General features: G+C 42.5%; 5 protein-coding genes and 1 long non-coding RNA gene across 10 annotated transcripts; 4 read left to right on the forward strand and 2 right to left on the reverse strand.

The window, feature by feature from the left end:
• Positions 1–268: 268 nt before the first annotated feature.
• Positions 269–7693, reverse strand: LOC110508862 (prostaglandin G/H synthase 2). The gene is made up of 9 exons (XM_021589730.2): positions 6839–7693; positions 6502–6618; positions 6237–6380; positions 5831–5974; positions 5395–5576; positions 4929–5259; positions 4264–4550; positions 3195–3342; positions 269–2330 (listed from the first exon to the last, which is right to left on the reverse strand). Exons 1-9 carry the CDS (start codon positions 6897–6899, stop codon positions 1921–1923), a joined length of 1824 nt encoding a protein of 607 aa, XP_021445405.1. The 5' UTR covers positions 6900–7693; the 3' UTR covers positions 269–1920.
• An 8776-nt stretch (positions 7694–16469) lies between these two features.
• LOC110508864 lies at positions 16470–19868 on the forward strand. The gene is made up of 3 exons (XR_002471370.2): positions 16470–16747; positions 17070–17132; positions 19143–19868. It is a non-coding gene; the product is annotated as an uncharacterized LOC110508864 (long non-coding RNA).
• Positions 19869–22395: 2527 nt separating this feature from the next.
• On the forward strand, positions 22396–51881 carry LOC110508865 (cytosolic phospholipase A2). Of its 3 annotated transcripts, none has more exons than XM_036966711.1 (18): positions 22396–22495; positions 24990–25090; positions 25420–25504; positions 25680–25828; positions 26045–26158; positions 26325–26362; positions 26494–26638; positions 26893–27029; positions 27243–27468; positions 29644–29758; positions 31910–32047; positions 32430–32519; positions 37708–37773; positions 37918–38163; positions 38444–38628; positions 40978–41167; positions 48962–49119; positions 49979–51881. In XM_036966711.1, the coding sequence occupies exons 2-18, from the start codon at positions 25058–25060 to the stop codon at positions 50117–50119; spliced, it is 2256 nt and encodes a 751-aa protein (XP_036822606.1). In that variant the 5' UTR covers positions 22396–22495; positions 24990–25057; the 3' UTR covers positions 50120–51881. The 3 variants fall into 3 exon arrangements, with proteins under 3 accessions (XP_036822606.1, XP_021445408.2, XP_021445409.1); XM_021589733.2 differs by having other exon boundaries at positions 22409–22495; positions 24987–25090; XM_021589734.2 differs by lacking the exon at positions 22396–22495 and having other exon boundaries at positions 25047–25090; positions 25675–25828.
• Positions 51882–58673: 6792 nt separating this feature from the next.
• On the forward strand, positions 58674–61203 carry LOC110508866 (actin-related protein 2/3 complex subunit 5). The gene is made up of 4 exons (XM_021589735.2): positions 58674–58962; positions 59474–59546; positions 59687–59863; positions 60087–61203. The coding sequence occupies exons 1-4, from the start codon at positions 58823–58825 to the stop codon at positions 60147–60149; spliced, it is 453 nt and encodes a 150-aa protein (XP_021445410.1). The 5' UTR covers positions 58674–58822; the 3' UTR covers positions 60150–61203.
• Positions 61204–78586: 17383 nt separating this feature from the next.
• LOC110508211 (plexin domain-containing protein 2) lies at positions 78587–88787 on the forward strand. Of its 2 annotated transcripts, none has more exons than XR_005040253.1 (14): positions 78587–79135; positions 80903–81075; positions 82594–82737; positions 82961–83030; positions 83243–83365; positions 84255–84373; positions 84481–84580; positions 84718–84813; positions 85746–85827; positions 85991–86051; positions 86149–86385; positions 87138–87176; positions 87424–87587; positions 87877–88018. XR_005040253.1 is itself a non-coding variant. In XM_036966772.1 (14 exons), exons 1-14 carry the CDS (start codon positions 79048–79050, stop codon positions 88105–88107), a joined length of 1731 nt encoding a protein of 576 aa, XP_036822667.1. In that variant the 5' UTR covers positions 78588–79047; the 3' UTR covers positions 88108–88787. The 2 variants fall into 2 exon arrangements, 1 of the variants encoding a protein (XP_036822667.1); XM_036966772.1 differs by having other exon boundaries at positions 78588–79135; positions 86149–86389; positions 87877–88787.
• A 765-nt stretch (positions 88788–89552) lies between these two features.
• On the reverse strand, positions 89553–109691 carry LOC110508212 (rab effector MyRIP). Of its 2 annotated transcripts, XM_036966774.1 has the most exons (11): positions 109464–109691; positions 102345–102442; positions 101846–101926; positions 101640–101783; positions 101127–101208; positions 100426–100751; positions 97991–98158; positions 95943–96104; positions 91281–91376; positions 91049–91109; positions 89553–90373 (listed from the first exon to the last, which is right to left on the reverse strand). In XM_036966774.1, the coding sequence occupies exons 2-11, from the start codon at positions 102432–102434 to the stop codon at positions 90360–90362; spliced, it is 1224 nt and encodes a 407-aa protein (XP_036822669.1). In that variant the 5' UTR covers positions 102435–102442; positions 109464–109691; the 3' UTR covers positions 89553–90359. The 2 variants fall into 2 exon arrangements, 1 of the variants encoding a protein (XP_036822669.1); XR_005040254.1 differs by lacking the exons at positions 95943–96104; positions 97991–98158; positions 100426–100751; ... (3 more) ...; positions 102345–102442; positions 109464–109691 and adding an exon at positions 91581–91743.
• Between the last annotated feature and the right edge of the window lie 11039 nt (positions 109692–120730).

Genomic DNA, 120730 nt, shown 5'->3' on the forward strand with positions numbered 1-120730 from the left:
CAGCCAACCCAAAAAATACTCCTGACTTGTCAGATGGACAAACGCCTTTCAGACTTTAAAGTGAATCCCTGTATGAGTAAAGGAAAGTTTGAAATTAGTAAGAATGACAGACTACATTAAAGTGAAAGGGATGTTCTCTGTTCCCTTCTAAATCTATTAAGCAACAGCATCATTCTAGCTAGTTTCATTAGAGTGGTCTGGGTATGAGATGAGTGTATGTGTTACGTGGGGTAAGCCCACTCATTACAATGTTGATTTTTTTCTATTGTATTGTATAGTTTTGTGTCTACAATCCCAAGAATATTAGCCCAGAAGGACTAATGGTTCTTAATAAATAAAGCACTATAATAAATGCAATGTCAAATTTAACTTGTTTTATTCACAGGCAGAAGGGCAAATTATTTTTTATATGCAACCATGTTAAAGGGGAAATCTGTGATTCCTACGTCCATTCTTAAATGTTTTATTAATGATATGTACACATTGATTCTTGAAGAATATAACTTATTAATTCCTCATGAGCTTTGTTCAATTACCAAACCTCATCTGTAAGCATGTTTAATTTGTTGCATTGCTTGTTAACAATGTAATAACAGTATCTAGCCTCAAAACATGGTTAAAACTATCATTTTGATCTCATGGATGGTCAGTCCTTGCATCTATAGCTTTATCTATGAATTTAAAACTGGTTATACTTCTCCAGCCCCATCCCTCAGCTGTTTACCAAAAACTGGGGCAGGGTGTCCACTTTGTTGTTGTTTGAACTGCAGATTGCCCCTTTTATAACAGTAAAGTCACAATTTACATTCCAATTAAAATGGTATGGCACTTAAGAAAGCATTAAAAGACAATCAATTTACCAAGAATTGTATTAGTGTGATTAATTTGCATTCATTCATTTCACTCTGTAATAATACAGTCTCACAAATATTCACTTCCTCCATTTGCAATAACATTATATTTGACCCAAAAAAAGGACTGACAAATACACCCCAGCTGATTTTCCATGCGGTAGTACAAGTTCTAGACAGACAATAAACAACATAAAAGTATTTCGGATAGGTCTTTGCTTCAAGCAAGGAGATACCTAGACAGTTGCACAACTGAAAGCATTCAACTGAAATGTCTTCCGCATTTAACCACACCCCTTGGAATCAGAGAGTTGCCTAAATTGACTTCTATCATCGGCACCCGGGGAGTAGTTGTTGGGGGTTAACTGCCTTTCTCAAGGGCAGAAAAACGAATGATTTTCCACCTTGCCAGCTCGGGGACTTGAACCAGCGACCTTTCAGTTATTGGCCCAATGCTCTTAACAGCCCCATGTAACTCCTTCAAGTTTCACAGTGTATACAGAGAAAACTAACTTACTTTTGTTCATGTTAAGCATTACAAATGAGTAAACGGTTTTCATATTTAAAAACATAATCATAACTAAATAATCAACAATACACTAATAAATATTAAATACATAAATTAATAAACAATAAATAACTAAATAAGTCCCTCAAGGATTCCGCAATCCCAAATTATAATATTTATACATTTGTCCCATCACTGCACTATTTCCTCATAAAACAGTTAAATCATCTAAATATTATTGCATACAAATTATCCAACACTGCAGTACAAAAAGAGGCCTGGCAATTTCAGATAATCACACACATTTACAGCATGATATGGTTCAATTTAGCCAAATGTCAACAAATGTTCTCTCTCGTCAGTGCAGTTTTGCAACAAATTGGACAAAATAATTGCATATTGCCATGCTAAATGTCATAATTGCTGCAGCAAAATAAAGCCTTTTTGCTTGCAAATATCACAATAAAATCTTAAATACAGCAAAACGACCTAAAATGAGAGCAACTTTAGAACACTAGACACTGCTAAGTGTATTTGAATAAAACCTATTGCTTTAGTTCTTTAAAGCTCGGAAGTCCTTTCTTTCAGCAGAACACCTGGGTTCACATCACTCGGGTGTGTCTCACTTGCGTTGGCTGATGCCTGCTCAAACACTCTAAAAAAATCTGGCACTTGAAAAGACACCATAGGACAAGGACCTTTGACATTGCTGCACACCAGCCTCTCCAATGAAGCAGTGTTGACGATGTCAAAGCCCACAATCCCTCCGAACGTGCTGGGCATCCAGTATTCCGGCGAGCAAATGGGGTTTCCCAGGAGACCTTTCAGGGAATAAGGGGAGCCCATTTCAATCATAGTCTCCCCAAAGACAGAGTTAGGTCTGGGGCGCTCCACCAGAAGGCCTGGGTACAGCTCCACAGCATCCACTTCTCCATATAGACTCTCCAGCTCTGCAGCCAGCTCTTTCTCTCCTGCAACACCCACAGAACAACAAAGGGTTAATAAATCTAGCCTGCTAGTCACCAATGATGAAAATAAACCCTGGATTGCTGAAGCTATGTATTGGCCATTGTAAGGTTTTGAAGCCACCAGCCGGCCATATTGGCACTATCAGTCATCTAGTGTATATATAAGTCATTGCTAGTCACACACGTCTATTAAATCCTTCACTCACAAAATAAAAAGTAAACAAACAACCCACTGGGCACAGACGTCAATTCAACATTGGTTCAACGTAATTTCATTGAACTTACGTGAAAACAGCTTGGATTCAACCAGTGTGTGCCCAGTGGAAAGGTGCATGCTATGACAAGTCTGTGTTTTGGTCTTTATAGGAACTCAATGATGCAAGTATAGACACAGTACAGTTGAACCTTGTGTGAATCTCACGTGAGAGTGTAAATGTGTATGTGATTGTTCGTTGAAGATTACATGTGCAGACTTTAATAATACACCCGCAGGGTATAATAGGCGGCAGCCACTCCCTGCCCACCCTCTATATCAGCAGCTGCCATGTAGGTAGTAACCATGCCAATAACAAAACAACTGAACCAATCCTGTCGCTTTTTCCAGGCACTACTTAAGTTGCCATGCACCTGTGCTTATTAAATAAAACCTTTCACCTAGTTAGATTGAGGATAAATAAATAGCAATATTAAAGGGACACTTCAGGATTTTGGCAATTAAGACCTTTATGAGTCAGATGAACTCATGGGGATACCATTTTATGTCTCTGGAAAATGGTATCCACGGGTTCGTTCATCTGACTCTGGGAAAGTAGATGCAGGGCTTCATTGACAAAATCCCAAACTATCCCTTTAAGATGTGTGTCTCACCTGTGAGATCCTCGAAAGAGGAGTAGGCCCTCATGTTGAAGCGTTTCCTGTAGGCGTTGAGGGACTGGTAACGCATGTCTCTGCTGTGCTCCAGGGCCTTAGCTGCCACGCCCACTACTGAAGGAGGCAGGTTACGCCCACCAGCCACCTGGGAACCAATAGGAATCAAGATTCATTAGTGGAGCTGTATCAGGAGTTTGGGAATTGTTCATTTAGGAAGGACTACCACGTCTAACATTAGGAAGGACTACCATGTCTAACATTTGACATTGGATGTATACTGAGATTGAAAACACACCATTCCCCAACCAGCTCTGTTTATTTGTGACAAAACTGTTGTCACTTAGGCCTCAATGAAATACCATTGCTGTAAGGATGTTCCAGTGTCGAGTGCCGCCCCCCCCCCCCCCCCCCCCCATTCCCACTACTCCCCATCAGTGGTGTAAAGTACTTAAATAAAAATACTTTAAAGTCCTACTTAAGTCGTTTTTTGGGGTATCTGTACTTTACTATTTATATTTTTGACAATTTGTACTTCAATACATTCCTAAAGAAAAGTATGTACTTTTTACTCCATACATTTTCCCTAAACCCCAAATGTACTCTTCACATTTTGAATGCCCTGCAGGACAGGAAAATTGTCTAATTCACACACTTATCAAGAGCACATCCCTGGTCATCTCTACTGCCTCTGATCTGGTTGACTCACTAAACACATGCTTCATTTGTAAATGATGTCTGAGTGTTGGAGTGTGCCCCTGGCTGTCAGTGAATTAAAAAAAACAAGAAAATGGTGCTGTCTGGTTTGCTTAATATAATATAATTTGAAATTATTTTTTAGTTTTGATACTTAAGTATAATTTAGCAATTCCATTTACTTTTGATACTTAAGTATATTTAAAACCAAATACTTTTAGACTTTTACTCAAGTAGAATTTTACTGCGTTATTTTCACTTTTACTTGAGTCATTTTCTATTAAGGTATCTTTACTTTTACTCAAGTATGACAATTGGGTACTTTTTCCACCACTGCTTCCCATAGGACCCCAATGTACACTAGACAACTCACCCTTCCAGCGATCTGCTTGGTGAAGGACTCCACCAGGTTGTTGATGCCGTGCTCTGTAACCAGGGAGTTGTTGAAGACAAACTGGGGGTAGGTGTAGGCGCGGCCCTCGATGTTGAAGGTGTCAGGCATTAGTGGGTGCCAGTGGTACAGGGTATTGAACTCAGCTGCAATACGGTTCTGGTACTGGAAGCGCTGGTTGAACAGGAGCTCCGGGTCGAACTTGAGCTGGAAGTGGTAGCCACTCAGGTGCTGGACGTAGTCCTCGATCACGATCTTTATGGTCTCGCCTGCAAGGAAGGAAGGAAGGAAGGAAGGAAGGAAGGAAGGAAGGAAGGAAGGAAGGAAGGAAGGAAGGAAGGAAGGAAGGAAGGAAGGAAGGAAGGAAGGAAGGAAGGAAGGAAGGAAGGAAGGAAGGAAGGAAGGAAGGGAATGCATGAGATGAGGTTAGTGAGATATTGCTCAATAAATATCTGACACCCACTAAATATAGTGTTTTGATCTGTTTTTCACAGAGCTGTTTTAATCTGTATGCATTGTACGGTTTCTAAAACACTCAAACATTGCCTCACTTTGATCATATATAATTACCATTATAAGGACCTGAAGGATCTAAGACAGTACAGTAGGCACAGTAGGTGTGTCCAGTTTTAGTCCTGATAACTCACCAATTAGGATGAGGCGTGTGGTCTGGAAAATGCGTTCGTCGTCCCATTCGGGATGCTCCTGCATCATGACGTCACAGACGCGGTTGTGCTCTCTCAGCCAGATGGTGGCATACATCATGAGACCGGGGACCAGGCCGAAAAGCTCGTGGCCCACGGCGAAGCGGTGCTCCTCGATCACGTGGGGTGGATAGTGCATCTCGACCCCAACCTCCCTTACCAATGGGGGGTAGACCTCGCCATTCACAACCTGATACTTCAGTTTGCCATTCTTGAACTGCCTCAGCTTGTGCTGTCTCTCCAGAGTGTCTCCATAGACATGGTGTAAGTCCACCTGAAACACAGAGGTAAAGAGTGAGTCCAAACATACACTCCAAACCTAGAAGTTAAAGTCAACCATAAAACAAATTGGAAAACTATTTTCATATGACAGGCCCACTATTTGTTGTGTATTGTAAATTAGACTTACGCCATGGCCCAAGGCTTTGGTGAAAGCTGGTCCTTTTTTGAAGTCTGATTTGAAAAACTGGTGGGTGAAGTGCTGGGCGAAGAAGGCGAACATGAGATTGGAACCCTGAGGATCCGGAATGAACCGCTTCCTCAACATAACCTTCTCCACCACAAGCTTGGCCTCTGGAAGCACAGCTCTTCCTATAAGGAGAAGGAGCGATGTTAGCAAAATACTTGGGGTCCTACCTCAACAAAATATTTATTTGGTTACTAACGACAGTTATAATTATGTTAATTCGACTGCCATATCATTCAGAATCATTTTGGAAACTTCTGAGGGCTGTGACTTTCGACTGGTGTGAATTATTTAGAAACAGGTCTGAAGTTAATTTCTAAGGCTTCCATGGTCTTAGAAAAGGAATCCCAAAAGACTGGTTAGGAGGGAGCTCACTTACCTGCAGTTCCCATAGGTGTAGGACAGCCCTTTGGCAATGGGGGAAGGGTCCGTGTATAGTAAGACAGGTTGGAGTAAGCTTCCCAGCTCTTGTAGCCATAATCAGAATTGTAAGTCGGTGGGCTGTCCACCAAATGTGAGCGGGCTATGAAATAGAGAGGCAGAGAGCAACATTATTTAATTTGTTCAGAAACTGAGCTAATAATGTAATCTATTAAATTTAATGTAAGACTTCTGACTGAAAAATATTTATCATGTATTTTTTCACTCATATTTCGTTCGTGTTTCTTTCTTTTTCTCCACCCTTCCCATATCAGTAAATATCATACAGGTATATCCAAATAATACATTGACTCAACAGTCTTTCATTCATGATCTATCAAAAATGTGATATTATTTCAACTTACATGTCAAGACATAGCTCATGATAGCATTTCTCACAAAACTGATCTTGTTGATGACATTCCACACCCCTTTGTAGTGTGTAAGGAAGTAGTGCACAGTGTTCGGGGCTGGTTTCAATGATATCTTTATCCATGTTAGGAATTCAGCTGCAGAGTGGAGAGGGAATAGGAAATATTTATAATAACAATATCGAATACTCCTCGTGAATAATGATATACATAATATCGATGGAATTTGTATTAGACCTCCTAAAAATGTTTCACTTACGAGTTGTGCAGTTCTTTCCATAATATCCAGTTCTTGTGCATTCACACTCATAGTCGTCGAAGCCTTTTGAATTACATAAGCCCCTATTTTCACATGGTTGTGCACAGCAAGGGTCCACTGAAAATATATTGCAAAAGTTTAGAATGCTATACAAAGTTGTATTATTGTATCCATTCATCTCTTTTTTCCATTACAAACATTCTAATTTGTATTACAGCAATTCAGATAAATCGACACGTTTACGTAAAAGTATAATTCTAAACTATTATTAATAAGCCATATACAATATTTTCACAATATAATATATTTATAAGAGTCTCAAAATAAATATTCTCACCTCCTTCGCAGAAATAGATCCAGACGTTAGAGAGCAAAACAACGCAGATTACTTTATTCATTCCGAAAGATTCTATTGAATCGCAATCCGGTGTAAAATTCCAGCCGACTACAGCTCACACCTCGTAACAGTGATTCTGAAATTCTTGGATGCCTGCTCCATATTTATGTACGATGCTCATCCCAAACTCTTACGCAAACTATTACGCTAATAAAGTCAGGGAACCGGCCAGGACCAGAGGTGAGCGGAAAAATTGGACCAATCATCTTCCTCATGGAGGCATTTGGTCTATTCTGCATCCAGTTAACATTGACATCCACACAGTGTGGTCATTTAAAACAATACAATACACGTTTCTGTATTTACAGTGTATTCAATCACTGTAGCCAACATCAGGTTGTCTTCTTTTTTTTTATTATATTGTATAAAGATTGATAACAAAAGTAACACATTTTCTAAAGACTAATCCAAAATCGATTAGTGAAGACACAGGAAAACGTCTCCACACACTTCTTGTCAGATATTAATTTCTGACAAAAAGCTTTCGTTCAGTCGACCTTCATCAGAGCATATCTCCACAAGCAATAGGGACAGTCTTCCAAAGCAATTACCAGTAAATTAAGGCGATCATTGTTCATACAAACTATATATGGACGGCGGGAAGAATTTATTGTCATTTGGCGCCAACATGTGGCCAAATGTGTCATGGTGTTGTAATTACCGATGTCATTTGTCTTTTACGTCCTTAATTAATAGCTAACCTATTTTATGTTGTTATGTTATTCTTAGTTATTTGAATACTTACTTGCAAGAGTTAGTAATACCTGTTTATGAGTGAAATATTAACTAAACGCAACATGCAACAATTTCAAAGATTTTACTGAGTTACAGTGCATATAAGGAAATCAGTCAATTGAAATAAATAAATTAGACCCTAATCTATGGATTTCACATGACTGGGAATACAGATATGCATCTGATGGTAACAGATACCTTAAAAATGGAAAGTGGACATTCCTGCAGTCGTCAGCATGCAAATTGCACGCTCCCTCAAAACTTGAGACATCTGTAGCATTGTGTTGTGTGACAAAATTGTACATTTTAGAGTGGCCTTTTTAATTGTCCCCAGCACAAGGTGCACCTTTCTGTTTAATCAGATTCTTGATATGCCACACCTGTCAAGTGGATGGATTATCTTGGTAAATGATACATGCTCAATAACAGGGATGTAAACAAATTTGGGCACAGTATTTGAGAGATATAAGCTTTTTGTGAGTATGGAACATTTTTGGTAACTTTTATTTCAGCTCATGAAACATGGGACCAACACTTTTCATGTTGCGTTCATATTTTTGTTCAATATAGATCAGGGTTTCCCAAACTCGGTACTGGGGCCCCTCTTGGGTGCACGTTTTGGTTTTTGCCCAAGCAGTACACAACTGATTCAAATAACAAACTCATCCTCAATCTTTGATTAGTTGAATCCGCTGTGTAGGGGGGCAGGACCGAGTTTGGAAAACCCTGATCTATATTGAACAAAAATATGAATGCAACATGTAAAGTGTTGGTCCCATGTTTCATGAGCTGAAATAAAAGTTACCAAAAATGTTCCATACTCACAAAAAGCTTATATCTCTCAAATATATTGATTGTGCTTTTTTGTTTGTTTATTAGACCACACCATCTACCTATAGAGTTTTCATCTGTATTTTTCGTAGCTGTTTACATACCACCACAGACGGAGGCTGGCACTAAGACAGAATTGAATGAGCTGTATTACGCCATAAGCAAACAAGAAAATGCTCACCCAGAAGCGATGCTCCTAGAGGCCGGGACTTTAATGCAAGGAAACTTAAATCAGTTTTACCAAATTTTTACCAGCATGTCACATGTGCAACCAGAGGGAAAAAAACTCTAGACCACCTTTATTCCACACATAGAGATGCATACTGCCCTACCAAGTAAAAATGCAGTAACTGCTCATAGCGTGGAACTGCTTTTATTTACCATTACTTCACAGTAGCTTATTGCAGTTACTGCTAAGATGACCTCCATTTTTCCAAAACACAATACAATAGAGGCAGGATACTTGTCCACAAGATAAAGAATGTATTTAATGTAGCAAAAATGACGAACTAATTTTCAACCAAATGAGAAGTTACTGCCTTTTTGCTTGGTAGGGCAGCATACAAAGCTCTCCCCCTTCCTCCATTTAGCAAATCTGACCATATTTCTATCCTCCTGAAGTGGTTAGATGATGCGGATGCTACGCTACAGGACGGTTTTGCTAGCACAGACTGGAATATGTTCCGGGATTCATCCAATGGCATTGAGGAGTATACCACCTCCGTCATCGGCTATTTCAATAAGTGCATCGACGACGTCGTCCCCACAGTGACAGTACGTAATATCCCAACCAGAAGCCATGGATTACAGGCAACATCCACATCAGGCTAAAGGCTAGAGCTGCCACTTTCAAGGGGTGGGATACTAATCCGGACGCTTATAAGAAATCCCGCTATGCCAGACGAACCATCAAACAAGCAAAACGTAAAATACAGGATTAAGATTAAATCCTACTACACCGGCTCTGACCCTCATCGGATGTGGCAGGGCTTGAAAACTATTACGGACTACAAAGGGAAACCCAGACGCAAGCTGCCCAGTGACGCAAGCCTACCAGACGAGCTAAATGCTTTTTTACGCTCGCTTCGAGGCAAGCAACACTAAAGCATGCATGAGAGCACCAGCTGTTCTGGATGACTGTGTGATAACGCTCTCGGTAGCCAATGTGAGCAAGACCTTCAAACAGGTCAACATTCACAAAGCCGCGTGGCCAGATGTATTACCAGGACGTGTACTCAAAGCATGCGAGGACCAACTGGCAAGTGTCCTCACTGATATTTTCAACATCTCCCTGACTGAGTCTGTAATACCTACATGTTTCAAGCAGATCACCATAGTCCCTGTGCCCAAGGAAGCGAAGGTAACCTGTCTAAATGATTACCGCCCTGTAGCACTCACGTCTGTAGCCATGAAGTGCTTTGAAAGGCTGATCATGGCTCACATCAACAGCATCCTCCCGGATACACTAGACCCACTCCAATCGCATACTGCACCAACAGATCCACAGATGACGCAATATCAATCGCACTCCACACGGCACTTTCCCACCTGGACAAAAGGAACACCTATTTGAGAATGCTGTTCATTGACTACAGCTCAGCGTTCAACACCATAGTGCCCACAAAGCTCATCAAGTAAGGACCCTGGGACTAAATACCTCCCTCTGCAACTGGATCCTGGACTTCCTGACGGGCCACCCCCAAGTGGTAAGGGTAGGCAACAACGCGTCTGCCATGCTGATCCTCAACACGGGGGCCCCTCGGGTGTGTACTTAGTGTCTGTTCACCCATGACTGCGTGGCCAAACACAACTCCAACACCATCATTAAGTTTGCCGACGACACAACAGTGGTAGGCCTGGTCAACGGGCAACAATGAGACTGCCTATAGGGAGGAGGTCAGAGAACTGGCAGTGTGGTGCCAGGACAACAGCCTCTCCCTCAATGGGGCAAAACAAAGGAGCTGATCGTGGACTACAGGAAAAGGCTGGCCAAATAGTATCCCATTAACATCAACGGGGCTGTAGTGGAGCGGGTCGAGAGTTTCAAGTGCCTTGGTGTCCACATCACCAATGATCTATTTTGGCCCAAACACACCAAGACAGTCGTGAAGAGGGCACGACAAAACCTTTTCCCCCTCAGGAGACTGAAAATATTTGGCATGGGTCCCCAGATCCTCAAAAAGTTCTACAGCTGCACCAATTGAGAGCATCCTGACCGGTTGCATCACCGCCTGGTATGGCAACTGCTCGGCATCTGACCGTAAGGCGGTACAGAGGGTAGTGTGCACGGCCCAGTACATCACTGGGCCCAAGCATACTGCAATCCAGGACATATATAATAGGTGGTGTCAGAGGAAAGTCTATAAAATTGTCAGAGACTCCAGTCACCCAAGTCATAGATTGTTTTCTCTGCTACTGCACAGCAAGCGGTACCGGAGCGCCAAGTCTAGGACCAGAAGGCTCCTTAACAGCTCCTACACCCAAGCCATAAGACTGCTGAACAATTCATCAAATGGCCACCGGACAATTACATTGACCCTCCCCCATTTGTTCTGTAAACTGCTGTTACTCGCTGTTTATTATCTATGCATAGTCACTTCACCCTTACCTACATGTACAAATTACCTCTAACCTGTACCCCCGCACACTGACTGCGGTACCGGTACCCCAGGTATGTAGTCTCGTTATTGTTATGCTATTGTGTTATTTTTTTAAACTTGAGTTTATTTGGTAAATATTTTCTTAACTCTTCTTGACCTGCACTGTTGGTTAAGGGCTTGTAAGTAAGCATTTCACTGTAAGGTCTACACTTATATTTGGCGCATGTGAAATATAAAGTTTGATTTTTGATTTTTTTAAACAGTTTTGTTCCATGAGTGCATCTGTTGTACATGACTAATCAAATGACCTGTGAAGTCAGTTAGAAGTGTCAGCAGGGATGAAAATTAAGCTAGCCCGAGGCTAGTACTTTTCAGACTGGGCTAGTAGACAATGTGCCTGACACATTAGTGAAATTTTGCCTTTACAAACATCGCATGCCACAGATTTAAGACCTGAATGTAGAAATTGTGGTCTGCTAGCCAGTGCCAATAAATGCTTATATTACATCCTTGCATGTCATTCCCTTTCAGACGATCCCCCTGTCACTGTTGGGCCTCCTCAGTGACCTTACAGCTGAGGGTTTTAACTTTCCTCTTGAGAATTAGAATCAGAAGTATAGTCATATAGCTCATCGCAATACTATATCTCTTCGGGGCAAATGTTACCATAGACTGTCCTGATTATCTAGTTGAGCATTCCAGATAATTCCTCCATCCCAGCAGAAATGTCCCATCCACTTAGTAGGATTTTAGATGTGCAGATAGACCAAAGCCCAGTCTATTTTACCGTTAATATAGTCACGTCTGTGGGTTATGGCATTTTAATATAGATGTTACCATATTAGTAATCAACTTAGCTAGCTAGTAAAAGTATTAAAAAAGTGTCTTTCAGATGGGCAGACCAGAAACTAAGTGACAACACTATGGTCTGTAGCTGCCATTTTCTGGTGGGAAAGAGAAATGGCCCTGTATTTACCGGAAAAGGTAGCTCATCCACCATGACAGAAGAGGAAGATCCAGACTGTTGATTGGGAAACAATAACAAACAAGGAGGCATGAGGATTGGGTGTTGAGTATGATAAACAATGTGTTTTCTGTCCAGATATAGATGGTGATACAGCATTGAAAAAGACCTACCACTGACCAAATGTCTCTTTGTTTTTCAGTCCAACAGGAGTGCATCCCTCAGGCCATGCTGGGCATGGACATCCTGTGCCAGTGTGATACGGTTATGGAGACTACAGCAGATTGAGCCTTACAGACAGGTCAGTAACTCATCAAATATGATACAATATTGTGTAAAAAAATGAATTTGTAGATGCATCATCATTTTTACTTTATGTTCCCTTCTCCCCATTCTTTAGACATGTAACCTATTCTAGGAGCCTATTGTTTGTGTATGATCTTTATTAATTGTTCACTTGTTTTTCAACAAAATTAGGTACAGGCAGGGATGACGGGACTTCAGCAAGTAAGACATATTCTGAGAGCCTAGTGTGTGTGTAACATAACCTATTCTGAGAGCCTTGTCACGCTCAGTGGGCAGGGTTCAGACCCTGGGCCCGAGCTTAGTGATGAGCTTGGAGAGCACTATGGTGTTAAAGGCTGAGCTGAACAGTATTCTTACATAGGTATTCCTCTTGTCCAGATGGGATAGGGGAGTGTGCAGTGCGATGAAGTCATCTGAGTCTCATAAAAGGGTCTGAATACTTATGTAACTAAAGTATTTAAGTTTATTTTATTTTTTATAAATTAGCTAACATTTCTACAAACCTGTTTTTGCTTTGCTATTATGGGGTATTGTGTGTAGATCATAATTTGTATTTATTTAAATACTTTTCAGAATAAGGATGTAAAGTAACAAAATGTGAAAAATGTCAAGGGGTCTGAATACTTTCTGAATGCACTGTATCCCAGTCCGCTTAATCGAAACAGTCTTAAAGCATAGATTCAGATTGGTTAACCCAACGTTTAATGGTCCTTACCATTGGTACATTCTGTTTAAGCTTGTGCCTATAGGAGGTGAGGAGCAGAATGGAGGCGTGATCTGATTTGCCAAAGGGAGGGTGGGGGAGGGCCTTTTAGCCGAACCGAAAGGGGGAGTAGCAACGGTCAAGAGTTCTCGATGAGCGAGTGGCGCAGGAGATGTGTTGATAAAACTTTGGTAATGTTTTTCTCAGATTTGTTTTATTAAAGTCCCCAGCTACAATAAATGTGGCCTCAGGATATGCGGTTTACAGTTTGCACAAAATCCAGTGTAGTTCCTTGAGAGCCATTGCGATGTCGGCTTGAGGGGGATTATACACGGCCGTGACGATGACCGAAGAGAATTCTCTCGGGAGGTAATGTGGTCTGTATTTGATGGTGAGCTATTCCAGATCGGGAGAACAAAAGGACTTGAGTTCCTGTACGTTACCACAATCACACCACAAGTAGTTAATCATAAACCCTACACCTCCACCTTTCTTTTTCCTGGAGAGTTATTTTTATGTATGGAGAACCCCGCTGGCTGTATGGACAAGGATAGTATATCTGGAAAGAGCCATGATTCCGTGAAACAGAGTATGTTACAGTTCCTGATGTCTCACTGGAAGGAGATCCTCACCCTGAGCTTGTCTACGTAATTGTCCAGGCACTGAACATTAGCGAGTAATATACTCGGAAGTTGGACTAAAAGCCCACTTTGTATTCCTCTTCTCGATGGCATCTTGGAGCAGCCCCTAGGACGAGTGGAATTGCCTCGAGGACTACAAACAAAGGAACCAATTCACGAAAGTCTAATTTCTGGTCGAGTGACCACTGATAAAAGTTATTTTCGCCTGTAGGTAATAATGCAAAAATCTTTCTGAGCAAATAATAATAACACTACGCAAAACAAAATACTGCTAAGTTAGCTATGAACAGGGTGACCATATCTGTTGGGGCCATCTTGTTTCAACATTACGAAGAATGGCAACACTGCCATGTTGACCTGAGCCTTGCTGTTGGAAAACCACATTAATGTCCGACTTTCAGCTATCGCACATGCAGTCGGTTGCTTTCCCCTTACCACTCAAACGTGCCCAATGGGGACACACTCTTTTCACGCCATTTTGCCCGATGAGTAGTGCTATACGTCATGGTGAACGTGGGTTTCAATGTTCAAGGACCATAGAATTAGGAATTATAATAATTTAATAGGATCTCTATGGCACATTCAACCGAGAACCCTCCGCCTTGGACCTCATTCATAACTTTTTCAACGACATCGCTATGGTGGGTTTATACATTATAGTTTACAATTGCACTTTCATATTAGTACATAATTATGCTTTATTTGAACTAATGATTGGTATCTACCAAGTTACCAATTGGTATCTTCTAAGTGGCTGAACCAGTTTTCCCAAAAGTGAACGATGTGTAACGTCAAGTTTTGCTTGCTAGCCGACCTACAACATGATTGTCGCTATCAAGCCAATCTTGATGCTGGTCAGTCCATTTGCCTTCAAGTGTAAAGGTGGTGGGGAACATTGTCAAGCAGTGCACAAAGAAGAGCATGTCAGTAAACGAGTCCAATACCACACAAGCTGCTAGTGTGCAGGAAATCTAGCATCCTCGGTTGCCAAGAGCCAGGCAATTCGGGGGAAATCTGTAGGCTTACCCGACAGTTTTCTTGAGCACGCAGTGGGCAAATGTCCAGTTGTAGATCTCAAGATTTGGGTGGGGGGGTTGCCGTAAACTGTTTGCTGGATACCGGGAGCCAAGTCAGCACTATCCATGAGTCATTCTTCAGAGAACACTTATTAGGGGAAGAGGAAGACATGCTTTCTACAGCAGGATGGCTTAAGATAACAGCAGCTAACGGGTTGGACATTCCTTACCTAGGCTACCTTGGGTTAGACGTAGAGACCATGGGGATAACTTTACCCGGGTGTGGGTTCCTGGTAGTCAAAGATCCTCCGCAGTCACAGACTACAGTACCAGGTCTCCTTGGAATGAATATCATCAGTAGATGTAGACAACTAGTCCATGCGTTGGATTCTGATTAGAGAGAATCCTTTCAGCGAGTACTATCAAGACAATCTACTATGCTTACTTGAATGAAATATATGAAACTAATCAACAAGATTGCATTTCACCGCGATTGGTTAGTCAACATGCAATAATACCTTTATACTGTTAATCACTGAATTATTTGCGTTTAGATTAAGAAGATCCTATTAACTGAGTTTACCCTTTCCCCCCTCCCTATTCAGTGACGGTGATGTGAACTTTAAAAAAATGCAAACCAATACTTCAGTTTAGTAAGATCAATGATAAATGCAATGATAAATTGAGTTGTAGACCTACCTGTAGTAGGACTTGCTGCAAGCTGTACGTGTGTGAGCTTCTCTCCCTCTCTCTCTCCCCCCCAATGTGATGATTATTTTTTTTTAAACATTGTTTGGTATCGGCGTTGCTGGCTTCTTTAAAAACTGTTAATCTGATGGACTTTAGATGTCCTTGGTCTTATTTATTTGTTTCGGGACCTATAGAGGCATACTTACACAGCAACACTCAAAAAAATGCTGAGTTAAAAACAACACAATTTGGGTAAATATTGGACAAAACACGTTGGGTTATTTTGACCCAGCCAGTTGGGTCACTCAGTTGGGTTACTGATACTGGGTTATTGAGCTATGATCCAACGGGTCAGATCAGAATACTTGAGGCATTGTATAGTAGGGGCCTGGCCTTCAAATAGTTATTTTTGGCCATCCCTGAGAATAAATGTCATTCTGGTTCATTTGTTCTGTTGTATTGTTATCTGCATGGTGAGCACTGACACTTTTTTTTAGCTTTTGTGAGGAGACATGGCCTATTGGGGGCATGGCTTTCATATTGTTATTTTTGCCCACCCGTGAAGGTAAATGTCATTCCATGTTAAGTTTGTAGACAGCACATTTTCAATTTGACTTCAATATTTTTGCATGTTACATATTTTAATAATATAAATGTAATAACATGATTATTTAAATATTATAACAAAGTGGTAACTGTCCTAACATTGGGATATGCATAGGCACTTGAGGAACTTGCACTCTTGTTTAAGCCACATAAGTGTCTTTGCTCAACCTTAATATGTGATGACAATTACAACAGAACAGATGAACCGGAATGACATTTACTCTCACGGGTGGCTAAAAAGAACTGAAAGCCGCACCGCTACTAAGCAACACCTCAACCCAAAGACGTGACCCAACTGGCAGGGTCAAAATAACCCAAAGTGTGTTTTGTCCCCTATTTACCTAGCGCTGGATTGTTTATAACCCAGCATTTTTAGAGTGCAGTCTCATTACTTTGTGTGAATTATACTTTAATCAATGCAATATTCAAATAAAATATAATTTTTTTAGTTCCTTTCTATTATGTGGCTGCATGAAATTTCAAACAAAGTGAATTAAACAATGACATTTATTTACTTCGTCTTTGTGGCTCCCTGATAAAACAGTAACATCCATTACTGTAGTTAGGCTTTCCAATGTGTAGCTAGGTGTGTAAAAGCACATAGCTGTGTTCATTTATATCCGCTAGATATATCCGCTAGATGGCACTTTAAGAGATTCATAAATGAGGTGTGGAAGCGGTATTGGGATTGCGTATGTGCAGTGTGTGAGAGTGAGAGCAAGCAATTACACTGACTGGAGAGCTGTCGTTACTTTAGGTGGGTAAATAATGCTTTTTATCTTACTCTTGTACCGGAATATAATTTATTTAGCATAATCTGCAATGTATAAGAGTTTGTTTTGTAATATTTATGCCAGATGGACATGTTAGCATGTTGATACTCTCAGATTGACACGAGGATGTTAGCTTCTTGCCAGCTGAATACCAGTGCTCTCAGAACCATGTTGTGGAGTTGATAACATTATTTGAAGCGTGAGTAATTATCAGAATTACATTCTGTTTCCTGTAAAGCTTCAGTGTGTTGTATTTTGTTTTTGAATTGTAACTTATCTGTTGATATGACATTTCTCCCAGTGCAGTATGGGTCAGATGAGGATCTACTGTTCCATGTGGGGTTAGGGTATCATGTGGACAGTGTGTTTGTAAGTATTCCGATTGTTTTATGACAACATACATTTTTGTTTTTCATGCACAATGTCATTTTGTTTATGGACATCTTGTACCCAGAAATGTTAGAAAGTCCATTCTAACTGGGAACATTGTGGTCTCTGTATTTTCTTGTGTTTTTCTATAGAGAGCAGAGCCACTACCATTTATGTATTTCACTTTGTACTTATTGTACATAGATTGTTATTATGCACTTTACTAACATATTTATTTCACTTGATTGTGATTTAGACTTTACTTTATGGGGATTTCCCTTCTACATTATCCTATTTTAAATTTAAGCTTTGACAGAATAAAAAAAAACTAATTAGTTTGTGTCCTGTGCTGGGTTTACTTTCGCCAGGCTACATATGGCTTAGTGGTATGTTGAATAGATTCCACAATCCGGCCTTGAGCAAGTGCTCGGCTTGTTCTCGACATTGTGCCCCCGTTTGCACACTGAAATCTAAGCCCACGGTGAAGTATAGCACTGCCCACCAGGCGAAATTATGTGAAAAGAGTGTCATCTAATAATGACCTTAGATCAGTGAGTGAACTCCCTCAAACAAATGGTACGCTCAAGACAACTTGGAACAAGGAAATCTCTGACCTACGACTTCAGTGCGTTTAAGACAACTGGGAACTCTGAAACAAAGGAGCTCTGCTCAGACTGGGAAAAATTGTTTTGAACAGTCATCCAACTCGGAATTAGGCTAAAACTTGGGCAACATGCCGCATTCACATGCTAGTTGAAACAAGGAAACTGAAATGTTCCACTTGCTAACTGATTATAGTTATACATGTGCCCAGTGGTGCAGTGGTGCCTGGACAAGTGGGTAGTTTTCCGACCCGGTGATACGTTGGGCAGACCGCACCACCCTCTGAAGAGCCCTGGGTTGCAGAGGGTGCGGTTGCCGTACCAGGCGGTGAGGTGATACAGCCAGACAGAATGCTCTCAATTGTGCATCTGTAAAAGTTGTAGGGTTTTAAGGGCCAAGCCAAATTTCTTCAGCCTCCTGAGGTTGAAGAGGCGCTCTTGCGCCTTCTTCACCACACTGTCTGTGTGGGTGGATCATTTCAGGTCGTCAATGATGATCTCTGTCTATGAAACCGCTTGCATGTGCGGTGCGCATTTTAGAATAGTGTTTTCCCGCTAATTGTATTTTGAAACATTCACGTGTAGGCCTACTACCGTGTACCTTGCTGTGCCTAAAATGTGAATAGTTTATCAAAATGTAAAGCTAAACATTCCGATCAGCCCTATTAATTGACATGGCTTATACCTCCACTACACTACTTTGATACCTATCAGTGGGGATTAAGAAGTGAGTATACGCAATGCCCACTGAAAAATAAGTGGGTATACGGAGTATACCATCCACTACACCATTGCATGTGCCCCATTCAACCAGTTAGCTAATCAGAAAATTCAGAGTTTCCTAGTTCCGAGTAGCACCTGAACGCTGAATCAGAGCTCTGACTTCTCCGACATCACAATTTTTCCCAGTCTGAGCTGTTCATAATACCTCAGTGGTCTGAGCTCGTTTTTTCAGAGAACACACTGTGGTAAAGCGAATTTATGCTTGATCCAAAAATGTTGTCGGAGGCTCTGTATGGAGGGTGTGACGCAATTTCTGAGCCTCTGGAGGCATGCAGAGGCCAAATTGAGCTCCTTACCGCATCGCCATGCACCTCACAAATGTTGTAACAATGTGGAGGACTCCATATAGCCCTGCATTGACATGATTGATTGATGGTAGGTGGGGGCAGGAGGTCCTGTATAAACACAAACTCACTTCCTTGACAACTTCCTTCACAACAGCTGTGCTGAACAGCTCTGCACTGCTCTACGAAGCGCAAGAAGTATACATATTTTATGTTTAGCTCACATTTAATGTAAAAGTATGCATTAAGGCGTCTGTAATATAATAAATGTGGCAAAAACTAATGTGGACATTAATATATGCATTTCTATAACTTTCTTCTTCTTTTTTTACAATGGTGAGGGAGTGCCAAGATGGAAGCTTCAACACAGCACCCCCTATGAATCATCTAGTGTAAGACCAAGGACCTAACCGTGGACTACAGGGTGGAGCAGGTCGAGAGTTCCTTTGTGTCCAAATCACTAAGAACTTAAAATGGTCCAGACACAAGACAGTGCCTCTTCCCCCTCAGGAGCCTAAATGTTTGGCATGGGCCCTAAAATCCTCAAAACATTATACAGTTGTACCATTGAGAGCATCTTGACTGGCTGCATCAATGCTTCGTATGGCAATAGCACCACCTTTGATCGCAGCCCAGTACATCAGTGGAGGCTGCTGAGGGGAGGACGGCTCATAATAATGGCTGGACTGGAGTCAATGGAATTGTATCAAACACATCAAAGACATGGTTCCCGTGCGGTTGATACCCTTCCAATGATTCAATTCCAGACATTATTTAGAGCCGTCCTCCCCTCAGCAGCCTCCACTGCAGTACATCACTTGGGCCGAGCTCCCTGCCATCCAGGACCTCTATATCAGGCGATGTGAAAGAAAGGCCTGAAAAATCACTAAGGACTCAAGTATTTTATTCTTATTTTTGCACTGTTTCTATACACACTCACAGGACCCCACACACTACGCACACTAATACCCCAACACACAAACAAACACTCACTCCATCATTTGCTCACACACACATAATATGCACATACATTTATACTGACTCTACATACACCCACTCACATACAATCATCATATACGCTGCTACTATGTTTATCATATATCCGGATGCCTAGTCACTTTAGCCCTATACATATCTACCTCTATCGATCCAGTATCCCTGCACATTGTAAATATGGTACTGGAACTGACACTGTATATAGTGTGCTTACTTACTTTACTGTGTTCTTATCTTGTCTGTTCTTGTTCTACCTTATTTTTAGTATTACATTGTTATTGATTACTGCATTGTTGGGGTTAGAGCTTGCAAGAAAGGCATTTCACTGTACTTGTGAATGTGACATTAAAACATGGAAGTCAAAACTATACTGAACAAAAATATAAATACAACATGGCAACATGTACAGAGTTGGTCACATGTTTCATGAGCTGAAATACAAAAAGCCTAATTCTCTCAAATTTTGGGCACAATTTTTTTTACATCCCTGTTAGTGAGCATTTCTACTTAGCAAAGATAATCCATCCACCTGACCGTTGTAGCATATCCAGAAGCTATATAAATGGCATGATAATTACACAGGTGCACCTTGTGCTGGAGACAAAAGGCCACTCAAAAATGTGCAGTTTTGTCACACAACACAATGCCACAGATGTCTCAAGTTTTGAGGGAGAGTGCAATTGACATGCTGACAGCAAGAATGTCCACAAGAGCTGTTGCTAGATAATTGAATGATAATTCCTCTACCATAAGCCGCCTCCAACATTGTTTTAGAGAATTTGGCAGTGCGTCCAACCGGTCTCACAACCGCAGACCACATGTAACCACGCCAGCCCAGGACCTCCACAACCGGCATCTTCACCTGCGGGATCGTCTGAGACCAACCACCCAGACAGCTGATGAAAATGAGGAGTATTTCTGTCTGTAACAAAGCCCTTTTGTGGGGAAAAACTTACTTGGGCCTGGCTCCCCAGTGGGTGGGCCTGGCGCCCAAGTTTATGCCCTCCCATGGCTGTGCCCCTGCCCAGTCGTGAAATCCATAGAGTAGGGCCTAATTTATTTATTTCAATTGACTGATTTCCTTAAATGTAACTTAGAAAAATCGTTGAAATTGCTGCGTTTATATTTTTGTTCAGTATATATAAATCATTGGTTGTGACTGACTGACTTGTATGGTACAGCTATAGACGATATTTACAGTTTAACTACCGCGAGAGTTGGACTAAAATATTTGAAGCTACATGATGAGTTTTGACTTGCATTTCACTGTTAGTTTAACACAAAATATGTACATTTTCAGTCAATTAAATCGACAGTTTTTTTTCGATTAAAGTACTGATGATGGGTGTACTGTTGTTTGTATGCGTGCAGCGTGTAGTTACTGTGATTGGAACCCTAAAATTGGCTACACTAGCCCAGCTACTTCCCACACCGTTGCGGGACCACAGTGCTTGACAAGTAGGAGCGAAGAAACTGTCCCTTGACCGGTGTTGCCGTTCATTCTTGTATCAAGGTGACATCTAGATGAGTTATTTTTTGTGTAGGCTACTACTATTCTTGAAATAAAACCATGGGAGAGAAAAAAAAATGGCCACATACCACCGGCGACACTGTGACTACAGCTGCCCAGAATGAAGCACTTTACATCAGCAAGCACCTCCATACAGCACCGGTGCATTAGTTATTCGTACCAACTTGCATTCTCATCGAAAAAAAATCATGGGAGGGGAAAAACTGTCAAAATAAAATAATTGGAGGGAAAACATTGGTCACCACCAGTGAACCCGTGAATTCAGCTGTCCAGAAGGAAGCGCTTCACAGAAGGAAGCACCTCTATACCACACTGGTGCATTAGTCATTCTCACCAATTTGGCTTCTCGTGCTCCCTGATAGCAGTGGCCTTAGCCAATTGACATGTCACTGTGACGTCCATATGATTAGGATATTAGCTAGCTGTCATCACAGATGAATGGGGAAACCCTAGATATATTAAATTACTAGAGGGGAGGGGGTGGGCTATGTTATAATCCTCTTCAAAATTCCAGAATGAGGCTAAATCGCAGCCATATTGGTCAGGGGGAAATCCAAAACCAGTCTACGGGTGAATTCATAATTGCCTACAGTGTGTCAGAGTGCAGATTCATGCATTCCAAAGCGAAACGCTTTCTGGGAGCAGCGTGTTCTGAACTTACAATGGCAGCCAAGCAACCAAGTTAAGACATGACTGAGAGAACACCTCACTCTGACCATTTTACTCGCCCTAGCAGAGTTCGTTAGGCTGTTTTCATGTTATCTAGAACGTTTCGTGACTGTCACTGTGCTGGGTGTTTTCATGTTATCTAGAACGTTTCGTGACTGTCACTGTGCTGCTGGCAACAATTTAATTACGCTTCTTTACTGATGTTTAATGACACCATTCATATTCAACGAGTGTTGCGCGTTGGTAAATTCATCCTTTATTCGGTGCTTTGGAACACCCTCTGACAAGAGTGTTCTGAAATCAGAGTAGAAAGCCAGAGTTAGTTTACGAACGTACCCGAAAACGTCCAAAATCTCGCGGTATTTCAATGGTAAAGCTCATCTGTAGCTTTCTACCATGTAGTCACAACATCCAAGCAGTGCTCGAGGGCAGTTTCACACTGGCAGTGCACTTGAAGGAATGCGGTAAACTTGTCTCATGACTTGACATTCGTTAAAGGTGAGCTTATATTTCGATTAAGAACTTTACTCAAGTAATGATGATTATGATAGCCTACATTTATAACACATTATGAAGTTCGTAACTTCTTCAATATTTACCTTTTAAAAGTGAGAGTAGTTGGTTGGCTACCTGTCCACATCAGTTCTGCCGGTGCGCTAGCCCTGTATATGCGCGGATGCACGGCGTCCTATATGGTGCTAGTGGTGCCCAAGTTTTGTTTATGGCAGTGTTTTAGTGTAAAATAGGCTTCTGCGAGTAGCCTAGTCGATAGAAAACTGAGAGTAATTTTAAAAGAGTTAAATCGACGTAGGCTATAGACCAAATGCTTTAAAACTCATCACTACACTTTTACAAATTGTCAATCAACTGCAGGCTATTGGGCATTTATTTTTATTTTTTACTACAGGCTAATATTCAGTAGTATGCCTTTTTTTGTTTAGACTAGATAATGTATACAATCATACAGTGGTGGAAAAAGTAGCTAATTGTCATACTTAAAGATACCTTAAAGTAAAAGTGAAAGTCACCCAGTAAAATTATACTTGAGTAAAAGTCTAAAAGTACTTGGTTTAAAATATACTTAAGTATCAAAAGGAAATGCATAAGTCGTTTCAAATTCCTTCAGCCGTCATTGTAGGCAGTCATTGTAAATAAGAATGTGTTCTTAATTAACTGACTTGCCTAGTTAAATAGGTTAAAATATTAAGCATACCAGAAGGCACACTTATCTGTTTTTTAAATTTACAAATAGCCAAGGGCACTCTCCAACATTTAGACATAATTTACAAACGAAGCATGTGTGGTTAATGATCCACCAGGTCAGAGGCAGTAGGGATGACCAGGGATGTTCTGTTGTTAAGTGTGGGAATTGGACCATTTCCCTGTTCTGCTAAGCATTCAAAATATAACGAATACTTTTTGGTGTCAAGGAAAATATATGGAGTAAAAAGTACAATATTTTCATTAGGACTATAGTGAAGTAAAAGTAGTCAAAAATATAAGTACTAAAGTATATTTACCCTAAAAAACTACTTAAGTAGTACTTTAAACAATTTTTACTTAAATACTTTTTACACCACTGAAATCATAGTAGTCAGCAGCACAAAAAAGGTGTGTGTTAATTACATGGTAGTGAGCTAGAATGGTAAGGTAGGCCAACTACCATCTAAATGTATGGTCTTAGTGCTTGCTGGGGTATGGATGGGGTCTAAAAAAGGACATTGAAATATTTCAAATTTCTGCTGAACACAGTGTTGCAATATCTCCAAATCTAACTGAGAATTGGGCAGGCTGTGATAATGGAGAGAACGTAGAAAATGTATCAGTCAGTTCAAATAAACTAATTGCATTGCTATAACCTATTTTTTTGTTGACCCAAATCAAATATGGATTCAACGTTTCTGTATCATGACAAGGACTTACATATTGTACAAAAGCACTCCTGTAATTATATTTATTTATTTATTTTATTTCACCTTTATTTAACCAGGTAGGTTAGTTGAGAACAAGTTCTCATTTGCAACTGCGACCTGGCCAAGATAAAGCATAGCAGTGTGAACAGACAATAACACAGAGTTACACATGTAGTAAACAATAAACAAGTCAATAACATAGTAGGGGGAAAAAATTATCTATATACATTGTGTGCAAAAGGCATGAGAAGGTAGGCAATAAATAGGCCATAGGAAGTGAATAATTACAATTTAGCAGATTAACATTGGAGTGATAAATGATCAGATGAGTAGAGATACTGGAAGTAGAGATACTGGTGTGCAAAAGAGCAGAAAAGTAAATAAAATAAAAAACAATATGGGGATGAGGTAGGTAGATTGGGTGGGCTATATACCGATGGACTATGTACAGCTGCAGTGATCGGTTAGCTGCTCAGATAGCAGATGTTTAAAGTTAGTGACGGAGATAAAAGTCTCCAACTTCAGAGATTTTTGCAATTCGTTCCAGTCGCAGGCAGCAGAGAACTGGAAGGAAAAGGCCAAATGAGGTTTTGGCTTTAGGGATGATCAGTGAGATACACCTGCTGGAGCGTGTGCTACGGGTGGGTGTTGCCATTGTGACCAGTGAACTGAGATAAGGCGGAGCTTTATGATGTTTATGATGTAATGTTTGAAGGTGTAAACTGAAACATGTCCTGGAGGTCAATATAATTTCATGTTCAGGTAGCCTACCAGTTAGCGAGGCGACTCAGCAACTGGAGGGTTGCTAGTTCAAATCCAGCGGAAAGTCTAATCTAGCGGAAAGTGAGCTTGCAACCTTAGCGTTGCTGGTATCAAATCCATGATGCCATTGCCTGCTCTTCCCCCGCACCTCTCCAAAAATATGTATTGTGCCTTTCGGAGGGGTTGGGTTAAAAGTCAAATTTTGGTTGGACCTTGTGCAATTGACCAATAGTGATCTTAATTTCTTCTCCTGAACATTGATGTTGTCAGTGTCCTGTGTTAGTAAAATGTTTTTCCTATCCAATTTTATTCAGAAGGGTCTTCCAAATCTAGAGGTTGACTGGACACCTGATTCCCTCAAAGTACCGTGATTGGCTCCTGAAATATGTCTTCTATAGATCCATATCAGTACATTGTGGTAAGTAAACATCATCATGTTGTCATTGTCAGGACATTATAGACAGACAAATCATTTGACATTTTGTATGTCCTGTTATCAAATTGTTACTGTGCTAAGTGAGTCACACACAGCTAATCAAAGAGATAGATGAAGACATGTACACACATACGTCAGTGTTACTGACTGTATTAGTACTTCAGGCTGTTGTTTAAGCTGGTTAAATTCTATGAATGTTCTGCTTGAGCTATTGGATATATTTTGTCCAGTCATTTGCATCCAGTCTGGATGCCTCCCATCTGGGAAACAGAATGACTTACTGGAAAGTCTCTGTTATATTGCTTCTGCAGGTGGAACACCAGTATTCCCATAAGTTCAAAGTGACTGTGGTACGAGCTGAGAAGGTGACCAAGGGTTCTACCCTGGGAGACTTTTGTGAGTTCCTCCATGTTCAAGATAACTCACTGTGTGCACATTACAGTGTTGTGCGTGTGTTTGAGAGATGAGGTGATGCACATAGAAGTGATGTTGTTTTTTCAGTGCCTATGGTTTTTCTCATGTTTAATCACACTGTCTGTGTGTGTGGTTGTGTGTGTATTTCTAAGAACAGTGGACACTCCAGACCCCTACGTGGAGTTGTTCATCTCAACCACTCCAGACTCAAGAAAACGGACGCGGCACATTGACAATGACATCAACCCCATATGGAACGAGACCTTTGAGTTCATACTGGACCCCAATCAGGAAAACACTCTAGAGGTTAACACATTGCACTACACTTTGAACTGAGCTACATTACACTACATAACCCAGCAAGCTATGGCTAGACACCTTCAAGCATGATGTATTATTTCTTTGCAGTAAGATAGTAACTTCAGTTATACTTTTGCTTTCAAGAAACCCTATGTTGGGAATCATCTATCAAGATAAATGTTTTTTTTTTGTATTTCATTGTTTGTGAATTTGCGATTTCAGTTGACATTGATGGATGCTAACTATGTCCTGGATGAGACCCTGGGAACGGCTTCGTACTCCATTGCTAAACTCAAAGTGGGACAACCAGAAGTGGTTCCATTCCCCATTGGCAAGGTAGGTCAGTCTTATTCAATTTTACAGATTGCATAGAAAGCACAAGACAGTTGATGTTGTCCACATTGCATCCATCAAATACACACTGTGTCACAGCACTAAACCCTGTCTAAAAACCCGGTCCTTGTCAATCTCAACAAAAACTTCCTACATCTTGTTTCCCCAGTTAACCAAGGTGTACTTGGAGATGTCGTTAGAGGTGTGGTATGTATAACTGACAATGGGTGCTTCAATTAGTTTTTAATTTTTAGCCGGGAGCATTGACGTCATTCTCTTTGTGGAGATTTAATCTAAAGCTTACTGACATATCCGTTTGTCTCCCTCATCTCCTCCAGTTCATCCACAGACCTGCGGTTCAGCATGGCCCTGTGTGACCAGGAGAAGCTGTTCAGACAGACACGCAGAGACCGGGTGATGCTGGGCATCAAGAAACTACTCAACATGGAGAAAGGACAACACCTCCCCACCTCATTAAGAGAGGTACGACCATAAACATAGTAGAAACTGAGGCCGTCTATGCATTTTTCGGTGTATCTCAAGTGTCAAATAGAGAATGGAGTTTTATTGCTGATTCAAAAGGGAGATATACAGACAAAATCAGCTAAGATGATTCACAATGACAGTAGTGATCTCTGACACGTGCCTTGTCATTTTGTGTATGTTTGTGTGCATATTTGTACGCCCGCACATGTGTGCATGCATGTGTGCCTGTGTACGCGTGTGTGTCTATACAGGTCCCTACAATCGCCATCGTGGGGTCAGGGGGAGGGTTCAGAGCCATGGTGTGTTTCTCTGGAGTGATGAAGGCTCTGTATGAGTCTGGAGTTCTGGACTGCGCTACCTACGTGGCTGGACTTTCTGGATCTACCTGGTTAGTAGGAACACTGCTTTCATTCCACTGTACTTATAAGATCATTGGAAAGCAACATACTTCAACTGTTTATAACTACCATTCCTATGCTAGTACGAAAACTGACCAAGTAATGACGTTATTATACACAGAAAGTGATTGTGTCCCCCTTGTTTCTTTCTCTTGCTCTCTCTCTCTCTCTCTTCCCCTCCCCCCCTCCCCTCCCCCCACCAGGTACATGTCTACGCTGTACTCCCACCCTGAATTCCCTAAGGGTAAGGGTCCTGGGGAGATCAACCAGGAGCTGATGAGGTGTGTGAGCAGTAACCCACTGAGGCTGCTGCTGCCCCAGAACATCAAGCGCTACATCAAGGCCCTGTGGAGAAAGAAGGCTGCCGGGCAGCCCGTCACCTTCACCGACATCTTCGGCATGCTCATCGGGGAGACGCTCATGCCCGGGGTGAGATATGGGTGCGATATCAGCAAATGTGATATCAACAAAGTAATGATATTAGTGTACCGTCTTCAATACCAGCTATTGTGTTCCTTTGACCGAGGTCCTAACCAGCCTTTATTATCAGTCAATTACATCTGTGTTTCTCCTTACTTCATTTGCACACACTGTATACAGATTTTTCTATTGTGTTACTGACTGTACGTTTGTTTATCCCATGTGTAACTCTGTGTTGTTGTTCTGCTTTGCTTTATCTTGGCCAAGTCGCAGTTGTAAATGAGAACTTGTTATTAACTGGCCTACCTGGTTAAATAAAGGTGAAAAAAAACGGTGACTTTGTCACAGAAGATGATCCAGCACCGCTGACAGACGGTTGCATTTAGGGATACCACTTTGCCATTGTCTGGCTCTTATTTGTTCTTTGTTCACGGTCTGTCTAGTGGCTTTACTACTGTATCTATGACGTGAAGGATTTTGTGCTCCCGAGTGGCGCAGTGGTCTAAGACACTGTATCTCAGTGCTAGAGGTGTCACTGCAGTACCTGGTCCAAATCCAGGCTGCATCACATCTGGCCGTGATTGGGAGTCGCATAGGGCGGCACAGAATTGGCGCAGCGTTGTCTGGGTTTGGCCGGGGTAGGTCGTCATTGTAAATAAGAATTTGTTCTTAACTGACTTGCCTAGTTAAATAAAGGTTAAAATATATATTATATTTGATATAGATGCGAATGAAGAATAGTCCATCAGAAGGCAAACCCACAATGTTATGTATACAAACTTCGGCTGGGCGATATGGCCTAAAAATCATATCTAGATTTTTTCAAATTCATGGGCGATTCAAAAAATATATATATATACACACAGTACCAGTCAAAAGTTTGGACACCTACTCATTCCACGTTTTTCTTTATTTTTACTATTTTCTACATTATAGAATAATAGTGAAGACATCAAAACTATGAAATGACACATATGGAATCATGTAGTAACCAAAAAAGTGTTAAACAAATAAAAATACATTTTAAATTTGAGGTTCTTCAAAGTAGCCACCCTTTGCCTTGATGACAGCTTTGCACCCTCTTGGCATATAACATATATTTAGATTTGTTTAACCCTTTTTTGGTTACTACATGGTTCCATATGTGTTATTTCATAGTTTTGACGTCTTCACTATTATTCTACAATGTAGAAAATATAAAAGAAAAGAAAAGAAATCCTTGAATGTGTAGGTGTGTCAACTTTTGACTGGTACTGTATATATTTTTTATTTGAAATGTTTTCTCTATATAAGCTTTGGAAAAATGCCCTTTTTGTTACAATTTTACCCAGAACCATTCACAAATAATGACCAACCTCTTGTAACAGGCATTATAGAAAATGAACACAGGTCTCATAAATACTCTCTGAAGCATAAGTCCATGTGCTAGTGCGTAACCAGCTAATCTTTATATTTAAAGTCTAACCAACTTGGATCTATTTGGTGCTAACAAGGTAGAACAGTTCAACTGTTATGAACACACCCTCTTGTCCGTCTGTTCACTTTGTTTAGATGTTGAAGTCAAGTGGCCTACCTGGATAAGATTCTTATTTCTCAGAATGAGAACCAGTTGCCAATTTCTTATGTAACTGATTATTTTTATGCTCATTGCACATTTATAAAACAGAGACTAGACAACTAGGACACAACACTATGTGGCTGCGCTCGACAGAAACTGAGCAATCATTTTCCATAATCATGTTAATTGATACTCCTGTTTTAATAGGGTCTGCTCCGTTCTAAATTTTGGGAGTTGAGACAAGGGTATCATTAGAAGGGGAATCGACAGATTCTGTTGAACTAAACTTCAAAAGCAAAGAGTGAGTTTGAAAGTGCTTGTTATCAGAGCAGAAGAAGTGATATTTTGTCTTTGTTGCTGTGAGTGACACGGAGAGGGGCTTGGAATTAATCATATAAATTCTATAGATCGTCCAGCCCTACTACAAACCTCTGTTATGACTCTATTAGGACAGGGAACTCATGGTGACAGAGTCAGTGAGGTGCTTACATTTGATATAGGAATGTAGGAATCCATACACAACTATATCCATACAGGCATACACAACTATATCCATACAGGCATACACAACTATATCCACTTCACTTTTTGGGGAGTGTAAAAACAACCTCTCTCTCTCTGTCCAGAGGATGGACTTCAAGCTGAGCCACATGCAGAAGACTGTGAGCGAGGGTCAGAGCCCAATGCCTCTCTTCACCTGTCTGCACGTCAAGCCAGACGTCTCAGAACTCATGTTCGCTGGTAAGACCGAAAGGAAGACTCAATTTTAATGATCCACGCATTACTAATGAGTTATTTTCTAACGCATGCATCATACTACCAGTTTAAAACAGATGGAAGGAAGTTCAAGCAAGGCATCTTTTTCAAGTACACTTCTTAAAGTGGTCTAACGCCTAGATGAGTCACCTCCCACGCTTTCGGTTGAGCAGATCCAGCTACAGGACTCATGTCTGCCTGAAATGAAGGGAAAGATAGGCAGACAACTTTGAAGCAGTATGCATCTTTGGAGCGGTACACTGCATGGCCTTCCCATTGTGGAGCCATGTGTCAATGTGAACATATACTATGTTTATGGCTGCATTTGTTTAATTGTGTTTACTTTCCTGGATAATATGCAAATGACCCAGTGAAACAGAACTGACTTTGGTGTTGGTTGGTTCCATCTGTCAATGTGTCACAGCTCCTTATCTGATGGGTTACCATTTACATCAGTGTTTCTCAACCCTGGTCCTCCAGTACCCCCAACAGTAACCCTGGTCCTCCAGTACCCCCAACAGTAACCCTGGTCTTCCAGTACCCCCAACAGTAACCCTGGTCCTCCAGTACCCCCAACAGTAACCCTGGTCTTCCAGTACCCCCAACAGTAACCCTGGTCCTCCAGTACCCCCAACAGTAACCCTGGTCCTCCAGTACCCCCAACAGTAACCCTGGTCCTCCAGTACCCCCAACAGTAACCCTGGTCCTCCAGTACCCCCAACAGTAACCATGGGCAACTAATCATCAACCCCTCAATGAGTTGAACAAGGTGTGTTTGTCAAGGGCTACAACACAAATGTGTACAGTTGGGGGAACTGGAGGACCAGGGTTGGGAAACACTGACCCAAGGATGTAGCTAGTTAACTCTGACAGAAACTGTGGACCATGCACTGTTGTGTATCGTTAGTCACCCAATATTGGAATCATGGCATCAAGCAAATTAGCTGTGACTTTGGAATCTTTGAATGAATGAAAGTACAAACAAATTAACGAATGAATGAACCAAGTTCATTTCTGAATGACTGCAGGCATGCATGTAATTATTGTCATCTTTGCATTTGAGTCTGAGCCATTTAAATACAGGGTATGGTAGTGTTTACCCAGGGCTAGTGTCACGTCATAACGTTTGTGTTTGTGTGCTGTGTGTTTATACGCGCCTGTGGGTGTGTGCACTGTTTGCGTGTTTGTGTGCGGGTGTGGAACATGTGGAATTATTGCGCAAACATTCCCATCGGTGTCAGTTTCACTAGTACAGATACTCACGCTGACCCATCTCTGTCTGACTCTGTCATCAAGGGAAACTGAAATAGACACAACAGTGAGTGACATTAGTTCTAAAAAGGAGAGGACACACCTTAAAGATTCAATGGTTCACAGACACTTAGGTACAGGATGTAGACATGACAATGGTAATGCCCTGAAGTAATATGACTTGGAGCTGCGGCCAAAATATCACATCACAATATTTTATTTGCAATTTTGACAGTATGCCTGTATTTTATGTTTCTAAATAAAATGTTCTAAATGATTAGTGCTTGACCCTAGAATGGCAACAAATCAATTCTATTTGATTTTAATAGGCTTTTTCCATGCTGACGGTTTTGTTCTCAACTAAATGAGGACAAAACGGACAGTGAAAGTAGTCAATTGTTTTTAATACTGTATAAAAATAAGATTTTATAGACTGTATTGTAAAAAAAAATATATCGGTATGTGGGTACATACAGGAATACCGATATTCACAATATATCGCCCAGCCTTACTGGGACTCAATTCATCAAAGTTCTTGTATGGTTAAACATCAATGGGAAAGCTTCAATGTTTGGGTATTAATTATGATATTATAGTAAATTGCTTTGCATTGTAAGCAAGGGCCCTAATGTGATATGGTTATAATAACCTTGTATTGGGTTAACTCAGCTAGTTTCCACCATTGGAAGGCTTCTGTGAGCTTGATACACAGTAGCAGCCATTTGAGCTAAAACACTGTCCCAACAGTAATTGGAGTGAAGCTGATTATACAGCTGTCAGTCTGGTGTCACAAGGCTAATTCCACAGTACAAAACCACTTATTGTCTGTATCATTATTAGTAATAGATGTGTCATATTTCTCCTATTGTGTGTTTTGACGAGCAGACTGGGTGGAGTTTACCCCGTACGAGATTGGCATGGCCAAGTATGGTACCTTCATGTCTCCGGGCCTGTTTGGCAGTAAGTTCTTCATGGGCAGCGTGGTGAGACAGTACGAGGAGAACCCCCTGCATTTCCTCATGGGTAAGACTGGCTGCACATTCAGTACAGATGTAGGATCTTAATTTGAGCCTGGAAAATAATCATGCAGCAACAGGAAATGTGATTTATTATGCAGATTATAATTAATGGACATTTTTGTAGGGGTTGATGTCATGTCGGAAATTTCTAAGTGGAAATTATAAACATCAGATGCCTTTTTAAACCTCAAATACACTACGTTTTAAAATGTCCTGCATTGCAGGAAAGTTCTCCTGCAACAAGGTGATCAAATTAAGACACTATACACAGTACGATATGCACCTGAGCTTTCATACAGGCATACATACACGAGCACAAACTCACAAACATAGACTAGATACGCATTTCACTACATACACAAAGTTGTCTGCTGTGTCTCTTCTAGGGGTGTGGGGCAGTGCTTTTTCCATCCTCTTCAACCGGGTCATGGGGATCAAAGGGACCACTGGAGGTAGCACCATGGAAGAGGAGCTTGGTAAGATTCTGACAAACCATTGTACAAAACCTACCTTTGTCTCTCTGTCTCTTTAAATGCATGTTCTGTGCGTGCGTACGAGCGCGTCATGTTTTCTGTTAGGAAAATGTGGCGCAGGACATTTGACCGGCAGCATTTTAATTGACCATACATTTGACAAATGTACTATATGCATTGTGTGTAACCTGACTAGGGTGTCTACCCATGATGCTCAGAATGACAAATCACATTTAGATTATGGTAATTCATCTTAACAGAACATGCAAATCAAGGATACAACAGTGTGGGTACTTACTGAATTCTGATGCACATTGCAGAATAACTGCCACATATACTTTTCCTCAACCGACAGATGAGTAACAAGCAGCAAAATCACTAACCTATGTCAATCTACTATCTCCCATAGTAGTAAAGTTTACATATTCTATTGGTCAGCTTGTTATTCTGTGTGAAAAAGAAATGGCCTATTCCAAACACTCTGGGTCAGTTTTTGGATGATAGATCCCAAATTCATACAACCAGGTATCAAACTCATTCCATGGAGGGCTGAGTGTCTGTGGGTTTTCGCTCCTCCCTTGTACTTACCTGATTAGTTAAAGGTCACTAATTACTATGGAACTCCCCTCACCTGGTTGTCTAGGTCTTAATTGAAAGGAAAAACCAAAAACCTGCAGACACTAGGCCCTCCATGGATTGAGTTTGACACGCCTGCAGTAGGCCTAGGCTACACTTTTTTTTTTTTTAAAGCAATGAGGCTGATGCAACCGATCAGAACATTTAGCTTAAAATGTTACTAAACTATTATTTATTCACATTTGTAAGCGCAGTAATGCGCAAAAGGCAGTAGGCTATGTGCTAATGTTCGTTCCATAATGCAGTTAGCGGGAAAACACTGTTGTCAAAAACTCACCGCACGTGCGAGCGGTTTCATGTGACCGAGATTAAAATATCCATTCGAAATTAGAAAGAGGTGAGATCTAAAGATACAAGAACTAATATGGGTTGCTAATATGACTAGGTTTGTGCCTTTGGATACTGGACAATGAAAGAAAGTTGATTTGAAAACCAATAGAACGAGAGGAATAGGCTACTGGTTTCAATGGCATTTGGAAGTATTTTATAAAATCATTTCCTCCCATGATTCTATGGTCGGATTTTACTTTGAAGCAAGGTAAGACATGCCATGCCTATTTAGTAAAACGTTCAGGTTTAAAATATTGATGCACCAACATTACATTTTTGGCCGATATCGATATCCGATATTTTCTTTGCCAAAAAAACTATACCGATAACCGATATTTAAAATTTGAGCAGCCCTTTAAGCATTCTAGTACAGTTAAATAGTTAACACACACACATGGACGCAGCGGTCTAAGGCACTGCATTTCAGTGCAAGAGGCGTCACTACAGTCCCTGGTTCCAATCCAGGCTGTATCACATCCGGCTGTGATTGGGAGTCCCATAGGGCAGCGCACAATTGGTCCAGTGTCGTCCAGGTTTGGCCGGGGTAGGCCGTTATTGTAAAAAATAATTTGTTCTTAACTTCTGACTTGCCTAGTTAAATAAAGGTTACACACACACACACCACCCTGACCAAAAAGTTATTTTGTTGTAATTTACAGTAACGGCCCCATTACCAGTAAAACATATTAAAAACCTATTTCTTTCATTTACTTGCTGTGCTGTTTCATTCTTCATTTGTTCAGTCGTTTCATTCTTAACCAGGATTTCCCATACTATGGAACGCCGTTTGGGTCTTTGCATGTCAAATGACACTATTTGATGTGTCAAATAAGCCTGTTGACCAATCAGGACCTGAATATGACTTCACATAATAATTTTACGCGTTCATACATTTTTTACGTAGTTATTACACATTGATTACTCTGTCACTCGTATTTCATATGCCACAACGATTCATCGATACGTATGCAATGATGCTTGTAAAGTTGTCTTGCGCACCTACAGTGCTGGTCATAAAAAAAAGCTAGCTAGCTCAATGTTCTTTCCCAAAAACATAGCAAAACAACATAATCTGTTTCAGTAGCTATAGTTAGCCAGCTTACTATATAGCTAGGTGTCATCATCTAAAATAACCCTAATTTATAAGACAGTTCTTATTTGATTAATAGTGGTCGGATCCATCTATGAGAAGTTAGCCACAATAAGGATTAGCCACAATAGTGGACTTTACGGTTAGCCTTCAAAAATAGTTAATAAAATCAACAAAAGACAATCATTTTTTAATTTGACAAAAATCTGTTGAAATAACGCAGGATGTATTATACTTTAGAATTGCATTGAGGCATACTTGGGGACATGGGGTATCAGTCTACTACTCAGGGACACCCAGAGAACATTAGCGTTGTAGGACTCTGAAACAACTGAATTGAGCCACATTTATTGTCAACCTATGTGTATTGAACATTGTTCCAGAGGAAAAACAATAGTGCATGGATGTTTTGGAGTCTGATAACTCTGAGGAGGATGTTGGGAAAAAATATATTGGGTATTGCGTAGACTGATACTCCATTTCATTGATCCCCAGTCCTTAGGTAAAGCTGTACAGTGCAATATGAATGTCAATACACAACTTATGCTGACTGGGGTGGTGATTTCACACAGTCACAGTCCTGCGATAAGGGCTACAACGCTAATATTTGCGCAAACTCTTCACAGTTGTGTTCTGTGGGTGTCACCGAGTAGACTGATACCCCATTTCATTGCTTCACATTCAAACCTTGTTTAACATCTAGTGTAAATATGGAATGATTCCACGAATTGTAACCTCTGCATCACTTTCAAATAGGTACTTTTATATTGAAGGCAAACCGCAAATTCCACTAGTGTGCCTAATCCTTATTGTGGCTAGCTTCACAACACATAACCCGGTCCGGTCGAGCCTCACTAGCCAGGTGAAGCTAGCTGGTTGTTTATAATGTTAGCTTTGGGCAACAGGGTTAAAAGTAGCTGGCTAGCTATTTATTTTCTTGACCTGAAGTTCAATTTCAATAGGCAAACAACAAGTGGCTACCTAGCTAATACTTACTCACAAGGATTCCGAAATCATTGCTAAGACTAATGAAAATGACTGCTGTTTTTACTGGTCATTGTTTTCAGGCTGTTTTTTTGGCGCTAGCTAGGTACCCCAGAAGTTGCGGTCAAACAAATAATGTTTTATTACCATATTGTAAACACATCGTTTGTGGCTGGTGTTTGCAGGATTTTTGTACGGCAGTAATAGTAGTGGTGGCGCTTAGCTTACACGTGCAAATTCAGAACACACAACATTCTATAATAGAACTGTGTTATTTGTCGTGTCAAATTAAAAGCTTATTTAACGCGTCAAACAGTATTATTTGACTTTTAAAAAAAAACACACATTTTACCCCCTTTACTCCCCAATTTCGTGGTATCCAATTGTTAGTAGTTACTATCTTGTCTCATCGATACAACAACTGCACGGGCTCGGGAGAGACAACGGTTGAAAGCCATGCGTCCCCCGAAACACAACCCAACCAAGCCGCACTGCTTCTTAACACAGCGCGCATCCAACCCGGAAGCCAGCCGCACCAATGTGTCGGAGGAAACACCGTGCACCTGGTGACCTGGTTAGCACGCACTGTGCCCAGCCTGCCACAGGAGTCTCTAGTGCACGATGAGGCAAGGATATCCCTACTGGCCAGGCCCTCCCAAACCCGGACGACGCTAAGCCGATTGTGCGTCGCTCCATGGACCTTGCGGCCGGCTGCAACAGACCCTAGGTCTCTGGTGGCACAGCTAGCACTGCGATGCAGTGCGCTAGACCACTGCGCCACCCGGGAGGCCCGACATTTATCATTTTTGACACACAAAGATCCAAAAGGCGTTTCATAGTATGTTGTGAAGCTAATAGCAGTGGCGCTATTACTGTGTAACTCCGGTAGTGTAACATGTGTACCGGTGCTCGAAAAGTTGACGAAAGCCAACATCACCCATGACTGAGAACGGTTGATTGTCAAGGGCATTGAATTCCATTATCTTGGCGTTAATAGATTTCGCCTTTGCGTTGTCTCGCTGAAATTTTCTTACTCTTTCAAATGATTGCTCGACTTGTTGACTGCTCGATCCACACAGCAGGCATTGTGGGCTAGGTTAGGAATGCTGTGTTGCACGTGTAGCCCAAAAGTTTACATGGCGTCATTACGTCATGTACCTACGTTATATAGGTATGTACGTCAGCTTTGACATCGGTGTTGCACATTGGCGTTAAACTAGACATCGGGCCGATACCCATGTTGTCATTTTTAGCTAATATCGGCCGATTCCGATATGTTCACCGATATATCGAGCATCCCTAGTTTCAAACAATAAAGTATTCCCTATGTTTTCAAAATGAATACTGCCTTCAGCTCATTGCAAAGTGGTGTGTGACACGCTGAAGCCTGCCTACTGTTGCCTATGTACATTTAAATGGTAAATGCGCTTCAATTACCAGTTGAATAGGCTAAAAAGCGTTATTTTGTGATAGGATTTTTTTCTTCTCCCGGACAATTGTCCGGCGGCAGATTTATTTATCGGATTTTAATTGATTTATTTTCCAAAAGAAAATGGAAACCGTGGTGTGTGTGTGTGCGTGAGTGTGTGTGTGTGTGTGCGTGCGTGCGTACCGTTATGTGCATGTTTCTCGATGTCCAAATATAGATGTAGTAGTGGATAACCCTACTTCCACTGAATATCAGCTCATTGAGTCATAATCAAGTTGCTAATCAAGTTGAACCCTTTTACCATTGACACAGCATTTACCGGTTTAACTTCAGCCAGGTTAAGGGTTACATGATTGACAGTTTCTCAAATAAACAAAGTCACGTAGAACACTTGGGTAGCAGATAGAAATGATAACAACTTCCTCTGCCAGACCTAATGTGAAAGCAACTATAATGGCACTTTAATGTCTTGCAAATACTAATGTCTTGCAAATACTACTCCATGGTAGTTCACAGTCACACCAATGTACAGTACTCTGGACAGTACTCTGAATGTTGTTGTGAAACTCCACAGGGAATGAGGAAGTCCAGTCAGCAAGCTCATACTGTGGATAGTGAGTCAGTTCAAGTTTTATTGTCACATGCTAAAGTACAGTGAAACGATTAAGTTGGATACTGAGTGAGGGTTTGGTTTTCACATGAATGTTGTCACTGTTTTTCAGAGCAAATAAAGCCTCAGCACATTGTGGGTGAGGAGACGCAGGAAAATGAGGACGAGCCAAGAAAAGGTACGGTCAACGAGAGAGAAAGGGTGTGTTGTGTGTCTTAGGGCTTTGGTAGTGACATCCCCATTTCCCCCCTCTCCTCATCCTCCTTTCATCCTCCCCTCCTCATCCCTCTCTCCTCATCCCCCTCTCCTCCATCCCCTCCAGCGGGTGGAACAGAAAACCAGGAGGCAGAGGAAGAGCTCCAGCGTAATGCCCAGGCCAGCTGGACCAGCAGGATGTTCACCTCCCTGGTGGGGGAGTCCACCCTCTTCAACACCCGTGAGGGCAGAGCCGGAAAGGTGCACAACTTCATGCTGGGGCTCAACCTCAACTCCTCCATGCCTTTCTCCCCCTTCAACAACAGATCATACACACACCACAACCTGGAGGAGGAACAGGACGCCGTCACAGGTCTGAGATCAGTTTAACGGGGGGTTTAAGTGGGTGGGTCAGCGGGTTAACAGCCAAAGGGTTAACAGTCTGTAACAAGTCTATCACCATGATTGTCTAAGATTGGAAACCTGTTAGACTGTTCAGACCCATTAACCCATCTCTATGTAGATGGGTAAAGGAATACATCAACTATCAAATCAAGGCTTTGAATAACTATTATAGACTATTTGTGAGAATGGGTGATTGATTTTATAGATGATGACATTATTTATCGTCCCCTTACTGCGGTCCTCCTCAGACCCAGATGAGTTTGACCGCATCTACGAGCCGCTGGACGTGAAGAGTAAGAAGATCCACATAGTGGACAGTGGTCTGACCTATAACCTCCCGTACCCACTCATCCTGCGGCCGCAGCGTGGCGTCGACCTCATCATCTCCTTCGACTTCTCAGCCCGCCCCAGTGACTCCAGCCCACCCTTTAAGGTGAGCAATGCACACACATTCAAGCACGCACACACACACACAGACACACAAACACATGCAGACAGGCACACACGTATGTGTTCTCTATATACAAACATACTGCACACACACCCACATTTTAAATACTTTATTTGATTCCACAAATTACATTACAGTCAAGAAGGATTCAAACATTTCATAGGTCATGGATATATGGACACTTTGGATACAGAAAGCAGTTTTTCTCCACCCAGCAAGGCTGCCCATGACAGCTGATACGGCGCAGTACCTCGCTATCTGCTTTGCCTTTTTCCTGTGCAGGCCTGCAATCTGAAGGCCACGTACTGTCAGCCTATGTACAGTGCATTCAGGAAGTATTCAGACCCCTGCCCTTTTTCCACAGCCTTATTCTGAAATGTATTTATTTTTTTAAACAATGACCTCATCAATCAATCTCAGGTGCGTCCTGTTTCCATTGATCATCCTTGAGATGTTTCTACAACTTGATTGGAGTCCACCTGTGGTAAATTCAATTGATTGGACATGATTTGGAAAAGCACACACCTGTCTATATAAGGTCCCACAGTTGACAGTGCATGTCAGCAAAAACCAAGCCATGAGTTTGAAGGAATTGTCCATAGAGCTCAGAGACAGGATTGTGTCGAGACACATATCTGGGTACGGGTGCCAAAAAATGTCTGCAGCATCGAAGGTCCCCAAGAGCGCAATGGCCTCCATCATTCTTAAAAGGAAGAAGTTTGGAACCACCAAGACTCTTCCTAGAGCTGGCCGCCCATCCAAACTGAGCAATCCGGGGAGAAGGGCCTTGGCCAGGGAGGTGACCAAGAACCCGATGGTCACTCTGACAGAGTTCCTCTGTGGAGATGGGAGAACCTCCCAGAAGGACAACCACCTATGCAGCACTCTACCAATCAGGCATTTATGGTAGAGTGGAAGCCACTCCTTAGTAAAAGGCACATGACAGCCCGCTTGGAGTTTGCACCTAACGGACTCTCAGACCATTAGAAACAAGATTATCTGGTATGATGAAACCAAGATTGAACACTTTGGCCTGAATGCCAAGCGTCACTTCTGAAGGAAACCTGGCACCATCCCTACGGTGAAGCATGGTGGTGGCAGCATCATGCTGTGGGAATGTTTTTCAGCGTCAGGAACTGGGAGACTAGTCAGGATCAATTGAAAGATGAATGCAGCAAAGTACAGAGATCCTTGATGAAAACCTGTTTTAGAGCACTCAGGACCTCAGACTGGGATGAAGGTTCACCTTCCAACAGGACAACGACCCTAAGCACACAGCCAAGACAACGCAGGAGTGGTTTTGGGACAAGTCTCTGAATGTCCTTGAGTGGCCCAGCCAGAACCCAGACCTGAACCTTAACCTCTCTGGAGAGATCTTAAAATAGCTGTGCAGCGATGCTCCCCATTCAACCTGACAGAGCTTGAGAGGACCTGCAGAGAAGAATGTGAGAAACTCCCCAAATACAGACGTGCCAAGCTTGTAGCGTCATACCCAAGAAGACTCAAGGCTGTAATCGCTGCCAAAGGTGCTTCAACAATGTACTGAGTAAAGGGAATACTTATGTAAATGTGATATTTCTGTTTTTTTTATATTTTTTTTATATATTGGCCTAAATTCCTAAAAAACAGTTTTTGCTTTGTCATTATGGGGTATTGTGTGTAGATTGGTGAGGAAAAATGTTTTTTTAATACATTTTGCATTAAGGCTGTAACATAACAAAATGTGGAAAAAGTCAAGGGGTCTGAATACTTTCCAAATGCACTGTACGTGGCTGAGACGCCCAAATATCCACACTACAAGTTTGCACTGATAACCAACTTGTCAGAAAAGACCTGCTCCATGTAGGAGTCAAAAGAACAACGCATTTGCAAAATGAGCACCTCCCTCCGGGGCTCCCCCCACAACAAAATATCTTATTTGGTTTGCAAGAAAATACATCATCAACATCAAACCAGCCTCCTCTGACAATAGAATGGTTGTGAATAAGCACTGTTACTGTTTGTCTCACCTCACTAGCTATCAGGTTGACGAGGCGGTCATGTCTAACTATGTATAAGTCCTTGTATGAACGGCAACCATTAACAACATGTGAAACAGACTTTCATTTGACTCATGTTATACAACGTGATACAAAATGGATTGGATATACAAGCTCATTTTAGCTCTGCACAACAATATATTTAGACCAAGATTTACTCTGTTTTACAAAGACATTTGAGAATGTAATACATCTGAATGACATACCATTTTTTACGACAGTGTGTGTGTGTGTCCGTTTATTGACTGTTTTCTGTCTGTTCTTCAATCTACTGTTCTGTGTGTGTGTCAAGGAGCTCCTGCTAGCTGAGAAATGGGCTCGCATGAACAAGCTTCCCTTCCCAAAGATCGACCCCAAAGTGTTTGACCGTGAGGGCCTCAAGGAGTGTTATGTCTTCAAACCCCGCAAGGAAGACAAGTGCTGCCCCACCGTCATCCATTTTGTACTGGCCAACATCAACTTCAGGGAATTCAAAGCTCCCGGTGAGGACTGGTGAAACTGGGATACTACTGTATGGCTGTAGGATCAGGGAAAACTAGGCTGCATCTGAAATGGCATCCTATTAGTGCACTACTTTTGACCAGAGCCCCTTGGCCAAAGGTAGCGCACTATACAGGGAAATGGAGTCCATTTTGGACACACCCTAGGCCTTGGTTTAAAGCCCATAAACTACAATGTGTTATAATGTGTTATAGGCTAAAACTTTGTCCCAGAGTTTTTCATGGTGAGCTTAGATGGTTGGGAAAAATTGAAGGTCCTAGTTATGATCTATAGACGGGTTGCCTGAAAACAATGCTGAAGGCCGTGTGTTGTTGTTGTTAGCTAGACACAATGACAAAAAGTTGCCATTCGGGAAATCATAGGCGGCTCGTTTCAACTAGTTGTCTCTTATTATTGATACCATGTCTTATTTTGAGGTGTTTAACTCAAAACACATTTTATTTGTCACATGCGCTCAATACAACGGGTGTAGACTTTAACGTGAAATGCTTGCTTACGAGCCATTCCCAACGATGCAGAGTTAAAAAATAATTATAAATAGAAAAATAGTAACACACAAAATAAATACAAAGAATGAAGCTATATACAGAAAATACCAGATCAATGTGCAGTGACATGAGGTATTTGAGGTAGATATGTACATAAAGGCAGGTTAAAGTGACTAGACATCAGGATAAATAATAATAAGAGTAAAATAAAGAACAGAGTAGCGGCATCAAATATTGTGTGTGTGTGTTATGTGCATGTGTTCTTTGTTTCTGGCCATTTTGAGCCTGTAATCAAACACACATGCTGATACTCCAGATACTAAACTAGTCTAAAGAAGGCCAGATGTATTGCTTTAATCAGGACAACAGTTTTCAGCTGTGCTAACATAATTGCAAAAGGCTTTTCTAATGATCAATTAGCTTTTTAATATGATAAACTTGGATTAGCAAACACAACGTGCCATTGGAACACAGGAGTGATGATTGCTGATAATGGGTCTCTGTACGCCTATGTAGATATTCTATTTAAAAAAATATTTGTTTCCAGCAACAATAGTCATTTACAATATTAAGAATGTCTACACTGTATTTCTGATCATTTTGATGTTATTTTAATGGACAAAACATGTGCTTTTCTTTCAATAACAAGGACATTTCTAAGTGACCCCAAACTTTTGAACAGTAGTTGGAAGTGTACATAGACCTTAGCCAAATACATTTATACTCCGTTTTTCACAATTCCTGACATTTAATCCAAGTAAAAATTCCCTGTCTTAGGTCAGTTAGGATCACCGCTTTATTTTAATAATTTGAAATGTCAGAATAATAGTAGAATGATAAATTTCAGCTTTTACATACACTCAATTAGTATTTGGTAGCATTGCCTTTAAATAGTTTAACTTTGGTCAAACGTTTTGGGTAGCCTTCTACAAGCTTCCCACAATAAGTTGGGTGAATTTTGGCCCATTCCTCCTGACAGAGCTGGTGTAACTGAGTTAGGTTTGTAGACCTCATTGCTCGCACACGCTTTTTCAGTTCTGCCCACACATTTTCTATGGGATTGAGGTCAGGGCTTTGTGATGGCCACTCCAATACCTTGACTTTGCTGTCCTTAAGCCATTTTGCCACAACTTTGGAAGTATGCTTGGGCTCATTGTCCAATTGGAAGACCCATTTGTGACCAAGCTTTAACTTCCTTATTGATGTCTTGAGATGTTGCTTCAATATATCCACATAATTTTCCTCCCTCATGATGCCATCTATTTTGTGAAGTGCACCAGTCCCTCCTGCAGCAAAGCGCCCCCACAACATGATGCTGCCACCCCCGTGCTTCACGGTTGGGATGGTGTTCTTCGGCTTGCAAGCAACCCCTTTTAACTCCAAACATAATGATGGTCATTATGACCAAACAGTTCTATTTTTGTTTCATCAGACCAGAGGACATTTCTCCCAAAATTACGATATTTGTCCCCATGTGCAGTTGCAAACCGTAGTCTGATTTTTTTATGGTGGTTTTGGAGCAGTGGCGTCTTCCTTGCTGAGTTCTTCCTTGCTCAGGTTCTGTCAATATAGGACTTGTTTTATTGTGGATATAGATACTTTGTACCTGTTTCCTCCAGCAACTTCACAAGGTCCTTTGCTGTTCTGGGATTGATTTGCACTTTTTGCACCAAAGTATGTTCATCTCTAGGAGACAGAACGTGTCTCAATCCTGAGCGCTATGACGGCTGCGTGGTCCCATGGTGTTTATTCTTGCGTACTATTGTTTGTAGAGATGAACATGGTACCTTCAGGCATTTGGAATTTGCTCCCAAGGATGTACCAGACTTGTGGAGGTCCACCATTTTTTTTCTGATGTCTTGGCTTTTTTCTTTTGATTTTCCCATGATGTCAAGCAAAGAGGCACTGAGTTTGAAGGTAGCCCTTGAAATACATCCACAGGTACACCTCCAATTGACTCAAATGATGTCAATTAGCATATCAGAATCTTCTAAAGCCATGACATAATTTTCTGGAATTTTCCAAGCTGTTTAAAGGCACAGTCAACTTAGTGTATGTAAACTTCTGACCCACTGGAATTGTGATACAGTGAATTAGAAGTGAAATAATCTGTCTGTAATCAATTGTTGAAAAAATGACTTGTGTCATGCACAAAGTAGATGTCCTAACCTGACTTGCCAAAACTATAGTTTGTTAACAAGAAATTTGTGGTGGTTAAAAAACAAGTTTTATTGACTCCAACCTAAGTGTATGTAAACTTCCGACTTCAACTTTACATACAACGCAACATACAACAGTTTCATCGATTTTACTGAGTTACAGTTCATATAATTAAATTGGTCAATTTAAATAAATTAATTTTCAACTAATCTATGGATTTCACATGACTGGGCAGGGGCGCAGCCATGGTTGGACTTGGGCGGGCATAGGCCCACCCACTTGGGACACAGGTCCAGCCAATCAGAATGAGTTTTTCCTCACAAAAGGTTATTTATTACAGACAGAAATACTCCTCAGTTTTATCAGCTGTCCAGGAGGCTGGTCTCCGCAGGTGAAGAAGCCTGATGTGGAGTTCCTGGGCTGGTGTGGTTACACTTGGTCTGTGGTTGTGAGGCCGGTTGGACGCACTGCCAAATTCTCTAAATTGACATTGGAGGCAACTTATGGTAGATAAATTAACATTACATTCTCAGGCAACAGCTCTGGTAGGGATTCCTGCAGGCAGCATGCCAATTGCACGCTGTGGCATTGTGTTGTGTGACAAAACTGCACATTTTAGAGTGGCCTTTTATTGTCCCCATCACAAGGTGCACTGATGATCATGCTGTTTAATCAGCTTCTTGATATGCCACACCTGTTAGGTGAATGGATTATCTTGGCAAAGGAGAAATGCTCACTAATGGATGTAAACAAACAATTTTGTGCACAAAATTTGAGAGAAATATGCTTTTTGTGTGTGAAACATTTCGGTAATCTTTTATTTTAGCTCATGAAACATGGGACCAACACTTTACATGTTGCGTTTATATTTTTGTTCAGTATAGTATTACGAGTATGCATAGAGTCAGTGCAAGATAGTCTGGGTAACCATTTCAAATCAAATTGTATTTGTCACATGCGCCGATGTAGTATAGTAGACCTTACAGTGAAATGCTTACTTACGTGCCCTTAACCAACAATGCAGTTTTAAGAAAAAGAAGTGTTAAGTAAAACATAGAAAATAAAAGTAACACATTATTAAACAGCAGCAGTAAAATAACAATAGCGAGGCTATATACAGGGGGTACCGGTACAGAGTCAATGTGCTGGGGCACTGGTTAGTCGAGGTAATTGAGGGTAATATGTACATGTTGGTAGAGTTGAAGTGATGCATAGATAATAAACAGACAGTAGTAGCAGCAGCGTAAAAAATGGGTCTGGCCCTTTGATTAGCTGTTCGGGATTCTTATGGCTTGGCGGTAGAAGCTGTTAAGAAGTGTTTTGGACCTAGACTTGGTGCTCCAGTACCACTTGCCGTGCGGTAGCAGAGAGAGCAGTCTATGACTTGGGTGGCTGGAGTCTTTGACAATTTTTAGGTCCTCCCTCTGACACTGCCTGGTATAGAGGTCCTGGATGGCAGGAAGCTTGGCCCCAGCGATGTAGTGGGCCATATGCACTACTCTCTGTAGTTCCTTGCGGTCGGAGGCTGAGCAATTGCCATACCAGGCAGTGTTGCAACCAGTTCTCGATGGTGCAGCTGTAGAACTTTTTGAGGATCTGAGGACCCATGCCAAATATTTTCAGTCTCCTGAGGGGGAATAGGCTTTGCTGTGCCCTCTTCACGACTGTCTTAGTGTGTTTGGACCATGATAGTTTGTTGGTGATATGGACACCAAGGAACTTGAAGCTCTCAAGCTGCTCCACTACAGCCCTGTCGATGAGAATGTGGGTTTGCTCGGTCCTCCTTTTCCTGTAGTCCACAATCATCTCCTTTGTCTTGATCACGTTGAGGGAGAGGTTGTTGTCCTGGCAACACATGGCCAGGGTTCTGACCTCCTCCCTATAGGCTGTCTCATCATTGTCGGTGATCAGGCCTACCACTGTTGTGTCATCGGCAAACTTGATGATGGTGTTGGAGTCGTGCCTGGCCATGCAGTCATGATTGAACAGGGAGTACAGGAGGGGACTGAGCACACACCCCTGAGGGCCCCCGTTTTGAGGATCAGCATGGTGGATGTGTTGTTACGTACCCTTACCACCTGGGGGCGGCCTGTCAGGAAGTCCAGGATCCAGTTGCAGAGGGAGGTGTTTAGTCCCAGGGTCCTTAGCTTAGTGATGAGCTTTGAGGGCACTATGGTGTTGAATGCTGAGCTGTAGTCAATGAATAGCATAGGTGCGTAGGTGTTCCTTTTGTCCAGGTGAGAAAGGGCAGTGTGCAATAGAGATCGCATCATCTGTTGGGGCGGTATGCAAATTGGAGTGGGTTGAGGGTTTCTGGGATAATGGTGTTGATGTGAGCCATGACCAGCCTTTCAAAGCACTTCAAGGCTACCGACGTGAGTGCTACCGACGTGAGTGCTACGGGTCGGTCGTCATTTGGTTAACTATTTATTTATTAACTACTTAGCAGTTTCATGGCTATCATGTCACGACTATACTAAAATAGCAAAAATCCATTAGCTAGCTAACCAACAACTGTAACGATGTATTTGAAAGACAGCAAGTGCTCATTGTGCAAATGTATTTGTTTATTATAACAATTTGGAGAAGAAATATAGCTTACATGTTGCCATTAATCCTTTGATATTGAGCCAACCACATCTGTTTTGCCTCAAGGGTTGCGACACACATCGGTTTTGTTACTTAAAACTTCTTAGGGCTGCAATCCCGTTATCGGGATGATATGACAGCAGCCAGTGAAAGTGCAGGGTGCCAAATTCAAAACAACAGAAATCTCATAATTAAAATTCCTCAAACATACATGTATTTTATACCGTTTTAAAGGTAATCTTGTTGTTAATCCCACCACAGTGTCCGATTTCAAATATGCTTTACAGTGAAAGCACCACAAACGATTATGTTAGGTCACCACCAAGCCACAGAAAAACACAGCCATTTTTCCAGCCAAAGAGAGGAGTCACAAAAAGCACAAATAGAGATAAAATGAATCACTAACCTTTGATAATCTTCATCAGATGACACTCATAGGACTTCATGTTACACAATACATGTATGTTTTGTTTGATAAAGTTCATATTTATATAAAAAAATCTGAGTTTACATTGGCGCGTTACGTTCACTAGTTCCAAAAACATCCAGTGATTTTGCATAGCCACATCGATTCAACAGAAATACTCATCATTAATGTAGATGATAATAGAAGTTAAACACATGGAGTTATAGATATCTCCTTAATGCAACCGCTGTGTCAGATTTCAAAAAACTTTACGGAAAAAGCAAACTGAGACGGCGCTCAGAAAATTTATCAAATTAGCCGCCATGTTGGAGTCAACAGAAACCAGAAATTACATGATAAATATTCCCTTACCTTTGATGATCTTCATCAGAATGCACTCCCAGGAATCGCTGTTCCACAATAAATGCTTGATTTGTTCGATAATGTCTGTTATTTATGTCCAAGTAGCTACTTTTGTTAGCGTTAGGTACACATATCCAAATGCTCGTGTGTTTGGACAAAAACTTTGGACAAAAACTTCAAAAAGTTATATTACAGGTCGAAGAAACATTTCAAACTAAGTATAGAATCAATCATTAGGATGTTTTTATCATAAATATTCAATAAAGTTCCAACCAGAGAATTCCTTTGTGTCTACAGGAGCAACGGAACGCAGGGCGATATCATGTGGAATGCGCATGACCAGGAAATGGCTCTCTGCCAGTAAGCTGACTCATTCAGCTTGTATTCAGTCCCACAACACAGTAGAAGCCTCATTCAAGTTTCTAACGACGGTTGACATCTAGTGGAAGCCCTAGGAAGTGCAACTTCATTCATATCCCAATGTGAATTCAATAGGGCCTGAGTTGAAAATCGACCAACCTCAGATTTCTCACTTCCTGTTTGGATTTCTTCTCAGGTTTTTGCCTGCCATATGAGGTCTGTTATACTCACAGACATCATTCAAACAGTTTTAGAAACGTCAGAGTGTTTTCTATCCAATACTAATAATAATATGCATATATTAGCAACTGAGACTGAGGAGCAGGCCGTTTACTCTGGGCACCTCTGGGCACCTTTCATCCAAGCTACTCAATACTGCCCCTGCAGCCATAAGAAGTTTTAACGACCCATCTGTCTATTGCTACATTAATGACTGCAATGGCTTCATCATCTTCCTCTATTCCATGAATGGGATTTATGTCAGAATTGGTGGATGTTGTCATGGTAGCTAGGTGAAATCCCACTGGTGACTTCATTTGGATCTTTCCCTATCACTAGGGAAATGAGAAGAGGAAACAACTACTGTTTATTGGGACATAGGCCTACAGTATACGTGGAAAGGACAGCAGGGCTGTTTAAGCTATAAGGCACAAGGGGTTGTGGTATATGGCCAGTATACCACGGCAAAGGGCTTGTTTCGCACTGCGGAGTCCCTGGATACAGTCCTTAGCCAAGGTATATTGGCCATATACCACAAAGCCTCAAGGTGCCTTATACCTTTCATAAACTGGTTACCAAATTAAACTGTTGTCTCAAAGAAATGTTTAGTCTGCTGTTTAAAATTAAACTTTCTCACATCACATATTTACACCTCCAAGGTATCTGCTCATCAGATAAAATGGCATCTCGGACCTAAACTTCACTGTCTTGTTATCAACTTAAAACTTAAGTATTACTGTAAAGACTTATCTCATGACTTAAAAATTGTATTTTAGGTATTGACTCGTTGTTCATTCCATCTCTATGGGATATGGCTTACTACGTATCAGATTTTTTTTAAATCCACATATTGCAGAATTCCAACCTATTGTAGGACACTGTTGTTTAAACATGTAGGATGCCCACTCTCCTTCTCCCCCCACTCTGTCTCTTAACTTACTTTCAGCATAATACTATCTTTGAGATTTTATCCTCTACCAATTCCACTCTATCTTTCTGTTTCAGTATCTGCCATTGTTTCGTCATCTCTACACAGACGCTGGAATTTATTTACTGACATAAGCCAGTCACCTCTGTCATTGTTTTTGTTTTTTACTGTCTTTCTGATTTCTATTTTAGTGAGTGAGTTGTAAAGATTATATGTGCATTAAAATAACAACAACCACTCTTCTTTTTGTATTATCCATCAGGAGTCCCTCGAGAGACGGATAAAGAGAAGGAGTTTGGTGACTTTGATGTCTTCGACGACCCCGAGAGTCCATACTCCACGTTCAACTTCCAGTACTCCAACCAGGCCTTCACCCGCCTCCACGACCTCATGGAATTCAACACGCTCAACAACATCGAGGTGCGTCTCACACACACACAAACAAGCAAATGCACGTAGTGATGCACGTAGTGATGGGCATTTTTTTTAAATTGACTGCGAGTACTCACATTATTTGATTTAGAGTACTCGAGTACTCAAATAATACAAATTTTAATTGAAAATTGAACTTAAGGCACTGGGCACTGGAAAATAATATGTGCCTATTTATCATTAGGCCTAACTTGTATGATGCTTGGCCTGGTTTCTTTTGTGTTGTGCCCTGCAAATGCACATGTACAAATGGAACACTCGAGTTAAAGCAAATGAACGTCCTCAATATTTTTTCAAACTATTCTGGAACAAAATGTCACTTTCTTGTTTCCCCATCAAATATCTGTGTATCTCACCACAGCCTGGTGTTGTTGACAGTGTGTAACTGCTGCTGTGATGGAGAGCCACAATGTGATTTACATGTGTTTATTATTAGCCTGTAGTATGTGATGTACAGTGCCTTGCGAAAGTATTCGGCCCCCTTGAACTTTGCGACCTTTTGCCACATTTCAGGCTTCAAACATAAAGATATAAAACTGTATTTTTTTGTGAAGAATCAACAACAAGTGGGACACAATCATGAAGTGGAACGACATTTATTGGATATTTCAAACTTTTTTAACAAATCAAAAACTGAAAAATTGGGCGTGCAAAATTATTATCCTCTGTATTTTCAGTGCTGTATTTTCTCTGTTCTGTTTCCTCTATCATCTTATGTTGGTCTCTCCCCCTCACCCATCTCTTTCCCTCCCTGTCACCCTCTCTCTCTCTCTTTCTCTCCCTCTCTCTCTTTCTCTTTCTCTCTCTCCTTCTCTCTCTCCCTCTCTTTCTTCTCTGTCTGCTGTAGGTGATCAAGGATGCGATAATGGACAGCATCAGCCAGAGACGGGAGAACCCCTCACGCTGCTCCGTCTCCATCTCACTTAATGAGATTGAAAACAAGAAGTTCTTGAAACGGAACGTCAGCTCAGCTAAGCTTCCCATATAACCACCAGAGACACCTTTCTATATCCATGACAAGACCTGGAGGTTAAGTTTTTTTATAGAACAAAACGTTACAGCTCTAAGAACAGATAAGAATGGTAACCAACCTATCCTTGTAGCTACAAGGCTTATCTCTGTTTGAATGGGATATAAGCCTCACTTCAAGCTAGCCTGGTCTCAGACCTGTTTGTGATTTCTTGCCAACTCACAACAATGGCCATGGGAGTTTGAAAGACAGTACAAACTGATCTGAGACCAGGGTGACTTAAAGCAACTATGCAGCCTCTTCTTTTGAGCTCTGTATGACTATTGTTTGGGAGAGGATGCAGCACACCTTGTTCTGTATATTCCTAGCCTAGCATCTGGGGTGGTGTGGTTAATCTTTAAACGGGTCGCTCACTCTCTCACACACACAAGGACACACACACTCCATCCCTTCATGCAGCAGGCAGAGGAGAGAGGAGAGATCACACCTGGGAATGCATGTTTGTGTGAAGGCCTGCCTAGCGATGCAATGTATCTCTGGCAGGGGTCAGTCGAGGCGTGGCGTTGTCAAGGGATGAACATTTACTTCTAAAACTGATTTTACTGACTCACGTATTTGCTGCAGATCCAAACTTGAAATATCTGTAGTTGAATTAGAATGACTCCTTACCAATGATATTTTCTTCATGCCTTTCTAGCTATCTTTACCGGTCTCTTGTTCCCTTTTCATCTATTTATTAGTATTTTGTTCCATACATACCGGGGAAGGGTGTTTGGTCTTTTGCTTTATTGTGGAAACATTGCTGAGATTTAGGGCAACATTGTCTCTGTTGCAGCAGATGGGGGAAAATAGCGTGTTTTCTTTATCACACTGTGCCTGTACTCTCCCGTCTAGGATTTTGAACCCCGGTCTCCCGGCCCCCGTGTGACAGGAGGGGATACTGACCATTATACCAATGAGGAGCTCAGGCTTGCAAGTCCACATCTCCGCCTCTAAAAACACTCCTTCTGTAAGGCAATCTGTGAAATTCTATTGGCACCCACATTCTGCCTAGGCAAGCGTGCTATTCACAGCATTTACACAATGGAGACCTGGCTCTCAATTCCTCCTTCCTCTTCTCCCTCCTCCAGACTGTAGAAGAGAAGTGGGGGAAGGGATGATGGAATGTCTCCTCCCCTCCTTTCCCCCTGTTTTACCCAGTGGGAGAGAAGCAGGGGATGTCTGGGGAGGAGTGTTAGCTCACTCCTCCAGGGGAAGGCCTGGCTGAATGGCGTGATGTGAGGGTGAAAAGGCATGTGGGGAGTTGGAACAAACCTAGAATGTCTCTGAGGCTGGCAAGTTGAAATGGGCACGCAACACACAGGAAGCTCATTACACACACATTCCATGTTGGGATGGCCCTATGCTATAGACGGTGTCTCACAAAGGATCCTCTTCCTTTGGGTTGCTTTTACAGTGCCTTGCAAAAGTATCCATCCCCCTTGGCGTTTTTTCTATTTTGTTGCATTACAACCTGTAATTTAAATAGAGTTTAAATGGCATACACAAAATAGTCAAAATTGGTGAAGTGAAATGAAAAAAAATGACTTGTTTTAAAAAAAATCTATATAAATCTAAATAATGAATCTGAAAAGTGATGCATGCATATGTATTCACTCCTTTTGCTATGAAGCCCATAAATATGGTCTAGTGCAACCAATTACCTTCAGAAGTCACATAATTAGTTAGATTGCACACAGGTGGACTTTATTTAAGTGTCATATGATCTGTCACATGATCTCAGTATATATACATCTGTTCTGAAAGGCCCCAGAGTCTGCAACACCACTAAGCAAGGGGAACCACCAAGCAAGCGGCACCATGAAGACCAAGGAGCTCTCCAAACAGGTCAGGGACAAAGTTGTGGAGAAGTACAGATCAGGGTTGGGTTATAAAAAAAATATCAGAAACTTTGAACATCCCACGTAGCACCATTAAATCCATTATTAGAAAATGGAAAAAATATGGCACCACAACAAACCTGCCAAGAGAGGGCCGCCCAGCAAAACTCAAGGGCCAGGCAAGGAGGGAATTATTCAGAGAGGCAACAAAGAGACCAAAGATTACCCTGAAGGAGCTGCAATGCTCCACAGAGGAGATTAGAGTATCTGTCCATAGGACCACTTTAAGCCGTACACTCGACAGAGTTGGGATTTACGGAAGAGTGGCCAGAGCGGTATTCGCCAAAAGGAATGTGGGAGACTCCCCAAACATGGAAGAAGGTACTCTGGTCAGATGAGACTAAAATTGAGCTTTTGGCCATCAAGGAAAACGCTATGTCTGGCACAAACCCAACACCTCTCATCACCCGAGAACCTATCCCCACAGTGAAGCATGGTGGTGGCAGCATCATGCTGTGGGGATGTTTTTCATCGCCAGGGACTGGGAAACTGGTCAGAATTGAAGGAATGATGGATGGCGCTTAATACAGGGAAATTCTTGAGGGAAACCTGTTTCAGTCTTCCAGAGATTTGAGACTGGGACGGAGGTTCACCTTCCAGCAGGACAATAACCTAAGCATACTGCTAAAGCAACACTCGAGTGGTTTAAGGGGAAACATTTAAATGTCTTGGAATGGCCTAGTCAAAGCACAGACCTCAATCCAATTGAGAAACTGTGGTACAACTTAAAGATTGCTGTTCACCAGCGGAACCCATCCAACTTGAAGGAGCTGGGAACAGTTTTGCCTTGAAGAATGGGCAAAAATCCCAGTGGCTAGATGTGCCAAGCTTAAAGAGACATACCCCAAGAGACTTGCTGCTGTAATTGCTGCAAAAGTGGCTCTACAAAGAATTGACTTTGGGGGGGTGAATAGTTATGCACGCTCAAGTTTTTGTCTTACTTCTTGTTTGTTTCAAAATAAAAAAAATATGTTGCATCTTCAAAGTGGTAGGCATGTTGTGTAAATCAAATGATACAACCTCCCAAAAAATCCATTTTAATTCCAGGTTGGCAACAAAATAGGAAAAATGCCAAGGGGGTGAATACTTTCGCAAGCCACTGTAGCTACTCTGCCACTAGCCCTATCATGCAACTAAGTGAACCCATACCTGTAGAAGGGTTGACCCCTTATTTACAGTGCATTCAGAAAGTTTTCAGACCCCTTGACATTTTCTGAATGTTACGTTACAGCCTTTATTCTAAAATGTATTTTTTTTTATTATCCTCATCAATCTACACACAATACCACATAATGATAAAGTGAAAACAGGTTTTTACATTTTTTTGCATGTTTAATAAATTTAAAAAACATACCTTATTTGCTATGATACTCTAAATTAAGCTCAGGTGCATCCTGTTTCCATTGCTCATCCTTGACATGTTTCTACAACTTGATTGGAGTCCACTTGTGGTAAATTCTATTGATTGGACATGATTTGGAAAGGCACACACATGTCTATACGGTCCCACAGTTGACAGTGCATGTAAGAGCAAAAACCAAGTCATGAGATTGAAGGAATTGTCTGTAGAGTTCTGAGACAGGATTGTGTCCAGGCACAGATCTGGGGAAGAGTACCAAAACATTTCAGCAGCATTGAAGGTCCCCAGGAACACAGTGGCCTCCATCCTTAAAAGGAAGAAGTTTGGAACCACCAAGACACTTCCTAGAGCTGTCTGCCCTAATATCTCTGGAGAGACCTGAAAATAGCTGTGCACCGACTCACCCCATCCAACAGACAGAGCTTGAGAGGATCTGCAGAGAACAACGGGAGAGACCCCAAATACAGATTTGCCAAGCTTGTAGCGTCATACCCAAGAAGACTCGAGGCTGTAATCGCTGCCAAAGGTGCTTCAACAAAGTACTGAGTAAAGGGTCTGAATACTTATCTAAATGTGATATTTCAGTTTTATATTTTTTAGACATTTGCAAACTGTTTTTGCTTTGTCATTATAGGGTATTGTGTGTAGATTGATGAGGGGAAAAAACGATGTAATCCATTTTAGAATAAGGCTAACACAAAACAAAATTTGGAAAAAGTCAAAGTGTCTGAATAATTATGTAAATAACATATATATTTTTTTTTTTTTTTGACATTTTCAAAACATTCTAAACCCTTTTTCACTTTGTCATTATGGGGTATTGTGTGTAGATTGAGGGGAAACAAATATTTAATCCATTTTAGAATAAGGCTGTAACATAACAAAATGTGAAAAAAGGGAAGTGGTCTGAATACTTTCTGAATGCACTGTATAATAGAAGATGATAGTTTACTGGCCTGCTGAGACGTATTCAAGAAGTGGGCCAGGAGTTGCAATGATTCATGAACAGTTTCAATGTGTTTGAAATCTATCTTTGTAAACCTGTAATGTATAGATAATGGTTCATATAAGTTAAAGTAATGGGCTCCTGTTGTACAGGTAGACCAGGTTGTTTACAAGTATAAATTAATGATAAAGAAATTGGCATCACAAGGACTGGACAATATGTGTGTGAATTTATGTGTTTAGAAAATGGGAGATCTTTTTTTACATAAAAAATGTAACTGCTATTTGCATTCTAAATTAGTGTTTGTGTATTAACTAATTTCATTGGCAATAAATCTTTGACAGAAAAAGTCCATGTAAATTGAATTGTCATTCTTGATGCACTAATATTGTTAAGAAATATAGATCCAGTTTTCTGTGAATGTGTATGTTTCTTTGAATATGCATTTGAACATTGAGGTTATTTATTTGTGTGATTGTATACAGTACATGCGATTTATGCAAGTGGAAGGAATCCACACATATAGCTCTTGGTAAAATAGATTTCAAGACAATGATTCAGCTCTATTCCACTTCTCTTCTGTAGTGAACCAGCTGTCTAGACATTGAATTATTACGTACAGTATTCTCCTTTGCTTCCACTAGCACAGATGTCAAATACTCGCACACTCATCATGTAGAAATTGCATGCCGACTCACTTATTTTATTTTTTTCTGTTTTGAATGGTAAGGCACTTCGGGGGTTTGTGGTATATGGCCAATATACCACGGCTAAGGGCTGTTCTTAAGCACGATGCAACGCAGAGTGCCTGGACACAGCCGTGCTGTATTGGCCGTATACCACAAACCTCCAAAGTGCCTTATTGCTATTATAAACTGGTTATCAACATAATCAGAACAGTACAAATATATATATGTTGTCATACATGTGGTAAATGGTCTGATATACCATGGTTTTTGGACAATCAGCATTCAGGGCTCGAACCACCCAGTTTATAATTAGTCAGAGGTGGAAAAAGTACTCAATTGTCATACTTGAGTAAAAGTAAAGATATCTTAATATAAAATTACTCAAGTAAAAGTGAAAGTAACCCAGTAAAATAATACTTGAGTAAAAGTCTAAAAGTCTCAGATTTTAAATGTACTTAAGTACAGTGGTGGAAAAAATACTATACTTGAGTAAAAGTACAGATCAGAGGCAGTAAGGATGACCAGGGATGTTCTCTTGATAAGTGTGTGAATTGTACCTTTTTCCTGTAATGCTAAGCATTCAAATTGTAGCTAGTACTTTTGGGGGTCAGGGAAAATGTATGGAGTAAAAAGTACATAATTTTCTTTAGGAATGTAGTGAAGTAAAGGTAAAAGTAGTCAAACATATAAATAGTAAAGTGCAGATAACCCAAAAAACGACTTAAGGAGTACTTTAAAGTATTTTTACTTAAGTACTTTACATCACTGTAATTAGTAACACATAACCCCTATTTGTACGGGACTAGTATTACTAGAGAACGTTTGTTATGTAATTATTACTCCAGAACGTCCTTTATTCCATAGGACGTTTCGGACGGGATTAGTTTTTTCCAAACTGCCAAATTCCAAATTCTGATTTTTTTCAATAAATTGACAGTTATTATAGAAGCCTGAATGTTTTTATTACAGACATGAAGATATTTCAACATGTCCAAGTGATAACTCGAGTTTGGTTCCCAAATTTCTAAACCATACCAAACCATTTTTGGTATAGTGTCGCCATAATATTTGAAATGAGGAAATCTGATCATAATCATTAGAATATGTTAGCGATCTGCTGTACGTCCCAAATGCCCCCCCAGCCGTCAGATGTGAGCTAAATAGTGCACTTGCACCTGAGATACGTTTTAAGGCTATATGGATGAGAAAGTTAACTTATAATTTCCAAACGTTTAGGTCAGTTGTATGCTACTTAATTTGCGATCTATTAACAGCAAGTTTTGCAATAAATAGGCGCAATATTTTTACTGATGCATTTGGCAATTTGGCAATATTCAATTCAATATGCACAAAACATAAACAAAAGCATTCACTCTGAAAGTTGATACATGTATTTCTTGCTCAAACCGCGAGCAAAATCTGGTGAATCACCAACTACTGTATACCCTCAATATGTATTCCGTTCAGAAACTGGAATAAACTGGAGCGGGAGTGTGCAGTTGACTCATGTCATGTGTTAACCTAGCTGACTAAGTAGAGAGGAAGAGGCTGGGGATTTTTTTGTATGGAGGTCAATGAGAGTGTCGAATTACGACAGATTTATTCGATGGAATAGAAGTTTCGTAATGTTTAGGCTTTTACGAATGTACTGATTTAAGTGGATGCACGTGGCATTCAGGCAACTTTGAGGAAAAACGACATAGTTTTCCTGTTGTTCGCAGACGTATCTGCCCTCTCATTGGCTAGAATAGTCCCATCTGTTCTCCCCTCCTCCCACCTGCCGTCCATCTTTGAGGATACGTGTTTCCATGCAAACGTTTGTTTTACTATCCTTGTGGGGACCAAACAATTGATTCCCATTCAAAATCCAATTTTCCCTAAACCTGACCTTAACTCCTTAAATGTGATATTTCAGTTTTATATTTTGAATACATTTGCAAACATTTCTAAAAAACGCTTCGTCATTCTGGGGTATTGTGTATAGATTGATGAGGGGGAAAAAACTATTGAATGCATTTTAGAATAAGTCTAAAACGTATCGAAATGTGGGAAAATTCAAGGGGTTTGAAGACTGTATAGTATATATTAGACTCAATTTCGAGTTTCATAGCAAAGGGTCTGAACACTTATGTAAATGAGGTATTTCTGTTTATATATATATATATATATATATACATTTGCTAAAAATTCGAAACCTTTTTTTCACTTTGTCATTATGGGGTATTGTGTGTAGATTGAAAAAAACAAACAAATATTTAATCAATTTTAGAATAAGGCTGTAATGTAACAAAATGTGGAAAAGGGGAAGGTGTCTGACGCTAAACAGTGCACTTGCACCTGAGATGCGTTTTAAGGCTATATGGATGAGAAAGTGAATTTATAATTTCCAAACGTTTAGGTCAGTTGTATGCTGCTTAATTTGCGATCTATTAACAGCAAGGATTCCAATAAATAGGCCCAATATTTTTTCGGATGCATTTGTCAATATTCAATTAATATGCACAAAATATAAACAAAAGTTTTCACTCTGAAAGTTGATACGTGTAGGCCATTCACATAGTTTATGGAAAGCACTTGTTTAAAAAATTGAATCAGTTATTATGTTCTTGCTCAAACCGCGAGCAAAACCTGTCTAGGTGAAACACAAACTACCACTTTTCTAGGTGAATCACCAACTACTGTATACCCTCAATATGTATTCCGTTCAGAAACTGGAATAAACTAGAGCGGGAGTGTGTTGACTCATGCCATGTGTTAACCTAGCTGACTAAGTAGAGAGGAAGAGGCGAAGCGGGATGATTTATTCCACCCAAAATCTGTCCGTGTAAAATAAATAGGCCAAGTGGGGATTTTTTTGTATGGAGGTCAATGAGAGTGTCGAATTACATCAGATTTATTCGATGGAATAGAAGTTTCGTCATGTTTAGGCTGTTACAAATGTACTGATGTAAGTGGATGCACGTGCCATTCAAGCAACTTTGAGGAAAAACTACTAAATTGTGCCTGTTGTTCGCAGACGTATCTGCCCTCTCATTGGCTAGAATAGTCCCATCTGATCTCCCCTCCTCCCACCTGCCGTCCATCTTTGAGGATATGTGTTTCCATGCACACGTTTGTTTTACTATCCTTGTGGGGACCAAACAATTGATTTCCATTCAAAATCCTATTTTCCCTAAACCTAACCTTAACCCCTATCCCTAAACCTAACTCCTGACCCTGAACCCTAACACTAATTCTAACCCTAATTGTAAACCTAACACCTGAGCCTAAAATATAATTTTCCTTGTGGGTACTAGCGAAATGTGCCGATTTGTCAGAATTTTCCTTGTTTTACTATCTTTGTGAGCACTTCTGGTCCTCTCAAGGATAGTAAAACCCAAACACACACAAAAAGTCTGAGTCTCATTTACAACTGGAGATTCTCAATTGTATTTCCTTGATTCCTCGCGTCTTCTCTCCTTGCTTCCTTCTCAAAACTCAGTCAAGGGGTCTAATTGAGATCCTTTCAAAGCTTTGCCACAGTTTTGGTTGTGGAGAGAGTTAGCTTTTTTCTCAACCTATACCACCATCTACTGTTATGTATGAGTACTGGCCCATCTAGACATATCACCATAGACGGTATATGCCTAGCACACATCAACCACTAGAGAGCGCCCTCTATACGGAAGTGAAGCTGTCAGCTCGAGACAGGAAATGAAAGCAGAAATGTTTAAATTGTAAAGCAGCACAGACAATCTTGCAGTTTTCTTCCCAATTCTTCTTTAAACAACTAAATATCTCTTCAAAATGTCGAAGAATAATGATTCGAACCAATTCAGGAAGGTGGACGTGGACGAGTACGACGAGAACAAATTTGTGGACGATGAGGATAATGGAGAGAGTCAGGTCGGTCCAGATGAAGCAGAAGTGGATTCGCTGATCAGACAATATCCTTTTACATTGCTTTGATGTACTAAGTGCACTGTTAAATTTAATGGAGTGACGTGAAGCCGACACAGTTCTGTTATAATGTTGCATTTCAGACCATCTGACAAGTCATGATGCTACTATGTTGCAGATAAAGTCGACGCTTGTGCGTGCGCCCGTCAAGTCAGGGCGTGGTGCTCTCATGTCATTGATCCAACGATCTTCCCTTTTCATATAACGAGAATACGTTCTGCAGTCAGATTATGTGTTTTATTCAGTAAAGGTTTGGTGATGGTGGTAGTAGTAGGCCTAATATTTTATTTATGACCTGAAGACAGTCATTTGTTTTAAAGCAGGTTCAGACAAGTTGGAGGGTAGGAAGTGAATTCCACCAGTCAATCAATCAGTCAGTCATTGAGATTCTAAAACATTTTTGAAGAGAGGTGAATCAAGAATTACTGTGGCGCTCTCTCATTAGTATACAACTTTTGTATAGTTTGTCTGTCTATCTTTTCCTTAACACTGATGCACAGGGAACCTGATGGAAGCTTTGCAGGCTGTACTGAAGAATCCCCCCATCAACACCAAAAACCAAAATGTTAAGGTCAGCCTTCATTACAACACAATAGAACCATGTCGAGCGTTAACAGTCCCATGTGAAACAAAACTAGCTTGTTCCTCAAAATACACTTTGAGTTTGAGGCATGTAAAAGCGTGTACTTCCTTCACTGTGTGTGTGATTAGGATCGTGCTGAAGCCCTGATGCTTAAAGTACTGAGTGCCTTCAAGAGCAGTGACATTGAGAAAGCTGTACAGTCTCTGGATAAGAACGGAGTTGACCTGCTCATGAAGTACATCTACAAGGGCTTTGAGAAGCCTTCTGAAAACAGCAGTGCTACCCTGCTGCAGTGGCACGAAAAGGTAAGACTTATTTATCCTTACTGGTGTATGGCTGGAAGCACTTACAAGGTAGTAGGTGTGTGTGAAACGCACACACTGATAAAGCACATGCATACATTTTTTATTAAGAAGTGCTCACTGAAGAACCCTTTACTGTTAGATTGCTTTATTAACTGTTATTTCCATATTCCTGTTATATTGTTGTTATTTGTATTCACTGTGTTCATACTGTGTGGGATTCTAGGCTCTCTCTGCTGGAGGAGTGGGTTCCATCGTGAGAGTGCTGACAGCCAGAAAAACTGTGTAGAGCTGCACTGGACCTGACTGACTGCCACTGAGACCACCCTCTTAGGGGATGTGCTGGCACTATAACCCCCTGGGCCTGTACTCATAAAGCATCTCAGAGTAGAAGTGCTGATCTAGGATCAGTTTAGCTTTTTATATAATAATGAATAAGATTACAAGGGCAGGGTTGACCTGATCCTAGATCAGCACTCCTACTCTGAGACGCTATATAATTACGGGCCCAGAACTGGTTTCCTTTCTACGCTTGAAGGAAGCTCGCAGACACCAGACGACCTGTCTCAAATGGCCCCTTCTCAGTCCTAAAATGCTTTATGATATTTGATCAGAATCCAACGTTTGTCAAACATTTTGTGCTTTTGTTGTGAAAGAAGATGAGATACTTATATCGTAAGATTTAAATCATCTTTATGTCATAACGAAGACATGTAATAATATGCCGTTTTCAGAGTTAGATTTTGTGCTATCATGGTGGATAGATGGCACCGTACGGTAAGATTTCATTCCCTCTAATGCAGAGCAGTTTGTGTGTGATTATGCTTGAACTAGTTCACCTGGTCCCAGATCAGTGGAGGCTGCTGAGGGGAGGACGACTTATAATAATGGTTGGAACGGATCAAATAGAATGGCATCAAACCATGTGTTTGATGTATTTGATACCATTCCACTGACTCTGCCACTACCACGAGCCTGTCCTCCCCAATTAAGGTGCCACCAACCTCCTGTGTTCCAGATCTATTTGTCCTATTTAGCTAACTCCTATGGGCATTAATATACAGCACTGACAGATCTGGGACCAAGCTAGGAACAAGTCCTTTGGAATGTAGTGATGTCATCACATGTTCCTGGACACGTCTCAGAGGGCATCCTCTTTTATAACGTATTTACAACAATTCTAGAAAAAATATAATCTCTTGACAAATCCATTTGTAGATGTATTGAGGAAATAATGTGTTACGTTAAACCTTCTGATCAAATGACCAAATGCCTTATTGGGATATTCTTTTTGATATACTGTATATTAATTTTCTGGACATAATAAACAAACATCCACCTAATGAGTTTTTTTTCTTCATTTTCTGACATTTTCTGACTGCAAAAACTACATTCCACTCAGAGTATGTGTTTTGTATTCTTTCTTGGAATTCTTTATTCAGATGCTGGTTATTTTTGCAATTCTTCCATGATCTTTGTTGTTGTCATATTTGTATCTTGTGAGCCACCACAGGTGACTCGGGTGGTAGGTCTCCCACTCTCCTAAAGCTTGTCATCACCAATCCCCCTGGGTCACCTCTCCCTCAGCCATCCAGTCATGGAGGAGAACAGGCCTCTTAGTGGGATCCTGCTACAGTCACCAGCTGAACAACTCCTCACACTCTGTATCATGGTGAAACAGCGATAGGATGGAGATTTGGCCTTTGGGTCTCTTCAATCTTTTTTTGTATTTGATCACCTTTAATCTAGTCTGAGTACCAGTCCTTTTAGCTAATATTCCACTCCTTGCCACTCCTGTCATTTGTCCAAGCTCTTTGGAAAATGACAGGTGTGGAATTTTAGCTAAAAAGACTAGTACCCACCTTTAACCCACTCATGTATCCATAACCACATCCAAGAACATACTCATACATAGCAACAGAAACTTCTCTCTCTCTGCGCACCCCCTCACCTTTTGTCGGGTCCTTTTTGAAGCACAGGCGCCCAGCGATGATGTCAGCCTCCTTGTTGAAGGGCAGGTGGCCACACACCAGGCCGTAAAGCAGTACCTGCAGTAACCAGATGGTGGCGACCCTGGTACACACCACTCAGCACCCACTCTGGAGGACAGTACTCTTCTCTACCTGAGGGAAGGAAGAAGGAAGGAGACATTACAGAGAGATTACTGTAAATTACTAATATCCTGATTTCTGAGACATTTTCCAGATCTTTACAACTGGGTCATGTTCATTAGGGCACACTAACAAAAGTGCTTCTTACTGGACGAGTTCAGATAGCGCCTACCTATTTCACTCAGTTTCAGAGCGTTTTCTTCCATTTCGTGCCTACTGAACATAACCCTGACCAGCGATTCCCTTGTTGTCTCCTACCTCCTACCTTGAAGTCACGGTGCAGCATCCCCCCAGTCAGTTTCAGAGTGTTTTCTTGCTGAACAGCCAGCACCACTACCTGTAATAACATAATCAGAGTATAGAACAGCCAGCATCACCTGTAATAACATAATTATAATATAGAACATCCAGCATCACCTGTAATAACATAATTATAATATAGAACAGCCAGCGCCACCTGTAATAACATAATCAGAGTATAGAACAGCCAGCATCACCTGTAATAACATAATTATAATATAGAACATCCAGCATCACCTGTAATAACATAATTATAATATAGAACAGCCAGCATCACCTGTAATAACATAATTATAATATAGAACAGCCAGCACCACCTGTAATAACATAATCAGAGTATAGAACAGCCAGAATCACCTGTAATAACATAATTATAATATAGAACAGCCAGCATCACCTGTAATAACATAATTATAATATAGAACAGCCAGCGCCACCTGTAATAACATAATCAGAGTATAGAACAGCCAGAATCACCTGTAATAACATAATTATAATATAGAACAGCCAGCGTCACCTGTAATAACATAATCAGAGTATAGAACAGCCAGCATCACCTGTAATAACATAATCTTAGTATAGAACAGCCAGCATCACCTGTAATAACATAATCAGAATATATGCCACTTAACAAACACTCTTATCCATAGCGACTTAGTTTGTGACTTAGTAGCAACTAGAGAGTAGAGTACAGAACAGGGAATCCATACATTTGTAGTAGGTGTATGTGATCCCTGTGTGAATTCAACTGACAACCTTGGCATTTCTTGTGCCAAACGTTTACGTACTGAGCCACACTGGACTTCACGAGAGCATCACCTGATGTTCCTGGCCAGACACTTGTCCACCCGTCCACCCAGCTTCAAACAAGTCCATGCAGGGACCGCTCAGCCTTCTCAAACCACTCCAGCAGGCCCAGCACGTAGCAGCAGGACGGGGGCCATGAGACAATCTGCACCAGGGTCACCTCCAATGACAAAGCACTCCGCTCCCCAGGCTGGAGGTGAGAGGGGAGGGAAAAGTGGATGGAGAGGAGAGTGGGGTAAGAAGGTTAAAAAAGGTGACTTTCTGTATACTTAACCTGAGAGTCTTTGCAGTTGTAGAAACTGAAACAGGTTACTTACAAGCTTTATGTATGGCTTTGCGATTCCTCTGGTCACACATTTTATGGCCACCTGAGTGAAAAAGCAACATGATGAGAAATTCATATACAGTTGAAGTTTGACGTTTACATACACTTAGTTTGGAGTCATTAAAACTAGTTTTTCAACCACTCCACACATTTCTTGTTAACAAACTATAGTTTTGGCAAGTCGGTTAGGCCATCTACTTTGTGCATGACACAAGTAATTGTTCCAACAATTGTTTACAGACAGATTATTTCATTTATAATTCACTGTATCACAATTCCAGTGGGTCAGAAGTTTACATACACTAAGTTGATTGTGCCTTTAAACAGCTTGGAAAATTCCAGAAAATTATGCCATGGCTTTAGAAGCTTCTGATAGGCTAATTGACATCATTTGAGTCAATTGGAGGTGTACCTGTGGATGTATTTCAAGGCCAACCTTCAAACTCATTGCCTCTTTGCTTTACATCATGGGAAAATCAAAAGAAAATCCGCTAAGACCTCAGAAAAAAAAATTGTAGACCTCCACAAGTCTTGTTCATCCTTGGGAGCAATTTCCATACGCCTGAAGGAACCATGTTCATCTGTACAAACAATAGTACGCAAGTATAAACACCATGGGACCACACAGCCGTCATAGCGCTCAGGAAGGCGATGCGTTCTGTCTCCTAGAGATGAACGTACTGTGGTGCGAAAAGTGCAAATCAATCCAAGAACAACAGCAAAGGACCCTGTGAAGTTGCTGGAGGAAACAGGTACAAAAGTATCTATATCCGCAGAAAAACGAGTCCTATATCGACATAACCTGAAAGGCCGCTCAGCAAGGAAGAAGCCACTGCTCCAAAACCGCCATAAAAAAAGACAGACTACGGTTTGCAACTGCACATGGGGTCAAAGATCATACTTTTTTGAGAAATGTCCTCTAGTCTGATGAAACAAAAATAGAACTGTTTGGCAATAATGACCATCGTTATGTTTGGAGGAAAAAGGGGGAGGCTTGCAAGCCGAAGAATACCTTCCCAACCGTGAAGCACGGGGGTGGCAGCATCATGTTGTGGGGGTGCTTTGCTGCAGGAGGTACTGGTGCACTTCACAAAATAGATGGCATCATGAGGAATTTAAAATGATGTGGATATATTGAAGCAACATCTCAAGACATCAGTCAGGAAGTTAAAGCTTGGTCACAAATGAGTCTTCCAAGTGGACAATGACCCCAAGCACACTTCCAAAGTTGTGGCAAAATGGCTTAAGGACAACAAAGTCAAGGTATTGGAGGTACACCAGCTCTGTCAGGAGGAATGGGCCAAAATTCACCCAACCTTTTGTGGGAAGCTTGTGGAAGGCTACCCGAAATGTTTAACCTAAGTTAAACAATTTAAAAGCAATGCTACCAAATACTAACTGAGTGTATGTAAACTTCTGACCCACTGGGAATGTAATGAAAGAAAGAAATGCTGAAATAAATCATTATCTCTACTATTATTCTGACATTTCACATTCTGAAAATAAAGTGGTGATCCTAACTGACCTAAGACAGGGAATTTGTACTAGGATTAAATGTCAGGAATTGTGAAAAACTGAGTTTAAATGTATTTGGTCTAAGGTGTATGTAAACTTCCAACTTCAACTGTATTAGTGTGCTTTCACTTCTTGGATCATACAAATATAAATAGCAATACAACATTTGAATTTTCTATCTCACGCAGTTTTCCGACTATATGACCAGAATTAGAATTCCATAACAAACTGATATAAGCTTCACCTGTTGGCTGTCACCTTTGCACATGGCAGCATAGACCCACATCCTTTTTACCCAGCATACTCTCCATTGTGTCGAGAAACTCAAAGTTGCCTGTAACAAAGTTACGCATGAAATAAAGCACAAATCATCACAAATACCAAATATCAAACTCAATAGATACTGTTCATATAATATCAGAACTAGTTATTTAGCCTGGTCCCCAATGTGTTTGTGCTGTCCTGCCGTCTCCTGTGGTCATTGTCAGGCTAATGGAAAGACAACACTAAAGCATCTGGGACAAGGCTAATTCATCTTCCTTTGCATTGATACTGAGTGCAGTCAGGTCTTACTTGGGTTGGGTCCAAGATTAAACATGCTGGAGTCTGAAGAGGCTGGTCCTCTAGAGTTGGGGGTGGGGGTTGTGTAGTGGGTTCCTCAACTGGACTCTCCTTTGTCGTTTGTCTGGTTAGATGGTGGACAACGATGGGTCTCTCCAGACTGGGGGTTCTATTGTTCTTACTTCTCTTCCCCTCCTCCCTGGGCCACACCGTCCAACTCCTCACTGCTCTCCTCTCTGACCCTCCTTCAACTCCTCTGTCTGGTGTTTATACCTTTAACGTTGTTCACCAACCCTCCTCTCCTCCCTTCCTTCAGTCCCGAGGCGGAGGGGACAGCATTCTCATTTTACTCCTCCACCTTCTCCTCCTCCTCCTCCTCCTCCTCCTCCACCTCCTCCTCCTCCATATCTTTCTGTCCCCTCAGGGTCTTTTCTTTTCCTCTCCTCCCTTTCTCTCTAATGGCAGCAACCTCTCTCAGTCACAGCCTGCCTCTGTGGAGCTGGTGCTCTGGCTCTTAGTCTAGAAGTGTAAGTTGGGCCTGTAGTGACTTGTTCTCCTACTACATCACTCTGAGAAGACCTCATGGATGTTTCACTTCGACTCGGGAGCGATTCCTCCCCCGTGTCCTTGGCTTTGACTCTCTCTCTCTGGACTTCAGTTTGATGATGTTAGGGTTCATGCGTGGGTTCTTGCCTCGGGATGGACCGGGAGAGTCCTTGTTGGTGGGTTCACTCCTACTGGGTCTGGGTCTGGCTCGGCATCTTGCCTTCTCCCTTGGAGGATTGCACGTTCTGTTGGTCCTCACTCTCAACAAGTAAGGGAACGCCTGTTGTTTTTGTTGTTGTTGTTCCTCACTCTCTCTCTCCTGGGGGTCACAGTCCCTGACCCTAAGCCCTGAAATCTCTTCAAACAGGCAAGCCGCCTGCTCCAGGGTTCTTCTACTGTCTCTTTCCTGTCCTTCTCCTTCACTCTCTCCAGATGGATCACTTTCACTGGCAGAGCTGGAGCTGCTAGTGCTGCTTCCTTCCTCTTCATTCTCACTCTCATCACTCTCCTCCTCACTCTCTCTGCGGCTCCCAGGAGCTTCGCCCCTCTCAATCTGCGACCTGTGTCTCCTGATAGGGTTGGCTAACCTCCTGCCTTGAGGAGTTTCTCCTCCTTCCGCACAGAGACCTGCGCCTCCTGACAGAGTCTGCTTCCAATCTATTAAGGGGAGAGCGTCTTGTCCCCTCTCTAGTGGTGCCTAGTGGAGACCTGTGTCTCCTGACAGAGTTGGCAACCAAACTCCCGCGCTGTGGCTGGGGAGAGTCTCTCTTCTCTGTTGGTTCAGAGGTTCCTGGTGGACAGGGGCAGGCAGGAGTACCGCTCCTTCCTCTCCCCCCTCTCCCCTCTCTCACCTTCCTCAGCCCTTTCAGTGAGTCTCTGGCCACGGAGAGAGATGGTCTCCTGAGCCCACTACGCCTCCCACAGACTTGCAGGGAAATAGAGTACAACTCGGTTCTTTCAGACTGAAACAATTGTCTACAACAGCCTGCTTCCACATGTTTTACCACTATAATCTAATAATATGGTGGATTTGTAGCCCTCGTCTCTTTGACGGCACAACTTTGATTATCTTACAAAAACAGCTTATTTAATAATACATGTATTAATCTACAAAGTAAATTCATAAATCAAACTATTACCAAGTTGTAGTTATAACCAACGGTATTGTAATGCAATATTTTTTTCTTTATTAATTATCTGAACCTACCATGGGCTGTTGATGAATTTGATAACCTCCAAGATGCCATACCTCATGACCCACTGACTCACTGTGCCAAAGCAGGATGAGTCAGTGGCAGAGGCCTGGTGATGTCACAATAAAGCACAGGTGACTGTTAATGATGTCATATGGTGACTGGGCTATGACAAAAAAATTCAGTAGTCTGTCCTTACTACAGTAACACATCATTTGTTTTATTTAATAGCTCATCTATCAATAACCGAAAGAATGTTACTATGGTAAATTATTTGTAGTCACTTTAATTTTTTTATTTTTTTAATCTGTCCAAATCACATCACTTTTGTGTCCATATGCTAATCTACCGGTATATGCATTGAGTATATCAAACATTAGGAACACCTTCCTAATATTGAGTTTTTTGCCCTTTTGCCCTCAGAACAGCCTCAATACTACAAGGTGTCCTTGGCGTTCCACAGGGATGCTGGCCTATGTTGACTCCAATGCTTCCCACAGTTGTGTCAAGTTGGCTGGATGTCCTTTGGGTGGTGAACCATTCTTGATACACACAGGAAACTTTTGAGCGTGAAAAACCCCAGCAGCGTTGCGGTTCTTGACACAAACCGGTGCATCTGGCACCTATTACCATACCCTGTTCAAAGGCACTTAAATATTTTGTCTTGCCCATTCTCCGTCTGGATGGCACACAGACACAATCCATGTCTCAAGGCTTAAAAATCCTTCTTTAACCTGTCTCCTCCCCTCCATCCACACAGATTGAAGTGGATTCAACAAGTGACATGAGGGATCATAGATTTCACCTGGATTCACCTGGTCATGGAAAGAGCAGGTGTTCTTAATGTTTTGTATACTCATTGTGGAATATGAATGATTAGTAGACTAATCTACAACACACACCATATCTTATCACTGACTTTACTTTCCAGTGTATGAGTCAAAAGTGTAATGAGTTGCCTAGCTTGAGTATGAAAATAACAATTTGTTACATTCTGTGTCTATAAGCTGCTAGGGTAGCTGCGAGATGATATATATACTGTAAAGAAAATCCTGTTGTTTTTACGGTAACTTACTGGCAACCAGTAACCTGTAAGTTACTGTAAAAAAAAAGTACAGTATGTTACCGTAAATTCCAAAGAAACGTTGGTTTTAACAGTACATCACTGTAAACTTTTCCATAAAAACAACCCTTTTTTTGCAGTGTAGGTTAAAAGGGATGAATGCATTGCATTATGGGTATTCTTGTCTGCATGAGACCTCAAATTCAACCGTAGCTAACTTTACAGGTGTTTGACATTGAAAATTGGTGTACTGTCCCCACTCAACGCTGACAACTAGGTCAGTTGGTTACAACTGCACTGTTGACTTTCCCCACCGCCTCCATTCCCATCTCACTATCTCTAGGAAAGCCTCTGGCAGAGATCAGAACACAGTGAGGGATCAAGGAGCAAAACTACCATATATAACTCCCTCTATTGTTTCTTTACTTCAGAGCTCAGCTGTGCTTTGCCAGTCGGACAGAGTGATAGGGTTCAGGGGCCGTACCATATTTTCAAAACGTCTTTCTTATTTGTCACTTTTATTCATTTGAAGTTGAGAGTAGACACACTTCCTATTGAATTCTAATCACACTAAAGTAATGTTGTCATTGAAACACTCTGATAAATCCAGGAAGTCTTTTTCAGTTTCTTTGGTCCTAGTTTCCTGTTGTCCTGAGTGAGACTTGTGTGCTACAGTGAAGTGTCCCCAGTGATGTTGGCTGGGATTTCAAGGTGGACTATGAGGATGGGTCAGATGAAGAAGCTTACTAGTCTCTCAGCTTTATAAAGCTATCATTCTCTTCTCTGGGTTCAACTCATCTTCTCTTTCAAAACGGCCAACACAGGCTGTGGGAACCAGTTGTTTCTCTCTTGATGAATAAAAAAAACAATTATGTCTAATAATTAAACACATTCTATCCTGTTGGTTTTAGTTAAGTGTTTTTAGTGTTTCTCATCTCAAGCTGTTGGCTAGATCATATTCGTTAGGGTACACCGTAGCAAAGCATGTCCTAACCCTATATTGTAAACTTTCATGGTCAAAACATATTGATACAGTAGTAGCTAAGACGGGGAGAAGTCTGTCTATAATGAAGTGATACGCTGCATTCGTAATGTAACGGCTGTTGGAAGGAGAGGACCAAGGTGCAGCGTGGTACGTGTCCATATTTATTAAATGAACACGGGAATAACAAAAAATAACAACCAAAACAGTTCTGTCTGGTGCAGACACACAAAGACAGAAAACAACTACCCACAAAACCCATGTGGGCAAGAGCTACCTAAGTATGGTTCTCAATCAGAGACAACGACAGACAGCTGTCCCTGATTGAAAACCATACCCGGCCAAAAACAAAGAAATACAAAAACATAGAAAAAAGAACATAGAACGCCCACCCTAGTCACACCCTGGCCTAACCAAAATAGAGAATAAAAATCCTCTCTATGGCCAGGGCGTGACACGTAACAACACTATCAACAAGGCAGGTCCTACAGGCCCTAGTTTTGTCGCACCTTGACTACTGTTTAGTCGTATGGTCAGTTTTCACAAAAAAAGGATTTAGGAAAATTGCAATTGGTTTAGAACAGGGCAGCATGGCTGGCCCTTGGATGTACATAGAGAGCTAATATTAATAATGTGCATGTCAATCTCTCCTAGCTGAACGTGGAGGAGAGATTGACTTCATCACTACTTTTATTTATGAGAGGTATTTGTTGAATGCACCGAGCTGTCTGTCTAAACTACTGGCACACAGCTCGGACACCCATGAATACCCCACAAGACATGCCACCAGAGGTCTCTTCACAGTCCCCAACTCTATTCCACATCAAGCAACTGATGCAAGCAGTAAAATTTGATTTAAAAGCACCTTATGTTAAGCAACACAAACATAGGCACAGACACATGAATACACACACACACATGATAACATACGCACTACACACACATACACATGGATTTAGTACTATAGATATGTGGTAGTGGTGGAGTAGGGGCCTGAGGGCACACAGTGTGTTGTGAAATCTGTGAATGTATTGTAATGTTTTTAAAATTGTATAAACTGTCAATTTTGCTGGACCCCAGGAAGAGTAGCTGCTGTAGCTGCTGCCTTGGAAGCCATGCTTCCCCCCAAAATGTACCCGCCCACAAATGTATATTTTGTCTCTCTGTGTTTTATAATTTTCCTTCAATTCGCAAGAGGCTGAATGTATCTCATCGGAGAAAGCATCCAAGCGAGTGAAACAGCTCCCTCTTTCTCAGTATGTGTAGCTCATCCATCTGATGCTGTCTGGTCAAAAAGAGTATGACATTGTTGCCGCCCCTAGCATTGAATAAAAGGGAAGCCAGCGAGCATTTGGCCTCCCTTGATAAAAAAAATAATAATAATAGTAGCCAATCAGCTTTGAGGTAAACTGAGTGAGCTGAAATGTGAATGGTCCTGGTGCACCAAAACAAAAGTGTCAAGGGAAGACAGTTTGGATTTGGCTTCACACCAATCACACCACATCAAAACCAGAACGTAATTTACAGAAAAAACTTGAATGGTTGTGTAGTTGACTACCGGTGGCCGGTAAGTTAGCCACTGAATCTAAAATCGTCCCTTTCCTAAATTAGGCATGGATGGATATAGGGATTTGGACTTGTGGTTTTACTTAATTCTCCATACTGGCCAATGATTATAACGGTGATTCTGATCCAACCATAAATTCATACATTGTCGTGTCCCTGGCCTGAGAGGAAGGAAGTTCAATATGTAGCTAGATGTAGTAGGCCAATGTTAACTACCTGGCTTGGCGCATCTTTCCCATGAAAGAAAGTTAGGCAGGCGAGCAAGCATTTTATCCAGGTAGCCTAGGACAACAAAAAATAAAAGTGTGTACTGTATGACAGAGCCATGGATCGTTTCGGCAACATGAAAGAGAGGAGGATGTCATTAACATTTCTCTATAAGTAGTGTGAGTCAACATGTTTTTTTATACTTGCACACACCAATCAGCACCACGGACAGACACATTATATTTAACTTATGTTGATTGGACTAAATAGTTTTTGGTATCTTCACTGTATTAAAGCTACAATATGTAACTTTTTGGGTGATCTGACCAAATTCACATAGAAATGTGAGTTATGGCTCTGTCATTCTTATTGAAAGCAAGTCTAAGAAGCAGTAGATATGCTCTATGTGCTCTATTTCTATGCTCCACGTTCTTTAGTTTAGTTTTGGCATCTTTTAATTTCAGTTTTCTACCCCAGCCTCAAACAGTTGAAAAACAATATTTTTAATTATGGATATTTCACAGCAGATAAGATGGTGCAATGATTCTCTACACTGTACGTGCTTGTTTTCTCAGACAAACTGAAAGTAGCAAACTATTAGACTTTTAGCAACCACATTTCTGCATAGTGCAGCTTTAAACTAAGCATAGGTGATTTGATAATGTTGAAATGTGGAAGTTGAAATGATGCTGCAATAGTGGAGGCAGCTCCTGTTTTCTTTGCGACTTGCAGTAACTCGCCATGTCAATGTTCTAGGTGAATGGAATAGGGCGGAGTCAGGCGCAGGACACAGGTATGAGTCACGATATTTACTCAAATTCAACAATAATCCAACAAGGATAAACATAAACAATCCAGATCATGTACACGGAACCACTTGACAAAAACAATCACGCATAAAACAAAAGAGGAAGCCAGAGGGTTAAATATGGAACACTGATTATGGAATGGAAACCAGGTGAGTATAATGAAGAGAAAACAAAACGAAAATGAAACATGGCCGACTAGAAACTAGAAAGCCAGTGACATCGACCGCCGAACGCCGCCCGAACAAGGAGAGGGACCAACTTCGGCGGAAGTCGTAACAGTACCCCCCCCCCCCCCCCCCGATGCCCGGCTCCAGCAGCGCGCCGACACCAGCCTCGAGGACGACCCGGAGGACGAGACGCAGGGCGATCCGGATGGAGACGGTGAAATTCCTGCAGTAAGGATGGATCCAGGATGTCCTCCACCGGCACCCAGCACCTCTCCTCCGGACCGCACCGTGGCTCTGATGCCACGGTGCCAGAACGGTAACCCAGCACACACTGAAAAGGTGATAGGTTAGTGGAGGCGTGGTGGAGGGAGTTTAGGGCCATCTCCGCCCAAGGGATGAAAACCGCCCACTCACCCGGCCGGTCCTGGCAATAGGACCGCAGAAACCTACCCACATCCTGGTTAACTCTCTCCACCTGCCCGTTACTCTCGGGTGAAAACCTGAGGTGAGGCTGACCTAGACCCCCAGGCGTTCCATAAACGCCCTCCAGACTTTAGAGGTGAATTGGGGACCCCGATCAGAAACTATATCCTCAGGCACCCCATAGTGCTGGAATAGGTGGGTGAACAGGGCCTCCTCTGTAGGGCCGTAGGAAGACCGGGCAAAGGAGGGAGACGGCAGGACTTAGAAAACTGATCCACAACGACCAGGATTGTGGTGTTACCCCGTGACGGGGGAAGATCTGTCACGAAATCCACCGATAGGTGTGACCATGGCTGTTGTGGAACGGGTCGGGGTTGTAATTTCCCTCTGGGCGGGTGTCTAGGTGGCTTGCACTGGGCGCACACCGAGCAGGAGGAAACATAAACCCTCACGGACAGCAGACGGAACGTACAGACGCCCAACTGGAGTGGGATCCGTGGACCGCTCCTCTGTGTCATACAGCCGGAACAGTGTGTCTGTCTTCACGTTCTGGGAACCTGGTTTGTAGGATAGGGTGAAAACAAAACGGGTGAAAAACATGGCCCACCTTGCCTGACGAGGGTTCAGTCTCCTTGCTGCCCGGATGTACTCCAGATTGCGGTGGTCAGTCCAAATGAGGAAAGGGTGTCTAGCCCCCTCAAGACAATGTCTCCACACCTTCAGAGCCCCGACAACAGCCAACAGCTCCCGGTCCCTCACATCATAGTTTCGCTACGCCGGGCTGAGCGACCGCCGTGTGTCACGACTTCTGCCAAAGTCGGTTCCTCTCCTTGTTCGGCGGTCTTCTAGCCATCATCGATCTATTTTTCATGTTCCATTTGTTTTGTCTGGTTGTCGCACTCACCTGGTTTCAATGACCTAATTACATGTTGAATATGTTCCCTCTGTTCCCCCCATGTCGGGTATTGGTTATTGTAAGTAGGTGTGTTTTATGTGACTGGTGCAATACGGGTGTTGTTATTTTTGTAAGCCGGTAGTTCTGTACGTTAAACGTCTCCGGTTATTTATCACGTTCTCCTCCGTTTGACCTCCCTGCCACCAGTTACGCACCCCTGACACCCTGCTTCTAAATCAATGGTTGACCTCCCTGCCACCAGTTACGCACCCCTGACACCCTGCTTCTAAATTAATGGTTGACCTCCCTGCCACCAGTTACGCACCCCTGACACCCTGCTTCTAAATCAATGGTTGACCTCCCTGCCACCAGTTACGCACCCCTGACACCCTGCTTCTAAATCAATGGTTGACCTCCCTGCCACCAGTTACGCACCCCTGACACCCTGCTTCTAAATCAATGGTTGACCTCCCTGCCACCAGTTACGCACCCCTGACACCCTGCTTCTAAATCAATGGTTGACCTCCCTGCCACCAGTTACGCACCCCTGACACCCTGCTTCTAAATCAATGGTTGACCTCCCTGCCACCAGTTACGCACCCCTGACACCCTGCTTCTAAATCAATGGTTGACCTCCCTGCCACCAGTTACGCACCCCTGACACCCTGCTTCTAAATCAATGGTTGACCTCCCTGCCACCAGTTACTCACCCCTGACACCCTGCTTCTAAATCAATGGTTGACCTCCCTGCCACCAGTTACGCACCCCTGACACCCTGCTTCTAAATCAATGGTTGACCTCCCTGCCACCAGTTACTCACCCCTGACACCCTGCTTCTAAATCAATGGTTGACCTCCCTGCCACCAGTTACGCACCCCTGACACCCTGCTTCTAAATCAATGGTTGTTTAGTAGTCCGAAAATGTCAGAAATATTCACTTGCTTGACCATGCTGTAGGTCATGTAACTAACTGTTTGTTACATGCAAAATGCTTTGTGGACTTCACCGGACAGATGTGGCTCTCCGGTTTTGGGATGAAACACTTGAATTTATTCTGCCACTGTGTCTTATTATTGTCTCGGCCTTAGGCCTATATATCACATTGGCAGAGGACATGAACTAACAGGTTAGAGAGCAAACAGATGCACAATCGAGAGCATCCTGGCGGGCTGTATCACCGCCTGGTACGGCAACTGCTCCGCCCTCAACCGTAAGGCTCTCCAGAGGGTAGTGAGGTCTGCACAACGCATCACCGGGGGCAAACTACCTGCCCTCCAGGACACCTACACCACCCAATGTCACAGGAAGGCCATCAAGGAAAAAGATCATCAAGGACATGAACCACCCGAGCCACTGCCTGTTCACCCCGCTATCATCCAGAAGGCGAGGTCAGTACAGGTGCATCAAAGCTGGGACCGAGAGACTGAAAAACAGCTTCTATCTCAAGGCCATCAGACTGTTAAACAGCCACCACTAACATTGAGTGGCTGCTGCCAACACACTGACACTGACTCAACTCCAGCCACTTTAATAATGGGAATTGATGGGAAATTATGTAAATATATCACTAGCCACTTTAGACAATGCTACCTTATATAATGTTACTTACCCTACATTATTCATCTCATATGCATACGTACATACTGTACCATCGACTGTATCCTTATGTAATACATGTATCACTAGCCACTTTAACTATGCCACTTTGTTTACATACTCATCTCATATGTATATACTGTACTCGATACCATCTACTGTATCTTGCCTATGCTGCTCTGTACCATCACTCATTCATATATCCTTATGTACATAATCTTTATCCCCTTACACTGTGTACAAGACAGTAGTTTTGGAATTGTTAGTTAGATTACTTGTTGGTTATTACTGCATTGTCGGAACTAGAAGCACAAGCATTTCGCTACACTCGCATTAACATCTGCTAACCATGTGTATGTGACAAATAAAATCACAACACATACAGTAGTAATTATGGCTTTTTTCCCCTGGCCTGGCGTCCACAGTGATTGTCATTATCATAATGAAAGCGTGTGTTTGAGAGCCATATTGGCCAAGTTGCTCTGTTTAAAACTATATAAAGATACACAAGTTTGTATTTCTAGGATTCAGAACACTGTCATTCTTCAACACTTTGTATGACCCCTCTTCAGACAATGCAATGAGTCCAGAATGGTTACCTCTGAGAGGTAACCTCAGAGAGTGGTTACCTCAGACAGTGGTTACCTCTGAGAGGTAACCTCAGACAGTGGTTACCTCAGACAGTGGTTACCTCAGACAGTGGTTACCTCAGACAGTGGTTACCTCAGACAGTGGTTACCTCTGAGAGGTAACTTCAGACAGTGGTTACCTCAGACAGTGGTTACCTCTGAGAGGTAACCTCAGACAGTGGTTACCTCTGAGACTCGACGGGGAATAACTCCAAACCGTTCTCATAATGAAACGCTACCAAGCACAGCGTCAACTAAAGTGTTTATCTACAGTTTGTTTTGAACAGTATTCCTATTATAGTCTTAGGAAACATGTATTGATATAAGTTCATTATTTTATTCTCATGGAATTGCATTTACCATCGTGACAAGAGGACAATGTTGATAAAGATCAATAGTATTGTGACGTAGCAATATAGTCATAATGACATTACTGACAATTATTTATAAGTTTCTTCTTCAGTCTTTGCCTCTCTAACCTGTGATATCAGACAACCATCCCCTGCCCCATCCCCAGCCCTCTCTCCAAGCCCCATCACCAGCCCTCTATCCCCCCCACCCTCATCCTCAGTCCCAGACCTCTCTCCAAGCCCCATCACCAGCCCTCTATCCCCCCCACCCCCACCCTCATCCTCAGTCCCAGACCTCTCTCCAAGCCACATCCCCAGCCATCTATCCCCCCCACCCCCACCCTCATCCTCAGTCCCAGACCTCTCTCCGTGCCACATCCGCAGCCCTTTATCCCCCTACCTGAATTCCCAGTCCCAGACCTCTCTCCAAACCACATCCCAAGCCATATTCCCCCCCCCCCCCCCCCCCCACACACTTAGAACTTAGGGTTCCAAAACAGTTATTTGGCTGTCACCATAGGAGAACCCTTTTTGGTTCCAGGTAGAACTCTTTTGCGTTTCAAGTAGAACCCTCTGTGGGAAGTGTTCTACATAGAACCCAAAAGGGATCCACCAGGAACCAAATAGGGTTCTTCAAAGGGTTCTCCTATGGGAACAGCCAAAGAAACCTTTTAGGTTCTAGGTAGCAGGTTCTAAGAGTGCACCCCCATCTCCAGTCCCAGACCTCTCTTCAAGCCCCAGCCCACTGTCCATCCATCTCCAGTCCCAGACCTCTCTCCAAGCCCCAGCCCACTGTCCATCCATCTCCAGTCCCAGACCTCTCTCCAAGCCCCAGCCCACTGTCCATCCATCTCCAGTCCCAGACCTCTCTCCAAGCCCCAGCCCACTGTCCATCCATCTCCAGTCCCAGACCTCTCTCCAAGCCCCAGCCCACTGTCCATCCATCTCCAGTCCCAGACCTCTCTCCAAACCCCAGCCCACTGTCCATCCATCTCCAGTCCCAGACCTCTCTCCAAACCCCAGCCCACTGTCCAGCCATCTCCAGTCTAAGACTCAGTATATCCAGGCCCTAGCACATCCAGCACAGACATGGTAGCAAACACCCAGACTTCCTCTGGTCGCTGTCTCTCTCTCTCCCTGCCAGACAGAGGACTGGAGGCCCGAGACAGGGGACACAGGAGGAATGTAGGACGTCAATGGGAAGGAACTCATTCAGAGGTGCCAAAGGAGAGAGATTATTAATTGTAGTTTATGACAGCAAGCTGGGAGGGGAAAAGGATTGTTGATGAGCACAAGCACATTTACTGTAGGTTGTCTGATTCGGAAACTATGGCTGAGGATTAAGGACTTGTGTTTTATTATCACTGCACATTGAACCACATGTATTTAACGGGGAGTCACAACAAAAATAGTGTCAACGATAACTCCACTGTAGTAGCCTGGGTAACGATAACTCCACTGTAGTAGCCTGGGTAACGATAACTCCACTGTAGTAGCCTGGGTAACGATAACTCCACTGTAGTAGCCTGGGTAACGATAACTCCACTGTAGTAGCCTGGGTAACGATAACTCCACTGTAGTAGCCTGGGTAATGATAACTCCACTGTAGTAGCCTGGGTAACGATAACTCCACTGTAGTAGCCTGGGTAACGATAACTCCACTATAGTAGCCTGGATAACGATAACTCCACTGTAGTAGCCTGGGTAACAATAACTCCACTATAGTAGCCAGGGTAATGATAACTCCACTATAGTAGCCTGGGTAACTGAGCTATATTGATGTTTTATCTTGACAGCTACGGTATAAAGCCAGACTGTCCATGTCCAGAAACTCTAGTGTACAACTTTATAAGGTTGGAATTCAGTATTAATGAGATACAGGATAACAAATGGCCCTGTGTTTGTCTGTGGGAACAAGTACAGTATGGTCCCCTCCTTTCTTTTCCATTAAGACTAAACATAATCTCTGTTGTGTGCCAGGGCTTAGAAGAGGAAGAAGAGGAACCCTTAACCAATGACAGATGCTTCGATATGTATCGTAAAAACGGCTTTGAAACTTGGCCTCTGGAGTATACTCACATTCCCTCGTTACCAAGGATGCAACATCTGACGGCAGGAACTATTTCCCCAGCTCAATCAATACCATATGATTCACAGGGTGTATTAGTACACCATTGGGCTCTTTTGTCAATGCAAAACAAGCTGTATTGCTTATGAAGATAAACTGATATGAAATGCCTTTAGTGGCAATTCAATATGATGGGTCTGTCTAATTTCACACATCATTAGACTAAATGAAGTAGAGTAAGTGGAGTACAGTGTGCTTGCACTGCCCCACAGACTAATCTCTCTCTCCCCCCCCCCCCCCCCCCCCCCCCCCCCACACACACACACACACCCTGAGGTTGGAAAGCCCTTTAGCCTTGTGAGACATGTCACACTCATCCAATCCATGGAATTCTCACAGGAACTCGCTCTCATGGAGGTGAGAAAACACACACACAGTACACAGAGAGAGAGAGAGAGAGAGAGAGAGAGAGAGAGAGAGAGAGAGAGAGAGAGAGAGAGAGAGAGAGAGAGAGAGAAAGAGAGAGAGAGAAAGAGAGAGAGAGAGAGAGAGAGAGAGAGAGAGAGAGAGAGAGAGAGATGGAGGTCCTATTCTACTCAGCACGGAGGCAGACTGTTTTGGTGAGTGTGTACAACGTTTCCAGCGCTTATGCACTGTCTCCACTCTCAGCTTATTAAAACGGAGATGACCTGCAAGAGGGAGAGAGACAATAATAACTTCAGCATCGCACTCAAGTCATTGTCAACATACTTATTATCTTAGCCCTATCAAGTGACCACAGTCTTTCCAAGACAAATAGATTTAGTCCATTTGAATTCTTGTTAAATGGGCATTTCCCGGCGACGGGAAGTATTGCTATTGAAATTGTTAGTATTTTATGTTAAAAATGCAACTACTGGATTTTATTTCATAACTTGCTCTGCGTTTTTGTTTGAGAAGTGGACAACATTCTGACGGAATAGTATCGCCTTGAAACCAAAAGGACCTTGCGCAGATGAAAAGTTGTCCAACTGAGTTTTTTATTTGACAGTGCGCTTTGGGAATTTAAAAGGGAATAACAAGACTTAGGAACTGATGATGACGAAGACTGTCAAATTTATCACGGGAATATTTATAGTTTTCCAGTATCAAATAACTCATGTGGAATTGATGCCTGCCAGTGGTAAGTCATTATTTAAAATAGTCTTTATTTATCGTAAGTCATTATTGTTCTTCAATTCTCTTTGGTGTGTTTGTTTTTGAAGCTCAGCCATGTGGACTAAGATTTCTATATAGCCTTAATGTTTTGGCAAGTTATTTACTTTTCAAATAAATCAAAATATTGAAGGAATTACTGTAAACATTAGACCAGTAAAGTACAGGATAAAATGCTGTGATAGGCTACATCACTGCCATACTGAATCCTTAGAGAGTGGACACAGTTCTCTGGCATAGAATAGAATACTTCCCAAGTGACTTTCCTAAGATAAGAGGAGATAAGATAACTTAACAAGATAAGTGGACTTGCTACATAAATGTCACTTTGCTGACATGCATGTAGGTTTGTTACTGCTTTTAGTGTCAGTTCATGGCTCATTAAAGGGGCAATAAGTAATTGCGACATTCATTTGTATACCCATGGATTCTTGAAGAATATAATTTATAAATGCCTCATGAGCTTAGTTCAATTGTCACACTCCATCAGAACCCAAACTAGGAGCTTGTTTTACTCTGGTGTTTTGTAAGCAAAGTAATTGTAAACAAACACTGTATAGCCTCAAAACAAGTTTAAAACTGTACATTTGATCTCATGGATGGTCAGTCCTTGCATCTGTAGCTCTGTCTTAAAATGTGTCAGATGCTACATGTATCCAGCCCCATCCCTAAGCTATTTACCAAAGCAGTGGTGGGCTGCCCACTTTCTTACTGTTTACAACTGCAGATTGCTCATTAAACCAGTTTCTTTTAGGTGTTCTATATGTCTCCCAACCACAATAACACTTCTACGTCTGCTGATGCTAGTAGAACACTATGTGACATACTCTATGAGACTCACAACATGTCTTCCTCCATCATAACTGCCCCATAACGTCTGGGTTGGGCCTGCCAGTGTGAAGAATGTGCGGCAGCCTTTCACTCTCTCCTGCGAAAAGAGGGGGGAGTTTAGGTGCACTGCTGTCCCTGGCAGGATGATTGAGGGAAGGTGGATGTTTGTTTTTCCCAGGGAAGAGAGGTTAGTATGCTGTTTGTGTCTGTCACATGTTGACACTGACAGGCAGGCAGACGTAGGCTAGTATATAAAGATGGGTTTAGTTCCAAGGACTGAAGACGTTCAGTCATTGTCAACCTCACATGGGAGATTCCTGGGCCCTTTTCAAACACTGGTGAGATGAAGCGTAACCAGCACACTATGTCACAGGGAGCCCCTTCTACTCTCCTCAGGGGTCTCCCATCCTGGTGTGCAGGGGTTGGCCCTCTCTAGATGAGAGTCAGATCTGGATCAAATACATTATGTGTCAAATACTTTGAAGTGTACGCTTGATTTAGCTTGACCAGAATTCAGGGTGGTTTGCATTGGTTCCATTGTATTCGGCAATGGAAGGCCTGTCCCAGACCTGCTGTTTTCAACTCTCTAGAGACAGCAGTAGCAGTAGAGATTCTCTGAATGATCTGCTATGAAAAGCCAACTGACATTTACCCAGTCCTTTCCGGCACAGCCTGGAGAGGACTGGCCACCCCTCATAGCCGGTTCCTCTCTAAGTTTCTTCTGGCATTTCTAGGGAGTTTTTCCCAGCCACCGTGCTTCTACACCTGCATTGCTTGCTGTTTGGGGTTTTAGGCTGGGTTTCTGTACAGCACATTGAGATATCAGCTGATGTAAGAAGTACATTTGATTTAGGCTAAATCATTGCACACCTCATGTATCTGAATGTGTTTTTGTTTGGTCAAGGTCTGGGGAGTGTGTCTGAGGAGCAGGGATCCTCCAGCCAGAGGTGGAGGAGGTGGCTGGCCATCCCCAGGCCGGGTGCCCCGAGCTGGGCCAGTGACGACCGCCACAGCCACTACAAGGACCAGGATGACCTACTGACTGAGGAGAGACATGACAACAGCTCCCAGATTGAAGTAGGAACAACAACAACAATTTCAAAGGCCAGGAGTTTTCCTGACATCCTGACCAGGACAGTAATAAAGTCTGGGCCCTAGTTAATTAGACCCCAGGGTGTTTCCTGACATCATGACCAGGACAGTAATAAAGTCTGGGCCCTAGTTAATTAGACCCCAGGGTGTTTCCTGACATCCTGACCAGGACAGTAATAAAGTCTGGGCCCTAGTTAATTAGACCCCAGGGTGTTTCCTGACATCATGACCAGGACAGTAATAAAGTCTGGGCCCTAGTTAATTAGACCCCAGGGTGTTTCCTGACATCATGACCAGGACAGTAATAAAGTCTGGGCCCTAGTTAATTAGACCCCAGGGTGTTTCCTGACATCATGACCAGGACAGTAATAAAGTCTGGGCCCTAGTTAATTAGACCCCAGGGTGTTTCCTGACATCATGACCAGGACAGTAATAAAGTCTGGGCCCTAGTTAATTAGACCCCAGGGTGTTTCCTGACATCATGACCAGGACAGTAATAAAGTCTGGGCCCTAGTTAATTAGACCCCAGGGTGTTTCCTGACATCATGACCAGGACAGTAATAAAGTCTGGGCCCTAGTTAATTAGACCCCAGTGTGTTTCCTGGACAGGTCTTGTGTTTAGGAAAAGTCAGGACCCTGTCATGTTTAATAATGTTTCATGTTCTGTCATATCGGCATGATATAGAACTCTATGCACTCTACATCTCACTGTCAGAATCAAGCTTGAAATGATCTCTCATTGTTCAGCACAAATTCAGGACTTATAGTGTATAACATCTAACACAGTGTTTCCCAACCTTGGTCCTCCAGTACCCCCAACAGTACACGTTTATTGTAACCCTGGACAAGCACACCTGATTCAACTTGTCAACTAATCATCAAGCCCTCAATGAGCTGAAGAGGTGTGTATGTCAAGGGCTACAACAGGGTTGGAAAACACTGAATTATAACATGAATGTTGTTTATCCCAGGAAACACGGAATGCTAACATGAATGTTGTTTATCCCAGGAAACACGGAATGCTAACATGAATGTTGATTATCCCAGGAAACACTGAATGCTAACATGAATGTTGTTTATCCTAGGAAACACCGAATGCTAACATAAATGTTATTTATCCCAGGAAACACTGAATGCTAACATGAATGTTGTTTATCCCAGGAAACACTGAATGCTAACATGAATGTTGTTTATCCCAGGAAACACGGAATGCTAACATGAACGTTGTTTATCCCAGGAAACACGGAATGCTAACATGAATGTTGATTATCCCAGGAAACACTGAATGCTAACATGAATGTTGTTTATCCCAGGAAACACTGAATGCTAACATGAATGTTGTTTATCCTAGGAAACACCGAATGCTAACATAAATGTTATTTATCCCAGGAAACACTGAATGCTAACATGAATGTTGTTTATCCCAGGAAACACTGAATGCTAACATGAATGTTGTTTATCCCAGGAAACACTGAATGCTAACATGAATGTTGTTTATCCCAGGACATGAACCATAGCTACTACACATCTAAGATCTACGGGGCTACAGAGACTGCTGGTAAATATCTGTGGGTGGACATAGATCAGCTGGACCCAGGGAAGGGGAAGATCCACGGCCTGCTGTCCAACACACACAGACAAGCAGCGGTACGCAGCCTTAGGGCAGAGGATATCAAACCATCAAGGAAAAGGGCATGCTCCTGTTTAGTGGATACTGTCATGACAAGTCAGCGCCTAGCTCTGCAGCCGACTGCTACCTGTATGACTTCTACAATATCAGTGATGATCACTCATACCTTGTGGCACCTTGTCTTGTCACTGAAACTCATCTTTGTTTTTGTGGTTTTTCTCCTTTCATTTCTCCTTTCAGAGTGTTCATCTGTCCTTTGACTTCCCGTTCTATGGTCACATACTGAGAGAAATCACAGTGGCAACTGGTGGTATGTCAAACTCTGATGAATGAGAATGAATATGTGAGAGACTACCACCATTATAAGGGACCTCCATCATCACTTCCTGAAATAAGAGGTGTGTGTGTGTGTGTGTGTGTGTGTGTGTGTGTGTGTGTGTGTGTGTGTGTGTGTGTGTGTGTGTGTGTGTGTGTGTGTGTGTGTGTGTGTGTGTGTGTGTGTGTGCGCACCCCCTCCATCAGGTTTCATCTACACAGGCGATGTCATCCACAGGATGCTGACGGCCACTCAGTACATCGCCCCTCTGATGGCCAACTTTGACCTCAGTATGTCCACAAACTCGACCATCAGTTACTTTGACAACGGTAAGACATATAGACATAGAGCCAAACAGGCAATTGTGTCTCGATAGATGTTAAGCCCTGCTCAGTCAATCAAAGGTTTTCTAGAAAAGTCAAGGGCAACTAACTTTATCCATGTGCAGCGAATTAACATAGCTACTGTCTTTGTGTATGTGTGTTTCTCTGTCTGTCCTTTAGGTAAAGCCTTGGTGGTCCCAACCAGCCTGTGTGTGTTTCTCTGTCTGTCCTTTAGGTAAAGCCTTGGTGGTCCTAACCAGCCTGTGTGTGTTTCTCTGTCTGTCCTTTAGGTAAAGCCTTGGTGGTCCTAACCAGCCTGTGTGTGTTTCTCTGTCTGTCCTCTAGGCACAGCCTTGGTGGTTCTAACCAGCCTGTGTGTGTTTCTCTGTCTGTCCTCTAGGTACAGCCTTGGTGGTTCTAACCAGCCTGTGTGTGTTTCTCTGTCTGTCCTTTAGGTACAGCCTTGGTGGTTCTAACCAGCCTGTGTGTGTGTCTCTGTCTGTCCTCTAGGCACAGCCTTGGTGGTTCTAACCAGCCTGTGTGTGTGTCTCTGTCTGTCCTTTAGGTAAAGCCTTGGTGGTCCTAACCAGCCTGTGTGTGTTTCTCTGTCTGTCCTCTAGGTACAGCCTTGGTGGTTCTAACCAGCCTGTGTGTGTGTCTCTGTCTGTCCTTTAGGTAAAGCCTTGGTGGTCCTAACCAGCCTGTGTGTGTTTCTCTGTCTGTCCTCTAGGTACAGCCTTGGTGGTTCTAACCAGCCTGTGTGTGTGTCTCTGTCTGTCCTTTAGGTACAGCCTTGGTGGTTCTAACCTGCCTGTGTGTGTGTCTCTGTCTGTCCTCTAGGTACAGCCTTGGAGGTTCTAACCAGCCTGTGTGTGTTTCTCTGTCTGTCCTTTAGGTACAGCCTTGGTAGTCCAGTGGGATCAGGTTCACCTACAGGACAGTGTAAGTCAAGGCCCATTTACCTTCCAGACCGCTCTGCACAGCGACGGACGCATCGTCTTCGCCTACAAAGAGGTGACGCTCCTCTTCCTCGCTAACTATTACTTATTCTAGAGAAGTAGAGCTATTTGCCATTAGCTTTAATTGTAATGAATGTGTATACCTCATTGTCCTGTGTGTAGGTTCCCATTGACATCAGTGAGATCAGGTCAGTGAACCATCCTGTCAAAGTGGGCCTCTCAGACGCATTTGTGGTGCTTCATGAGATTGAGCAGATACCCAGTGAGTATCATAATACTTCACTACTCTCTGTGTGTCTCTGTGTGCCCCCCCCCCCCCCCGCCCGCATCCCTGGTCCTCCAGTAAGATTAGATCTGACTGCAGTCTGATCACCATTGACCACCTTCTCATTCTGCCAGATGTTCGCAGGAGGACCATCTATGAGTACCACAAAGTGGACATCCTCAAGTCCAAGATCGCCAACTCTACAGCGGTTGAGATGCTTCCTCTGCCCAGTAAGTTTATAGCCCCGTTTATACCTTGTTCTAACGTGTCCTGTGTCCTGATCTTGTCCACATTCTGATTGTGCCCGCATTTTCAGACGTGCGTCTACACATAGTGTTAAAATGTGTCACTTATCTGTCCACTGTGTCCACATTTTGACCTGCTTTCCTGGTCTCTCCCTGTATGTAAATCATTTGACAGATATTCTTTCAAAATAATATTTATTTATTTTAAGACATACTGTATATTGATGCCATAAGTCAATTGTGCCACGTCAATGATTTTAGAGGGCCTTATACAGTGGGGCAAAAAAGTATTTAGTCAGCCACCAATTCTTCAAACAGGTGCCATTAATACAGGTAACGAGTGGAGGATAGAGGAGCCTCTTAAAGAAGAAGTTACAGGTCTGTGAGAGCCAGAAATCCTGCTTGTTTGTAGGTGACCAAATACTTATTTTCCACCATAATTTGCAAATAAATTCATTAAAAATCCTACAATGTGATTTTCTGGATTTTTTTTTCTCTCATTTTGTCTGTCATAGTTGAAGTGATTATGAAAATTACAGGCCTCTCTCATCTTTTTAATTGGGAGAACTTGCACAATTGGTGGCTGACTAAAAACTTTTTTGCCCCACTGTATATTGATGATTTGAATGGTTTCACTCTACAGATCCGAATACACTTGTAAAATATCCAGACACAGTGGGTCCCTGGCTACCTTTGGAGGTGTTCAGGAAGATCTGATCACAATCAGTCTTTTAACCATCTACACCAGTCCAAAAATGTTGGCAGAATCAGAATCAGGGCAAAGGACACGTTAGAACTAGGCATAAACGGGGCTTAAGTCTACAGGGCTCTTTACAGTTATATCTATGGTAATTATTATTTGTGCTGGGCTAGAGCAACTTTTGGTGTACTAGGATCTCGCTTTTTTTTTCTCTCAGCTTGTCTTCAGTTCTCCAGCTGTGGACCTTGTATGTCATCTGAGATCGGCTTCAACTGCAGCTGGTGCAGCAGACTGCACAGGTAAAAGTCCAGGTCAAGTTTGTTATTGCCATTTGTAGGCACAGAATGCATACAGTGGAATTTCGCTGTGACAAGAGTTCAAAGAGAAATGTAACAACCTATCTCTCCCAAATCAGCGCCATGTTGTGTCCTAATGGTTGTTCTGTTCTGTTATTTATAACAGGTGTTCCAGTGGCTTTGACCGGCATCGTCAGGACTGGGTAGATAAGGGCTGTACTGAAGCGGTATTGAACAGTTCACTATTCACTTCATTTGTTTTCTTCTGCCTCAAGGAAACTAATTCAAAACTGGAAACTAATTCACGTTGTCTTGATTTCACAGGGGAAAAACCAGAGCTGTGTTCAGATGGTTCACACCAACACCACAACACCTTACAATGTGCCTAACGCTCACACTACAACCACTCCAGTTGCCATGACAAGAACAGTGCGACAGCGGACTACCACCTCCATCACCACAACTACCTCCTCTACCACCACTACCACTGCCACTACTACATCCAGAGCCAGACCTAGCCCCACTGTCACCACTGCCCTCCCCTTCACCAGTGCTCCTACGGTGGGTAAGTAGTAGTACCTGGCCTTTTTGATCAAAACAGAATTACCATTTGGTGTGATGGGATGAGTGAGTGACATTTACCAAGCCATTTTACAATGACTTAACATTTACCAAGCCCTCGTGGGTTTACAATGACTTAACATTTACTAAGCCCTGGTGGGTTTACAATGACTTAACATTTACCAAGCCCTCGAGGGTTTACAATAACTTCATATTTTTAAAGTCTGAAGTGGTGTAAGAAATAGAGTGGAAACACATTCTAGTTCATTCCTGCTTACACAATCCAATGCTTTGAAACCCTTGATGGGAAGTGAACAAGTGCACAGTTGGAAGTGAACAAATGCACACTTCAGGTAGAAGGATGGAGAATGGGAGTTGGGCTGCGGTTTGTGTTTGCTCTAGCTGCTCAGGGACGTAGAGATGACGAGGGTCCGGTCTGCAGCTATTTCCCAGCCTGCTGTCAGATAATTGTGCAGCCGCTTATACAACGCAATGACAAATACTACACACTGGCACCATACTGCACACGTGGATCTTATCTGCTGAATGATGCCTCTCACTAGGTATCTGTCTATGTCAGTCTGGGGATTGATGGAAGGTATGTCTCATCGTATACTGTTTATGAACACACACAGTACATGCCTATATGGCTCTGGGATAAACATTAAGTACAGGCCTCTGACTTGCCTCAGAAAGCTGGTGACCAGTTTTCATTTGGCCCTCACTCATCCATATGTATTTTGTTCTTTCAGATGACACTAAGATTTCCCTGCACACAGAAAAAGAATCGCGTAAGTGGTTGCCAATCTCTTGCATGGTTCCAACATTCTCATGAATAATACATGATATTCAAGATAGGCAGGATTTGCACTTTTGAGACTATTATATTTGTTTCATGACACTGGCAAGCTACATAAAACACACCTAAAGCATTTTTATTAAAACAAATATTATTTTGACCCAGATATGGGCGACAGCCCAGCAAACAGTGAAGATTCCTACAACGTTCGGTAACGTTTGTTACTTGTCCCCCTCCAGCTGCTGAGGTGGACGAGCCAGAGGAGGAGCAGAGAGAGGTGCGCCTGCAGACTGGTCTCCTGGTGGGTATCTCGCTGGTCATGATCACCATGGCAGCAGCCATCATAGCAACGGTGTACATGTACAACCACCCGACCTCAAGTGCCAGCCTGTTCTTCATAGAGGTAAGTAGGCCTACTGCCCCCTGCTGGCCTGGCTGGCACTCACAAGCATTTGTATGTCTTTATTTACAACTTGATTTGGTCAGGGAAGTCACTGAGAGTACATCTAATTTAATGTATTTTTGTTAAGGCTTAACACATTGTGACATTTAGGTAATTGAAGACCTTCATCAGACAATGTCAGACATTGTTTTTGCCTATATGGAGTAGTTACACATTTTAGGGAAGCTCTTCTAATACATTTTGTTTAGCACAAATCTCCTTTAAGTTCTTCTACCTGTGCTTCCCACAGAGGCGGCCCGCACGCTGGCCAGCCATGAAGATGAGGTTCTGTCGCAGCTCAGGGAACCCTACGTACGCCGAGGTGGAGGATCCAGGGCTGGAGAAGGATGATCTGGTGGTCATCGACCCCAAACACACCTTCGTCATCTCCGGCCACGACCGCAGGGAGAGCTTCATGGACAGCAAGGATGGCTTCATCGTCCCCAACCAAAGAGAACGGTTCCTGTCAGACCATTGCTGACTGGATCTAAACGGATCTGACTGAAGCGGACCTGGCCAAAACTAACCAGACCTGACCATTCAGGAGGCTTTGGAGAGGAACTTGTATTTCATACTGTGGAAGGAGAATGTATACTTCGCTACCTTGCATTCTAACTAAAGTGCATGAATAAAGGAACAGACTGGATTTGTAAGAGACCATATTCAGACACGTAGAGGACAAATGGAAGTTTGTGGGGGAAAAAAACATATTTTTTTTGTTGAAACCAACACGTTTGGGCCTTCTTCAGTTCTACCGTGGAAGTGGAATTCCTTGAACTAATAGATGGCCTTTTATTTAGCACGTAGAAACGTCAAGGTTCAGAGCTGCTGAGGAAGAAAAACTAGCTGATTTTAAAAAACAATGAAATATATAAGCTAAGAATGTCCTCAGCATGTTGACCAGGTTTTGTTTTTCCTGGTGGAACGCACTGCTACAGCTGACTGGAGATGGAAATGGCAGTGCCTCAGGAGAATCTCAGGCCGACTCAGAGTGACTCAACTCAACAACTGCTACAGGACAATCTTGAACAATGTGCTGATGATTCTCTACTGTACATATGCTTAACCTGCTGTCATTTTCATGACATTTGAAACATTTGTGATTTGTGTGCTGTGATTGCAGAGGACAGGACACATAATAAATTAAACTGGACAGATTAATTAACCTACACCTCTCAGGTAATTTAGTCGTGTTTACTAAATGCAGGCCTAAGTGCAGGTGGTGGAGGTAGAATGCTGTTGAATGTCTATGGAAAACAAAGGCAAGAGCACCGTTTGGGTGAAACAAGTGGATGTTAGAAGATGCTCCTGGAAGCACTCATTGGAACATAAAGGTTGTGTTTAGAGAGTCAGCCCAATTCTGATATATTTTCCACTAATTGGTCTTTTGACCAATCAAATCAGATCATTTCACATCAAATATTTTTCAGCGCTGATCTGATTGGTCGATTGACCAATTTAGTGAGAAAAAAAAATATTAGAATTGGGTTGCCTGTCTAAATGCAGCCAACAAAATATCATATCGAAGTCTGTTTCCATAAAGATGGCCTTTACTTCTCTAGTAAGAAGTCCTGGGAAGATTTCAATTACATACTCCTCGTGTCCTCTCTCCTCATCTCCTTCTCAAAAACCCATTGGAGAGGTGGGAGAGAGGACGCGAGGAGTATGCAATTGAGATCTTCCTCCTGTGTTCAGGTCCCAGGCTCCATCAGGACAGGAGGAATGTCAGACACTGGTGCCACTTCCTCGGCTCAAAAACCCAAACAAACTTATTTTTTCAACTCCTTAAACTGTAAGGTTAGGCAAGCTCTGTGTGTGGATGAATCTCAAGATTGATTACTTCAAGGCTTTAGTTCATGACTTTGTTCATACAATTGTAATAGCGGAGGACATCTACAGGTAGCCTACACAGAGAAACATCTATCTAGCCAAAAGTAATACCATTTTTATTTTATTGTACATAATTTACAATGTAAATTCATACATCAGATGCACAAGGTTCCAAAGAACTAACAACCATTTGAGACTTTCTGTCTACCTGAAAGTATAATAGTCTACATGACCAATATTCAACAGATAATGAATACAGTATAAGACAAATCACTGCTGATTGTTTTATTGAAATTAGGAATGTTATTTTGCACGTACTACAATAAGTCTATTTTATGTAATGATTGTTCCCACACCAATGATAGACCAGTGTCTTTTATAAATATTTATCAAATAGGTTAACTGTTAAAAACATGTTAAAACAAGCAGTGGTATAAATCATATCTTGCCTTTCAGACAATAGCCACATAATCTGTTAGAGTTACATCTCCATCGTCATAACAACATTCTCATTCAGCTATATAAACATGGCTCTGGTCACCGATTGGTTGGAAGGTCCAACAACAAAGAGATGATTGACATTTCACTCAACAGCATATTTAAGAAAAATATTCTATAAAAACTGCTTTGTTTCCTAACTTAATCCATTTCTTCTTTGTTTTTACATCAAATGTACATAAAGTATGCAGCTACTATCTCTCATTATTAAGAATTGTACAACTCTTGTCTTTATCCACAGTGCCAGAAGTAGTGGTAAAACTGTTAGTCTGTACTCTGTAGTGTCTTGGTGGCAGGGTAGCAACCCTCTTACTGGACACTGATGGTACCGTGGACAAGGGGCTCAAGGCACTGGTGTGGGGGGGGAGTCAAGGGGTCATGGCAGTGGTCAACATGCCCGGTCAGTTAGGTTTCTTTATCTGAGAAGAGATAAGGCATGTGGGTCAAAATACAGAACAACATGGGACCACACACTCTATTGAATACAATAACTAATGTGATTCTAGTAAATGTGTGACTATCTTGCCAAAATAATGGAAAAACTTGAATGAATGAGGGATACAAAGTATATTGAAAGCAGTTGCTTCCACACAGCTGTGGTTCCTGAGTTAATTAAGCTATTAATATCCTATCATGCTTAGGGTCATGTATAAAAATGCTGGGCAGGCCATTATTTGGCTATCATGGCTATGCCCCCATAGGATGACAATGCCCCCATCCATAGGATGACAATGCCCCCATCCACAGGGCACGAGTGGTCACTGAATAGTTTGATGAGCATGTAAGCCATATCCCATGGTCATCTCAGTCACCAGATCTCAACCCAATTGAACACTTATGTGAGATTCTGGAGCGGCCCGTGACAGCATTTTCCACCACCATCAACAAAACACCAAATAATGGAATTTCTCATGGAAGAATGGTGGTCGTATCCCAACAATAGAGTTCCAGACACTTGTGGAATCTATGCCAAGGTGCACTGAAGCTGTTCTGGTTCGTGGTGGCCCAACGACATACTAAGACACTTTATGTTGGTGTTTCCTTTATTTTGGCAGTTACCTATACATGGCATATATGACATATGTATATCTAACCCTTCAAGGGTGGAGCAGGTAGCCGCCTCCTCGTTTGCCGTGAAGAGTCCAATGTTTGTGGCTGCAGAGAGTCATGTGACACTTAATTAGTTTGTTAGAAAATCACAAGGTATGTGTTTGTTAAACGCTGGTAGTGAGTACAAGTGGGGACCAGGAGTTTTTCCTGACCCCAAACTGCTGACCAGGAAAACCTCCTGGTCTTAGTCCTATGTGGCTTGGTCCGGTCCAGTACCTTAGGCTGTTCTTGGAGCATAAAGAAGCGGTTCTGTGGGACCACATTGAGACCTGCGATCTTCAGAGCTGCGATCCTGTCTGCGATTTCCGACACCTACAACAAAGTAGAAATATTCATATTATCTGACTCAGATAAACTTAAAAGGACTTAAGCACAATTGAATGTGTACGTTTTTATGTCAATCATAAGGACCCCTTTCTAATTCTCTCTTTCAAACATTGTATTTTATATTTTTCGTTGTGTGGCAATCACCAACATTCAAACACATACAATTTTCTAATTCTAATTTCACCATACCCAAAGTCAAAACCCTGTAACGGTCGTCGTCGTCTGATGAGGAAGAATCGGACCAAAGCGCAGCGTGGTAAGTGTTCATGACTTGTATTAAAACTGAACACTAGAACAAAATAACAAAGTGCAAACTGAAACAGTCCTGTCAGGTGCAGAACACTAAACAGAAAACAACTACCCACAAAACATAGGTGGGAAAAAGCTACCTAAGTATGGTTCCCAATCAGAGACAACAATAGAAAGCTGTCCCTGATTGAGAACCATACCTGGTCAAAACAAAGAAATATAAAACATAGAAAAAATAACATAGAATGCCCACCCCAAATCACACCCTGACCAAACCAAAATAGAGACATAAAAAGCTCTCTAAGGTCAGGGCGTGACAATTCCAGGTAAAATCACCCGCTTTCTCAATTTTTTCAAAGCAAAAGACTGAGTCTGAAATGCCACAATGGGCTCAGGTCAAAAGTCTTGCACTCTTATACGAAAAAATAAACACATTTCAATATATTTAACTTTATGTAAAATGTATTTCAAATACATGTACTGTACACACATATAATACCGGACAATTCCAGAAATGCATGGCTGTGACATGTAGTTTGCAGGGTGGCCAAAGTGGTTCCTAATTCGGCATATGACGTAGTTTGGCCCTTCAGAGGATTCTTAAATTGCTCTTTATGTATTTATCAATATAGATACATTTTTGGGGGAAACCAACCCAAAACTTTGGCAGTAATATAATTTAAATTGTTATGGTGGGTAAGAAAAAAAAGATATACAGTATATCGATTTCACCTCATTTTTACAATCTGTCATTAAGAGCACATGTTCAATAAAAAACAAACATTTTCCCATCGCAAGAAGTTATTAATAAAAAAATACAAAATTACTATAGTAAGTGTCACTCTGCCTCCACCCCAATGGACATTTATTTATTCACTGCTACAGTGTCATGTATTGTCATGTTGTGTCTTGTTCCTGTTCTTTCTCTTCACCCTGTCTCCCTCTGCTGGTCGTATTAGGTTACCTTTTCTTACCCTCCTTCCCCCAGCTGTTCCTTGTCTCCTCTAACTACCTCGTTCACCCCTTTTCCCACCTGTTCCCTTTTTCCCTCTGATTAGGTCTCTATATCTCTCTCTGTTCCTGCTTCTGTCTTTGTCGGATTCTCGTTTGTGTTTCTCATGCCTGAACCAGACTATCGTCGTGTTTGCTGCAACCTTGTCCTGTCCTGTCGGAATCTGCCAGTTCATCTAACCTTGTCCTGTCCTGTCGGAATCTGCCTGTCCATCTGAGCCTACATGTGTTTGGTCATTAAAGAAACTCTGTTTTGTTAATTCGCTTTTGGGTCCTCATTCACGCACCTGACATACAGTTGTTATGATGTACAGTACCAGTCAGAAGTTTGGACACACCAACTCATTCAAGGGTTTGTCTTTATTTTTACTATATTCAACATTGTAAAATTGTAGTGAAGACAACAAAACTATGAAATAACACATATGGCACATATTGTACTGTAGTAACCATTAAAAGTGTTAATCAAGAGTTTGAATAATCTCAAATATAAAATATATTTTGATTTGTTTAACACTTTTTTCAAATCTGATCATTGCTAGACAACCATTTTCAGGTCTTGCCATCAATTTTCAAGTAGATTTACATCAAAACTGTCCTTGGCCATTTAGGAACATTCACTGTCATCTTGTTGATAAGGAACTGGATAATATGTGTGAAATGCTTGATAATGTGTGTGATATCAACAGAGAAGTATATTTTCTGGGTGATTTAAATATTGACTGGCTTTCATCAAGCTGCCCACTCAGGAAAAAACTTCAAACTGTAACAAGTGCCTGCAACCTGGATCAGGTTGTCAGTCAACCTACCAGGGTAGTTACAAACAGCACAGGAATTAAATCATCAACATGTACTGATCACATATTTACTAATGCTGCAGATAATAGCTTTAAAGCAGTATCCAAATCCATAGGATGTAGTGATCACAATATAGTAGCCATATCTAAGTTCCAAAGGCAGGGCCTAATATAGTGTATAAGAGGTCATACAATACATTTTTAGTGATTCTTATGTTGAGGATGTAAATAATATTTGCTGGGCTGTGGTGTGTAATGAGGAGCAACACAACTCTGCACTTGACATATTCATGAAATTGCTTATTCCAGATACTAATAAGCATTCACCCATTAAAAAAATGACTGTAAAAATGGTTAAATCCCACTGGATTGATGAGGAATTTTAAAAAATGGCATGGTTGAGAGGGATGAGGAAAAAGGAATGGCAAAAAGTCTGGCTGCACAACCGATTGTCAAACGTACTGCATATTGAGAAATCATGTGACTAAACTAAATAAAAAGGGAAAAAAACTATACTATGAAACACAAATAAATGATATAATAAATTATAGTAAAAAGCTTTAGAGCACCTTAAATTACTTTTGGAAAAAAGGCAAACTCAGCTCCATCCTTTATTGAATTCATTGAATCATTAATTGAATCAGATGCCTCATTCATCTGATACTGCCAACTATTTAAATTATTTTTTATTGGCAAGATTAGCAAATTTAGGCATGACATGACAGCAACAAACGCTGACACTTCACATCCCAGTATATCTGACCAAATTATGAAAAACAAGCATTGACCTTTTGAATTCCATAAAGTGAGTGTGGAAGAGGTGAAACAATTATTGTTGTCTATCAACAATGACAAGCCACGAGGTCTGACAACCTGGATGGAAAATGACTGAGGATAATAGCAGATGATATTGCCACTCCTATTTGCCATTTCCTCAATTTAAACCTTTTAGAAAGTGCGTGTGCCCTCAGGCCTGGAGGGAAGCAAAAGTCATTCCGCCACCCAAGAATAGTAAATCCCCCTTTCCTGGCTCATATACCCGACCAATCAGCCTGTTACCAACCTTTAGTAAACTTCTGGAAAGAATGGTGTTTGACCAGATACAATGCTATTTTACAGTAAACAAATTGACAACCGACTTTCAGCACGCTTTATAGGGAAGGACATTCCACAAGCACGGCACTTACACAAATGACTGATGATTGGCTGTTAAGGGAATTTTTATCAACGATGACTAATTATGTATACATTTCAATCAGGACTGACTAATCAGAATACTATTATGTTACTGTATATGTACTAATCCGAATACTATTATGTTACTGTATATGTACTAATCAGAATACTATTATGTTGCTGTATATGCATGAGTTTTCTTTCTTGATCCCAGTACTGAATATAATGTGTGTGAATGTCGTCAAGAGGTAGAACAATGACTGTCTGTTCCTTGGTAGGAATGAATGAACGATATCTTCAGACTGGCTAGAATGATTATCTACACGAGAAGGTCTTGGCTCGTAAATTATATTAAATTGGTAGGGAGACGGATGTGGGAAGGCTTGAGATACAGCTTTTGTACTGGAACGGAGATGGCACGGGTTGGTGCTGAAACTAATGACGTCATTTTCAGTTTATAACCTGTGGTAACCTGTATCGTGTTCAGTACTCTCGTGAATAAACTCTGCTGTTTGACTTTAAGACTGGGCTCTGTCCATTACTATAGAATAAGGGTCTTACAAATCCTTATGAATTGACAGAGTGTTTCATTTTAATTGGGTATTAAAACATAGAGCTATTTAATTCCTTTAACATTGGCAGAGAAATTGATGATACAAAGATTGTGGGGGCTGGTTTGTTAGACTTCAGTGCGGCTTTTGACATAATCGATCATAGTCTGCTGCTGGAATTGTGGATAAAGAGTTGCCTGTCTAACAGAACACCCTCTGCCTCTCCAACATAATCCAGGTAGAATCAGGAATTCCCCAGGGCAGCTGTTTAGGCCCTTTACTGTTCTCAATCTTTACTAATGACACACCACTGGCTTTGAGTCTATGTATGTGGATGACTCAACACTATACACGTCAGCTACTACAGCGACTGAAATGACTGCAACATTTAACAAAGAGCTGCAGTTAGTAAAAAGCATTGTATTTGGGACAAATCATTCACTAAACCCTACACCTCAACTAAATATTGTAATTAATATTGTGGAAATTGATGTCCACAAACTTTTAGTCATGTAGTGTATTTAGGCTTGTCATGACAAAGGGGTTGAATACTTACTGACCCAAGACATTTCAGCTTTTCATTTTTAATACATTTGTAAAAAAAAATTGAAATACATTCCAATTTGACATTATGGGGTATTTTGTTTAGGCCAGGCCAATCTCAATTTGATCCATTTTAAATTCCGTCTGTAACACAACAAAATGTTGTGAATACTATCTGAATGCGCCGTATGAGACACAGAGGAAATCCAGACTTGAACACAAACCTGGAGGTCAGACTGCTGCACCTGGGCGGAAGCCGTTGCCACCTGCTCCTCCAGGTAGGACAGCTCCAGGTCTGACGTGGCACCGCCGATGGCCCGGGCACAGTCCTCCAGGTCGCCAAGCTCCGCCTCCAAACCGTAAGCCGTGCCCGCCACCACGTACACCTGGTGGGTACAGTTCAGTTTGCACAGACAGACTGTGGTCATTTCAGTTGTATAACATGAACAAAGGTTAGCATCACACACCATTCTTAAACCCACAATGAACGTAAGATACAGTGCCTTCGGAAAGTATTCAGACCCCTTGACTTTTTCCACATTTTATTACGTTACAGCCTTATTCTAAAATGGATTGATTTTTTTTCCCTCATCAATCTACACACAATACCCCATAATGACAAAGTGAAGACAGGTTTTAAAAAACAGAAATACCTTATTTACATAAGAATTCAGACCCTTTGCAATGAGACTCGAAATTGAGCTCAGGTGCATCCTGTTTCCATTGATCGTCGTTGAGATGTTTCTACAACTTGATTGGAGTCCACCTGTGGTAAATTCAATTGATTGAACACGAACAGGCACACACCTGTCTATTTAAGGTCCCACAGTTGACAATGCATATCAGAGCAAAAACCAAGCCATGAGGTTGAAGAAATTGTCCGTTGGCACAGATCTGCAAAGTGTACGAAAAAAAATGTTTTGCAGCATTGAAGGTTCCCAAGAACACAATGGCCTCCATCATTTATTTATGTGTATTTTTTAACCACCTTTAAATGCTGCAAAAAATGTATTGGTACCCTTCCCAAGATCTGTGCCTCGACACAATCCTGTTGTGATACAGCAAGGGATCGAACCCCGCTCTGTAGTGACGCCTCTAGTACTGCGACGCAGTGCCTTGGACCGCTGCGCAACTCAGGAGACCCCAGCCTCCATCATTCTTAATTGGAAGAAGTTTGGAATCACCAAGACTCTTCTTAGAGCTGGCCGCCTGGCCAAACTGAGCAATCGGGGGAGAAGGGCCTTGGTCAGGGAGGTGACAAAGAAACCAATGATCACTCTAACAGAGCTCCAGAGTTCCTCTGTGGAGATGGGAGAACCTTCCTCAGGACCTTAGACTGGGGCAACGGTTCCCCTTACAACAGGACAAAGACCCTAAGCACACAGCCAAGACAATGTAGGAGTGGCTTTGGGACAAGTCTCTGAATGTCTTTGAGTGGCCCAGCTAGAGCCCCGACTTGAACCCGATCGAACATCTCTGGAGAGACATGAAAATAGTTGTGCAGCGACGCTCCCCATCCAACCTGACAGAGCTTGAGAGGATCTGCAGAGAAAAATGGGAGAAACTCCCCAAATACAGGTGTGCCAAGCTTGTAGCGTCATACCCAAGAAGATTCAAGGCTGTAATCGCCGCCAACGGTGCTTCAACAAAGTGCTGAGTAAAGGGTCAGAATTTATTTTTTCTCAGTTGTGTATTTTTGTAAAAAAATTTAAACAACAACTTGTTTTTGGTTTGTCATTACGGGATATTATGTGTACTAGATTGATGAGGGTGAAAACTATTTAATCAATTTTAGAACAAAGCTGGGGGGTCTGAATACTTTCCGAATGCATTGTATGTTGAAAGAAGAGACAGACAGACAGACAGACAGACAGACAGACAGACAGACAGACAGACAGACAGACAGACAGACAGACAGACAGACAGACAGACAGACAGACAGACAGACAGACAGACAGACAGACAGACAGACAGACAGACAGACAGACAGACAGACAGACAGACAGACAGACAGACAGACAGACAGACAGACAGACAGACAGACAGACAGACAGACAGACAGACAGACAGACAGACAGACAGACAGACAGACAGACAGACAGACAGACAGACAGACAGACAGACAGACAGACAGACAGACAGACAGACAGACAGACAGACAGACAGACAGACAGACAGACAGACAGACAGACAGACAGACAGACAGACAGACAGACAGACAGACAGACAGACAGACAGACAGACAGACAGACAGACAGACAGACAGACAGACAGTGTCCTCCAGTCTGCTGAGTTGTTTGTCCAGCCTCTTTGTGTCAGTGTTGGGGGACAGTGAGGGGATGCAGTCATCCCCCTCCACCCCCTGGAGTCGGTCTTCTGTTGCATTTAACACCTTCAGCACCTCAGTGGTGATACTGTGCAGTGACACCTCCGAGTACCTCTACACACACACACACACACACACACACACACACACACACACACACACACACACACACACACACACACACACACACACACACACACACACACACACACACACACACACACACACACACACACACACACACACACACACACACACACACACACACACACACACACACACACAAACACACACACACAATGGTTTGGATTAACACAATTTTTAGGCAATCCCCAAAAGCCTTCTGTTTATGTGTGTAACACATCCATTAATGTGAGAATAACAGTTTTAAACGAGCAGAGAAAAGCCAAAGAACAAAGAGAAATAAATAGGGTTTGATTGATTGGTTGATTAATTGGATTCATAGCGCTATCCCAGTTGCTCTTGGTAAAGGTCAAGATATCAGTTAGTTTGTGATGTCACCTGCTGTAGCAAAGCAGAAAGGAACTGGAGTGTGTTTTCTAGGCCCTTGTCATTAGGACTATCCTAACATGAAGCAATGGAACAAGGAAGGACAGGGGAAGAGAAAGGAAAAGACAAGTTAGGGAAAGTAAAAGGGTCTAGAGTAGCAAGCACATAGTGTTACAGCTGTTAGTTGCTTTCAGGTTAGAAATGTCAGAAGAAATACATAGCCACATACTCTGTCTCTAGAGGTAAAGCTACAGTAGGTCCTTTGTTTCTTACATTCAGTATCTCCTCCTGAACACAGGGGAAACCCTTTCTCCAGGTTTGACTCCTGTCTTATGCAAAGTGCCAAACCTGCCTGATAGCTGTTCTAGCATTAGCATCGTATTCATTAGATATTAATCTAACTCTTCCTTTAACTATTTTTCTCCAAATTGTATGTTATTATTTTCCTCTCCTCTCTCTTCTCTTTCTAGGTCCATCACCATTTCTCCATCCATCTCTACCTCCATTCCACCCAGTGTGTTCACTAGGCTGCAAGTGATGTTATCACATAACACCTTCTTCCACAGTGTCCACACTTTCTGTTCTTTCTCGCTCTTGTCCTCCCACCCCAACTTCCACCTTTATCTCTGCTTCCCCTAGCCTCTTTCCTTCCTTCCCTCCTTCAAACATCATCTCCATCATCCTCTGTACCGTCGTTTCCCTCTTTCTCTTCCTCTTTCTCTACCTTTGTGTCTGTCTCTTCGTGTTGCAGCTCTCCCTCTTTCTCACTCTCATCCTCAAAGTCAAACAGTCTCACGTCTAGTTTGGTGATTCTATCGCGCCTCTTCTCGTTCATCATCCTCCCCTCCACCACCATCATCACTCCCAGGTGCCAGGGCTTCTCCTTCTCCACCTGTCCCCTCCTCCATCTCTCCCCGTCTTTCTCCATGCCACTTTCCCCCCATTTCTCCACATCTCTCTCCGACCAACTCTGTCACTCTCTCTGATAACTTAATTATGTCTCCTACACTCCTCTCTGCTCTCTCCTCCTCTTGTTAGACGAGAATTGTGAGGCTTTAACTAGACTGGCCAGGTTTCTCAACTTGGAGATCAGTTCCTCCCCCTTCATCTCCCACAGAGCCTCCTCGACTATCTCTTACCTCTCTTCTCCTCCTTCTCTCTCCTCCCTCTCTTTCTCCATCTCTCCACCATCAAAACCCGCTCTATCCAGATCATCCTCTGTGGATGAAGACTGTGTGGCATCGACTTGTTTAGCCAGTCTACACAGTTTGAATGTCAGCTCTTCCTTCTCTCCCTCCATCTCTCTTTCTCTCTTCTCCTCCATCTCTCCATCGCTGAGACCCACTTGGTCAAGCTCGTCCTCTGTTGATGACAACTGTGTGAATTGGCTAGCCAGCATATGCATCTTGCTGGTCAGCTCCTCTCCTCCTTCTCCCTCCCTCTCTTCAGCTCTCTCCTCCATCCTCTCTTCCTCCCATTCCTCCACCCCCTACACACTCTGCCTAACTCATCTTCAGTGGATGAGAACTCTGTGACTCTGACCTGACTAGCCAGATTGATAAGTGTTGACTCTCCTCCTCCAAATCCCTCCCTCTCCTTTGTCTTCTTCTCCTCTTTATTTTCTTCCACTCTTCCATCTCCACCTCCATATGCCATAACCTCTCTTCCTCCCTCCATCTCCACCTCCATATGCCATAACCTCTCTTCCTCCCTCCATCTCCACCTCCATATGCCATAACCTCTCTTCCTCCCTCCATCTCCACCTCCATATGCCATAACCTCTCTTCCTCCCGATCTCTTTCTCTCTTCAGGGAGGCGAGATGAAGCTTCTGGAGCTTCGACCCTTGACCCCCAACCTGACCTTCTCCTACCTCAGACTCAAAGTTGAGGGTGTTCGTGCTGGCGTGATGGCCCAGCGAGGGTAATGGGATGCTGGGTTGCTGGCCAGCAGAGGCCTGGGAGTCTGGAGCCTCTGACCCCTGGTTGTTGTTGGAGGTCATCTTCCTGCGTATCTCCAGCAGGGCAGCGTCCCAGGCCCCCTCGGCGTCGTAAGAGCCCATTTCGTTGCAGGCGGATATCACAACGAATTCCCACTCCAGGACACTGAATACCAGCGACTTCCACTTGGTCAGCAGGCTGGGCCGAGAGAGCTGGGTGCTCTGCAAGGCGATCCAGTTCCCGTCAGGGCTCTTCAGCACTGAGGACGCACCTCACACACACGAGGGTAGACAGATACCACACACACAGAATTGTGTGGAATTCACCACAGACAGACATGTAAACACACACACCACACACACACACACACACACACACACACACACACACACACACACACACACACACACACACACACACACACACACACACACACACACACACACACACACACACACACACACACACACACACACACACACACACACAAAGGAGGAAGCCTTTAGCCACCAGTCTCTAGCTAGAGTACATCACCAACAGGAACTCTAAAACTTACTACATAAGGTGTGTGTACTAAAGACATTTTGTAAAGATGTGTGTGAATAGTAAATTGCAGTGGCCAGCAGGCTCTTACTGGAGTTGTCCAGGCGGTCAATACTCTTCCAGCTGGCCAACCCTGCCGCTCCTCCCTCCTCCTTCAGCCCCCGCTGAGAGTCCTGGGAAACCCAGAAGCACTGCATCACAACGTTATCATCCAGAAGGGAGGCAGAGCGAGACCGCCGAGGTAAATACACACACTTAAATATGGGTAAAGAGAGGTAATGATAACCAACCAAGTCACACTCCATATACTGTATTATGTTCTGGTCTTATGTGACAGACTGGGCTATTAAACGTGTTAGCCTGCTAAGCTAAAGCCTGGTCATCAGTCAACACAAGTCTTCATGTTGGCCAAACCATAGTCTCGAGTTACCGTGTCTCGTTTATCACTCTGCTTTCTGAACGAACATGAAGAAGCCTGGCTATCGAAGTTCGGCCACTTGGGTTATCTGAGCACCACAATACTGTGTTAGCCCTCTGAACTGAAGCCTAGGCAAGGTTACTAATCACATAAGCTTAGTTCCCTGAACCACCTTACGCTCCATACCTTGGCGTGGACTGATGTGGTGATCTGGGGCTGGGAGCTGGAGCAGCTTGAAGCCAAAGGCTTTTCACCACTGTGGTTGCCTGGGGGCCAGTCCAGGTCACAGTTTGGCTTCATCTCAACCAGGTTCTTCCTCCGCCGGATGATCTAGGATGGAATTGAGTTGAGTTGATTTTAATTGAATTGAAATTAAATTAAATGGTACTTACTGTCTGTACGATGGTTGTGGCCAGCTCCTCAATCAGCTCCTCCCTGTGGTCCCGCAAATACCTAGCTTCACTCTGCATATCCTGGAGAGAACAACAGCGAAGTCAGATAGACAGTCGATAAATATAAAATAATAAGATCCTGTAAACTTTTTAAAAGTGGTTTTGGATATGCAAGGTTTTACAGATTAAAGGAGTAATTAGGTGCAGAAGATGACTGTGTTGCTGCTCGTCTAGTCTGTTACAAGAGGTTGCAGTACTACTGCATGCTAAAATATCTCAATGAACAATAACATAGAAGTGGGTTTCTTTAATTAGGGCAGTACAAAGTAAATGGAATTGTAAATGAATGATCTGCACATTTAATCTGCATTTCAGCAAACTAGAAGGAATACAAAGATTGTACTGCAAAGTGGAATCAATCTTCAGCAGTCTTACTTTCTCCCTATCACCTCTGAGTCATATGAGTGACAGACAGACTGACCGCCGCAGAATATGTTACCTGATTGTCGGTGTATCCCTCTGCCTTGTAGATGGCCTCGTTGATGGCCTCCTCTGCCACCCTCAGTGCCACTGTCAGGGTCTTTGCCATGCTGTACTCTGAAAAGGGAAAGGGGGTATAATAGAAATTAAGCTTACATTTATCATTAACTGTAATTGCGTTAGCTACACAGAGTATACCAAACATTAGGAACACCCCCCGCCCAGCCTCAATTTGTCGGGGCATTGACTCATCCTCTGAATGGCACACATACACAATCCATGTCTCAATTGTCTCAAGGCTTAAAAGTTCTTCTTTAACCTGTCTCCTCCCCTTCATCTACACTGATTGAAGTGGATTTAACAAGTGACATCAATAAGGGATTGTAACTTTCACCTGGATTCACCTAGTCAGTCTATGTCATGGAAAGAGCAGGTGTTCCTAATGTTTTGTACACTCAGTGTATGTTCTAACATTCCCTCCATCTTGTGCCAAAATCTGTTCTTTTTAAGTCGTGGTTCCAATAGTTCATATTTTTTTCTAAGAGATTGTCAGTTGGATAGAGGTTTTATATATCTTACCTATCATATGAATATCCTGTCCTATCATAAATAGGATTTCCTCAACATTGCCCTGATGTCCAAAAGATTTCTGATCTACATTTTGTGACATAAACCTTTTAAGATGCATGTATTTGAAAATGTCTACATTGGTCAGCCCAAACAGACCAACAAAAAACGATCTGCTCCTTCAATAAAGACATTAAATACTTGAAGTAAGAGGAGATTAGGAATGTAGAGTATAAACTGTATAATTATTTAACTACAGGTACCGTGGATGTGAGCAAAAATAGCTGTATGTAGCGGTAGAAGAATTGTTGTCCTTTAATTTACTCAAATTTGTGTTGGGATGGTAGGGTATATAGAAAAAAAACATTAAATACCTAACTCTACATTCACTATGTCGGAAAAAAGTATTTGTCGCTACAGACGCTGCCCTCATTCCCGATGCTCTCCTCTACGTGCTTCCCTCTTCACAGAGACACGACACACAGGACAGGCATGGGTCATGTTCAGCAGGCCACAATGTAGCAAAACAGTTTGAAAGAGGAAAATAAAATGGGTGTTTCGTATTGAACAACTTCAGGTAGGACATCATCTGTTTCATATCTCTTTCTCCAGTTTTGTGCCCACTGAGCACATGCAGAGCATTCAAACACACAGAAACACTTCAAAAACCTCAATAATGGTTGAAAGAATTTTGAGCATGACAGTGAAAAAATACTCTCATTACATGAGCACACATTGCTTGATTAAACAATGATACTGTAGCCTCAGAGTAATTGCAGTTGAATTAGGGGTTTGCCTGAGCAGGGGTATTTTCTGTACCTAGTCATAGATTCTCAGTCTTCTTTGAGCTCTATTCAGGTCCTCGAGATATGCACACAATGCTGTGGTTATTTATTGTTATATAACTGCCTTACTGGGTCTTGTGTCAGGCCTTATTAGCCTTATCCCTGTGCTGTGCAGGTCCAGTGTATAAATAGTTCAGATTGGGGAACAGTAGCGTAATCTATAGTCCTTTTTAAAGGGAAGGTGGTTGAGGGACATGAACTAGATTTGAGAACAAATTAGCGACTCTATTGCTAACTGGCTGTGTCCACACACCATGCACACACACTCTTTCCTCCACCTCTCTCCCCTCCTCCTCTCTCTCACCCTCTCCTGCAGGTCACAGAGGAGGACTGAAGGCACTACAATCCAGACAGTAGTGCAGCAGCAGCAGTCTGTTATCTACAGTGCAGCTCTTCCTCCATTCTTAATGCTGCCTGGCATGACTCAATCAGCAGCCTCCAGCCTGCTTCCCCAGGCTCTCTGTGTGCTCTGCAGAGGTAGTTTGACAGATTTCAGCACACTCACGTGATGAGTAACCTTGCTTAAGGCCCTAATGCCTAGGCTTTAGCTCAGTGGACTAACAAAGTATTGTCGTGACACACAGATGCACCGGGTTCCAAGCCAGTCAGTCGCACTCGCTATGCTTCAATCAAATCCTATGGCCTAACCAGGCACCAGCACAAGCCTCTTTGTACTGCCAGAAAGCACATTTTGGATGACTTAACTTTGAACTTCGAGCTGACATTCATTGTTGTTTAATGCTACCAATTGGCTATGCAGAACTATGCTACCATTCTCCTTCTTGTGGTATTTGGAGAAGTCCCCGAGCATATTGAGTCACTAGCCTATGGCTCTGTGTGCTATGGCTCTGTGTGCTACGGCTCTGTGTGCTACGGCTCTGTGTGCTACGGCTCTGTGTGCTACGGCTCTGTGTGCTACGGCTCTGTGTCCTACGGCTCTGTGTCCTACGGCTCTGTGTGCTACGGCTCTGTGTGCTACGGCTCTGTGTGCTACGGCTCTGTGTGCTACGGCTCTGTGTGCTACGGCTCTGTGTGCTACGGCTCTGTGTGCTACGGCTCTGTGTGCTACGGCTCTGTGTGCTACGGCTTTGTGTGCTACGGCTCTGTGTGCTACGGCTCTGTGTGCTACGGCTCTGTGTGCTACGGCTTGGAAATGACTACCTAGAAATAACAACATTCTGCTCTAGCACGTCAAACATGGTAGAGCATCCTCCTCTCATCTGGTAAATCAGGTCCAGCGAGAGAGAGAGAGACAGAGAGAGACAGACAGAGCGAGAGACAGAGAGACAGGGAGAGAGAGCGAGAGAGAGACAGGGAGAGACAGAGAGACAGAGAGATGACCCCTGCTACTGCAAATAGCTCCTGGCCAAAACAGCCCTGACGGTCCTCTCCCTGAAGGTTCTGGATGTTAGGAGGCTTTATGAATATGGTAGAAGGCATTATTACACATGCACAATGTTGTCAAGCACATACACTAATAATAGCATATATCGGATGCATTCACGTAGCCTTCCTACCTACACACGCATACACTCTGAGAAAAAAGGTGCTGTCTAAAACCTTAAACGGTTATTCAGCTGTCCCCATGGGAGAACCCTTTGAAAAACCCTTTTTGGTTCCAGGTAGAACACTTTTGGGTTCCATGTAAAAACCCTTTCAACCGAGGGTTCTACAAGAAACCCAAAATAGTTCTACCTTAAACCAAAAAGGATTCTACCTGGAACCAAAAAGGGTTTTTCAAAGGGTTCTCCTATGGCGACAACCAAATAACCCCTTTGGAACCCTTTTTTCTAAGAGTGTACATTAGAGCTGTTTGGTAGGGGGACCTCGGTTCGGTCTGCACTGTGAACCCGAATAAATACATTAAAATAAAACACTAGGCCTATAGGCTATGCTGCGTTGTATGCCATTGTCTCCTGAGTAAATCTGAGCTGGAAAAAAAAAACATTCTAGGCTATCCCGTTAAAACAACGTTGTAATCAAAATTCCAATCTTAAAACACTGTAATAATGGGTATGGGACAAATGCTCATACACTGAAACTAAATGGGTCCTTGTTATGAATTTTATGAATAATGGCTAAACAATGTATACATTTAACTATAACTTTAACTAATTGAATTCTACCCTGTTTTACTATATCTGATTTATAATGTGTGTGTGTGTCTAAAGTAAGCAAAGAGGGTCATTAACCTATGTTTGAACCAACTCAACTATAACTCTGTGGCGATCAAATAAGACAGCGCGAGCCCCTCCAGGTTTTTCCGTATCTGGAACTGTCTGCTAAGTGGTAATAAACTATGGTGAGACTTCAGGAGATAATCCAGATATGTTGTGTGTCATGTATGTGCGCTAGTAAGTTGGATTTAACTTTTGAACCTGCTTTGTCCTGGTCGAGAGGGGGAGATACCTTTTATAACCTATGACATCATATGTGAAATAGAAGCTGTTGTACATGGTTCTATGAGCAGCGCGCTCCGAGAATAAATACTATTGCCTAATTTTGATAGACTGGTCTCTGTCTATTTCATGCAAATAAGGATCTTACAAATTCTTAGAAACAGACAGAATAATTTTAATTGAATTGGTTAATGAACACATATAGGAATTGTTAAATTCCTTTGACAGTCCTATATGTACTTTTCCAGTCAAAACCTTCTCAATCCTCAGCAGCACTGATAAGCTTTAACGTCTTTGACCCTCTTTCCTACTGATCAACCTTTTGGCCTCATCTATGGACATAGATATTGGGACCCCATTGACGACTCCCCTCAATCCAGCATAAGCACCAGAGACATGGCTTTTCATCTTCTTCCCATTATGCTTTTCCATTAGCAGAATCTTCCCTTGCTGGGCCTGGCTACCACACAATATTAGCAATCTACCATTTCCAATGAACCGGGCTAGTTTGACTTCAGCTATCTCTTTCTCTATGGCATTGGTTAATTGGATAGAGCGTAAATGAGGCCCTGTGGTCTCATCAAACACCATCACAACTTTCCACTCTGACACAATGTTAGTCTTGCTTCCTACCTTGGCCCTCTTCATGCTTTCTGTACTAGACACTCTACTGCTTTCAGTATCATGCTCTCTCTTGCTCTTATGTCTTTCCACTGCCGACCATTCAGATCCTTGACCCTCATCCTCCTGATCCACATCATCAGAACTGACACCCATATTGTTGGCATTCCAGCAAAGACGTTGCTTCTACAACTTTTTCTCCATTTCCTCCACGTCGGCCGCACTACTCTCCACCATTTCCAAATATCCGCTATACGTTCCTGCAAACCGTCCCGACTACCTGCTTCCTCTTCTGTCTCTGGTCAAGACTCTTCAACATTCAGCCAGCCGTCCTCTCCCTCGCGCGTTATCAGCTCTGGTAAATAAAGTAGCCCCCCCCCCTGGATCCGACCATGTCTATACGGAACTGGTTGTCCTCTGGTCCGTTCGGAATGGGTCTCTATATTGAAAAATGTATTTCTGCATATTTGTCCGGGTGGGAAAGCCCCAGGTCAATTTCGGAACGGGTCCAACTTTTTAGACCTCTACATGAGAGGCCCAATACCACAATACTTACCGAACCTAGAGTACATGTTCAAACACCCATACATATACAGTATGCATACACACTGTGGAACGGCCCTAAAGTACAGTACAGTACAGTACATACAGACAGACAATCGCGTAGTTAGACTAACAGACAATCGGGTAGACAGACAGACAGACAGACAGACAGACAGACAGACAATCGGGTAGACAGACAGACAGACAGACAGACAGACAGACAGACAGACAGACAGACAGACAGGCAGGCAGGCAGGCAGGCAGACAGACAGACAGACAGACAATCGGGTAGACAGACAGACAGACAGACAGACAGACAGACAGACAGACAGACAGACAGACAGACAGACAGACAGACAGACAGACAGACAGACAGGCAGGCAGGCAGGCAGGCAGGCAGGCAGGCAGACAGACAGACAGACAGACAGACAGACAGACAGACAGACAATCGGGTAGACAGACAGACAGACAGACAGACAGACAGACAGACAGACAGACAGACAGACAGACAGACAGACAGACAGACAGGCAGACAGACAGGCAGGCAGGCAGGCAGGCAGGCAGGCAGGCAGGCAGGCAGGCAGACAGACAGACAGACAGACAGACAGAAAACAGTGAGAATAGAGAGAATAGAGAAAGACAGACAGAACAGACAGAAAACAGAGAGAATAGAGAGAATAGAGAAAGAACAGAGAGAATAGAGAAAGGAGGACTGTTGAGATACCAGTTATACATAGTGTATGTAGCAGACCAGTGTTGACATACCATCTTATAAAATGTTTTTTCTTCAGTTACTTTAGTTGCGCTTGATTTCGATTACCCACAGTGGGTGGTGTTTGTACTTTTGGGAGTATTCTATTGGTTACATTGCGCCAGGTAAGCTATTTTGTGCACTCCACTAACAATGTGTAGCGTGTATGGCGGTCTTGAGTGTGTGTTACCACATCCTCTGAGTCAAGAGGTCCCTTGCCCTGAAGGCAAGGCACACACACACACACACACACATGTCCTCATCTCACCTTGTTGAACCTCTGCCAACTTATTGTGGGAGACCTCACTCTTCTGATTGCAAACATTAGTGGTGCGCGGGTCAGATATTTGTTCTCCCGCACCCACCTACCTGCAATTGCTAATAACCCATCCGCAACCACCCGACTATATGTGATAAAGTGAAAATCTGAGGCCCGCCCCCAACACTAACCTGTAAATATAGAACATGCGCTTTAGGTTACAGTCAAAGACAGCAGAACAATATTTTGACAGGGGGAGCAGATTTTTGGATAAGTTATAATTTCAGACATTATTGTAGGCTATTTGTTAGTCAACTTTCTCTTTTATATGTTGCCCTAGAAGACTAAATAAACCATTGCTCATCAGAATAATGTAATAGAACGCTAGAATGAATTATTCTGTCTAGTTGACAAACTAACATGATCCAAACATACCAAGACAGTCGTGAAGAGGGCATGACATGGGTCCTCAGATCCTCTAAAGGTTCTACAGCTGCACCATCGAGAGCATGGTTGCATCACTGCCTGGTATGGCAACAGCTCGACCTTCGACCGCAAGGCACTACAGATGTACGGCCCAGTACATCACTGGGGCCAAGCTTCCTGCCATCCAGGACCTCTATACCAGGCGGTGTCAGAGGAAGGCCCTAAAAATAGTTAAAGACTCCAGCCACTCTAGTCATAGACTGTTTTCTCTGCTACTGCACGGCAAGCGGTACCGGAGTGCCAAGTCTAGGTTCAAGAGGCTTTTAAACAGCTTCTACCCCCAAGCCATAAGACTCCTGAACATATAATCAAATGCCTACAAAGACTATTTGCCCCCCCCCCCCCCCCCCCCCCCCCAACCTCTTTTACACTGTTGCTACTCTCTGTTATTATCTATGCATAGTCACTTTAATAACTCTACCTACATGTACATATTACCTCAATTACCTCGACTAACCGGGGCTCCCGCACATTGACTCTTTACCAGTACCCCCTGTATATAGCCTCGCTATTGTTATTTTACTGCTGCTCTTTAATTATTTGTTACTTTTATTTGTTACTCATATTTTTTGGGGTGGTATTTTTATTTATTTAAACTGCATTGTTTTTTTGGGCTTGTAAGTAAGCACTCACCCCTGCAGACAGAAACACACCCCTCCACACTGACCTGCCCTTCCGGCACTCGGAACAGACCCAGGCTTTGTCTTTCTTGCTGTAGGAGCGGCAGGTCTTGCAGACGTTGTACTGGCAGTCCAGACACTGGCACATGGAGTCGACCAGGAAGGTGAAGGGAGAGCAGCAGCAGATGTAGCGATGTTGCCGGGAGAGCAGGGAGCAGCGACTGTCCTCCTTGTCCAGCTCCTGCTTCAGGTCACTGAGAGAGGATGAGAGAAAGCGAGGGAGGGTGGGGGGAGGGAGGATGGGAGGATGGGGGAGGGTGAGAGACGGGATGAGGTGAGAGAGAGAGGAGAGAGAGGATGAAAGAGAGAGAGGATGAGGGGTAAAGAGAGAGGTAGGGGGAAGAGAGGGGGAGAGAGGATGGGTGAGAGGGGGAGGATGGGAGAGATGCTGATCTCCTGCTAGTACACCCAGGCCATCTGGCTTATCTCACTAACAATACACCTACTTATGTACCCATGCAATACATGAACCACAGTTTTAGGAGGAAAATGCTTGTGTTCAAATCACATGTGTACACAGTAATGTTGAAAATCAGAACACTGTCAAACATGACAGAATAAGACAAAGAGTAGTTTCACTCATTCCAAACGTTCCATTTACATTTGACATCATCTGAATACTTTCCAAAGATTTGTATCCTCTCCCAAAAAATTACAACCTTTCATATATATACTGAATGCACAAAACATTACGAACACCTGCTCTATCCATGACATAGACTGACCAGTTGAATCCAGGTGAAAGCTATGATCCCTTATTGATGCCACTTGTCAAAACAAATCAAATTGTATTTGTCACATACACATGGTTAGCAGATGTTAATGCGAGTGTAGCGAAATGCTTGTGCTTCTAGTTCCGACCATGCAGTAATATCTAACAAGTAATCTAACCTAACAATTTCACAACAACTACCTTATACACACGTGTAAAGGAATGAATATGAATATGTACATATAAATATATGGATGAGCGATGGCCGAACGGCATAGGCAAGATGCAGTAGGTGGTATAGAGTACAGTATATACATATGAGATTAGTAATGTAGGGTATGTAAACATTATATTAAGTAGCATTGTTTAAAGTGGCTAGTGATACATTTATTACATCATTTTCATTATTAAAGTGGCTAGAGATTTGAGTCAGTGTGTTGGCAGCAGCAACTCAATATTAGTGATGGCTGTTTAACAGTCTGATGGCCTTGAGATAGAAGCTGTTTTTCAGTCTCTCGGTCCCAGCTTTGATGCACTTGTACTGACTTCGCCTTCTGGATGATAGCGGGGTGAACAGGCAGTGGCTCGGGTGGTTGTTGTCCTTGATGATCTTTATGGCCTTCCTGTGACATCGGGTGGTGTAAGTGTCCTGGAGAGCAGGTAGTTTGCCCTCGGTGATGCATTGTGCAGACCTCGCTACCCTCTGGAGAGCCTTACGGTTGTGGGCGGAGCAGTTGCCGTACCCGGCGGTGATACAGCCAGACAGGATGCTCTCGATTGTGGATCTGTAAAAGTTTGTGAGTGTTTTTGGTGACAAGCCAGATTTCTTCAGCCTTCTGAGATTGAAGAGGTGCTGCTGCGCCTTCTTCACGACGCTGTCTGTGTGGGTGGACCATTTCAGTTTGTCTGTGATGTGTACGCCGAGGAACTTAAAACTTTCTACCTTCTCCAGTACTGTCCCGTCTATGTGGATAGGGGGCTGCTCCCTCTGCTGTTTCCTGAAGTCCACAATCATCTCCTTTGTTTTGTTGACATTGAGTGTGAGGTTATTTTCCTAACACCACACACCGAGGGCCCTCACCTCCTCCCTGTAGATCGTCTCGTCGTTGTTGGTAATCAAGCCTACCACTGTAGTGTCGCCTGCAAACTTGATGATTGAGTTGGAGGCGTGCATGGCCACGCAGTCATGGGTGAACAGGGAGTACAGCAGAGGGCTGAGAACGCACCCCTGTGTGGCCCCAGTGTTGAGGATCAGCTGGGTGGAGATGTTGTTTCCTACCCTCACCACCTGGGAGCAGGCCGTCAGGAAGTCCAGGACCGAGTTGTTCAATCCACTTCAATCAGGGGAGGAGAATGATTAAAGAATGATTTTTAAGCCTTGAGACAATTGACACATGGATTGTGTGTGTGTGCCAATCAGAGGGTGAATGGGCAAGACAAAATACTTAAGTTCCTTTGAACAGGGTATGGTAGTAGGTGCCAGGCGCACCATTCTCATTTACAATGACGGACTACACCGGCCAATCCCAGACGACACTGCGCGCCACCCTATGGGACTCCCAATGACGGCCAGTTATGATACAGCCTGGATCCGAACCACGGTGTCTGTAGTGATGCCTCAAGCACTGAGATGCAGTGCCTTAGACCGCTGCGCCACTCGGGAGCCCCAGAAAATAAATGAATGACTATAATGGATAATTGAACAGACAGGAGAGAGTGAAGGAGAGGGAGGGGGATAAGGGAGAGAGAGTGAAGGAGTATGTAGAGCTTTTGTATATGTAACAGAGTGCGTTCTGTTCTGCCTCATGCCGGCCATGAACTCACAACCTTCTGCACAACAACAGTCACCCAAAGCCAACATCTTAGCCAATAGAATAAGAAACTAGTCTGTCACTCATAGCTTTTATATCTCAGCACAGGAGGCTGGTGAGGGGAGGACGGATTCCATTCCAGCCATTACTATGAGCTCGTCCTTCCCAATTAAGGTGCCACCGGCTGCGTGTGTATCTCAGGGAATGTGGAGAGGGAGAGGGCAGAGGACACAGGGGATAATCTTAACAGATTAGAGGGTCAGAGAGAAAAAATAAAAGGCATGAATCAACAAAGATGACGTAATTAAGTAATATAATTCTACACCTCGGATGCACTGAGCGCTCGGTCTGTTTGACCCCATTATAGCAGAGGCCAATGTAAAAATGACACACACACTGCTGCAATATTGTAAATATATAGGTATTTTTTTGTGGAGATCACTGCAGTTTCGTTGAGATCAAATGGAGTCCTGATTCTTATGGTAGATTCCCAGGCTACTGTAGTAATGTAGGGAGTTAAAATACTGTCCACACAAAGACAGCAGTGCAGTTCCACAGCAGGAGGACTTTCTAGCTGAAGGCAGAGAACAAGACTTTAGTGACCTGAGCTGTGTCAAACACAATAATCCTCAGACAACTCTGGCAGTCTACTGAAAACAACTTAACTTTTACACACTCCCAATCAGTAGTTTGTGTCTGTGTGTCCCATAGTTGTCCAAATGCAGAAGACACAATGTTTCCTTGTCTGACCTGCCAAGCTCATGGGTTTGTTCTTAGATGCTATATGTATTCACTATGGGCCTGATTCAGACTGTGGGTATTACTGAAGGTGGCTCCCAATAGTGGCTAGTATTTAACATGATACAAATTGTAAAATAAAACTGACTTCATCCCTACAATGTATGTAGGTCATACAATAAAAACTCTGATTAACAGCACATTGATAACCTACTTCACTGTGGAAAAGGGGACCGTTGGGGCGGCAGGTAGCCTAGTGGTTAGAGCGTTGGGCCAGTAACTGAAAAGTTGCGAGATCGACTCCCCAAGGTAAAAATTGGTTGAATCAATGTTGTTACCACGTCGTTTAAAAAAAAAAAAATCTGATGACGTTGATTCAACGTGGAAAACTGATTTGACAAAAAGTCATCAATATAAAGGAATTTAATATTTTCTTACCCAACTTTTAACCTAAATCCAACGACATGGTGACACTGTTAGTTGATTTCACGTTGAATTCACGTTAGTTGACAACTCAACCGATTGTAAATCAAAACTAGATGTTGAACTGACGTCTGTGTCCATTGGGGAGATTCTATCGGAGAAAAGAAAGAGCATATGCTTTTCCCACTTGGAACCGGCAGGTTCGCACAACCTTAATCATGGTTTCTTCACATGTAAAGATATTGGAATTATTAGGGAATCAAGTCAAGGTCAGAATGCAGCGTATCTGAGGAAACACTACTGCCACACCTTCATTTCTAAAATCTCCACCCAGAATGAATAGCACATTTATAGCATGCTATTCTTATGCTTAAATTCAAGGTCAGAATACACAGAAAGAAAAGTGCATAGAAACTGAATTATGTTCCATTTACGCACGCTTAACTCAGGTCGGATTCCCATGTGTCCTATGTGTAATACACAGCCTGCAGGAGAATGCATGAACCAGAGGTGCTGTGGGCCAAGTAGTATGTGTCCACTGGTGTCACTGTAGAGAAGCCAATGCCAGCCATGCTCAGGTAAGGGCATTATTATTCCACACAAACAGAACTGACAATAACAATAACCTCTTGAATTATGTTTAGGGCTAGCGTTTATTTCCAAGCACATGACCTGACCAGTAAAACCTTAAGTCTCTAGTAACAGCCTACAACTATCCAGGGCCCAGATGTTTTCCTAGTCAGGTCGCATGGTCAGCTCCCGGCTCTAATTATGAGTAATTCAACCTGTCTCATGCCTCAACCCCAAACTGAGAATTCCTGCCACCACCGCAGCTCAGTAAACAAACAACTAATTGCAGCTGACCAATCAGTGGGGAGATAGCATGGCCATGGTGACAATCACACACTGAAGTAATTACAGACATTTTCCAGCTGAATAACGAATCTGACTAAATTAAGATTGAAACATTGAACAGTGTTAAAGTTGGACAGGAGTCCTCCCACCAGGCTTTAATAAGCTGAGGAGGCTGGAGAGGGTGATAGGGCGTCCGTCCGTCCGTCCGTCCGTCCGTCTGTCTGTCTGTCTCTGTGTGTGTGTGTGTGTGTGTGTGTGTGTGTGTGTGTGTGTGTGTGTGTGTGTGTGTGTGTGTGTGTGTGTGTGTGTGTGTGTGGTAGCAGGTCATTTCTAGGGACAGGAGTTTTTCCAGGTCAGATTATATAGTCAGGAAAACTCCAGTCACAGACGACAGACATCCAGTTATCACTTGAATTGTGCAACGTCCCTTTATCCAAGTATTCATTCTTTCCACCTAGAATATCCTAGTATTTCTGCTACTATACCATCTCTGAACCACAGCCAAAGGTCTCAGTGGCATTAGATATTACCACAGTGGTAACAGATATTCTTTCTCCCTACTTGCTCTGATCTCTGAGACCACATTCTCAGTGATGTGTCTTCCAGAGCCTCTGGTCTCTCACGCATCCCTGTTTGATATTCTATGATTCTGTGAGGTCAGAGGAGAAATTGAGCCAACAGTAATCACTAAAGGACAGAGGGGTGTGTGTGTGCAGGGTAACTTTCCTCAAAATCTTGCTGAATGAGAGCGTACTGTTGTGGAAATTCAACACTAGGGACACCACAAGCCAAGCTTTATTATCAGCAAGCTGGAGAGGTTACAACAAACTCTGCACACTGTACAGGTCTATCAGATGCTCTCTTGGGGCGGTCCAAGCGGTTGTCTTATATACGGCTATACACAGAAAAGTTATATTTGCATGATTTAGCATAATTAATTCATCACTACTGGTGGCTTACACATGTGACTGACCAATACCTCACGAGGCTCTCTCTCGCTCCAAGTTGAGACCTTGAAACTGAGAGACCTCGGTTGTTCCCATAGCAATGTTCTGGGCGTACTGCCAAGTTGAGGAACAGTGATAGTGAGAATTCCGCCATACACGATAACTTGGCTATATACACAGGGTACCAGTACTGAGTCGATGTGCAGGGGTACAAGGTAATTGAGGTAGATATGTACATATATATAGGAATAAAGTGACAGATAATCAACAGTAGCAGCAGCGTATGTTATGAGTCAAAACAGTTAGTGCAAAAAGGGTCAAAGCAGATAATCATTTGAGAATTTAGGATGGTTAGCTCAGTAGTCAAAAAAAGATTGTCATGCGGCCAAAACCCAACAGAGTCTGCAACTATGCAGAAAGTGGTTTGATTGAAGAAAATAAAAAACAAATTATGAAAAACAAAAATGAAAAAACAAAAATCTTAATTTAAGGTTAGGGTTAGGCATAAGGTTAGCAGTGTGGTTAAGGTTAGGGTTAAGGTTAGGTTTAAAGTCGCATTTTAAGAAGATAAATTGTAGAAATGTTTGGGGTTTATGACTTTGTGGCTGTGGTAAGTAGTGACAACCATGACTGAAAGGTTGTCACTATGGTAAAGTACAGTAATGGCCCTCTGATAGGTCAACTTTTTACCATATTGCTTACCCTATCCAATCCTCTCAGATCTCTCTAGGTCCCTAGACCATTTGTGATAGGGTGTATACATGTATCAATGGTGATTTAGTCAGGAAGTGAGTCATAGTCAAACCGGAAAGGGCAGGATCTTCCAATGTCTTGTTTTGGAGACACAGTGGGCCAAAGGCAGGATGGGAAATGTCCCGTAAACTCCAACAATGGCTGGAATGCAGCTCCAACACAACTGAGTGTACCAAACATCAGGATTTCTTTTTTTCAATTCAACAGGGATGCTGTTGACTCCAATGCTTCCCACAGTTGTGTGAAGTTGGCTGACCTTTGGGTGGTGGACCGCGAAAAACCCAGCAGCGTTTCAGTTCTTGACACAAACCGGTGCACCTGGCACCTACTACAATACCCCATTTAAAGACACTTACATCTTTTGATTTGCCCATTCACCCTCTGGATGGCACACATACACAATCCATGTCTCAATTGTCTCAAGACTTAAAAATCCTTCTATAACCTGCCTCCTCCCTTTCATCTACACAGATTGAAGTGGATTTAATAATGGATCATAGCTTTCACCTGGTTTCTCCTGGTCAGTCTGTCATGAAAACAGCAGGTACAGTATCAGAAAGAATCGCCTGAAACTAAACCCAAGCCGTAGGCATGGAATGAGAATACTGTGTATCTCAACGGTAATCAACATACTGTTGATAAAGATCAGACAGTTATCTTCTTTACTGTCAATGGGAGAAATGAAAGGCTAAATTCACTGTGCATACCTCTCTGCAGTTTTAATGTCACATGCACAAATACAGGGAAGTGCCTTCCTTGCAAGCTCTAACCCCAACAATACAGTAATACATAACAATGTAATACTAAAAATAACAGGGTAGAACAAAAACAAACGAGATATAAAAAATAAGAAATAAGAAGAAGACGATAAAGTAAGTAAGCATACTATATACAGGGTCAGTTCCAGTACCATATTTACAATGTGCAGGGATACTGGATCGATAGAGGTAGAGATGTATATTAACCTCTAATTACATGTTTCTTCTGAGACCTGACCAGGAAAAACCCAGAGCCCTAGTTATAGGCTAAAACTATGGACCCAGAGCCCTAGTTATAGGCTAAAAACCCAGAGCCCTAGTTATAGGCTAAAAACCCAGAGCCCTAGTTATAGGCTAAAAACCCAGAGCCCTAGTTAAAGGCTAAAAACCCAGAGCCCTAGTTATAGGCTAAAAACCCAGAGCCCTAGTTATAGGCTAAAAACCCAGAGCCCTAGTTATAGGCTAAAACCCCAGAGCCCTAGTTATAGGCTAAAAACCCAGAGCCCTAGTTATAGGCTAAAAACCCAGAGCCCTAGTTATAGGCTAAAACCCCAGAGCCCTAGTTATAGGCTAAAAACCCAGAGCCCTAGTTATAGGCTAAAAACCCAGAGCCCTAGTTATAGGCTAAAAACCCAGAGCCCTAGTTATAGGCTAAAAACCCAGAGCCCTAGTTATAGGCTAAAAACCCAGAGCCCTAGTTATAGGCTAAAAACCCAGAGCCCTAGTTATAGGCTAAAAACCCAGAGCCCTAGTTATAGGCTAAAAACCCAGAGCCCTAGTTATAGGCTAAAAACCCAGAGCCCTAGTTATAGGCTAAAACTATGGACCCAGAGTTTTTCCTGGTCAGATCATGAGGTCAGAAAACTTCCTGACCATACAACTATTGACCATCACTGACCAGGCAGTGCATTCTATGGTCAGTACTGTAGCATCTAAAGCAGGGATCAACAACTAGATTCAGCCAAGGTACAATTTTTTCTTGAGCGGATGGTCAGGTCATAATTACAAATAATTTGTAGACTGCAAATGGACGTCAAAAAGTCAAACTGGTGGAATATTTGACTAAAACAGACAAAACATAATTTCAGACCTTGCTTACATTTGTATACAATCAATTATGTGTGGGAATACTTTGGTAGAGATTTCCAAAATGTTAATCAATTGCTGATTTGCTGGGTGTTTTACAGTCTTTTATGTCCAACAAAAAAATGCTAAATGAAGTATTAAATTGTTTATATTTTTTGCTGAGAAAACTTGGGGGGCCAAAAATAAATTCCTTGTGGGCCCCACCCCCTATCTTTACCATTATCACTTCTGTGACAGCATGAGACGTATTGATCTGGATGGAAAGCTGTGATCCCTCCATAACCAATAGCAAGTCAGTTGACTACTTTTTAATGGTGAAAGCCTTCAGTGGCTTGCTGAGACAGGCTTTGTGGTAATATATAAGCACCTGCCATTGCACTATGCCATGGCACTCCAACCCTGTTCCTGAAGAGATACATTCCCCTACCCTCTACCCTCTGCATACAGTGCATTCAGAAAGTATTCCGATCCTTTGACTTTTTCTACATTGTGTTACGTTACAGACTAAAATTGACAAAAGTTAAGTTTCTTTCTCTCATTAATCTACTCATAATACCCCATAATAACAAAGCAAAAACAGGTTTTTATAAATTTGCAAAAGTGTTTAAAAATAAAGAGAACTGAAACAACACATTTATATAAGTATTCAGACCCTTTACTCAGTACTTTGATGAAGCACCTTAGGCAGAAATTACAGCCTTGAGTCTTCTTGGGTATAACACTACAAGCTTGGCACACCTGTATTTGCGGAGTTTCTCCCATTCTTCTCTGCAGATCCTCTTAAGCTGTGTCAGGTTGGATGGGGAGCGTTGCTGCACAGCTATTTTCAGGTCTCTTCAGAGATGTTCAATCAGGTTCAAGTCCGATCTCTACCTGGGCCACTCAAGGACATTCAGAGACTTGTCCCGAAGCCGATCCTGTGTTGTCTTGGCTGTGTGCTATGGGTCGTTGTCCTGTTGGAAGGTGAATGTTCACCCTAGTCAGGTCCCGAGCGCTCTGGAGCAGGTATTCATCAAGGATCTCGCTGTACATTGCTCCGTTCATCTTTCCCTTGATCCTGACTAGTCTCCCAGTCCCTACTTCTGAAAAACATCCCCACAGCATGATGCTGCCACCACTATGCTTCACCGTAGGGATGGTGCCAGGTTTCCTCCAGATGTGACGCTTGGCATTCAGGCTGTCATGTGCCTTTTACTGAGGAGTGAATTCCATCTGGCCACTCTACCATAAAGCCCCAATTGGTGGAGTGCTGCAGAGATGGTTGTCCTTCTGGAAGGTTCTCCCATCTCCACAAAGGAACTCTGGAGGTCTGTCAGAGTGACCATCGGGTTCTTGGTCACCTCCGTGACCAAGGCCCTTCTCCCCAATTGCTCAGTTTGGCGGCCAGCTCTAGGAAGAGTCTTAGGGGTTCCAAACTTCTTCCTTTTAAGAATGATGGAGGCCACTGTGTTCTTGGGGACCTTCAATGGTGCAGAAATGTTTTGGCACCCTTCCCCAGATCTGTGCCTTGACACAATCCTGTCTCTGAGCTCTACAGACAATTCCTTCAATCTCATGGCTTGGTTTTTGCTCTGACATGCACTGTCAACTGTGAGGCCTTATATAGACAGGTGTGTGCCTTTCCAAATCATGTCCAATCAATTGAATTTACCACAGGTGGACTCCAATCAAGTTGTAGAAACATTTCAAGGATGATCAATGGAAACAGGATGCACCTGAGCTCAATTTCGAGTATCATAGTGTAACCGATGTGAAATGGCTAGCTAGTTAGTGGTGGTGCGTGCTAATAGTGTTTCAATCAGTGACGTCACTTGCTCTGAGACCTTGAAGTCGTTGTTCCCCTTGCTCTGCAAGGGTCGTGGCTTTAATGGCGCGATGGGTAACGGTGCTTTGTGGGTGACTGTTGTCTGTGTGCAGAGGGTCCCTGGTTCGAGCCCAGGTAGGGGCGAGGAGAGGGACGGAAGCTGTACTGTTACATTGATGCTGTTGACCCGGATCACTGGTTGCTGTGGAAAAGGAGGAGGTCAAAAGGGGGGTGAGTGTAACCGATGTGAAATGGTTAGCGGTGGTGCGCACTAAAAAAACTGTTTTCACTTTGTCATTATGGGATATTGTGTATAGATTGCTGAGATTTCTATTTATTTAATCAATTTTAGAATAAGGCTGTAACGTAACAAATGTGGAAAAAGTCAAGGGATCTGAATACTTCCGAATGCATATATTTCCACTGTTATTCAAATCAAATCAAATGTTATTGGTCACATACACATGGTTAGCAGATGTTAATGCGAGCGTAGCGAAATGCTTGTGCTTCTAGTTCCGACAATGCAGTAATAACCAACGAGTAATCTAGCTAACAATTCCAAAACTACTACCTTATAGAGACACAAGTGTAAGGGAATAAAGAATATGTACATAAAGATATATGAATGAGTGATGGTACAGAACGGCATAGGCAAGATGCAGTAGATGGTATTGAGTACAGTATATACATATGAGATGAGTAATGTAGGGTATGTAAACAAAGTGGCATAGTTTAAAGTGGCTAGTGATACATGTATTACATAAAGATGCAGTAGATGATATAGAGTACAGTATATACATATGAGATGAGTAATGTAGGGTATGTAAACATTATTATTAAGTAGCATTGTTTAAAGTGGCTAGTGATATATTTTTACATCAATTTCCATCCATTTCCATTATTAAAGTGGCTGGAGTTGAGTCAGTATGTTGGCAGCAGCCACTCAATGTTAGTGATGGCTGTTTAACAGTCTGATGGCCTTGAGATAGAAGCTGTTTTTCAGTCTCTCGGTCCCAGCTTTGATGCACCTGTACTGACCTCGCCTTCTGGATGATAGCGGGGTGAACAGGCAGTGGCTCGGGTGGTTGTTGTCCTTGAGGATCTTTATGGCCTTCCTGTGACATTGGGTGGTGTAGGTGTCCTGGAGGGCAGGTAGTTTGCCCCCGGTGATGCGTTGTGCAGACCGCACCACCCTCTGGAGAGCCTTACGGTTTGGGCGGAGCAGTTGCTGTACCATGCAGTGATACAGGCCAACAAGATGCTCTCGATTGTGCATCTGTAGAGGTTTGTGAGTGCTTTTGGTGACAAGCAAAATTTCTTCAGCCTCCTGAGGTTGAGGAGGCGCTGCTGCGCCTTCTTCACGACGC

The sequence above is a fragment of the Oncorhynchus mykiss genome, chromosome 28, assembly GCF_013265735.2.
Source record: "Oncorhynchus mykiss isolate Arlee chromosome 28, USDA_OmykA_1.1, whole genome shotgun sequence".
In the NCBI taxonomy this organism is placed as follows: domain Eukaryota; kingdom Metazoa; phylum Chordata; class Actinopteri; order Salmoniformes; family Salmonidae; genus Oncorhynchus; species Oncorhynchus mykiss.

Excerpts from the sequence above, each read along its gene's own strand:
- LOC110508211 (XM_036966772.1), top strand. The coding sequence starts at position 79,048 with ATGATGACGAAGACTGTCAAATTTATCACGGGAATATTTATAGTTTTC. Across the intron at positions 83,366-84,254 it reads CATCAGTTACTTTGACAACG|GTACAGCCTTGGTAGTCCAG; the intron begins GTAAGACATATA and ends TCTGTCCTTTAG. Across the intron at positions 84,814-85,745 it reads TGAGATGCTTCCTCTGCCCA|CTTGTCTTCAGTTCTCCAGC; the intron begins GTAAGTTTATAG and ends TTTTTCTCTCAG.
- LOC110508862 (XM_021589730.2), bottom strand. The coding sequence starts at position 6,899 with ATGAATAAAGTAATCTGCGTTGTTTTGCTCTCTAACGTCTGGATCTAT. Across the intron at positions 6,381-6,501 it reads TGGAAAGAACTGCACAACTC|CTGAATTCCTAACATGGATA; the intron begins GTAAGTGAAACA and ends TCCACTCTGCAG. Across the intron at positions 5,260-5,394 it reads CCAAAGCCTTGGGCCATGGC|GTGGACTTACACCATGTCTA; the intron begins GTAAGTCTAATT and ends TCTGTGTTTCAG.
- LOC110508865 (XM_036966711.1), top strand. The coding sequence starts at position 25,058 with ATGTCTTCTATAGATCCATATCAGTACATTGTG. Across the intron at positions 27,469-29,643 it reads GGGAGACGCTCATGCCCGGG|AGGATGGACTTCAAGCTGAG; the intron begins GTGAGATATGGG and ends CTCTCTGTCCAG. Across the intron at positions 32,520-37,707 it reads CACCATGGAAGAGGAGCTTG|AGCAAATAAAGCCTCAGCAC; the intron begins GTAAGATTCTGA and ends ACTGTTTTTCAG.
- LOC110508212 (XM_036966774.1), bottom strand. The coding sequence starts at position 102,434 with ATGGCAAAGACCCTGACAGTGGCACTGAGGGTGGCAGAGGAGGCCATC. Across the intron at positions 101,209-101,639 it reads CCACATCAGTCCACGCCAAG|GACTCTCAGCGGGGGCTGAA; the intron begins GTATGGAGCGTA and ends TGGGTTTCCCAG. Across the intron at positions 91,110-91,280 it reads TGCTCCAAGAACAGCCTAAG|CCACAAACATTGGACTCTTC; the intron begins GTACTGGACCGG and ends GACTCTCTGCAG.
- LOC110508866 (XM_021589735.2), top strand. The coding sequence starts at position 58,823 with ATGTCGAAGAATAATGATTCGAACCAATTCAGGAAGGTGGACGTGGAC. Across the intron at positions 58,963-59,473 it reads GTGGATTCGCTGATCAGACA|AGGGAACCTGATGGAAGCTT; the intron begins ATATCCTTTTAC and ends ACACTGATGCAC. Across the intron at positions 59,864-60,086 it reads TGCTGCAGTGGCACGAAAAG|GCTCTCTCTGCTGGAGGAGT; the intron begins GTAAGACTTATT and ends GTGGGATTCTAG.